Source organism: Vigna umbellata, chromosome 2 (genome assembly GCF_029865625.1).
Source record: "Vigna umbellata cultivar VRB3 chromosome 2, Vumbellata_1.0, whole genome shotgun sequence".
In the NCBI taxonomy this organism is placed as follows: domain Eukaryota; kingdom Viridiplantae; phylum Streptophyta; class Magnoliopsida; order Fabales; family Fabaceae; genus Vigna; species Vigna umbellata.
The window spans coordinates 4785965-4907083 of record NC_142166.1 but is presented as its reverse complement, the minus strand read 5'-3'; the positions used below and the strand labels follow the sequence as shown (position 1 = coordinate 4907083).

The window sequence follows — 121119 nt, the reverse complement described above, 5'->3', positions numbered from 1 at the left end:
AAACTTTCTATAATTTAAATCTAAACAAATTTCACTCCCAAACTTTACCTCAAACATGAGTGTTTAATTAATTTTGAAAATAAAAAACTTAAATAATTTTTTCAAACAAAAACAAAATAATAAATATTTTTTTATAAAATTAAAATTAAATTTTAATAAATAAAATTAGGTAGGTGGGTATTTAACTCGTATGAGTCGAATTTAAATGAGTCGGGATATTGTGACTTCAACTCTACCTTCAACTATCCAAATCATAGAATTGATATCTCATTTAAATTCAACAAATTGTCAGCAGACTCCTTGAAAATGATTTCAAGAATTTGATCAAGAGGCCAAGAAATAGGAAATTGACATTGTGAAATATTTAAAATAAAATAAAATAAAAATAGTGAATACAGGGAAAATAAATTTGAAGGCCCGCCATCTCCATCTTCCCCCTTCCTCATATTAACCTAATATGTACGGTTTAGATCAAAATGACAGGCACAGGGCCCAATAAACGTGTCCTGTGTATGATTATTCATTACTGTCTTATTTTTATTTCTATTTGGTGATGGTTTTATTTATACCTGGTCAGATATTTATTGAACAATTTTAAAAAATAAAATAAAGTTTATCAAAATCTAGAAATTTAGAAAATATATTAATTTTTCATATTTTTAGTTTTAAATTTGCACATACACTTCATAATTAAGTGAAAATATATATATATATATATATAAACAGGTCTGTATACTATATATTTTTTAAAATAAATAATCTCACAACACAAGAGTATCTTGGTTCCCTCTAGAACAAGTAATAAGAAACTCCAAATTAATGCAAAATGTTATCATAAACCCTAAGAAGATAAGCCGTACCAAACGTGGCATCAAGAATAATGACATGAACAACGAAGTCATTAATATATCCAACATTTTTCTATGAGATGTAAGTGATTGAAGAAGATATTTCTAGGTTTTAATCGGAGGAGGGGTTTCAAACTCACGTTTTGAAAGTGATTTTCTTGGAGAGAAAAAAAAAATACTTTATTTTATTGAATTTAATCAAACGTGACTCTACTTTCAATGCTTATATGTCTTACAATGACAAACCGCAGTTTTATTTGTTTACACGTGCTCAGTCTAATTTCAAATTTCAAAGGTTTAAATGCTTATTTTGTTCTCGTGTTAAGAGCTGAATTTTTGTTTAGTATCCATTTTTAAAAATGAAGACATTGGATTTTTATTGTATGAATAAGGTCATGTCCGTTAAGTTGACAGTAACGGCGTTAAGTTCATGATGTGGTCATACTTTTTCTCTTCTCTCTTTTGCTGTCCAGCTTTTTCTATCTCTTTGTTCAATTTTTTTTTTATGATTTGTTGGACTTGTTCTTTCTTTGTGACGTTTTTTAAAGAGAGACCCAATGTCTTCATTTTTAAAACCGGATACTAAACACAAATTCAAATTCACCTCTTAACATGAGAACGGAGTAAGCATTTAAGCCAATTTCAAACTATCAATAATAAATGCTCATATTAATTTACATTAGTCAAATATTTACATTAAATTTGATTGAACATTGTGCCTACATGTTTCCTTCAAATATTTTAAGTCAGTATCATGAATTATATAATATAATTTTCCTTCATTTTTATATTAATAATAGTCTTTTTAAGACTCTGGAACTAATTTTTAATTTTAATAAATGCTCATGTTAATTTACATTAGTCAAATATTTACATTAAATTTGATTGAACATTGTCGCTACATGTTTCCTTTAAATATTTTAAGTCAGTATCATGAATTATATAATATAATTTTCCTTCATTTTTATATTAATAATAGTCTTTTTAAGACTCTCGAACTAATTTTTAATTTTAGTGTTTTAGAAGCTCTTGCTAATATAAATTATAGTACTAATTATTTTTTCAGAAAAAAAAAATAAAGGAAGTTTGACACTAATTTCGGTGAAAATTCTAACAATAACTTTGATGATGATTGAGGTGATTCTGTATAAACCGTTTCAATAGATGAAAATTATACTGAGAAAATTTTAAATTAAAAACATTTCATGCAATTAAAGAAAATGAGTTTACTTCAAACAATCCTAATCAAAAATATATTTAAGTGGATAAAATAGAAAGACGAAAACAAGACTCCCAATTAGAAACTCTACTACCAGTTTAAAAGAATTAATACAAAAGAAAATATTTTTATTTAATTGATTGATTTGAAATAATAATTCTAACCTAAAGTAATAATTAGGAAGAGATCTTTATAATTTTCTAACAATTTCTAAGAACTTCTAATAATGGCCTATACTAACAACAAAAATAGGTTAGAAAAAAAAAATATCTCACTAAAATTAAGGAAGATGAAAATAGACATTTTAACATAAAACTTAATATTTATAATAAGAAAAATTCATTTTATATTTTTAAGATATTAAGTATCTCTTACCAAAGATTAATATCCGACTCATTTTAAACACTTTAAGTCTAAAAACCTTGACTTAAGAAGTTAAAGTAAATTCAATACAATTGATATTTATATATTTATAAATGTTTTGAATATGCAAAATCTCTTCATTGTCTTTTTTCTTATCTTTTGTTTCAAAGTATATCGTTTAGATCAAGTAAGAAAATTCATGTCATTGTAAGTTTTATACTTGATACATATATTCAACTAATGACTCACCTATAGTCTCTAACTTATACCTTTGATTGAACTCCATTTCACACATTAATCATATCATAGAAATTCTAGTATTACATCATTCAAAATCATTAATGCCATTTAATTCTATGAAAACTAAGTTAAATAGTAATGTAATGCCAAAAAAAGCATTATTTGAGGAACATAGTAACATGGTCTTGCTTGATGAGATGTAAACCAAAACAAGTTTCTTTTTTAAATGAAGAAATTTTCAATTGAACAAAACAAGACATTTGCAATAAAACAAAACAAAACAATTTTAAGAGGAAGGCTTGCAGAAATAGAAGAAGTAAATAAACATTTAAAATTATAAATTTCTTAGATTATAGAATACTCTTGATTACTTTAGCAATATTTTACAATTGAAGATAAATTTAGACAATTATATCTTTCACATGTCACATTTAAGTGTATATATGTGATGGTTGAAAATACCTCACATGTTTTCTCCTTGTTTTTAGAAACTTATAACCAACCATTTTTTTTCTAATTCTAAGGAATCATCTATATGCTTAGAAAGATTGAGAGTTAATTTAGTACTAAACATAGATTATTTAAAGCAATTATTATTTTAATTAATTTATGTGTACAATTAGGTTTCACTTTGTTCCATACACATACAAGTTTACTTTTTCATTCCATGCCTTTGCATGAATCTTTAAAAGGAAAGGCAAGCCTCTTTTGTAAATAACTTTTAAAGAATATATAATATTTACTTTCATGGGATATTTTTTAGGGTGTTAGAGTTCAATTTTCACGTTTCTATTCTTATTTTGAAAAAAAAAACAATAAGTGGTAAATCTTCATTACATTTATTCTTTGGGATCATCTTAAAAATATAGTATTTTCTTACATTTTCATTTAAAGTCATTTTTTCATTTGTTCATACAATTTGTTACTATTTTTGTTAGGAATGTAAGTGTGAGTTAAAGTTCCACATGGGATAAAAATGAAAAGTATAACATTATATGAATGTGAATTACCTGTTAACTCATTGTCTCAAAGTTTTGGGTAGAGGAATAATGTCAATCTCTTATATGATTGGACTCATATTCCATTTGTATCTGTGTCTCTTAGTGAACTTACTTCTCGATAGATCTAACAATTCTTTCTTTTGAGTTTTTGTTGAATGTGCCAAGTCATCCACGAGCTTTATATGCTTTAGCCAATTATATTTATTCTTCTATGATTTTTGTTTTCCAAAATCTCTTAAAATTTACCAAAATCCTATCATCCTCTTGAGAATTACATCAAGGAAAAGGTCTTCAAAAAATTTTCATCTAAAACATTTTATTACTAAAGGATCATTTAACACTTTGATCATAAGTTATAAGTTATGAGCGTAAAAAACTCAAAAATTTCAAGACAAAAGCGTCACGATATTGAAAAAAATTAAATAAAAAGTTTTACTTATAAAAGTTAAGAAAATAATCGTGACAATATAGAAAAAGTTAACCAGTATTTATTTTCATAAAAAGTAATATTAAAATTTATTTTTTAAATATACCAAGAAGCAAACTTTCATACGGTAGTAATTAATTAAATAATCTCATCCAAAACTGAAAATTTAAAATAAAAAAAGAAAATTAATTCAGCAAAAACAAAATAATTTTTTTAAAAAAACATAACAACTAAAATATTCCCACCTGTAAAAACCCTTCATCTATCCAAATCATATAATTGATATCTCATTGAAATTCAACAAATTGTCAGCAGACTCCTTGAAAATGATTTCAAGAATTTGATCAAGAGGCCAAGAAATAGGAAATTGACATTGTGAAATATTTTTCAAAAAATAAAAATAAAAATAGTGAAAACAGAGAAAATAAATTTGAAGGCCCGCCATCTCCATCCTCCCCTTCCTCATATTTATTGAACAATAAATATACCTGGTCAGATATTTATTGAACAATTTTAAAAGATAAAATAAAGTTTATCAAAATCTCAATATGAGAAATAGAACAAGAAGAATACGTGAATATTTGATCATTTTAGATATTATTTTTATCATTGTTAAAATGAGTTTAAATCAAACAATAACGGTGAACTTATTTATTTGATGATCATTGCAACGACAAGACGAACGTACAAAACAAGACAAGACAGGAAACATAAGGTAAGCTTATGTAATTTAATTCATGCATAAACATACATTTTAAACAATTCAACATACAATGTAAATTTCAACATACGTATCATACAAAACCTATTTCTAGACTGACTGTCCGGACTGTATGAAATATGTGTAGCTACAAGCGTTCGTGCACCCGGGTGATGTAGTAACTGGGATGCCCTCAACAGCTGCCACCCGAGGTTAGTCCTATCTGTCCAAAGTACCCCTAAGGACTAGGACCTTTTGTCGTTCCCACACATGACCTACACTCTTCTACGTGAAAACAAGTACTCACAGAACATCAGGATGAACAGCCAGCTTAGCATGCCCACAGTCATACTTTACAAATTCCAATATTCATACATGAGTCGTTCCTCCCCGGAACGCTCGTCCATAATCCACAACATTTCCATATCACCTTTTCTTCATCTTTCATTAATAAGTATCTCATTTAACCACCTCGCACAAAGATTCATACGAATTATAAATAACGAACGTTCTAAACGAACTCAGAACGAGACCGAACACGTAGAGCGAGATCGCGAGATCTCAAATTTCAGAATAGATTAGGAACAAGGGGTTGATATCGGATTGAAAAAGATAACGAACACTATCACATATTTCAAGAAACGAATAGAACGAACGTCCATTACAACATTGAGCCAATTAGATGAACTGACTCTTGAGAATTCCATCTGAACATCAAAAAGACCAGAACAAGAACGAAGACTCCAGAATGAAACCAATAAATAAGGATACTTCAAGGCATTCAAAACTAATACTTAGAATGATTCACATGAAGAAACCGAACACTTGTGAATACTTAGTTTAATTGAGTTTAGTATCAAGAAATCCAAATGTCAATCAAAGACTGAATGCTATAGTGAGCGAACCCTAGAGGGCTTGAATGAACGCTCTTATTATGAAGTTTAGCTTAAGAAGCTAGAACGAGTGCCTAGTGTAAGACCAAACACTTGCTTAGGACGAACACTTAGTATAAGACCTAATGCTACTAAATTTAAAGAGAAGAGGTTTGATAAATATATTAAAATAATATTGGAGTAGTATTTAAGAATAACTAAAATATACAAATACGTACAGAGATATATATACTTAAGCTTATCACGGAATACCAAGACGTAACTATACTTGGCCGAACGCCAAAACATAGTATTACAATACGAAGACGCTCGTCCTCAACTAGGATTCTTCCCAAATGAAGAATCCAATTCTAACCAATTTCACTTAGAAAACCGAACGGTCAAAGACCGTTCAGTAACGCACTACACTTTCATAAGGGAATTTCACTTAGGAATCATTTATCTCAATTCAATTTCTCAACATTTAACTACATAAGTTCATACATCTATATCATATCAATTTCATATATTTCGTACATCAGAACATAACACAACCATATTTCATTTCCAGTCATCAAATCAACGAACGTTCATACAGCACAGTAAACATACAAATTAAATTAAATAAGCTTCCCTTACCTCTAAGCGTGAACGAACGTTCCTAGAGGCAGAATACAGTTCATCACTACCAGTTCTTCTACCCTCAATGCTTGACAATTTTTCCAACTAAACCAAGTAAAACCAAAACACTCTCAGAACTCCTCATTTGAAGAATGATGATCAACACATGAAACCAGAACTGGGTTTGCATGTCTAGGAAAACGAACGGTTGGTGAAGAGAAGGACTTACCAGCTCAGCTTCACAAACCGAACGGTTTAACTGGAAGCTCTTGACGCCGGGAGTGCTTCTACAGTGTTTGAATGGAAATCGGAGAAGAGAAAGGGTAAGTTTCCTTAGAGAGAAGATGAAGGAAATGTAGTGAGAAGGAGGAGAAAAAGAGTTTTTTCAGAATCTGGGAAGAAGGGTGCATGCAGAGAGTGAGACAGAAATTTTCAAAAAAATCAGTTTTGCTTCCCTCGTCAAAACGAGCGTCCACCTATTTTATAAGATATTCCATTAGTTCATAAAAATAAAATGGTATGGTATTAATTAAAGTTTACTTAGTATTACAAAGTTAATTGAGTGTATTTGGATAAAAATGTAGCAGGACAAACACAACTATTTGGAGGGGAAAAAACTCCCTATAAAATGACACCAGAATATCTGAATTTCATATTTTTCAGTTAATCTTAGCTTAATAGTACAACACATGTTTTTGAAAAATTGTGTCATTAACATTTTCTCATAATTAATGTAAAGGGAGTAAATAATTTATTATAATTTAAAAAAAATATAGTTTAACTTAGATTTGGGGATGATAGGATAATAAAATTTAAAATCTTAAAATATTAATTTACTATTGTATATTATGTGTGAATAGTAGGGGAAAGACAAGCAAATATAAACGATTTAATTTTTAAACTTGGAAGAATGGTGTTTTTCATGTTCATCAAAAGTCTTAATCAAAATATTGTAAAGAAATAAAAACTATATTTAAATTATTATTTTAATAAAGAGTTGGTTTGAGCTATCATAAATAATAAAGAATTTATTTAAATGTTTAATTGTATGAATCGGAGGATTTATAATTATAATATATACATATAAAAGTTGTATCAAATTATTTTCAATTTTCTCCTGTATGTTAGTAATATATTTATTTTGTATAATTGAAACAATGTCTCTCAATATTACAAAAAAAAAAAAAAAAGGTTTCTATGAATATCACATATCATGACTATCAATAATAGAAAATAAAATATTAGGACTACCAATATCGAATAGAGATTATTGGATATTTATTTAGAACGTTACGAGTAGTTAGAATTTATGTTTTATAAATATTAAATTTGTATTTTGTAATAAATGTTAGAAACTTATAAATATTCACATAAATCTTAAGTTAAGGAGAGGCTCGGGAATAGACAGAACAGAACCCTATAATGTTCTCAACCATTGCATTTATCATTTACATTGAAATATTTTAATCTGTTTCTTTAAATTTTGCTTTCTCATTTAATTTACGTATTTTCTCTGTCTTTTTTACTATTTTCTTGCAAATCTTTAACATCCTCATTTATAAAGATGTTTGTGAACTACGTTCAACTTATAAAATTTAATACATAGGTTCATGAAAAATGATCTACCATTTTGTTGCGTGCTTTATTTATTTATGTACTTCAATAAAAAATTATTTCCTATTATATGCTTTAGTTATTTATGTAATTCTACAGTAAAAAAAATATTTCTTATATTATGTGATTTTTATTAAATATACTTTTATCCATCAAAATAAGTATTTTGAATTCACTTTAAATTTATGTTTATGCATTATTAACAATTTTTATTTTGAACAAGTTGAAATCATACATACATTTCATATACAACATATAAATTTTCAAAACAATGGTAAAAAAATATCTAACACTATTCCTAATATAACGATAGGGTCAGTTATGGTTATGGTTACTTTAGATGTAAGGTTAAAGTTAAAAAATCATCATGTATAATATAAGGTCATATTACAAAACAAAACAATAGTCTATTCTGCAATAATAGAATACGGATCTTGTAATATATTTGTTCTAAAAAACATAGTCTTAAAAATTCAAATATAGAAATAGGTTTTGTTTCTCGTATTACCTAACCTGATTAAAAAAATTAAACTTTTACTATAGGGATATATGTTCAAAATAAGTTATAATTCTTGTAATAACCATAGCCTATTATTATTAAAAAAAATTCAATTTTTTTTTATTGTAGGTGAATATGCTAGAGTTTTGGGTGGAACAGTAAGCTGAAATGATTTATAGGCTACGATTTGCACTTAATATTTTTTCTTTTATTTTGTATGTACATAAATAACAAAGCTTGGACATATAACAACCTAAACCAAAAAGACATTCATAAATTCAAATGGCCAAAACAGTGAACACTTATATATAACTAGTAAAAAATGTATTTACATAGAAAAAGATAATTACAAGAGTAATTCATTGCTAATCTAAAATGTTTTACAAATCCATAATATATTTTGCACAATAATTCTTTATATGATTAATTGAATCTGATGCAATGGTTCAGGACCGTCAAAGTACTAAACAAAATAAAATAACTTCCATTAGTATATAAAACAGACAAAATTTCAAAGTACTTTGAATTAAGCATATCATTATCTCATGCTAACTTAAATACAAGCACAAATAATGGTTGTCATTAATTGTATAATACAATAACCACGTTCATACAAGTCGATTTATTTTATACCAACACAATTATAAATAATTGAAGAATAAAAATAAGGAATTAATTATAGTGGGACAAAATAGCCAACCTTTAGCACTAACCAGACAATTTTTTGATCTTACACTTCTGATCATGTTATATTCATTAAATGCACTATAAAATGAAATACTAGTTAATTGAAGTTATACATCGACACTGAGCTCGGAATATTTGAAGAGTATTCTTATGATAACTTAACATCTTTTATATATTTGCAAAAACTTATTTTCTCTTGTTTGGACACAAGATAACATGTTAGGGGGAAATAAATATACTTACCAATCTCTCTCGATGTCAAATTTTCTCGTATCTTCATTTTAACTAAATCCATACGAGTATTTACTCTATCCTTTGTCTTTTTTCGAAATTTAAGAAGTGTGTCAATCAAGGTAACACACATTCTTTTTTACATACATTACATTTATGCAATATCTAACCTCTAAATCCAGCCAATATACAAGATAAAAAAAAACATTGATTTTTTTTTTCCTTGATTTTGTGACAAATGACTTTTTCCTTATCTTCACAAAGATAGAGAGTATTCTATTAACTTATTCATAAATTTGAAAACTCAATGAAATTAGTATGTTGTTATTCTTTTGATGTTTATTAAAAAAAAATTTCAAACTCCGACAAAAATAATTAGATTGTAAAAATCTCTAATGTTAAAAATATATTATTTTTCTTTCATGTTTCAATTAATGAGACACAATATTTTCTTTACATTAGAACATGTTTTATGACCGTTATCACTTTACTCTAACAAATTATGGGAAACATAAAATTCATTAATGATACAAAATAACAAGTTTTAAGAAAGAAGCACAACATTAAGAAGAATAGTCAAAAGCAATGAAATTCATTCAATCTTATGTTTTGTTTTCATTAGAATTTATGAATGTAAAACAAAGATTTTCATTGAGATTTAATTAAAGTAGTGACAACATTTATTTTTAATTATAAAATTGAATAAGGATATTTGTGTGAGCTATAAATGTTAGGAAGACAGAAAATTGGAAATGATATTGTATCCATTACAAATGTTTCGTCATCAAATGTTTGGACTCCATTAACCAATAACAACTTCAAAATTTTAACTAATAGACTTAGATAAATATTTATCTCATTTATATAGACTATCTTGAACCACAAAGCATCATAAACAACATTATATAATTTATCTTTATATACAATATAAGAAATGAGTTGTGAATAAATTATATACAAGTTAAAAATTAGAGTTTAAAAAAAAAATATAAGAGAGCTTTTCAAAATAGCTTCCAAATTAGGAAAAACTAATTTTAGGTTTTCTTCCTATTTTTTCCCCAGAAGCCCTGAAGGAGAAACGCGGTCAAACAAAACCATGATACACAGGAAACACAAACTATCGCACATGTGTATTCACGTTTCAATCAAGCTATTCTATTTTTGTTTTATTAAGTTAAAATTTAATATTTATACTGATTTTAATTTTATGTATTTTTAAAAATAAGATTTATGTTTTCTACTTAATAAAAGCATAAAATGTACACGATAATTTCTGTATACGATAACATTGGCCATCCAATAAATGTTCATAAAAATATTTTTTACCATTACATAAACAGAAGGCATATAATGTACGATTACGTTTAAAAACACATTACTTATTAAAAGATAAAATGGACAATAAAATACGTGCACTAATTCTAAATAGAGTTTTAATTGACTATTACTCTTGTCTATAGTTGGTAAAATAAGTCTAACCCAATGGATGGATATTAGTAATTTGTGAAATAAGTTGAAGAATTGAAATTGAAAATTGAAAATAATTTCATTTAGGTAACTTAATTTAAAGATAGATATTTTATAATTTAAAAGTTCTTTGATTTTGTTTTGGAGGTATTAACTAACTTGATGTAAGATCGGTCTAATCAAATTCTATTTGGACCCATTTGATGTTGGACCGAGGTGAGATTGATGTAATTTCTGAGTAAACGGTTGGACCTGTTTTGGCCGTCTTTGTACTACCATGCCACAGTGTTGTGAAACGGCGTGTTGCGACCGCAGACGCGTTACGGAGGACCACTTGACGCCGTTTAATGGAGACCAAACATCCTGCACACACATTTAATTAAATCAATGTTTTCAATTATTATTATTATCATTATTATGCCGTCTTTTTCATCACAGTATCTATCTAAAATTATGAATGAACTGCTATATATATATGTGTGTGTGTGTGAATTTTAAAATCGTTTATTATTGTCATTTAAGTTTGTTAATTGTGCAATTATATTAAAAATGAAAAACATTTTATTTTTGTTAGAGTATTTGAGCAACGACAGATAATATAAGCGCATGTTTTTCAATGGTAGTGTTCATTGGCCACACCAGATTCAAAATGCCGAAACATATATTTATTACCACGAATTTTCTAGAATGTTTGATTGATAACGACTTATAATTTATGATGTGCTTAATTTATAGAAATATAAATATAAATTTTGTACAACCATTAGTATAATACTTCCTTTTGATTAAATGTAGTATTTATTCTGTTATAATGATTGCTGAGATTTAATATAGATTTACGGGAGCAGATATAAAAAGAAGTAATTTACTCAAAGTACATAAGAAATTATGTTCAAATTTTATATATCGTGATCATTCTTACATATAATGAATTATATTATACACAAATTTTAATTTTTCAGTTACCTTGTAGTTTATAAAATATATCTTTCAAGCCAAAATCGTAATGATTGTCTCTAAGTCATGGCATGTTTAATCTTAATCTTCAATTTACTATATCAAATCTAATTTTGTCAACTTCAATATTACTCGTATTTATTACTTTAATATCATATTTGGATTTTTTTTATTGACTTGAGTTTCAATTCCTTCATTCAATCCAACTTTGCTATTTACTCTGGTTGTTATATTTGAATTGACTTCACGGCCCATTATTATTATTTTTTTTCAACCAAGTTCTCAAGTAATTTTGAAATTAATGTCTTTCAAATTATTTTTAGCTACGTAAACCAAAACTTTAGCTAAAATCCTAATATTATTATAGAAAACATTTTACATCGTATTTATATCAACTTTTAAATTAATGTAGATGCTACCAACACAATAAACTTATAGTTTTAACATAAGTTATTAAATCAATATAAACTCAATAAATATTATAGGTTTAATACTTACTTTTGTTCCTATCTTGGTTATTTTTGTTCTAAGTGATCATTGAGTTTTTTTTGTGTTCAAAGTGGTCATCTTTTTTTTGTAAAATTTGTTCAATTTAATTTATTTCGTTGAAAACATTTAAATAGTTAATGACATAATTTTCACATCAGTAAGTACTGAGGGAGGTGTCAGATTTTCATGAACGTAACAAATTAAACCAATATGACGTGAAAAGTGGTTTATGTGAAAGTGGGAAAATTGAATTTGCTTTCAAAGGGTGGGCCAGGAACCCTAGCACTCAAATTGGACCACCGTCATCCACCAATGCAGCAACTGCGAGCCACCATTCCCATCGTTAGACCATTATGAATCCTTACAAAATCCACTAGGTTCGAAGTCATAATGAACCACCGTGAGCATCCACTTATGTTCACCATTGAACCCAATTGCGATTCGCAAACTTCCATCTTCGCGCTACTGTGATGAACCAACAACCACCACCATCTCCCTTAGGCCACCACCGCAAGTCCAGAAGCGAGATCGAGAAACATTTTTCTACAATTTGCGAGTGTCACTACACCTGCAAATCAAAAACTCAAAAACTCAAAAACCCAAAAAGTTCTAAATCTCTTGAGCAACCAGAACATTATGCAAAAAAAAAAGGAAACCTAAATCCCAGAAACAACATTTTACACACGAAAGCGTTACCCATTCACACGAAAAACAACATTTTACTTATTTCTTCAAAACATCACCACACCAAAATGGAAAAACAAACAAAAGTCAAGATGATGCGACAAAAAGCCCCCCATTACAAAAAGAAAACACAGAGATTTTGTGAAAGCGAAGAACAAAAGGAAGAAGGAGATGAATATTAAACATTTTATACTGATTATAGTGATTAAGCAATATAAAAAGTGTTCTCCAATATTACATTTTCGCCATTGCGCCACTTTTTATACGGTTTTAGGTCTAACCAATATAGAAAAAAACACTTTATATACCGATTTTAAGTACAATCAGTATATAAAATCTTTGTAAATTATTATAGTTATGTCACTGCGTCACTTTTTTTTATCAGCTCTAGGTCCAACTGATATAGAGAAAACTACTTTCTATACCGATTTTTAGGACAACAAATATAGAAAATATTTGTAATTTAGTATAATCATGTCACTGCCCCACTTTCTATACCGGTTATGGGTGCAACTGGTATAAAAAAGTTTTGTAATTTATTACACTTTATCACAATGTCTCTTTTAATATCAGTTATGGATTCAACCGGTATAGAAAAACTTCTCATATTTATGATACTGGCATCACACTACTTTTTATATCCGGTGGATTTCTATTGGTAAAAAATGTCACTACAAAAAACCTCTTTTGCAATATTGATTATAAATTATACTTTTTCACTAATGCAAACATGGTTATATTTTAAACTCCAATGTGTAAGGTAGTTTATTTCTCAACCAATGTAGTTACTTAAAATATTTTTATCAATGTTCCATTAGAAAAATTTAAGTTACATTTCTTTTTTGTTGACATAGCTTGGATTCTCAATCTCAAAGTGTGTTGTTAGTTTTATAATTCATTTATATTTAATATGAAATAACAATTCTCATTATTTTGTATGGTATGAAAGATTAATATAAGATTGATTTGGTGGTAAGGTTGGAGAGGCTAGAAGAGGTTTTGGATTTGTGGTATTGGAAAGAAGGATGAAAGATGGTGGGATTTCAACTCTCCCCACTAACATATAATACTAACAACTAATATTTGCCAATTAAAAAAATAAAATTTAAAAGCTGATAAAAAATTTATTAAAAAAATTTGAAAATGAGTTATATGAGAAAGTGACAAAAGTCGGGTTGTTAATTTAGGATGAGTAATAGTTGTTACAACTATTACAAAAAAAAAGTTATAAAGGAGAAGAAAATATAGAAAAAAAAAGACGTTATAAAAAGTAGAACAAAAATAAGAGTCATAAGTAAAAAAAGAACACAATTTTCCAATAAAATCATAGAGCATGATGTTGAAAGTTGTAGGTGTTCAAAAGTAACTAAAGTTTTACAATTTGATGTACGTATTAAAAAAAAATACATGGAATTCATATGTTCTACATAAAATTACCCTTCGATTATTTTCAAATTAGCTTCTGTGGTTTTCAGTAGTGTTTCACATTTTGTGTGTGGTAATTGATCTTGTGTTCATATTAGTTAATTATATTCCATCTTTCTCTTTATGATTATCTCTTCCTTGTACCATGTTATGAATAAAATCATCATTAACATATGTGTTTTTCTGACTTGATATCGTCTTTCAAATGGTTGTAGCTTTCACCAAAACTTGTTTTCTTTCAAACCTAAGACTTATATTTCATGATATGTCTTTTTCATAATCTCATTTTTAGACCAAACATTTCAAACATTACGCCAAATTATACAACTTGAATATAACTTCTTAAATATGATGTTTTAAATCGTAGTGATGGTTATTGAATATTAAAACATTTGAAGTCGTGCTTAGACATATTTATTACAATTTATATTATATTATATGTAATAAAAGATAGTAGAACGATTAAACTTTTATTTCCGTAATGGTTATTATAACTAAGTTTGTAAACCATTTCTAAGATCCAAAGCTATATGTCGCATTTATTGGATGAAGGTAAGCACACTAAGAAAAACTTTAAGAGGTTGATCACAATAAAAATTCTAAAAGCAAAATTAAGTTAAAAAAAATGATATTTCAGAATTGAAAGATCTAAATTACTATTTATTAGATAAATAAAATAAAATAAATCTTTCAAACAAATTTTTATACTTAGACATGTATATGAAACTATAATTTGTTATTCATGTAGTCCTGCAGGATAACATTCATAAATAATGTGCGTCTTTATTATCAATAATGGAAGGATGCATATTATAAAATTAGGATGGAGAATATGGAACTAAATTGCTTAAATGAATACGTATTTATTTTTATTAATTAATAGCGTGTTGTTTAAAATGAAATTGAAATTTATAAGACTGATAAGAATCTAAAAATATGATTAATCTAAAATGTTCTCTTAATTTGATCTAATATAATATAAGTTAAATCAATTTCAAATTAAAATATATAAATTTGATTAATTACTTTAAAAGGATTAAAATATAATTAAAAATAATATCTTCTTTTGCTGAAAAAATATGTGTAATTTATATGAAAATTACGTAACTTAACGTGAAGAATAACTTTTTCAAATCAAGAGCAATCTTTCTTTATCATGAAGAGAAAAGCTAGAAGTTGTTTGGTCTTGACTGTGTAAAACACGAGTTATTGATAAACAACTATTTTCTCCCCACCTTTACGTTACGAATGATCATAGACATTTCTTCACCATAAACAATGAACACTCAGATACCAGGTGCAGTTTTTTTAAAGGAAAAGCAAACTCACATAAAAAGATTAAATAATATTCGTCATTAATCAGAGAAAAAAAAATTTAAATATTAAATAGATACAAATCAAATTTTATAAGATTGAGTTAGATTTAAAAATTTATTTATTAACATATAGTATGAATTAGAATATACGTTAACAAGATTTGTCATTTGTTATTATTATATAAGTAGACGTAGATTTCACCTTACAAATATATTTTGAAATATTGAATTAAAATCTATTTTTTAATAAATAAGAAAGCAAAAAAAAATTCATTTTACATTTTTAATTAAATATTTTGTATATTATCCTTAATATATTATACAAACTAACATATGTTTTGTTTCACATATAATTTTTAATAATTAAGTTAAATATATTTTTCATTCTTAAATTATTATAAAATATTGTGTTTTTGTTTTTAAATCAAATTATAGAGTATTTAATTTATAACCAATGTATGAAAAAGTGATTTGATAGAAAATAAAATAATAGATTCAACAAACATAAAAAAATTCATTAAAATAGAGATTAAACCTGATTTCTAATACCATATTAACTCAATCGTACAAATTTGATTTTTAAAATAAAGTTTACGTTCTATATTATCTTATCTTTAATATATATAATATATATGAGACTTGTAACCCCATATAAAATATTATTTTGAATTTTGGGATATCAATTTAAAATATTGAAAGAAAAATAATTAAAGGGTGCATGTCGTTGACTTGAGGTCAAGCTTAATTGTGAACAACTCAAATTTAGGTTGGTATGATTGACCTTGAACAGTGGAAGTAGATGACGATGTCTTCACAGTTTTGGTTACTAATAATATTACGTGGCTATTGACCTTTTAGAGGAATAAAACAATTATATGGAACTTGGAAACTTCTTGGAAACAAGGGTGTGTAAATCTACCTCCTTATTTTGAAATAAATTAAACCAATTAATTTTTTTTCTCTTTTATTTATCTATACTCTTAGTTGTATCCATTTCAACAAGTAGGAGTGTTTGTTGGGTTGTTTGGTTTATTTTTGTTTTTTACTAAAATTATATATGAACCAAATAAAAAATAAGTTATATGTGATTTTTGTTTGATTTGAACACGAAAGAAATCTAAACCAAAACAAATATATATTTGGTTTGTATTGTTTGCGTACATCTATCGTATAATTTGTTATTTTTTTAAAACGAAAGTCTAATGTTATATAATGATAAATAGTTCTATTTTCTACTCTAGTCTAATTTAAACAATTTATTTGTATTTTATTATCAACTTTCTTCTATTTTTATTAACAAATGAATTAAAACCATAAAGGGTGTTTATTTTTAAAATAAAGTAAAAATAAAAAACAAAAATCATATTATATTTATACACTATGACATAAATATTATAAAAACCCTCCATAATTTACTTCTTATAGAATATCCACATGTTTTTAAATTCCTTTATTACAATAATACTTCGTTAAAATCAGTTCTACCACTCATTCTTATTATATGTCCGAATTCCTCTAATATGTAAAAAAAGATATAGTATGTGTAAATCAATCTCTTAAAAATCCAAATGATTTAAATGTTTCAACTTTAATTATTTATCAATTTTGTAATTAGATTTGGTTATTTTCTTTTGAATTGTTTTCTAAATAATTTGAGTCCATATTATCCTTTATTTCTCTTTTATGATATCATTTTTTGTTTCAATGACCATATATATTTCTTATGTTTTGCTTAACTTTTAGCACTTTATATATTTTACGGTTTATTTATTTATAATAATTAAGTTTCATCTCTGTTTTACTTAGTTATATGATAATGATTTGTTAAAATATAGTTTACTTCCACTGATTCATAATTAATTTTGAAAAAGAAACACTCAGGAGATGATATTAGGGTAAAACGTGCCTCAAAAAGAATATGAAACCGTATTATTTAAAAATATTTATACATTGTTTCTTAATACTGAACTATTCATAATAAAAGAAGAATGACTAATAAAGACATAGATTTTGAAATTAAAATATTATAAATAGTACTATTTTTTCTAAGCATCTAAAATAACTCTTGATTTCTTTATAGATGTCAATTTCTAATGTTTAGAGTTGATTAACTTTTTTTTGTTGTTGTTGGAAATCGCCTTATTATTTTACATATAGGTTAAGTTTAGTCTCCATATATTTGTTTTCTTTTAATAATGTCTTTCATACGAAAGTTTTATTGCCCAGAATGAATTTTAGAAAAAAAAATAATATTGTTACTACCGTCGGTAGACAACCGACCGTGACTTGTGGTATAACCGAGAGTAGGCGACCGACCACAGATTGTGTTATTACCGAGGGCAGACAACAGACTGTGGCTTGTGTTACTACCGAAGGAAGGCAACCGGTCGGGTGTTTCATAAAATAACCGATCGGGTGAGCGCAAGGAAAGGAGATTGCAGACAGCCGTTAAATGTTCATGAATGCATGGCTAATGAGGTAACGGTCCTTGTCGAGTATTTAAAGTGAGCATTGAAAGCCATTAAAAGGTAAATTAATGAATAATATTCCCTGTAATTGTATAAATAGAAGTCAAAGGGGAAGGTAAATCCTCTGTTCTTTTGATAATTATAGACTTGCGAGGGCCGAGCGCAGAGGAGGCAAGAAGAGGAAGACCGATCGGAGGAGGAGGAGTGTTTCCGGACGGAGGTAGAAGGAGTGTTCCCCGGTTCCGTTCAGCAGAAACAAATATCATCAACTTTATATTTCTCCTTTCTTTGTAGTATTACCATAGAATAAAAAATAGAATAATCCCACCTAAAATGAACTAAACAAAAAAGAAGTGGTTGTCATGAATATTTTAAAAAGGGTAAGCTTTTTTTTATATCCTATTTTATGATGATTTAAAAACCTTGTGGGCTTTTCTTATTATTTAATTTGTTGTAATAAAACATTCTAACGTTCTCTTATCCAGCATCGTCACTCTGAGCCTCACGTTCAGTGCTATTTCTGAGAAGATGACACCGACAAAAGCTGATCAAGTTCAAATTTCAAAGTTGATGATGATGCATTGAGGACCAGTGGAACAATGTCCTCCACACAGTTTCGACATTATAGATATGGAAGGAGCTAAGAGTGGATTAATTAATGGTAGCTACAAATTTATCGTAAAAGTTTAGGTTTTAATCAGACACATTTTCAAAGTAAACGGTTTTTCTGTCGTTGAATTAAACATAATATGATGTCCAGCTTCATTTTCTGTCTCCACAGCAAGAAGCAGAAAAACTGTAGATAAAAACAATTAAAGTGTGTTATCATAACATAAGATGAAGATGGTTTAGGGCAAAAGAGTTGAAAAATTCACAGAAAATTTTATGATGAAAAAGTGCAGAACACACCACAGCACACCACACTCTGTGAACTGAATCTAATTCCTTGGTATAAACGGTTGCAGCCGAAGTTGGAAGTTGGACAGTGTTACTTACGTGCACGTCATGGCTTCATTTCTGGAAAACAAACATCACACTCACATACATCATATTCATTAGGACTCCATCATGTGCTTTTTAATTCAACAAATTTCAATGCCACTAATGCAGAAAAACTATAGACGTATGTTATTTTGAGCTTTTAACGTCTGATCTCTATCCAACGTCTATATGGGTGACGTTAATGAGACGTCGGATCCAATAGGTCATACGTCTATATAGATATCGGACCCTATAGGTTAGACATCTATATAGACGTCGGATCCATACAAGTCAAACGTCTATATAGACGTCTGATATTATAGATCAGACGTCTAAAATGTTGTCGTATTTGATTGAATCTTTTTCCGTCGTCGTATTTGATTGAATCTTTTTCCGCTTGAGGCCTCTTGGGTTGCTCCTGGCTCATGGTGATTCGAGTTTACAACTTCATATTTTTGTTGAAGTTTTTTTGTATTGGATGGTTTTAAAAACGTAGTGGAGGGAAATAGAGGAATGCAAAACGCAAGAGATCGCCGCCCAAGAACGTCGCCCAAGGACACGAGCAAAATTACACCAAAACCCAACGAAAACGCATTTTAATCGGTTCGAATGAAAGATAATGCATCAAAGAGTGATGCAATCAGAGTAAAATTAATTTAAAACGGTGCAAAAGTGAGAAAACGAACCCGAAAAGCGTAACCCATAGAGAGAAAACGCGAGGAAGATGATGAACAATAAGTGCGCGTAACGACTGTCTCGCGTTCGCGGTGTTTTAATGCAGACATTTAGAAGTCGGTTCCCCCATAACAGACCTGTAAAGGGCTGTAGAAGTCGGTTCCCCCATAACAGAAGTCTAAATGGAGTCAAAAAGTGACTTTTTAAATTCCTAGACTGCGTGTTTAGAAGTCGGTCCCCCTAATAACAGACGTTTAAAGGGCTTTAAAAGTCGGAGTTACGGGACCAGACGTCTAAATGAAGTCAAAAAGTGACTTTTTAAATTTCTGGACTGAGTATTTAGAAGTCGGTTTCCCCCACAACAGACGTCTAAATGGCTTTAGAAGTCGGAGTAGTAGGATCAGACGTCTAAATGGAGTGAAAAAGTGACTTTCCAAAATTTTTGGGCTGAGTATTTAAAAGTTTTGCACTCCTCCATTTTAATGCAGACATTTAGAAGTCGGTTCCTCCATAACAGACATGTAAAAGTCGGTTCCCCCATAACAGACGTCTAAATAGAATAAAAAATTAATTTTTTTTAACTTTTTCGTTTAGTTGTGAATTCCATTCGGAGGAGCCGACGTATATGACTATTTAGAAGTCAGACCTCTCCATAGTCGACGTCTAAATAGTTGTTTTATTTACGGAAAATATCATTGGTCATTTTTTACGTTGAATATTTGAGGGTCGGACGTCTAAAGGGTGAATTTTTTTCACTGGTGTGTAGACTCTTATAATAATATTATTAGAATCAATTTAAATTCTAATGTATAAGTTAATTGTAATTTTTTATTCATAACAAAAAATTATTTAACACATACAAACCATTTTTAGTTTATAATTAATATTTGAATTAATCATTACAGTAATTAATTATTTTCTAATTTTAAAATTAATTGTTATTTAATGATTTTATCAGTGTTTGATATAAACTTTCATGTTGAATTAGAATAAACAAATTAGGTCACATATTTAAAAAAAACCTATAATTAAACTTAGTATTTTAAAGTGTGTGATATAAACTTAGTATTTTAAAGTTTGTGATATAAACTTTATTTCTCAATTTCTCTTTTTGTATATATAGAGTGTTTTTCAAATGTAATTTATCTTAAGAAACATTTTAAACTTAATTTAACTTTACAGAATAAGTTTTTAAGGTAAAATTTTATAATTATTTATATATTTTTGTAAACTTATTTTACATCTAACTGATGTAAAATTTCATTGACATATGATTACTTACTTAATGCGTGATCCACAGGACGCATACGCTCAAAATTAAATTCGAATTATTTTAAAAACAACTCAAGTTTTATTTTTATAAAATTGAGTTTTGAATTAAAACTTTAAAATACAAAATATAATTAATAAAATCTAATTATCACAAAATTACGGGTTTTTTTCTTCAAATTTATGATGGTGACATTAGAAAAAAAACATAACTAAATACTATTGGCATACAGTGTTAACCATGGAAGAAAAATAAAAGAGGCGCCACACACACCCTCTTAGAAATAAAAGATAGAAAGATAAATTAATAAAATACTAAGTCCAAGGATAGTTATAAAAAAATTAAATCGATAATTTCTTTTTAGTGACAGGTTTTTCCATATGAGAGATGTGAACCCTAATAAAGAATGATGGAATTTATAGGAGACTTAGAATGTTCTCCCAAGTATATCACTGTTCCGTAGGTGGCTAAATGGTCCAAGTGTATGTGTTCACACAATATTCACACGTCAGCACAACCAATTTTGCTGACCACTTAAACAAGTCATCACACTACTTTTCCTTAGTCATTTCTTTTCTACTAACCCTATTCTATGCTTTTCTTTCTCCATAACATTCCTATCTCTCAAAATACAAATAAATACATTCACATTCTTTTTAATCATACCATCAATTTTATATTTTTACACATATTATATCACCAAAATTCAAACCATTTCATTAATAAACAAAAACTCCATCACTCATCTTAATCAAACTTATTAATTAATTTCAAAATACCCAAAATGTTGCAAAATTATAAATATTATTGTCGCTATCAAAAAATAATTATGTATAAACAATACTTAAGGATAATTATGCTAAGCTAATTTACAAGAAAAAAAAGTATGAAATAAATCGAGTATTTTAATCCACGTTTCACATAACTCAAAGTTTATGTAAGTTAAGGTTAATAAGGAAACGGAACGGTTTAGTATGCATAAATTGCAAAAAATAATTTTACCATATTTTTAATATCTCTAATTCTAAAATATTTTATTTTATTTTACTCTATCCTTAACCATATTGTAGAAATTCCTCTATAGAAAAATAAGCTATTTTGATTTCGGCAGCATTTTCCAAACATGGCTATTAACTAAATAATTAAGCATGGACTTATGTTATATGAAGAACCCTGTTAATGATTTAAACATTCAAGTTACTAACATAAGTACTAGGTGTGTTTTAGGCCTAAGTTAAAACTGTTTTTCAGTTTTTTTTTTTATTAAAAATAAAAAACATGTTTTTAATACAAAAGCTTTTTAAATGGATCCGTTTGTTTGTTCACACTCACTCAAAGTATCTGTGCCCTGGACTCCAGGCCCAACAACCAAAGGACAGGTGGCACAATATCATATACGGCGTCTATTTATGCTGATTGCACAATGATAAATATTATTCTGATTATTTTTCTACCTTTCTCTATCACACGTAAGAAAATACGATAAAAAATAATAATTATATAAAAACAAGTTTCAGTTCTTCTAATTATTGATGCAGTTCCTAGATTTTCAATTTTCTCATACAAGCAAAATTATTTCTTCTTTCTAATATAATTACACTTATATTTCCTACAAATTAAAAAAAATATATCTAGTATAAAATTTAGATGATCTAGTAATGACGTCATCTCGACACATCTATGCAAGTCAGGACAACAGTTTAAAATAAGATAAGAAATAATTAATTAATGATTAAGAAATAGATAAAATATTAGAGGATTTTAAACTCGTGTAGATTAGCTTTAATATAATTAATCAGGTTCATCCGATTAAAGACGTATGAAAAACATTATATTTACTCATTAATTTCTTTACATAAGGCTAGAGTGTTTTTACAAAAATACCCATCCATCAAACTTAGAAGATTTTGATTCTCTTGAAAAGAGAAGAATAATGACATTTTAGATTCTCAAACTTACAAGATTTCAGTTAAATAAAAAGAAGCACGACATGAAATTAACTAATTATCAACATGAATCTTGTTTATCTATGCTTGGAAAACAACAACAAACATATAAATACCATATTTTTATCTTTTGCAAATACTTTATTTAATAGTAAAGTTAAATTAAATAATTATTATTTTATTGAAAAATAAAAAATACAAGTTAATTGAAAATTACATAAAAATAAAATTGAATCTAAAATTACATTTAACTTATAATAATTGTTTCTAATTATTTTCTCTCTAAATCTAAAATCTTCACAGGAATTTTTATTTTTAATCTTTTAATTTTTAATTTTTAAAAAATGAAGATGAATGCCTTAAATGCGGACCGAACAGTTTGAACAATTTGGATATTTCTAGGAAGCAGCAAATACAAGAGAGTATAGAGACCAGTCCGATGAACTATTGATCTTGTCACGTGATTAATTCCAGCCTGAACTTCTTCTCTCCCTATATATAAGTCTCCCAACACAAAGAAACCAACGCATACAACCACAGCACAAAACAGGGGAAACAAACACACATAATATTATTATTCTTATTATACACACCACCTTCATCACCATATTCTCTCCCCATTCTCTCTCAACCTTAATCATGGAGAATATTGGTGAAGAGTACAAGCATTACTGGGAGACCACCATGTTCCTCCAGACCCAAGAGCTTGACAGGTACCACTTAACATTCATTAATTAATCACAATAATATCAACAACTCATCAATAATTAATTAATTAATCTCAAATACGGCTAACGTAAGCTGCTTTATTCGTTTTGGCGTTGTTTTTCCTCACCAGTAATTGGGGGTTCGAGGAGGCTTTTTCAGGCTACTACGATTCCAGTTCCCCTGATGGTGCTGCTTCATCTGCAGCATCTAAGAACATTGTTTCAGAGAGGAATAGGAGGAAGAAGCTCAATGAAAGGCTTTTCGCGCTTAGATCGGTGGTTCCTAATATCAGCAAGGTAAGCTTTGATTAATTGATCGATTGATTAATTAATTAATTAATAGCTTATTAACTTACTGTTTATTTTGTGTGCGCATTTATATCTTTGAATAGGCTAAGTGGGAGTGTTGAGTTTAAACATAAGAGAGAAGAAAATGAGGCATGCTTCATGTTTGTGAAATTGTGTCTGTTATAGAATGATCAGTGGCGTTTGTTTGCTGCAGATGGATAAGGCTTCAATTATTAAGGATGCTATTGACTACATCCAGCATTTGCACGAGCAAGAGAAGATAATCCAAGCTGAGATCATGAATCTTGAATCTGGGATGCCAAACAAGAGTAGTTCGAGCTATGACTTTGAGCAGGAACAGCTTCCTGTGGTGCTGAGGTCCAAGAAGAAGAGAACCGAGCAGATATACGATTCAGTCATTTCAAGAAACTCCCCAATTGAAGTCCTTGATGTTAATCCCCTTCTCTTTCTCTCTCTTGCATTATTGATACTATAAAAATAATGTGGGGTATTGGTGATTTGTGATACGAAGATGATGTGGGGTATCGTGCGATTTTTGTTGTTATTCGTTTGAATTTTTAATTGATTTTTGCCGTGGTGGATGCAGCTGAGCGTGACCTACATGGGGGAGAAAATTGCCGTGGTGAGTTTGACATGCAGCAAAAGGACAGACACAATGGTGAAACTGTGCGAGGTGTTCGAATCTTTGAAGCTCAAGATCATCACTGCTAACATAACTTCGTTTTCAGGGAGGCTTCTGAAAACAGTCTTCATCGAGGTTAGTCTTCTTAGCTCCTTTCCTTCATCACATGATATATATCACTTTTCCCTTCACAACCACTCCTATCTTTACTATAATATATTATTCCCTCTCCTCCCTTTCTTTATCCCCATTAAATTAGCTTTGGTAAATTGGTAGGTGCGTGAGATCCCAACTCCATTTTTTAACTCATAATGAGGACAATCTTATAGAAAATGTAGTGTGTGGTGTATATTATACTATATAACAGCACAAAAAATAAAGAAGTTACAACTAGAATTTGGGCCTACGTGCTAGAGAAGCACCAGACCACTTTAGCAAAAGTGGAAATGTGGAACACCCATTAGGAATAGTATTAGACTTTTGAGGGCAATCATGAGGGCTTTAACCAGAATTTCTGAGTGAAGTCCGGTCAAGACTCAAGACTCAAGACTCGTAATTTTCTTCATAACATCATATAAGTTGTAGTCATACTAAAAAAAGTAATCAGATAACATGGAAGAAAAGATTGCGTGATTCTTACTACTCCTAAAATTCTCAAGTCTTTTCCCTTAATTATATCGCAGTTCAACTCACAGGAAATCCAATTTCAAATAAAATGGCCTTTCCCTTTATATAACAACATTATCAACTAAGCTTCCTACAAAACAAGATTATGCTTCCTTTTCTGGATGCTTAATTTCATTTTGGTATCCTCAACAAATTTTTGCACATATTTTACATTTATTATTTTATTTTTCGTTCTTTATTTTTTGGAAATACAAAATTAACTTTTTTAATGATAAAAATTGTGTTGCCAAGTCGTTCAACTACTGTAAAAAAAACATTTTTCTTTCCTTTTGTATCATCACAAAGTTGGCGGATAAGAAATGAAAAGAAAAATCAAAGGCCACCACTACTGTTTTTGGCAAGAAAAATTTAGATACGTAAATACCAAACACACCTGTAGGGTTTTAATATTTTGTCATTGTTGCGATCTTGAACATTTATAAAAGACAAAGTTGAAGTGAAGGGCGATACTTATTTAAAGTGCATGTTTTTTTATTACCATCAAGTCAAGCTGACCAGGGTGTGTTTCAAATATGTAAAAATTAGTTTACTTTAATAAATAATTCACGTATGATGGATAACAATTATAATTAATATTTTCTTCTGATAAATTTGCAAAAAATAAAATAATCTCATTTGATTGTAAAAGATCAACTTTTACAAGATAAAAAAATATTTAAAAATTACCATTTATGAATTTTGAGTTTCATGAAAATAATTTATATTAATTTTTTTTTATTAAACTTCAAATTGAAGCATCTAGTTTACTTTTTAACAATCGATTTTGTCTTTAAAAAGTTCAAATGAATTTCTCAAAATATTATTACCTGGGAACTTAATTGATTAACATATTACAAATTTATTAAACGACACAAAATTAAGACACAATTATTCGTGTCTTTGACGTTAACGATATTGATCTTATTTAAGTATATGATATGGATTTGATTTTGTTATTTTCTAATATTATTTTTATACAGTTGCTTTCCATATGTCAATTAGTATGATTTATGACTTTATTATTATTTTATTCTGATTATATAAATTAACTTAGTATGTTAGACAATTCATCTAATTGGTTAGTTAGCTAATAAATTAGTTTAATTATTAGTTTAATATGTCAATTAGTTTAATTTATGATTTGGTTAATAACTATCTATATAAATTGATCAGTTAACTAGTCAATTAGTTCAATTATTAGTTAATCCATAATTAACTAATTTAATTTGTTAATTAACCAACTAAATTGATTTGTTAACTATCTAATCGAATTGATTAATTAACTACCAAATTAGTTAGGTAATTGAATTAATCAACTAATTATAAAAAACCTATCTTAGTTTCTTAATTAGATATCTTTTTAACTAATCAAATGAAAAATAATTATAATATCAAACATGAAAACGTAAGAAGATTGAATAAGTGATAACAATAAAGTCCTGTACTATTTTAAAATTTTAATTTAATTTTAAAAAATTAACTTATAAATTAAAATTTGAATTCACAATGAACATAAAATTTTGAATATAATAGATGATTTTGAAAAGGATAACAATATAATAGATTATATAGTGATGATAACGCCTTTCTTCATCTGTATTCTCATTTTAGAAAGAAAACAATTACTACAGTGAACTCCCCGCAAGATCTCGGTTTCTGTTTCTTGTTTCACTTTTGACTGTCGCTTTCGACCATTGGTGCTCCAAACAGAGCACAAGGACTGCAACGTAATCCAATTTCCCTTGTTCCATTGTATCTGGCTTGTCCCTAAATAGTGTCCTAGATATCTACGACTGCACCAAATCAGACAACATAAAACCCACATTTCTGTCATGCTTAAACACTCTCACAATCAATTTCATTTGGGAGGACAACACTCATTCACACATGGCTGCGACATTGTTGTTCGAGAGGAGACAGACCAAAACTTGGGGGAGTCTTCACTGTTAGGTAATTTCAACAACATAGTATTAGTAAAACCAAAACCAAAACCAAAACCAAGACGGAATTTTGACAACGTGTTTCTCGTTCTTCTGCTTGTGAAAAAGGCTTCATGGATCGGCGTGACTCTGACCCAAGTGGTTCCGTTTTTCAATCGCGCACGTTCTTGTTGTTTTTCTTGTTATCGTTATTTATTCGTTCGTTAGAAACAATAATTTCATCAACAACAACAACAACAACTCTTGCATCCTACGATATAACGAACCTTCCTCTGCACTCACTCTGTCGCTCCCACGTCCACGCTCCACTCTTACTAAAACAACCATCTTTTGACCCAAACGCAAAACCACTTGTCGTTTAGCCACTGTCTGATTCTAATTATTACTATTTCAATCTTCATTCCAAAACGTACCCGTCAAAGACCATTCAACTGTCGTTTCACTGCTATGTTGGTTTTCCTTCTTATTTGTCCTTTTTTTTTTCACAGAAGAGGGTATTTTAATGAGTACCATTACGTTGATTAAGGAAGCTTCTTATTTGCCAGACACATAAACGTGTTTTTATATTTAATTCAAAGTCAAACCATAGCACGAGGAAAACGATAAGACAGGAGTGCATTTTATAAATTACAGTACATACAAATTTTTAATGCCCACTTGAAAAAAAAATGCTTGCTTGTTCCCTTGTGTTTCTTTATTTTGAGATAGCAAACGCGACAATGAATTTCAAGAGTCTGTTGTTTTTTAAAAGGGACTCAATAAAAATAAGAGACAGAAAGTGAGACCTTACAATAAAAAATTAATAATAGCTCAGAGACGTGTTTAGATTTGGAAAACTATGCTACTTTTTTAGAAACAACAGCAGTTTTTGAAAATTTAGAAACAGATAAGTGTGTTCCAACGTCCAACCGATGTTTCAAGCTCTACGGCAAATAATGCATTATTGAAAGAGCCGTTTAGAATATTGCTACTTGGAGAACAAAACATGAATTGTATTTATCCACAAAACTTTTTTTTTTTCTTGTAGACGAGATTCACAGGTGTTTCGTTTTAATGGAACTACCAAAGTCTTTAGTACTAATTAATAGCCAATACTTAATTGTCTGAATAAAAAAAAAGACTAATGCTTAGTTGTAAGTTTAATTTATTTAAAGTATAACAGAACTAATTTATATATCTTAAACAAGTGAGACACGTAGTTCAAGTTTAATAAAAAATTATTTAGTTTTAATTACAAAAGATTATCATCACTTAATTTTTTTTTGTACGATAAAAATGAAATTTATATTCAAGAAATTATCAATGTGGTAATACCCTTATGTGCACGTTATTAAATTGGGTTCTCAATTACTTCTTAAGCAATGTCAACTCCAAAACGATAGATATATCGTATCAATTATAATGATTGCATACCAAATATTTAATAGCTATTAAACATGACTATTAGTTCATAATAGAGATGCTTAAGATTTAAAAAACAAACAAGTGCCGCACTATCTGTCTTTCTAAAAAACAATTGAAATATATCTAGTGTTGACGTGTTTTTTTTTTATAAAATATGTCATGGTTGACGTGTTTTGTTTTCCTCTTTTCAATATGCTATACAGATGTCCAACCATAGTTCTAACTGCTAAAATATTCAAATTAATTGTTACTATTATATGTTGTAATAATTTAGTGGAAAGATCTGTCCATATTCTTTTATTTTTTAAATATCAACTTTCATTTTAGTTATATGGTTTAATAGTTTAATTTTGATATGAAAGTCTGGAAAGGAACATTAGGTTAGAGAATAGCCATAGAATGAAACAATGAATAATCTAGAAAATAATTAAAAAATAATCTAATGATAAGTGGAGATTATAAAATATGATTTCTGTTATTGAAACGACGTTTAAAAGGTTCTGTAGAATGTTATTATCACCACGATTAAAACTATTCTCCTTATTTTATCAGAACTTTTGGTTCCAACCCTTCCTTTGTAAGAGTGTTTAAACAAACAATATTGTTAAAGTATTCTTCAAATGCTAGTTCTCTAAGAATGTTTTTCTTAAAAAAAGTCTTATCAAACACAGTAACCTCTGAACATTTTAAAACACTATATATCCAACAAGCATATCTCTTAGACATGCATGTGATGACTTAATTCTTTTTGTTTCGTCACCTTTTCTTGAACAGAAACACTGCTACACAATGTCACACACTGTTATAGAAAATTATGAAAAGAGATAATATTATATTTAATTCTATACACTTTTTTTCAGGCCAATGGAGAAGATAAGTATCATTTGGAGATAAAGATCCAGACAGCCATTGCAGCTCTTAACGAACCTCTGAGTCCCATGAGCATTTAAGGAAGAAGAAGAAAAACATCATTAAGTTGGGGTTTCTCAAATTTGGGGTCTCTATTGTATAAATAGAAAAGTTTAGGAACCATGCCTTTCATAGAAGTTTTCTGGTTATTACGTGCAATTTGGTTTAGTTACCCTTTTTTTCCCTCTCAATATTCCCATCAATCAAATATCTTCAACTTTGTCACCTGGGAAAGTTTGCAAGTTTCATACCCTTGTATGCCTACTGTATTTTATTATTCTTATAATAAACTGCTTTTCACACCATGCATCTTCATTTTACTTTGTTTGTCAAATGTTTTCTAACTTGTCCTTTTTCAATGTTTTGTAAAACTTGTACTTTTTCGGATGTTTTGTAACTTGTGCATTGTAAACCTGTAAAAAGTCATTTAGAAGTTTGATTTTATAATCCAATTTCTTTTAATAGTTTTCACATTTTTTTTTATAAAAACTATTCGTACTAACTCTAGGCTTTTTAATTTATTATTATTATTATTTCACCTATTCGAAGTTTGCTGAATGTTATAATGTTATACTCTTTTCGGTATATCAAAGGAAGAATAAAGGAGAAATATGATAATAAACTACATTTAGAATAAGCTTCTAAATTACATGAGAATGTTCATTTGAACGAATGTGAGAAAACTAAGAGAGGAAATTGTGTGCTGTTTTTTTTAAGGAATTTAAAAGTAATTGAGAATAGATTTGAAAAAAAAATTTATAAAAATTGAGATTTGAATGATGTGATAGATTAAAAAAATATTTTAATAAATAAAAATTTAATATTATCAAATTGTCTTTAATAGTAATAGTAATATAAAATGATTTTTATGAATAAGATATTTTTTTGTAAAAGTTATTTTAAATAGTAAAATAAAAAATCAATTAAATAATTAATGTAATATTTATTTTTTTAGGAAACTGAAATGAAAAAAAGGTTGCATTTGTAACCTAATAATAGAATTAACCAGGTGGAGAAAATTAAAATGAAACTCCACAAAGAAAATAATAAATAATTTATAGCAAAGAACAACAACAATAGGTGCAAGGGTGTTCTCCAAATTTGGGTGAATTCTCTGGTGACAGCACATCCTCATTAGACGAAGAAGCACCTTGAAGAGGCTTGATAGTGACAATCGGATTCCTGCTAAAAATCTCCTTCGACAAAAGAACCTTGGAAACCGTAAAAATGGCAACAGGTTCTGATCAAAGCTAGAATCGGTTGGAATCAGTTACACTAACAGCATAATCTGTTATCATTTACAAAACCAAAAATCATTGTTAGGAATCGATTCTTATTTTTTTTGAATCGATTACAAGAGTAGAGTTTTAAATTTAATATCATGTTTCTTGTAGGACAAAAAGGGTTTTTCCACTTACTTAACAGTGTTCCACATACACTTGTTACTACTTAAAAAATATTTGAGGTAGGTATATAAAGAGATTCTCCCACTTGAAATTTAGAAAAACGCGTCTCATTTTACTAAGAAAAAAGCACATGGAAACTGAAAAACTTCGAATATAGTATTTCAAAATATTCTTTATTAGTCAAAGTTTGGCATATCATTATCCTCTAATGTGACTTAACATCGGGCTAGACTTCCAAAGTCTGAACTAATCCAATTTTTTAATATAAATATTATGTGATTATGGTACACTTAATGTTCAATTCCTTAACTATCTTCTTCAATTCAAGCTTTACGGATACAATAACCCAGTCAAATTTGGAACATGAGAGGGATAATCAGTAATGACTACTTTTCATTTATTATATATATAACTTCAAACTTTACAAAATGCTTATCATTATACTTTTTCAAAAGGATTCATTCAATAATATATCCCATCAATAATAATATATCCCATCAATAACAGTCAAAGATTTTTTAATGATCAAATTCCACGTATTTAACTCTCAGCATGCCATATTTAAATTAGCACTATTTAAAACTCAATTGAAAATTAAAAAAAAACAGAAATCAAACTGAGAAAAACCTACATAAATAGAGGCAATTAAAAGGGTTTAACTTTTTTTATTATTCTTTTTGTTTGTTATTCTATTTAATTTGAAGAATTCTTTATCTATTACATATTGTTATCTAAATTTCTATTGCATCAAATTAAATCATTTTTAAAAAATATATATTTGATTGTTTTTACTCAATAGTTATTCATTTTTGTTACATGAATATATTTGGTTATACATTTAAGTTTTCAATTTATATAAACTCATTATTTATTAGTTAACGTTGAACACTTATCTTTTGTTTTCTGTTAATTTTTTTTTTGTCAATGGTTCAACTCATCCAATATTTACAAAATTCACTAAAATCCATAAAGTATATTTCCTTTTCATATTTATAAAAATAATGTATTATATATCATGAAATTTCTCTTATAAAGAGTTGTTTACTTTTGTTTGTAGTTATATATTTGTTATTTGATTATCTATTTTAAGATTTATATTATTACAATTTCCTCTTTAATATTTATTTATTGTTAAAGAAAAGAAAATATGTGTTTTTTACATTATATATTTAAGGTACTTTTATAATTTAATAGCGATAGTAGTGTAAACAATTAGTAATTTATCAGAAAAAAAAAAACAAATGTTTAAATAATGTGTAAAATATTTTTGGAACAAATGAAAATCACGTTATTCCACACACACGTGTAATATATAATAAATAAATTTCAATTAATACATTAGAAGAAAGTTTGTTATAGTAATTTTCAAGATAGAAGGTTGGTGCTAATTATGGTGATGGATGTTGTGAGTTTGTAGTTGTGTACTTTCATTTCAACATTTGTTTCCTTTTAATGGAAATTGTACAACAAAAGCCTTTCTAACACACACACACATATATATTTTTTGGATGAGAAAAACCTTATTAACTAAAGAATAATTTTTAATTCAATTGTATAGATTTATATTTATGAAACTAAATTTATTAAAAAAAAACTTAATTTTATTTACATTTATATTTATTATCTAATTGATTTGATTTTTTTTAGAAAAAATGTTTTTATTTTATCTAATATTGTTATATAATTATTTTAATTATATTTTAAGACTAATTTTTTTATTTTATATTTTAAGTAATGTTATTTAATTTTTTTTTAAAAGTCTACATATATCTATCCATATAAGTTCACAAATATAAAATAATTGCATAATAGTTTTTAGAAGGAATATCTTATAAATAATTGACCATATGATTGTCCGATCAATAAGAACATAACGATCTTATCTATCTGTAACTTTTTTTATTCTATAACGTAAACCGAGCTGTCTCACTAGTCAAACCTTAAACATAGTTTAAGACTAAGGATGATTATATTAAACCAAAACATAATCATTAAAAGTTGAACCATAATTAAATCAAGATTAATCTAAAGTCGACTTTGGAATTTATATAAATACATGTTTAAGAACCAAAGCATGATTATTACAAGTTGGACCGTAATTAGACGACACTAATCCAAAGTCCATTTTAAAATCTATAAATGCAGATTTGAAGTATTGTGATAAATTAGTGACATTTAATTTGTATTTATCAATAAACTGTTAAATCTATACTCACTTTAACGTCAAACTACATTTTATAAATAACCTTTAAGTTAGACCAAACGGTAACATGTGTTTGAAATTAGACTAACAAAATAAATAGAAGGAATTATTGACTTCTATTTAAGTAGTTACTAGTCCGTGTTTGCTATATAATCCCTAATAAAGTAAGTAATTTCACTTATAAGCTAATGAAGCTAGATGTTTAAATAATATACTTTTTTTTTGTTTTTTTGAAATCTTTATCATTTAATTTTGTTATATTTAAGTGAATCCGTATGAAATTAGTTCTAAAGTATTGTCATTTTAACTTAAACATTTTGAAATATTAATTTTTGTTTATAAATAGTTTTTTTTATTCAATCACCAAAATACCATTTCATATTAGGACTTTTATATATATATATATATATATATATATATATATATATATAATTTTATTTTTGTACCTATCAATACTATTTTTCTTTAAAAATCTTATTTTACCATGCAAATTATTCACATATTCTAACATTACTTCATAAAACAAGAAGTTTTCATTTGAGTGGAACTTCTAATTATTTATGCGCTACTTAAGTCACTTGTCAAATTTTCTTTACCTATTTTCAGTACTATTCTTCAGCACATTTTATTTGTTCCAATTTTTGTACTTGTCAGAGGTAAAATATTAAGGTGGGGAACACATTTCAATAAATATATAAATGTTAAAGATCTCAAAACATTCTTGTTTTTTAAATGATAGCAATATATAATAGAAAAATATAATTTCACAAACTAAACCTCTTTAAAATATTTAAAATTAAAAGTAATAATCAACAATTTCACCTTTAACTAGAAATCTTGGTAACTTTATATTTAATAATCATGTTTTTTTACAAAAAGTCGTATTATATGCCAAAAATAAAATAAACTATTTTATTCATTGAATTATCTTTCAAGATAATAACCGTCATGACCATTGAAAAATAATGTTTCAAGATAGTTGACATATAGAAGAAGAATATAAAAAAAAAACCTATAACTTTAAAAGCAAATTTATGGTAAACTTCCAGCATCAAATTGGTTTCTCTAAACTTTAAATAAGAAACATGAATTTTGAAGTGTATTTGATATAAAAATGTAAAAATATATATTGAAATCCTACAATGACAGAAGAATAAAGATAATATAATAAAATAACGAGAATAAAATATGATTATTTAAGCAAAATTTATATTCTTAGTTAGATATTAAAATGTTTATAATATGTGTTCTTTCCTGTTGAAGAGATACTAAGGTCTTAGGAAGAACTCTGGCTATTCAACAACAAAACTTTGATCCTACAATACATTTTATTATATGAATCATACAATTGCATTCAACTTAAATTCAAGATTAACTTTTCATCTAACAAAGTTCCATCATATCAAATTGCTTTCACTGTCCGCCGAACAAAATTATTAGAAATTCTGAGTTATTATTTCAATATCATAATTATTTCTATTCATGTTAATTATTTTTACTTTTTTACATAATACTTTTATTTTAAAGCCACATAAAATACTATACAAAATTGTCAGGAATATTAGCACTACCATAAATTACTTCCATAAAATCCAAATATCAAATTTGCAAGCTAAGAGAATGAAACCTTACATAAGAGGGAGAACTAGTTTGATAAAATCCTTTAAGCCTGTATATTAAGAATTTAGCAATACATTTGTAAGATTCTACCAGTCCTTCAGCAGCTCATTGGCAGCATCCATGAAGCTAACCTTGTTTTTCTTTGTAGTTATAGGCTCTGTTTCTGCATTGGAGGTTTCTGCTAGTTTCTCTTCTCTAACACTAAGATTCATAGGTTGCTCAACTTTTTGGGTGCCAAGAGTAGGAATCATGTCAAATAACATCGCCTGAAGGGGGTCAGCAGAAAAGTCTAATTTCTCTACCACCTCATTCTTTTGGTCATTGTACCTATCAGTCATTTCTATTTCAGGAATCAACATTCTTTCATGATCATTGTCCTTCAAGTCCTCCAGCTTGTTGTCTACCTTATTTTGTTCAGAACTTTCCACTGTCCTAGAAACTTGGACATTTTCCCGTTCCTCATTCTCCTGGGGTTCTGAATGTTTCTTATAAAAGTTAAGACTTCCTGCTCTGGTGTCAATCTCCTGCTTGTCACGAGAATCACTTTCATCCGATGATTCGTATTCCCATATTTTAGTAGGCTTTTTCACATTTTGTGGTCGTGCTCTTCGAGTTTGTTTGCCAGTTGGTTTTACATTTTTTATGCCACTGCCCACAGGTCTTCCTCTTTTCCTTTTGACACCCTTCTCTCGGGATAAGAAGGCCATACTGTCTTCGCATGCAACTTGTTCACTTCTTTTCCGATTTCCCTTGTCAGAGAAAGATGTATTTTGGTGTTGTGTGTTATCTCCACACTGATGAGCCTCTAACGCCAAGTCCTGTCCACTGAAACAGAGCTAAAAACCATCAAATGCTGAGGAAAATATTGATAGGAGAGAATTACTAAGGACGATTTCCAACATTTAACCACAGCCAATACCACCTATTTCGCATTTATTGCCTGATTTACCATTTCAAACAGCAGAGGCTTTCATCATCAATATTCTTAGCTGAGGATACTAGAAAGCTGGAAGAAAATGTTTGAAATACGTAAAGTTTTCCCAAATACTAAATTCTAGTTTTTATCAATCTACGGGCTCAGTTTTCAGCGACAATGAAATGATTTCTACATGTTGGTGCTTTCTAGTCCCCACAATCTGATGTGTAACATAAGTTGGTTCAAATTTGATTGTGTAGCTCATCAAGTGAATTTATCATTTTTTTTTTCTTTCCTCTTTCATTTGATTTCAAGATGAATACAGTGACGTCTAAAGGAATTTGTAGCATTTGGGTTTGGACATTTTCTGAAGCTATTCTTGCAAATTATCATCAAATTTTGTCCCCTTCAGTGAGCAAAGCAACTTATGATGTGCGGTTTATTAAGTATAAAAATTGCAATCAGATTCTTTTTCCTTCAATCTAAAGAGAAAAAGTTACTCGGAAAGAACGAGGGAAATTATAACTTGCAGTAGGAAAAGGTACTCTTCAAACGAAGAATATAAACCAAGGAGGAAAACAATGAAAAATGAAGTAAAATTGTCCAATCTCTTTGCAGAGGAGAAGCTATAAATATAATCCTATCAAACTGGAAATCTTAAAGCAAAGGGATGATGACATTAAAACTGTAATCAGCTCGGTTTAGTTGAGGATAAAACAAATAGCAAAGCAAATCATACCTCAATAAATTCAATCTCCAGTTTATATAATAAATGAACAAATAAATCTAATTGAATTAGCATAACATAAATATAAATCTTAGCACTCCTAATCATTCATGCCCTGCAGGCCATCGACACTCAAAGACACTAGAACAAAGCCCCAAGAACTTGGCAGAACACTATAGTTACAGGTTACAGGCTTACAACACTCGTGAGGAACATATATTATATCAATATTAAAGCAATTGGATTTACAAAAGGTTCGAAATTGACACCCCCCACAAGTCACAGAACTAAAATGCTGCTTACGCATAAACTTACCAATCTTCAGCAGTTGTCTCTTCTATTCCCCAGGGCTTCAAACTGTAAGAGTCTTCTGGTAATCTTTGGCTACTGTCTGAACAATCTTCCAACCACTGGGAATTAACTATATACAACCTCTTGCTTCGGAGAATTTTCCTTTCTACTGAAGTGAAACTGCATAGCCAAAATCATGTTAGAAAATCTGAGAAATATCTGATGATATCATTTTTATATCTTCCTATTTTAAAGGTATCCTAGATAATTTGTTAGGATTTATGTTTCTTTAAAATTTGATATGGTTCCTTGTTTAATTAAGATCTTTGTAATTATATAGGCCTATTGTATATTGTAAATAGGTATATCATCTTCTATATTTATTTATTGCATTAAATCTATATAAACGGATTCTGTTGTGTAGTCAAGACCCATGGCTTCCGGCATCTCTTACGTTTTTCCTCTACCAAAGAAAGTCTTACCAACACCATTTTACACATTGTCAAATTTATGCATGTTATTTTTGGTTTTACCTGTTTTAATCACAATCTTAGTCCATTCTCCGGGTAGGACAATCTCACTGCAAAACCTTTCAAGTGTTCTAGTTGGGTACTCTGGTAAAATTAACTGTTTATTTGATTTAGGCCATCACCTAGTAACCTAGGTATATTCTATTCTTCAAATAAATATTTTACATCCTTCTTCTAACCGAGAAATCCCTACTCCTTTTCCTACCTCTAGTCCTTCCTGTTTTCTTTGTTTTTTAGTGCTGACGATCACACAACATTCAGGCAAGCCTTGTTTTGAAGGACGTTCTCCACTCTTTAAGAATCACCACTTTCACTCGTTCTATGCTTTGGTTCTTTTAGAGTTTGGATTTGAACCTAACTCAAGGCCAAAATCTAGTTTAAGAGATGAGGGTTATCACTTATATAGTATATTGTTATCATATCAGTCACTATGAGATCTAAAATACACTCTTTAAGCCAATCTCAACCTTGAAACTTGCCGACTAAACATGAGTGAGTGGTCTAATAACAACCAATTAGAGATGGTCCTATACACTTAACAACAATTGCTATAATAACTACGGTATCATTTTAAAATTTAGGTTTGGATCTAGCCTTATCCACGATATATATATATATATATATATATATATATATATATATATATATATATATATATATATATTCTATTTTGACAATATTCACTATTAAATATGGGATTTCCAACAAATTCCCACATTTTGCTAATGAAGAAGGTACTCAAACCTCATCTTGTTTATGAATTTCTTATGATCAAGTTTTTCACAGCACCACAAGACAGAGCTCTTTGTTTCCATTCCTAAACTCACAGGTGATATGATCTTCTACAAGCTGTTATCAACTAAATGAGATGTCCACTCTTAAATAAATAGGAAAAACATGAAAAAATGAAAAAGACCTAACCAGAAACTGAGAAACTAAAACTATACTGTCATAACAAATTGTACTGCATAAGTAGTTGATGATGTTCACTTAACAAGGTAGCAATAGACAGAGCACTTACCTACTCAGTATTTGTTCAAAGTCAGTCAGACATCCCGGCACAAGAAAGGCCACTAAATGGGTTGCAGAAGTAAGATTAGAGGTAACTTTTCCACCACCCATGAGAACCTCAAGCTTGAATCTCCTCAAAGCAAGTTGTAATATATAATGCCAATCTCCGTTCCTATATGAAGATATTTAATAATGAAGCTAAGCAATGAACTACGTGAAAATAAGGATCATAATCAAAATCCTGAAATCTCATTTTAACTGCTGAAGGTAAAAATTATTTTTGATTCAACATAATATCTTACGATGAAGGTGTTGCAGTGTGGAAATAAATTGAACATCCACAAAAGAAAGACCACTTATCCTTTGGGCAGTATTTTTTCCTGTAATGATCGACAGTGCTGACATCTTCAGACTTACTAATATTGCTTAAGAGCTGCAAAAGTTTATATAAATGAAAGTTAACCTAAAATAGAGGTACAATCTAACTTGACTTTGCTAAATATTAAGGTAAAAGAAAAACACATGACACACATCAATCAAGTAGTTATTAGCTACAATGTACACAACCCATCATATGGAAAAGGTCTACACCAACAGAAGAAGTTATAACTTGGCCTTATCAAAGCGAATGCAACAATCTAAGAGAAAAATACATTAACTAAAGCTTGACTAATTGAAAATCATACCCTAATTTTCACATTAACATGGTGGTTTTGTCTCCTTTACATTTCAACATGTGAATTTTTAATAGAGTAAAAAGTTTGACAACATAGAAACTAGCTAGTAGAAAATGCTATTACCTGCTTGATGTCTCCAAGATCTAGGTCCATGTAGAAAGAGTCTGAGAACTCATCAATTTCTTCTCGGAACTTCTTCTTTGTCAGTTCAGATAGGAAAAGGAAGTACCTTTCGATTGAAACATTGAAAGCAACATATACCGAGATAAGCTTTTACAGGATGTAAGTAAGTTTATATTCAGTCATATAACTCACTTAGGCTGTAAGCAGACAAGCTTTTTTTGCTCATAACAGTCTAGTACCCAAGAATAATGAATGATATCACCATGACGCTTTGCTGCTTCAAATTTAAAGCCTGCAGCACAGGAAACTTCTTTTGTTAGATCTTCAGCCAACAAATTTGTTCTTTTCATGCAAATGCAATTGCACATGTATATAAACAGAGAGAGAGAGAGAGAGAGAGAGAGAGAGAGAGAGAGAGAGAGAGAGAGAGAGAGAGAGAGAGAGAGAGAGAACCCTTGCTGTCTGCGGCAACACAATGTGTGACTGAGTTGTTCAAATTCATTGAAAAAGTTCCCCCATTCTCAGCAACTATTTTGTGCAAGGACTCAAGAGAATGCGATGAAGGCACATTAGCAAAGTCTGCATATGTCAAGGTAAACTGTATTGCACTGTCAACCTCCAGGAAAATTATGAGGAAGGAGGGGTAAAGCAAGCAACATAAAATATCTTTGTAATGGAAAGAATTGTTTTCCCTATTCTACGGCAACAAAAGGCCATTTTATTAAGAGGAGAGGAAAATAAGAATAATGGAGCCCAAAGGGATTGCCAAAAAAAAAGGAGCAAAAGAGGGAATTTGGAAAATGTAACAAAATTCGGATGCAGGTCATGTACATGCGTGGAATAAAATAGGATAGTTGTACAATGTCATAAACGATAATACACCACCATTAACACGAGGAAATAACTATAAAGGAAGAATTTTAACCAAAACGTATATAGAAAATAGAAGTAAATTAGTGGACAGCTGATTAGTAGCTAGCAAAATTCACCAGGATACAGAACATCATATTTGAAAATATTAAGGAGCCCCCCTTAATGCTGGAAATATCAGTTTGAATTAAATGAGAAGGAACGATGGACATGTTTTTCTTTTCTCCCCTAGTGGAGGATTTCATTCTTTTTGGTTTACTGTCCTGTTTGCTGCCATATTCTGTATCCCTCTGTGTGGTACCATTGCTAGAATGCACTAGTTCTATAAATGCTGTAGAGTGAGAAAAGGAAAGCAGTCAATCTTACAGAAACATCAATCCATCATCAATACCACAATCACATGTTGCAAATCCCTTACATTGAACATCAAGGCATTCGTTCCAAGCTTTGTCATATCTCACCCTGTCAATCCTAGGAAATCTCAGGCTGTAAGGTGCAGCAAATACCTGTAAATAAAATCATTCAGATTAAAACTGTGCAATTCACAGGACATGAAAGGCTATGTAGACTGTAGTCCTTCCAGTTTTAGATAGACACAATGCATTTGCGAGGACATACCTCAGATTCTATAGTTCGGATATCACTGGTAATAGACAGAATAATTGATCTGCATTAAGAGAGGGGTAAATACTGATCAACATTGAAAATAATACAAATGACATGGCTTAACAAGTTCCTAATTAAGGTGGACTGGAGATACTTACTTCTCAGGGCTATCAACCCACACATCAGGTCTTTCTTTTGAATGATTAGTTACTTGATAAAAACTTGGTGGCCTCTTCTTTGGATATTCATACTTTCTGACAGAAAGAGGCAGAGAAGTTGAAGATATTTGATACACTATAGTATACCATTTAACTTTTTAGCTTCATCACCAGAACATGCAAATAATTTAAATACACAAGGAAAAACATGAATTATTACTGCATTAAAGAAATTAACCTGAAAATATAACTTACCTGAAGTATGGTTTTAATTTGGTTATTACAACATCAAGCTCCTCATCAGAGAGTCCAGTGCCAACTCTGCAAAAGGATATAAACCTGCAATATAAATAAGAATCTCATTAATGGAGCCATGTATACACAGCAATGCATATAAGTTAAAACAAGCTATAAAGTATCCCAACTTAAAAATTTTACCAAAAGGAGTACCATTGTTTGCTAACAGCACAGAAACAAAACGAAACATAAAATTTGTGAAACTTCACCAAATTCAAGGCACAATTCATTTATATTACAGATGTTGGTGTCAATACCAAACTAATTTAGCAAAACCAAAGTATGTTATTTACCACATGCTAGCAATATTGAAAAGTTTTTCACTTTTAGAGAAGAAATTCATTAAAAAAGCTGAACTATTTATAGAAAGAATCAAACTAGATGAGATGAAACTAATCGAGTTAAAACCATTTGTCCCATCTTTGTAGTGCATGCACACACCAAACTCATTTAGTTGAAACTACTTGTCTCAGGCATCTGGTGAAAAAACAAGACCAATAGACTTGGCACAATGACAGAGCCAGTGCATCTAGAACAAAGTCAAGGAGAATGCATTTGGGACAAAGATGGGACAAAAACGAAGTAAGTGCATCTATGATGAAGAGAAGACTAACGATCATATAGAACAAAGATGGAACCAATGTATCTAGGACAGACAAGATAAGTATCTAAGACAAAGATAGGACAAAAACGATGTAAGTGCATCTAAGATGAAGACAAGACTAACACGCATATAGAACAAAGATGGAATCAATGTATCTAGGACAGACAAGATAAGTATTATGTGATCATATATAAAGAATGTGTGAATATAATTTTTACATTGGATCAGATCATATCTAGCCACTGTGTCAACAGTAGTGATTTTCAGAGCCAAAATCATGAAAAGTTTGGAAACTGAAAATCACGTTGCACTTTATAGTTAACACATGAAACAACAATGCTATGACAAAGCATTGTGTTGGAATATCTACCTATTCCTCCAATGGTCACTATGTAGCACCAGGCCACGGTACTTCAAATTTACAGCTTCTATTCACTGTCTCATGCTCTCATGGTTGTGCATGTTGTTGGTGGGTCAAACAGAAAAGTTTACCTGTTGATAACCTAAGTTTATATGATTCCATCCCATGTTTATTTTCTGTTTTCCCCTGGTAACTTTTGTGTTTTATTTCAAGGACAAGACAACCAGTGTTTGGAACGTTAGTTTTAACAATTCGTCCCTTATTCACATTAGATTTTCGTATTTAAATAAAAAGAGAAAAGAATAATTTAAATTACATGCACTATAATCTAGTTTATTATTTTATCAAATTTAAATAAAGATATTTTCCAATTAAGATATTTTAGAAGCTAAAAAGTGCACTTGTTTATTGATTATGAATCTTAACGATACAATTTGATTTTCAATTTGGAAGATGGGTCATCCCATTCACGTTTTGTATCCTGATTCAACTACCATGAAGCTCAACATCAGAATGAGATGAACATACAATGTATGGACTGCAATTACAATATTAAGTTCATGCATTTCTACCAGGTTTTAAGAATGGAAATTAGAGCAATGGGAAATTAGAGCAATGGAGAAGTAAGGATTAGCATAAGAGAGTTGGCACAAGGGAAAATTGAAAAAGTGAAGTAGGCAATAATGATGGTGGTTGTTGGAGGTGGAGCAATGGTGAGTCCGTGTTGCCACAATGATGGTTGATCATTTTTTAGGTTGTGTGCTATTTAGTTGGATGGGGGAATAAGGGAGGAGGAAGAAACTAAGTTGCAACATGGGACTAAAATTTTTCACTTTTAAATGAAAAGGGACAAAAGCCATAACCTCACATATTTATAAGAACCAAAATCATAAAAAGTCCCAGACACATTTATACCGCATAGGTTGTGCATTTGGTGATTGACGTTCTGCAAGGCCAACCAAGAATTGAGCAACCTGAAAAGAAAATAAGCATGCTCTTACAAGCTAATTTGAAGAACAATGAAATAAATTGTTAAAACATAGGTCTAATGCAATGGAAAAATAACCAAACCTGTCCTCCGCGTCGTCCAGAACCATAGTAGCCACCTAGAAATAGCAAAAGCAACAAAGTAAAAACAACCATGTTATAAACTCTACTTTAGAACGTACAAATTTAAGAACACAAATCAAATACCTATGATAAGTACATCCAAATCAGAGCCAGCTTGAATGTATTCAGGCTTCAATTTTAGCCACTTTCCACTACGATCACTAGGTTCCCATTTAGAGCTGTGGTCTTTTAAAACAATTCCCTCATCTCTAAAGAAAGAAAGAAAAAAAAAGTGTTAGTGTAATAAGACCTAATGATAGGGTAATGTAAAGTGGAACAAGAGTAGAGGATCACAGCCATTAAAACAATGTAATTCTACAAAGGTTTAATTAAGTTTTAAGTCTTTTATAAATTTGAGTATTTTCAATTGAGTTTTTATTAAAGTTTCTTGGTTTATTGGGTACTCAAAATTCTTATATTTTTCAATTGAGTGACGTGACGGCTATTTTGTCATGTCATTCTGCTTACTTGTCCACGTGTTAAGAAATGTGAAATTTTGTAGTTGATATTAAAATGATATTACAATTGATGTCAAACAACAAATAACATTTATTACTTTAATTGAAAACATGTTGGATAACAAGGGGCTGAGACCGTCACCTACATCAATAGTGGTGATAGCAACACTCCCTTCGTTGGTGATGACATGGAAGTTATCGGAGAGCAAAACAATCTTGTTATCCAACATATTTTCAAGTGTTACGATATTAGGTGATAGGATAGGAGGAAGGGAAGCCAAACGGTAGGGTAAAGCAAGTCGAATGGTAGGTGGTAGGGGTACGCAAGCCGAATGGTATCAAGCATGGGGAAGCAAGCCGAACGGTTGGAGGCAGAGTGAAGCAAGCCAAATGGTAGGAGGCAGAGGCACACAAACCAAACGGTAGGAGGCAGGGTGAAGAGATGTAACTGATCGGTTGAAGATGGGCGGGAACTAATTATAGTAAAAGGAGCCACATTCGAGGAGAATATCCAGTATAAGTTAATTAGAGTAAATAAATATATATTCCAGGAAAATATTCAATATAAGATATTTATAATTAAGGATATATGCCAGGGAAATATAAGGGGGGATATTTATATTAAATATAGGGATATTAATATTAAATATAGGGATTTATATTAAATGCAAATATATTCTAGGGAAATATTTAGTATGAGATGGGCGGGAAATAATTAGTATAAATAAAGCTAGAGGCTATTGTTGGGGTTATGCTTTTGATTATTGAGTTTGGTTGACAGGCGACTATGCGTCCTGTGAGGGAGGTTATACTCTCAAGTAATTGAAGGAGGTTATGCTCCCAATTATTGTTTACTTTTTTTATTCAGATATTACCATCAATAAAAGAAATTCGTTAGTTCAATTCCATTCTTTCATTATTATTTTGCTTACTGAGGTTTTGTAACATAAAGCAACAAAATTCACCTATCACTTTATATTATCTGCATATTAACCACAAGACCTCCTATTTCTTAATTCATGGAAACAAACAAGACGAAGCAAGATATTAAATAGTAGGGACTTAGTATAAAAATATAAAAAATTTGAGTACTCAATAGACAAAAAATTTAATACGGATTCAATTGAAAATACCAAAATTTATGAGGGACTTTAAACTTAATTAAGCCTTCTATAAAATATTGCCATGTTATAGATGACTGCTTCAAATATCGCCATATAGCTTGTTCAAAAAAATTAACAACAATAAATCAAGGTTTTCACTAACCTATTTTCAATGGTTTCCTTGAAAAACCTCTCAACTTCATCAACTTTATGAGCAATAAATGACCAACAAGGTTCACCTGTATAACAGCACAAATAACACATATATTATATCATACGAGCCCGTAGTAACTCATTGATTCAATAAGAAAATCAGGTGAAAATTAATAAATGAGGATATTGAGAATAAAAAATAGTATCAAAGACATATGTATTACCACTAGAAATGTTGATGCAAACTCAAGATCATCCATAATAATAAAAATCACACACACGCATATATATATATATATATATATATATATAATGATGATTGTAATGACATGACAATGAAATGAATGGTAGCAATATGGAGGAGATGCATAGAAAAATTTGAATCATTACATTAACCAAACTTAATTAATTCATGTTATCAAAAGTGAATTTTAAACCTAACTTAACCTCAAAATTAATTTGTAATATGAGATTTGCATCCACTTATATACTATAATATGGTAATATTTCTAGATGATGTGAGATTTCTAACACACTCCTCATGCTAAAGATTGAACATCTAGAGCATAAATTAATTTGTAAGATGAAATTTGCATTATCTTTCTCTATCCTTGCGTTTCCTCAAGTTACAATAAGAAATAATACAATAGTTGCCTATTCATGGCTAAGAACATAAATTTCATAAATACAGTGCAAATGAAATATCAACTAAAACCATATCAGCAATCTGCAATCATGAAAATTGGATTGAAGTGAAAGGCTGTTGGGAAATTCCTTAAAGCACACAAGACAAGACAAATTGTTTGTGAGAAAAATCTTACCTGAAGTAAGATGACTGTTGATACCAGCATTAGGTACCAAAACTTCCAACCGTCCCTTCATTGGCCTAACAACTTTACATAAAATCTCATGTCTTTCCTTCAAAGATTGGTGAATCACACTAGTATCTCCAAAATAAAGGATATCAAACGCAACATCTAGCCACCTCAAGTCAAGGCATATCATATATAATATTTTATTGCATTATAAAATATTCATCACCTATAGATATGCATTCTTCCATTGAAATCAAAACCATATCAAATTTCTTGACAGGAATTAATGTTTGAAAGGTTCATATACAAGGATACAGCATAACTGCATCAAGAAAAGGCCATGAAAAGATTAAAATTGAACTTGATAGTTTCTTATTAAAAAAAATTACAAAATAGATAACCTGTCTGTCACTATCAAGTCCATCTCTTGCTGCCTTGGCTGCATATAACAGAAAAACATTAAATGGTTGTTACAGAAAATTAAAGATTTATGCTTTGTTTGGACAAGGAGAGAAACAGAAAAGAAAGAAGTAGGGTAGAAAAAAGTACAAGAACAGGACAAGTGAGAAGAAAATGAATAGATTTTTAAGGTGTTTAGATTCAAGAAGAGAGAGAAGTGGAGTTTTCTCTCCATTGATTAGGTTGCATAATAGAGTGGAGAAAGAAAATAAGTTTTCCTCATAAAGACATAATTTCCCTTGATATATAAAGATTTTTAAGAGATTGGAAAAAAATTAAAGGTTATAATTGTAATTTTAGGAGGGGCCCACAAATTGTATGCCTCTTTGTTCATTTTCTTCCCATCAAGGTTTTTCTTTTGTTGAGATGGGTCCCAAATTTTATTTTCTATCATCTCTAATGTCTCCTTAACCAAACAGCATAAAATCACTTATTCTCTCTCACTTTTCAATTTCTTTTGAAACAAAGGTTGGTGGTGATCAAGTTATATTAAGTACATGCCTATTTCCTGATTTGAGCCAAACTCAGCAAAGCGTTTTGAGGATGTGTCCCACACCAACATTTCACCATCAAGGATACACCTAAGAAAGATTGCAAGGACACAAGAAAAAAATACATTAGCTATTTCTGAAACATACATACATACACGACTTTCACTAAATAAACATATATAGTTGCATGCAACCTTCCCATCGAGATGAGTAAACAAATGGGATAGAAATTATTTGAAGTAAACAAAATTGTAATAAAAAGCATTATAAATGTTCACCTATCTACAAGAATATTTTGTATTATGATATCTGACATTGCATGTGCATATTCAGAATGATCTATAAAGTTCCTGCAAAGATGAAAAAGTAAATAACAACTGCGTTGTATCAGAACTTGTCATAGTAAATATATATCTTGATAAAAATAATCAACAAGAAAGAAATCCCATAATATTATAAGATTTTCAGAAATGACGCAGCAAATGGAAAACCCAAGAAAAACAAAAAAAAAAACTCATGCTGTGTTACATTAAGCTTTTTCTGCAATATAAAATTATTGAATAAATAAAACATTTCATCAAGCAATCATGTTGTTTCAAGGTCAGAAATAACATACATACAGGGAAGGTTGGATGAAAACAAGAATTCCCTGAGGTGAAACGGTGACAGTAGACAGGCTGAAGTATAAAAATAATAAAAATATAAAATACATTTGATGCAAAGCACATTTATGCACCTGCCTTGAGAAAAAATGTATCTCAGTTCCGTTTTTATGAATTTGAATTCGGTCGCCATCAAATTTGCACTCAACAACCACTTCCTTCCCATGAAGCTAAATAAAGGCAGAGTACAAAAATGAAGAGTAATAAGTACCAAACTAATAAATTCACTATGCATGAATTGTTCTACAATGTGAGCCACTGAGACATTGACTCTATGGGGCGTTGCTGTCAAAGAAATTTGGGTGTTATGGTGTGCTCAAGTCTCCCCCTCAACAACTAGCTTTTAAGGGGGAGTTTCCCAAGTCCTTAGTTGTTTATGAGATCCAAAACACAGTAATATAGTCTCCATGTCATGTAGTCATGGAAAAGGATAAGAATGACAACTGATTTGGTCAAAACATAAGTGACTGATAAAAAGGGTTAGCAAAGCAAACCTTCTTCCATGCTTCAGTTGCATTAGCAACTCTCTTAGCTAATTGGGGGCGGACAGCTTTCCCAACTTCAATATCCTACAGAAGAAAAGAAGATCTAAAAATGATTGCATAAAGCATATTAACAAGCAATATGCAGATAGAATGTTCATGTATATTTCAATCTTTATTTTAGAATGAAATACATCAGAGCATCTATAATTATGAATGACTCAACAAATTCTCTCAGCCTCATGGATTTATATTGAAAACATTACAAAACCAAATCCCATACTTTAGGGAAAGGGACTGACACCTATTTACAACTAATACATACACTATTTCCTATTCTAAGTATAAAATAGACCACCTAATTCTCGTATCAAACCACACCCTGAAGCTAAAGCTTGTTTATGTCATGCAACAAGCTTGTTTCATGTGCATGTTACTCATGGACCTTGGAGAGACAGCGAAAATATATGCTAGTTAATAGTTGAAATTTGCATGATGTAACACATTGCCACAAAAGAAATAAGATAACCAAAATGATAGAGGTCAGGTCTAGCAAGGCACATTTAGGCCCCAAGTTCAAAAAATAATGAAGTGACTAATTACCACCATTGAAGACTATACAGATTTCAAACTATTTTTGTAAATCACAACTAACCTGCCGTTTATGCCGCTGATTCCGATCCCTTAGCTTTTCACATACTAGTTTTAAGTCACAGGTAACATTAAACAAGTCTTCTGCATCAGGATGGAACTCATGAAAAATGCTTTTTTCACTAATTCCCAGCTTTAGATCTGCAACAAAATTTAGTTACAGGCTCAAAGCTAATTTTAAGATATTAAATAAATTTGTTTACTAGTATAAATGAAAAACACCTTTCAGGATTATCATGATAATCCACTTCATTTCCTGTGCATTTGTCTTTTGGATAAGGGTAGAAAGAACCAAAATTTTCTCAGCCCTGTAGCAATGATCGCGCCATTAAGAATCAAAGATGATAACTCAAAATTATACATAGGAGAAGTATTTTGAGTATATTGAATATCTTTCCTAAGAACAATAGGTCAAGCAGAGATTTCAACCAAATTTTCCCACTTATCAGAACATATAACCTCGCGTAGCACCTACCAATGCTACACACAACAATCACGTGCGAAACTTCAATGTAAACAACAACAAACGCACCTGTTTTCACCGGAAGCCAACCGGTCAAGCAACTCATTCAACTCCCTTATCGTCAACCCTCCCGAAGCGGTCCCTTGCCTGCGGTGCAGCACCTGGATCAAAACCAACAACATTTCACTTTTCACCTCGACACAGCATTACAGAACCCTAAATATACAAAACGGCTCCGTGAACTGACCTCGGTGGCGACGAGGGCGAAATTTCCTGCTGTAGCGCCGGTGGCGGCGCCTCCCTTACGCCAATTGATGAGTCGGAGGGCATCGGGGGAGTCACGGGAGATGCCGAGGGCGTCGATGAGGGAGGTGGCGAGAACGGACTCCTTGAGGCCATAGGAGCCGCGCTCGCGATCGAGGTTGGGGAGAATGAGGCGAATAGCGGGGAAGAAGTTGCGGTCAATGCAGAAGGCGTCGAGGAACTTGCGGAACTTGGAGCGCTTCTTCGCCGCCGACTTGCTCCGCTGCGTCCACGTAAAGAGGCTGCACAACACGCTGAATTTGGTTTGCTCCGTCGCCATTTGAACTTTGAGGGAGCTAAAGAGTAAGGCTTGGATTAACCGCCAAAGCCCCGTGAATGATGTATATTTGTGTTGTGTTAATATTAAGTGAAACACATATCTAACACGATTCAGCGCGACTTGCTGGATACGCATCTGTTTGTTTTTACTTATTTGTTTTAGTATGTTTTTTTTTTTTTTAGGCATAATACCTTATTTTGTCCCCAGTTTCGCTCGAAAATGTCAAATTAGTCCATCCTTTAAAAAAAGCGTCAATTACGTCCTCACTTAATAAAATTTGCATCAATGAAATCCCTTCCGTTAAATCCGTACAAACGGCGTTAATTGAAGAAGTAGAAGAAAGAGAAAAATAATTAACGCCGTTTGTACGGATTTAACGGAAGGGATTTCATTGATGCAAATTTTATTAAGTGAGGATGTAATTGACGCAATTTTTAAAGGATGGACTAATTTGACATTTTCGAGCAAAACTGAGGACAAAATAGGGTATTAAGCCTTTTTTTTAATATTCAGCTAGAAAATAAATAAAATGAAAATTTGTATTTTCTTTTTCCAAAAAATATAAAGTTAAATTCCAATTATCTGGCTTTCAATGAATATTAAATAGCCCTTAAATTATTTTCTATTTTTTATGCATTTCTGTCATTCTAAATACATATTTATCTCTTTATTTTTTAGTAGTGGCATTCGTAGTGGCAATTTTTAAGACTCTTTATTTTGTTTTATATAATTATTACTTTATAAAATGAGTTAATTTATAAGTATATGAACAAAATCAATCTTAAGTAACCAACTTAGGTCAAACAAAAAAAAGGATCTAATCTAATATACGTCAAAAAAGTTTTGTTGGAAAATGATTCAAATCAGTATGGACTGCCTCGTCACATTTAAGTTAAAAGTGAGATAACTCAAATTAATTTACCTTTTGTTAAGTTATAAATTTTATAATTAATTATGACTTGTTACATATTAGTGGATTAAGTATGATAATTTATTTAAGCATATTTTACTTGTTGTGTATATCTATTATAATATAATACATATTTAATGTTGTATTTTGAAATATCCATTCTAGTACAAATTTAATATTAAATTCTGAAATATATAATTCAGAATACAAAATTTGTATTTTGGAATATATAATCTACAATCCAAATTTTTCCAAATTATGCCCTTCAAAATGTCTTTAAATAGTGCATTTCGGAACTCACGATGAAAATGATAACTACGTGATAAAATTGGAATTTTAAAACATACAGGAGTGTAATGAAGGTGCGTAAAGAATCAAGCCGAGATCAAACCTAAAAAAAATGTCCATATGTTGCAGAAACCTCAGGAACATGATAAATTGCTAAATTGTATACAAGCAAAATACGCGAGAATTTTGAATTATTTATTTGAAACTTGTAAAAGTTTTGGCAATTTAACATATGATAAAAGTACTCAAATGATGTTTTAACTCAACAAACATATCATCAATAGGTTTTCATAAAATCAATTGATGACTAAAATATTTTTATGAATCACATTTAAAAAAACATTCTTGTTTCAGATAAACATAATTAACAAAACTAATTACTTAATTAACTAATGTGACCGTACACGTTTGACATACTTAGCAAATAGTATAAAGATATTTGATATCGCAGCTGCTCCACATGCGCACTTAACAAAAACAAAATAGTCAAAATGGCTAAATGACATTTGATTACATTTTCTGTAAAAATTCTGATCTACTGGCCACCTCTCTAAAATTAACCACGATACAAGATGATATCAATGAAATACATAAAAACAAGCTCTTCTGAGGTTTCATGATATATGCAAGCGTTACTAGCCTCCCATCAGACCCAATTAGAAAGAAATTGGTCTAAAAGGAGTACCCTTGCACATAAATCAATTTAAAGCCTGAAAGTACTGTAGTCTCCTAAACCAGAAGATCCATAACCTGTGTATGGTTGTGATGACAACGAAGATGGGAGGCGTGATGCAGTGCCCAATTGAGAGTACGAAGACCTCGAACCTGCATCTAACCTGCCGTAATTCATACTGACAGGTTCTTTGTGAGTGCTTATAAAATCCTGCAATGCAGATGGGAAAGAATTTCTGTGAGCAAAAGCTAAAGTAATCAACTATTCGGAAAATATAATATCAAATTTTCACACTTATGCTTAATTTTGTCCTGTGAAAATCTCAGGTAGAACTGATGAAGTGAAAAAACCAACTATGAACTTCCGACAAAATAGTGACACTGCAAGATGTCTTTAAAATGTTCCAACTTTATACAGAGTTATTTGAAACCAAAATTACCATGCTTGCATGAGACCTCTACTCTTGCATATTCACAAAGAACTACAAGAACAATCGTAATCATCTTTCATTTCCTACTTCTCTACTATTAATAGAACTTATTCTTTCAATCCTCACATCGCACTATCAAGTAACACCCAAGTGATAAAAGACTTCAGTCAAGAAGATGAAGAAGAGGAAAACAGGTAATAGCGAGAGTGATCCTAAAGAATTCTACTAAATGAAGGACTAGTGGCTACAGAAAGAGCAACTAGGTCAGATGTAAAAATAAGACCTCCCCGTGCATAAATACCAACAAACACCACATCTGACCGTGCAGATATGCTTATGTAAATATGATAATCATACAGGAGGTAACAGAAACAGAAATATATAACTGCATTCTTTGCGAGAAAAGGCCCTCTGAAGTCTCCTACCTGAATTAACTGTTGCGCTGTTTGAACCTCAGATGAGGTGCCTTTTATTTCTACAATGATTTCATCAGGCACCCTGCTCTCTTGCACAGTCAATACAGCACCACTGGTGCGACGAATGTAATCAATATTAGTCCCTTGAATACCAATGATGTCTTCTGCATAGGATAGTGGTATTTGCATCGTTTGTATTACCTAAAAAGCGGGCATAATTGGGTGAATGAAGAGTACAGTGACTATTAACAAATCAACAGAAGAGATAAATAAACAAAATATATAGACTGAAGAATGAGCACACGTTTGCTTTTAGCTTACTACAGAAGAAGTCAATAAAAATTATATGCTATGACAAATTTTAAACACCCACATCATAACCAGCCATAGAGCCAGATCATCATCCGATAAACAGTCACAGATGTATATTCTTTTGTAGCGGGTAAAACTTCATAATACACATACACACACATATGTATATACATAGATATAGATATATTCTTTTGCAATAAGTAGTGAAATTTGACAAAATAGATACATACACATAAATCTTTTCGCAATAGGTTGAAAAAAATAACAGATTATTTTGGAACAAGTAGTAAAACTAAACAAAATATAGGAATCACATATACCAGTCTCTTTCCCAAGTAAATTTCATGCAAGAAAATCAACAGAAAACATGTGAGGGGAATATAACTAACCGTAGTAACGATAGGAGCACTAACACGGCCTAGGGCAGAAGAACGAACACCAGAAAGTGAAGAATCCTGCCCATAGAGAGACATGGTGGAAGAAGGGAGCAATGAGTCCAATTGACTTTCACGCTCAGCTAAGATAGAATCCCTTTTTGTTGGAAGAGGCATATCGGGAAATACACTGGTACGTGAAGTACTATTCAACAATGACTTGTCAGACCAGGCCTCTGCTTGACGGTCTTGCGAGATTGGTGCATTGAACTTAACAACACAGAAATCAAGTACAATAGTATAAGTATATAGACAAAATCAGAAAATAATATATCTTACATTTCTAGTGAACTGTCACCATATTAACAAGAATACAGTGGCAGCTCAAAACAGAGAATATACATCATAAATAACAAAGTCTGATTCTGGAAGTTATAATTCTAAGTTAGGAAGCTACTAGAGAGCTACTTTTATATCAATTTCAGATTAGACAGTTATAGGAAACTAATATGATATGAAAGTTATAGTGATATGTAAATTGTGTTACTGTCTTACAGACTGGTAAAAGGCAATATGTCTCAGGATGTTATTCCTTGTGCTTTGCAGGAGGATACAATTAGGGGAAACTTGTATTTGTAGTTAATGTGGCCTATAACTCTAAGGATCTGAAAACGGTTCACCTTGATCAGCCATTAACTTTTGATTTGTATCCATAGGAGTATCAATGGGTTTGTACTCAGTCATGCTTGTTTCCTTCATAATGTCAAAGCATATTTTCTCTGTGATATCACAATGCCTTCCTTGATTGGGCCACCTCAATACCAATAAAGTATTTTAAACAACCAAATATTTGATTTGAAAGCAACAAAACAAGATTTACTTAGTTAAGAAAGTCAGAATTCAGTATTTCACTTCTTGACTCCAACATATAGTAAAAGAAAATACTACCTAAAAAAGGCATCATGAGTAGAGATTTCAAAAAGGGTGAAATAACCTCCAAAATAGAAAAAGCAAAACATATCAGAAAACTAAAAAATTGAAGACATGGCAAAGCTGCACAATTCAGTGCATATCTTATATGGAAACCTTCTTACATTTCTCTCAAACAGGGGAAGAACGCTGTGATCAACCAAAAATTTCCTCAGATGGCCAACTACTGCTTCCAGAGCTTTAAGGACCTTCAAGGTTTCTCCCTGAATTTCCACAATCCTCTCATCCGCAGTAGCATAAAATTGCACCTCATCTTCATGAAAATGATTTGCCATTAAAATAATATATTGTAGTTTAAATCATTGCATGCAAACTGGAAGCCGTGCTATGGTGAAACAAGAGAAAAGATGCATTCAGATTATTATTTTATTGCACCCAGATATAACAATAAATATGGAATTTAAGAAATGAATAGTCTGGAAGAGGTCTTATTATAATCTGGGAACAGTAATATTGCATTTAAAGGAATATTGCGATTTAAAATGTTAGATGTGTTTTACAAAGATCTCAATATAGAGAATGGAGAGTTTAAGATATATAAGCTTGCTAATATAGAAAAAGAAAGACAAAAAGATTTGGATCAAGATATATCATGAATGAAGGGAAAGTTCTGGTCACAAATCAAAAAATCAAAGAGTGAGAATAGAATTATTTTTGTAAGCTTTTCAAATATGGGCAAATATCTGCTCCTAGTATGGAGGAGAAATCCAAGAGGAAGAACAAAAGTTCGCTTACTATTGTAGAATTTAACCTGGGGAAGCAAAGAAGCCCTCAAAAGGATAGACAATGAAAGAGCTGTTGATCCAATTGGTCTTCCTATTTAAGTTTGGTAGTGTATAGGAGAATACGACATGATTCAAATCTCTGAGCTATTCAATGAGATTTTGAGATATAAGAGAATGTCAAATGAGGGACAGAAGAGTATTTTAGTTCCTATACTTAAGAACAAGGTAAATATTTAGAATACCTTAAACTACAGGTGTATGAAACTTATGAGTTACATTATAACAATAAGGAAAAAGGTGATTGAGAGCATAGTTTAGACAAAAACGGGGATTGCAGAGAAATAATTTGGTTTTATGCTGTGAGGGTCTATAAAACAATAGTAATTTATCTTTTACATGGGTTGATGATGGAAAGATATCAGAGCAAAAAAGAAAGGGACATACATGATTTTTATTAACTTGAAGAAACTTATGAGCAGGTGCAAAAAGAAGTCTGTTGACTTGTGAAAGATGTTAAAACATGTTTTCCTTTTTAATGGCTTATACTGTGGATATACAAGACATGTGGTAACTACTAGTGCCAAAACTCCAAGAGACGAGACTTGGGACTTCCCTGTAGGAATAACTAGATAAGTTTACATCAAGCCTCAACCTTATGTCCTTGTTTAACTTTAATCTAATTTTGAACGTACTTACTCAGAACACAATTTCCCTAATTGTATGTTTTTTGTGAATGATATATAATTTTGATCAAGGAACCAAGCGAAGTTAACTTTAAACTTAAGCTTTGGAAACAGACTTCAGAAACAAAAGGTCACTTAAGTTGAAGACAACATATGCATGGCAATTTTAACAAGAGACAAGAGAGATACAACTAAAAAAAATGAGTCAAGAGGTCATACCACAAGTTTCTAAGTTTAAATATCTAGAGTCCATATTACAAAATAATGAGAAAATCACACAACAATACAAGTGGGATGGCCAAAATGGAAAAAGAGATTACAGGTTATTTGTGATGAGAAAATACCTCCCAAACTCAAAGACAAGTTTTATTTACTGCTATACATCCAATAATACAATAGAGTTGTGAATGTTGGTCGCTATGATGACAAAAAAAGGTGAGAGTTGCATAAATGAGAAATTTTAAGATGGAATACGTTGAGAATGACAAGAACGGTTCAAAGATAGCCTATTTTGATAAGCTACACCAAAAAGCTAATTGAAATAAGTTGTAAAGAACTTCTGGGGCTCCAGATATTTTCATAAACTAAAATAAGCTCTTCCAAGCACCCCTTTATTACCTTGAACTGTACTTCGCTCTTTACCTTCTACAATACTTAACATACACATGCAATATTTGAAAAGAAAAACGATTTAGGGAAGTTGACAGTATGGCTGTGGCACACATTCATGACTAATCAATAGACAGATAATTAATTACTCATTTAAATTTCTCAATAGATGATCACAAAGACAAAATCTTGCAATCTACCTTGAAGGAAAACTGTCACTCCAGCCAAGATGAAAATGTCAACATAACTCAAATAAACAAATGAGAGCAGCAAACATTAACTGCAATTTCTTAGTAAAGAAACATTGGTAAAATCATTCTCTAACCATATAAAAGTAGTGGTAGCATACAATATCTCTGACACAATAATCATAAAAAGAAAGTATCCGACATAGAAAATAAATTGTCATCTACAATTATGGACATCCTTAAACATCAATGTTTTTCTACAGTAATACCCCCATAATATGTGTCTGTGTGCATTAAAGGATTCGCATGTAGAAGAAACCCAAATGATTGCATTATATCCATGCAGAAAATAGGAAGCATACCTACTGACAGCACTCTAACAGAAGCACTGGTATTCTCCTGGATAGATTTTATTAACGAACCTTGCTTTCCAATCAAACTAATAGCCTGTGTCGATGCAACCAATAGACGGATGGAACAAAATGCAAGACCAGCAGTAGATTCTTTATTCTCAGCATCAATTTCAGATAATCCAAAGACACGCTTGAATATCCTTATCACCGCATCCATTGCAGGGGAAAGGGCTGCCTCTGTCTCTTCCCTCCCGGATACAAGTACCTATGAGAAATATAAAAAAAAAAAAAAAAAACAAATTAAGTATAAAACAGAAACTAATACACAAATATATAGAGTCCATCATCAAAGGAAGACATACAAAAGAGTAGATGTGCATGCATACATTTCTCGTTTGAACAACAACATAAAAGCAACTGAACCATAGAGTTAGCTTCCATTCACTTTCTATAGGAAACTAAATAACATTCTAGGCACATACGCTTGAAGATTCTATACAGGAGTCATGCTGATAATCCACATGAACAAGAATAAAAAGCAACACTTTGACATGGAAAGAAAGACACGGACACATAGTAATGAAGTAATGATAAAATTGAAGTTGAACAACGAAAGCGAACATAAAACCCAAAATATAACACCAACTAAAATATACACTTAATGTGAGGAAGGTATAAGTAAAGCAGAACGCAGAAAAACCCAACGAAAAGAACAAATAGACCAGACAAAAAGCGGAAACAATTATATCTATATGTCACTGAATTTAATCGGAATCGGTTCACCATCATTCAACTACGGATAGTAATGTAATTGAAAATTATTGAACTTTATGACAATTAAACTTGAAAACAATGCTAATTAAACCCTAAAATTCGAATTTTGATTTCTACTGTATTGAAATTGAAATAAACATACAATTGACAGAATAAAAAATCAACTACATACTTTAACACCATGGCTTCCTAAATAAGAGAAGTGGAACAGCGTTGTCATAGAATTTTTTCCACAGAGACTGTAGAATCATTCACTTATTGAACCTCGAGTTTAGGGTAGCATGTAATGCAATTACAATAATCCTAACTTGAAACAACTGATTGAGCGAGAACAGTCACGCGCTTGGTGGTACATTAGCATGGAAATTAAAGGAAGGGAACAGAAGAAGCAGTGAAGAAAGCACAAAAACAAAAGCGACTACTTCTAGGGTATCAATCACTTTTGCGGTGCTAGAAAGAGTTGGAATAAAAGCATAAAACTTGAAATTTCGAAAAAGAAAAAGGATATGAAAACCCTAGACAGAGGGAGAGATTAGGTGCAATTGAGACTTACAATTCGATCAGGAGTGCCAAGAGGAGCGTCAAGAACGCGAATGCGAGATCGTGTCTCTTCACACATCTTCTTTATCAGTTCTCCCTTGCGCCCTATGATGCTCCCAACCTTCCCCACTGGCACGATGAGACGGAATACGCAATCCCCAGGCCACCCTAGCCACCTCCTTTCCGGAGGAGGCGCCGCCGCAGTGGTGTCAGCCTCCGCCTCGGCCGGTGGCTGTGCGGCGGAGACATTGTCCGGTGTTAGTAGGTTGCCGGCGGAACCGTTCTGGAGTGGTTGTGCGGTGGCCATATGAGAGAGACGAAAAGGGTTGTGAAGTTAAGGTCTTGAGAGTCTGAAGGAAAATGAACACACCGGAGCTTGCCTCTATTGCTTAGCTTCACTGTGAGTTTTCTGTTTTTGGTTATGGAGTCTTTAATCCTCAAATTTAAATTTATATATTTTATTTTTTATTTACATTTTTCCTTAAATCCATGTTTTAGTCTTACAAATATGAATTTGTAAATTTTATGTCCATGTATTTAAGAAATGTTAAAGATAAATAATTTATTGAGTTCTTTAATTTGAAAAGTAATTATAAATTTTATATTTTTTAATTAAATATCTGTTATTTGAGTGAATTTATAATTAGAGTGACAGGAGTTACCTTATATCATATTACTTATTACTTGTATGTCTTTATATGAAAAATTAAAGAGTATTTAATTAAAATTTAAGTCCTTCATAAATATATATGTGAAATTTAAATTAAGTTTTAATTGAAGATTTTGGTTTTATTGATAGTTTTCTGTTACATTAAATTGAGGTGGCATCATCTTTTAATTTTAATTTTGCAGTTTCAAACAAGATATAATTAAATTAAACAGTAGAAAGTTGAAGTTTTCAAATACGTGTGCTACCTACGTATGGTATGTCTATTTCTTTTTAGCAAAAATTAATTAAACTATAAAATATTTTTTATTAGAAATAATTATAAAAATAACTAATATTCTTATAAAATCGAATACATCTTGCAAAGGATTTCTCTAACACTTCAAACATTACAAGTTATTTCACATTTTCTTATCGAAATATTTCAAATACTCATTTCTTTGAATTGAAAATTGATATGTATGCAGAAGACATTATAACGTTTGAATTATCTAATAATAAATACAATAATAATGATTAATCTATTAATTATCTTGTAAACACTCTTATCTTAAATAAATAATAGTTTATGTTTCCTTGCAGTAATTATAATTACTAATTAAGATTAATTTATTTAATGATATTTAATGATATTTAATTTTATAAATGATTATTAAAAAGATAAAATTGAAAAATATTTGTTTATTATGAATAATTTTTTGAATGTAAAAAAAAAGTCCGGTAAAATTGAAAAAGAAATTATGCACACTAAAATAAGAATAATATCTATATAGTATATAATAAGATAACATTATTTCGTATTATAAAACAAACATTAAATAATCAAATCAATGAAAACAAAACTATTTTTGTTATAAAATATTACAAATTCGTAACTTTTTTTTTCTCATTGTTCAAGTTTATGGTATTTTTCTTGATATTACAAAATCAAATAGTCACCTAATTACTGAGAGAAATCCAATTGAAAATACAAATATTTTAAACATTTAAAAAATAAATAATAATAATGAATTAAATTGAAAATATTAAAATTTATTAAAGATCACAATTTAATGTTATTTATTATTTTCTATGTCAAACACATGCAGAGTAATAATCACATCATTCTTCTCGACAATAAAACAAAAATAAGAAAAACTTAATTGAAAAATATACATACTTTTCTATACTAAATAAAACACAAATTCTTCAAAAAAAATCAATTAAAAACATAAAAAATTGTCAAAATTTTGAAATTTAATTAAGTATAATTTTTTTTATAAATAACTTCAAATGTTTTATATACAATAAGTTATTTGAGTAAAAAAATGTTGAGTAATAGTGAAATTTAAAAATATAAATAATTTTTAATTTATATCTCTTTTAATTGATTAGGACTTTTTACTAACGCTAATAGAAACTATTTTTTATTTCTTAATGATTGTCATAAACTTTTTGTTAATATTTATAAATTATTTATTTATTTTTTAATGTTAATAGAAAAATATTTTATCAATATTAATTGTGATTATTTTTTTTGTTAATATTAGCTGAATTTTTTTTCAACCAATATGGATGAGAAGTCAAAACAAAATTTTCAATTAATAACATTAAAATATAATTTCTGTCAGTGTTAACGTAAACAACTATCGTTAAAATAATCTTTATTAATATTAATGGATAAAAAGTTTTGTTAATATTAATTTAAATAATTTCACAAACTTGAAGTAAAAGATATTCTACGAGAGTACATTATGAAAAAAAATGTATATTTAAGTAAACTTTATACTTCGTTATACTTGAAATGTTTTATAAAGAATTAAAATTAAAAATTAAAGCAAAGTTGATGTAAAATAAAGGTTTAATACCTATTTTGGTCCCTCTTTTTGTAGGGTCTCTTTTCTTTCAAAAGTTCATTAACATCCTACTTCTCGCAAAAACGATGCACGTTAGTCCTTTTTGGTTACGGTGTTAAAAAGACTAACGGCACAACTATCTAGCTGGCAAAAAACTGATGAGTTGTACCGTTTTGGTTCACGTGTTAATATTTAATTGCTTATTCATCCTGAAAGCAAAAGGATTCATTGCTTATTCAGCTCATCTCCATTTATGGTCCAATCAAGTTTTCCATCTCCATTTATGGTCCAATCAAGTTTTCCATCAAGTGAGCCCCAGTTAGTGAAAGTGGAGACCTTTGGAGAAGGAACCTCAGAATGATGGTCCACCATGCTTCACTCGATAAAGCTATGGCTACACTTAGCAAAAGCAACAGCTCTTGGATTCAAAGCCATCGAGGCTCCTTCAACAGATGGATCAACCCTGAAGGATCTTGATCCAACCATGTTTGAGGTGGAAAGGCCCGAGGAATAGCCCCCCAGCTGCTAGTTCATATTGAACGCATTTGGATTCCAGTTGGAGATTATAACTGAGGTCCTGCAACATCAAGTGAGATTCCATGGAATTTAGACAAAATTGATTATTCAAGAGATCCAAAGCTATCATCAAGGTTTGATCTCTTCACCCCTGAAAGCCTGTTTAACTCCCCAATGTGATCACTCATAGAAACACGAAAAGATGGACTATTAGGCATGGAATTTTTCCAGTTAGGAGAGGAAAGACCAGACATGTCATCCATCATCAACTGTTGTCTATGCCGATGAGCTTCAAGTCCAAGCAGTTCAAAATCCAAATCAATGTCTCTTGCAGTTGAAGCAGTCTTCAATCTATTTTTGGGCAACAGCAGGGTGGGGAGCCGCAGGAGGGATTTGTCGCCCCTTCCTGCATTGTATTTCTAAACTGTTTGTTTGTTTTGAGTGCGGAAGGGCGGGGAGATAGGGCGGGCGTAGTAGCGCAGAGGGGAAAAGGGAATTAGGGTTTGAGTGGAAAGGACGCCGTAAGCAAAAAGGATCCACTTAAACTGTTTTTGCGAAAAGTAGGATTTTAGTGAACTTTAAAAAAAAAAAGAGGACAATTTTGAACGGACCTTACAAATCGAGAGACCAAAATAGGTATTAAACCTAAAATAAAATTATTCAAGTTTTTATATGTAGAAAGTACTCATCTTAAAGTGAAGGTTTAATGTCTCAATAGATCCCTATTTTCATCCAGAATTTGAAATAGGTCCCTTTCTTTTTCGGCATCTCAATTGAGTCCTTATTTTTGTAAAATTGAATCAAATAGGACATTTCCGTCAAATTGAAATGACGCCGTCATTATTTTCACCCAGAAATAAAGCATATTCTTCCTAACGGCGTCATTTTAATTTGACGGAAAGGTCCTATTTGATTCAATTTTACAAAAATAAGGACTCAATTGAGATGCCGAAAAAGAAAGAGACCTATTTCAAATTTGGGTGAAAATAGGGACCTAGAGACATTAAACCTAAAGTGAATTCAACTTTTTGATCATTGAAATATTAATGATATAGATTTTTATTAGCAACCTAATTACAGTTGAATTATTAATAATCACATTTTATCTTAATTATTAATAATCACATTTTATCTTAAGTTGTTTGGTATTAAAATTAATTAATGAATTAGTAAGCCTCTATAATCTTCCAATTTTAATGATAATTTGTTCATATTCCTGACAGTAGACCGTCCAATACCTAACGATCATCCATTTCCGTCAAATGACCTGGGCTCCACTGGCTCTTCCACCGTCTTGGCTTCCTTTTCTACTTATGCTATGCTCCCCTTCACCCTTCTGCTTACAAGTTATATTAAATGCTCTCTACTAATATAAAAAGGTACTCCGTAAAAGAAGAATTTGCTTTAACTGCGTTAAACTATATATAAAGAAATAAAATTATGAATTTTCTTCAAACTGAAATTTAAAACTTTTTATTTGATTTTCATGCATCCTATCCATAATTAATTTCCCGTATGTATATATGTGCGAATCCAAATATAGTAAAATCTGCCAATACTAATATTTATATTAATATTCAGGAATCCACATATATTAATATTCAGGTGATTAAAAAAGTGAGTTAAAAATGTGCGATAGTCATAACTTAGGCATACTTAACTATTTATAAATTTCAATCTATTGATTTTCAAATTACTGAAGACATGCACCTATTATTACCCAATATATTAATTATATTATTGATTCGCCATTTTAAACCAAACATGTTATCATGGAGTTATCGGATAATAAATTTTCGTTGTTAAAATGAAAAGGTGGTATTTTTCCAATATCTTTACCAACAGTTTTAACCGCCATTGTTAGTGTTGACGTAAAGTTAAAAAGAGAAAGAGGAAACGTGTGTGTAATTTCTGAAACACTGTTAGTTATTCATCTTTTGAAGAGCCTTCGTGTTGCGGTACAAAGAAAGAAAAAGTACGCCAACTGAAGATTGGATGAAGAAAAGAGTTACAGAGATGGATGCATGCACAGCAGAGGTTTTTAGAGTTTGATGGGATGAAGAAGGAGCCTGCTGACGGCGATGGCAATGTTGCAGAGCTTGCGGAAGTTGACGCTCTGAACGGAGAGAACGTCGTCGTCGCCGGGGATGGAGGCGTCGCAGGTGTCGATTGCAGCCAAGGCAGCTTTGAGCCAAAGGCGTGTATCGGTTTTGGTATCAATCAAGAGAGCGGCAATGGTGTCCTCCAACTGGCTCTCTGCGTCGAGAATGGTCTCCTTGCAATCGGCCAAACCTTGTTGAACATCGGGGCTGAGGCTATCGTCGTCGATGAGAATTTTGGTTTCTCCGAGGATCCCAGAAGCGTTGGTGGCAGCAACCCTGAGAGAAATGATTGCCAAGTCTCTGAGGTCTGCGTTAGGGCTTCTGAGAGGGTCTGAAGAGAGAACCTGAACACACAGGTTTCTGGTTGCGGAGAGTGTGCATACCTTCTCGATTAGATTCTTTCCTTTCAGTGTTTCAACTGCTGTTGCCTGGTGTGCCATTGCAACCATGCACACAACCGACACCCAGAAGAATTTTGTTGAGTGTTCCATTTTTTATTTGGAACAAAGAGGTTTTCTTCTTCTGGGTTTGGTCGTGTGTTGCAGACCAGGACGAGGAATAACTGAACTCTAAGGGAAACATTTATAGTGCTGTCTCTTTAATTCTTCATACTTAATTAAGAATTTGTTATATCTTCAATGCTTAATTTTAGCACAATATCTAACTGTATTTTGTGTTTACGTGGTTATTATCATGTCTTCCTCTCTATTTTTTCGGCTTCTCAATGGACTTCTTCAACTATAATTATCAGTTATCAGTATAAATAGAAAAAGTTTTACTATAATTATCAGTTATATTTTTATCTAATAAGAAGCATCGAATGGAATCGAAAATAATTACTGTAAGAGCTAATATATTGAGACTTCGATTACGTAATAATTATCATTTTTCACTTAGATTGATTTAAAATTTAACATTTTACATGAAATCTAAGTCCAACTACTTAAAATTTGCTATCATATATATGCAATCTAGTTTAACATACACATAATTATTTATGAATTATAAAAGGGTTATTTATGCATTTATTAATTTTCATTATATGCCAAATCTAGTTTATCTTACTTAAAAGTTAAAATCCTACATCAAATTTAGGTTAATTGACAAGAAAATTGTCACTCCACACGGAATCTAAGTAAACCGATCTAAAACCTGTCATTTTATACTGAATCTTGATCAATAGGACACAAAATTATTTTATTTGAAATATTGGACCATCAATATAATAATGATAAGACGAAACATTTTGTACGTAAATAATGTTTTAATGTTTAAAATAATGAGTGATGTTTTTAATGTTTAAGATTTTTTCTTGAAATCTAAGATATTTTTTCCCATAAAATTTATTAAATTTTATACTCTATTTGTTATTTCTGCGTTGAGAGCAATTAAATAAAAATAAAAATCTTAAAAAAAAAACTTAATAATAAGGAAAGGTATAATATTTTAAAAGATATAGAAATACATATAAAATAATTTCACATTTTTATTCTATTAAAATTGTTACATATGTTTCAAATATTTTGTTGCATGAAAAAATTAGTATAATAATATATTTAATTTTAGACTTAATTTAAGTTTTTCTAGTATTTTTAACTAAATTTGTATTCCTTTTCTTTAGTAATGTGAGGATTTAAAATTACTTTTTAATCAAATTTCAATCACTTAATTTTTTCGGTTAATTAGATTACATGAATGTTATAAGATTAATATAAAATAATATTAGTTCGGTTTTATGGTTAATATAAAATAATGTTATGATTAATAAAAAATTAATAACTTTTATTACTTAATTTAAAATATGTTGAATAATAAAATTGTTATGTTCTTATACGACTTTATAAACTATAGGTATTACAAACTACTTACAAAAATCAATAGACTAAGTGGTGATAATGGCCTCAATTTATATTACTCGTAATTTCCTTCTATATCAATTATACATTTTCACATTTTATAATCTTGAAAGGTGACACGGTTAAAATATAAAAATATTACTCAATAAACGAAAATAAATTTAATAGAAATTCATTTAAAAATAATTAGAATTATAAAGAACTTGAAACTTGATTAAACATTAGTATTATTATTCAATTTTAGTTTTAAGATAAAATATGTTTCTAAAGTCTCTAAATTTAGACATGAAATTGAAATTATTATTCTAAACTTTATATATTTCAGTATTTAAACTTCAATTAATATATTACTTTTAGTTTAATTGTATTAATTTTTATATATATTATAATATTTTAAAACGACGTTTGAGTTGTTTATACCTATTTTTTAACATATTATATCTTAAATGTCGGTATGAAATACTATTTAGAAAATTTAAAAGAATTATTATTATTAGGTTAAAATGACTGTATTTTTTAAAGTTTGATATTCAAATTGTACGAAAGTTTATGAAATATACTAATTTTAATTTTGTATTTAAAATTAAAAACTAAAAATATATTTAATTCTGATTTTATCTACAATTATGCAAATGTAATTGTCTGAATTATTTTTCTATTGTTTATTATAATATGAATATTATGTTGTAAATTCTATGTTATTAAAAGTGTAAAGATAAATGTTATGGATAAAAGTTATCATTAACTTTCCTTCTTAGGGTTATATTTACTTACTATTGTTTATGTTCACGATAAAAGCATTTGTACTAACTCTTGAAAATTAAGAAATATTAAAATAATGATTGTGAGACGTATTTTTCTAATAATTGAAACATAACAATAAATTCATTTTGGTGTAAATGTGTAAATTAATTCAAATTTTGATGAAAAATAATTAAAATCAATAATTAACTTAAATTTTAAAGTCCACATATACATAAATAAATTAAAAAAAAACATAAGATGATTTTTTTTATAAAGATAAGTTTTTGTGTCACTTTATTGTTAAATAAATCTTGATTTTTTTTATTTCTTCAGATTTAAGTTTTGTTATATATACTCATTAGTAATATAGTAATAAGGGTGTTACATTTGTTGTTAATATAACTAAAAACATTTATGCAACTAATAACACATTTAACGAATGAAAATTTATTTTTAATTTTTTTAGTTAAAATATATTTTTAATCCCTAGAATTTAGGTTATTTTTCTTTTAGCCCCCAATTTTTTTTTAAAAAAATATTACTTTAAAAAAAATTAAACGACTTTTTTGATCGCTCAAATCGAAAAATAAATTGACATCTTTAATTTACATATATGTCGGTCTCTTTATATTGCAAGAATAAGTTAATGTTACTTCCTAACAATTGAGAAATAATAAGATTTATCACAATTTTCAATTTTAAAAAGTTAAAATTATTGAATAATGTTTTTGGGAGAACATATCAGTTCTGGAAAGAGGTTGAATGATGTTCTCAAATGATTTTGCAAATAATTTTGAAAGACCAATATAAGTAGGCAGCCCCTTATAAGTTAATTTAGGTTTTGATTAAAAAAAACTCATGAGGTTACTTTTGACATTTCACGTATTTGATGAGTGCAGGTTGAAATTTGAAGGGATGCAGGAAGTAATTGTCAATTTAAAATTATTTCCCAAATTACATATATAGTCAATCCGAAATAAATAACTATATATGTAATCAATGCAATTATGGTGCAGATCTATTCACTTCAGCTACTGTGAAATAAATTGCGATAAAAGCTCATTATTATCTACGCTTTAAAAAATTATCTAACAATGACTATTTCATACTTTAATCAAAACTTCCCAAATTTTCTCACCAAAATAAAATCATCCTATTTTTAAATGTTTATGAAGTCCAAGTTGAAATTATTCTATTCATTAATACTCAATTTAAATGTTAGGTTTGAACTTTTAGTAAACTTATGGTATTCTATTAATTAATATATTAAATACTATTTATTTTAATATTTATTAGGTCATAGTTTCCAATTAAATAATAAAGTTAGTTAGATATTCCTTTTTGACTTAGTTAGATTCTCTGTTCATTTAAGTGTTTTATTCAAAGTTTATGAGACTTAATACCTATTCATTAATATTTTTAATAACTAAATGGACATTTCCTAATATTATTAACTTGTAAGAGATTGTTACATGTTGATTTACAACAAACTTACATCATATCATGATGTGAAAAAATACAGTAAAAAATATAATTATTACTCAACCTTTTCCCTTAATTGGGCTGTGGGAACATATATAATAGAGGGTTCATTTGTTGATCCCTTAGCTCTGCAATTTTGAACTTCATTTAGTTTTTGCTTCATGCTATCTACTTTACTCTTCACTTTGCTCAGTCTTTCAAATTCCAACTCTGCTATCTGAGAGTCTCCATATATAAAATTTACCCTTTTTTTCCTTTCTTTCAAAAGCTTCTTCAAATTAACATCATCACTCATCTCCATGGATTCCTGAACATAAAACATCAAAGAACAACAAATTATTAATGGAATTTCCAATAACATAGACCCTTTCTCAAGTGATCTGCAAGAAATGTACCTTGTTGCTGTTTTCTCTTGACAGAGGTGGAGATGGTTTTTGCTTCCTTCTCTTCAAAAGACTGTTGCATAATTTATTTTTCTCTTGGCCCGTGATGCTTTGACCATCCTTCTGGGAATGAATCAGAGTAATTTTGGGGACTTGTGATTTCAGAAACTCATCTTTCTCCATGTTAGAAGATGTAGAATGTTTTGATATCTGAGATGTGAAACTCTGAAGCTGTTCTCCTTCTGATTGATACTGAACAAAACTCACTTATGTTAGACTTCTTTGCAAATTCCAAGAACAAAACAATTTCTTGATTTCTGATATATAAAAAGGCTATGTTATTAACAAATTAATATGCACAAAAATCCTGAAACCTTTTTAACATCAATGATAAAATTATGCAAGGTTTGGTACCAAATCAATATCTATTGGCAAATGGATCCTTATCATATAACCTCCTCCCATTCAGTATCTTATTCGTAACTGCCTATGATCTGACCTGATTATTATAAATCTTACTCACCAACTGATCACAAATTTATCAACACTAAAAGATGTGTCTACATGGGATGATGATCATTCGAAGGAGACATACTACAGAATTTCTTAAAAACTATGAATCAGAGCAAGAAAAAATAAAAGAGAAACAATGTCAGTCATAAACTGAAAAAGGACAGAGCAGAAGTTTAATGGAAAAGCTTACCCTTCTGGTTTTAAGTGCCAAGTAACGTGCATTTTTGAACCATTTGCTAACCTGCATTTCTAAAAACATTAGTATCAGAGTTTGAACAGATCAAGACAAGAATAAAGACTAAAAGCAATGCCAGTAACTTGCAGATAGAAATAGTATATAATATTTTCAGTTTAATACTTAATGTTTAGCAAAGTTATTGCTGCTATAAGATGAATTCAGATTAGAATAGAAACAAGATGCAACTAGAGAATCCAAGGCATAACCTTTTCAGGATCTAGTCCCAACTCTTTTGAAAGACCCTCCTTCACGGATCTTGGAGGAAGCTCATTCTCTGCAAAAACTTGCCGAAGTTTCTGGAACATTTTATTACAAAACAATTAACAGACACAATTTGAGCATATATATCTATTTCTGTGTTGTCAACTGGAATTTCAAAGGAGAGGAGGGAGGGGGTTAATGGCAATAAAGAGAGATTGCTACAGGAATTGCCACAAGAAATACCTCAACTGCATCAAGTGGAATTCTGAAACAAGATCTTCTTATTTGTAGGCCGGAAGAGCCCTCTCTTATTCTATCACTACTCTCATTATTGGGATGTTTATTTTCACTTTCATGCAGAGTCATTAGAGTATTAACAGCATCAGACTCCTTTTCTCTTCGCTTTCTTTTGCCAGGACCCCAGTCTTCATCTTCACTCAGTTGTTCACAAGGTGGAGCATCCTTCCCAAACATTTCCTGAAAAGATGTCAAATCAAATGAAACTTATGACCAGAGAAGAAAACAGGGAACTCTATCTTTTAGTAGTATTTCCATGCACAAACAATACAAAATTTCCATCTGCACAACAAAGGGCAAAAAGTACATCCACCTGGAATTACTTTTAAACCAGTATTGTAAAAAAATAAAATTTCCAACCCAAAACATAAGAAAGGTAAACACTTTGTGGTTTGTACCAGTTATTAAATGGCAGGCGATGACATAACAAAAGCCTTAAATTTTGAATTATCAACTTGAGGCTGAGGTTGTGAACTTTACTTTGAGAAAAAATGCTTATGTTGAGTGAGAACTTAGATACTCACATCATACAGTTTCTTGTAGTCAACAGCTTTGCGCTGCCTACGGCCACATGCTATTTCCCCAGATTCATCAGAATCAATGAAGCTATTGACAGAATAATATTGTCGACTAAGGTCGTCATCAGCAGGAGGACATTCTTCATTCAAAGACCACAAACTCAAAGAACTGGTTGAATCATTGGATGCATTTTCATCAGCACCTTCTGTATTTATGCTGTGGCTGTCTTCTTTCCTCTCTGGATTGTAATCATCATCTTCAGGATCATCTGATGGCCATTCTTCTTCTGGACTTAGTAGTGCAATATCACCATCAGGCACAGCAGCCTCTTCCTTAAATACATCCTTAATTAATGGAAGAAAAATATTATTACTTGGACCAGTAAGAATAGATATATCAAAAGCAAAGATGAAATCAGAAAAATGGTGGATAGTAGATTATTAAGGTAAAAAACCTGCCAACTACTGTCCAAGGAAAATTGAGTCCCAAGATGGGCATTTGTTGACTCTATAATTTCTATCTTACATTCACAAAACTTGCAAAACCAGCCTTGATCTCCAGGAGGAACTGCAATGTATAATTAAGCAAATTATTTTCTAAATAAAGATTACAGAACAAGTTTACTAGTGTAAACAGGAACTCACTATTTTCAGTATCCAAAGGAGGATTGAGACATCTTTGGTGAAAGGCCCGATTGCATGTGCCATCACAGAGTATAATATCATTATCTGGGAAAGCTTCATGTAGTTTGCAATTCGCACAGAATATCTAGATGAAGAAAACAGAAAAAACATATAATCAGCTCTTGAAATGGTGAACCATATCTTCTCTGTATGAATTCATTCAACATAAGAACAATAAAAGTCAATAATTCCCCCTTAGAAAATTAAAACATGATGCAAAGCGTTATAAAGGGTCTTGAACAGGAAAGAATGCAAAAAAATAACATAGGATAAGTATATGTAGTTTTGATACTTGCTCACATGTTCATGATAAACAGATCCATCTGGAGCAATGACAGAATCTTCAATGCTACCCACAGAACTAAGAGAATCCAGCTGGCGTATAACATCACGAATACTAAGTTTACATTTTAAAATCTGCTTTTTCGCTCTTAGTAGCTCCTTTTCTGGCCTAATCTTCTCCCGACTGTGACAGGAACAATAATTAGTCACTAAACTATTTCTCAAGGGAAAGTGTTGAATTCTAAAAAGTGATTGTTGCTTTTCAATAAAGATCACACTGCATTGCTCCAAAAGCTTAAGTTAATTAGTTCAAGGCTCATGAGTGAGCTTGAAGTGTTTCTACAATGCACAAGTCCTCCATTTGGCTGAAATTCACATTTACTTAAAATAATGGGTGTCACGGTTCAAACTCGTGACTTATTGGCAATAGAAGCTCTGATACCATGCCATAAATAAGCTTTTCCAAAAGTTATTGCTTGTAGAATTATACATGATATTCTATCTAACTTAAGCTAACCATGATAAGATAAAAGTCTACTTCTTGTAATCATATTAAAATGTACTGTCATTTCAAAAACTTCAAATAATTTTTTTTCAAAAAAGTATATATTTATAGGTCTCTCTTTGTTTTCTGTTCCGTTGGTAATTTTTCATTGTTTTGAGACACAGAAATAGGTTGAAAACACAACGAAGGTTAGTAGCTCCAGGACAAATTAAATTGTCTAAAAAGCATTCTAAAATATCCTTGAGAAGACATGACACATAGTAAACACAAGGCAGAAACAGGTCCTACTAAGGATCCCAAGGTAATGTTGCTTATGAATTGTTTGTCTTTCCTATTTGATTTTTGACGAAGTCTGTTCCCCTCAAATTGTCAGCTTACATGAAAAATAATTAGGGTAAACAAATTTTTAGTTGTTCTCGACAATGGCTGGAGTCTAGAAATTCGTATCTTTTTTTATTGATGGAGAAACTATGTATTATACACAACACTGCCATGATTATCCTACAAGTGTAAAAAGGGTACATATCTACATTTTCTTAATGTGATATAGTGAATACATTTTTCCTAAAAAAAAAAACCCTTAACAAATTCTTCTGAAACTGTAGAAGGGAGGCCTAAATCTCATTCAATCATTTAAAAAGTAATATTTGCATTTCATTTACCAAACATTTAGAAAAGGATATATGCTATAGAAAAATTGCTCCATACCTTTGACCTTTCCAACCTTCTCCAGAGTAAGCATCAATAAGGTTTTGCTCCAGCTTCATTTTTATTAAGAGGTATCTTGTTCTCCTTCGAAGGCGTGAAGCATCGTCATGATCCATGCTGTCTCTTTGTCTGCTCTTCTTTTTGGTCCTTTTACGTTTTTTAATTTTTGCCTCTTCATCAACACCATTCCCCTCTTTTCTAGAACTATGAGGATTCTTTCTTCCTTGTAGCTTTGTTGAAGACACCATACGTGAAGAGTTCCCATCAGTTTTATGGAGAGTTTTTCTAATAATCACTTTTTTATTTGAAGAGTCCTCAAGTGATGCCTTGATAGAAGAATCAGCAACTCTTTTCTTTGATGTGTTTGTACCAACTCTGAGTTTATGAGATCTTGACTTCTCTTTGTGTTCCTTCCTTCTGTTTTTTGTGCTACTTGCTTTTAATTTTGATGAAAATAGCTTGGACTTAATCTGTTCCTTTGAGTAACTGGATTTTCCAGATCCTTTCTTATTTAAATTCTCCGCATCCCGCATATTAATTGATTATGTATCAAGCCTGATGCACAGATGTAAAATTGATAAATAGTGACTACAAAAGTACAAGTAACCAAGAACTCAACATATTTCTGTACCAACATGTATTTTATATAAATAAGAACACAGAGAGATGATTATTTGCACTTTCAAATGAAAATCAGTGGTATTACTTGTCCATTGTTAAGATACAACATACAAAGTAATTTTATACTACAGATAAAATAACAATGCTTAATAGGAAATACCATGAGCAGTGCAGTTGATTAAATCATTAACAATTTGATACACAACTACAACCCTACCTTATGAATCCATATTAGCAAATCATAAGATGATGAAAGATATTATTGTAACCACATTCACACAGAACTAAGAGAATATACTGTCCTATCCCAAAACTGACAAACCAATATAGAGTTTACTCGCAGTAAATCAATCCAAATACATATACAGAGTGAAAAAGACTATTTCAAAAGGGGTTAAGAAATTAACCAAGGGTAATGATGATGATGACGTCCCACTTCAAAATACCCCAAGAAATCAAGCCACAAACATCAACAACACGGTAATTGATAACCTACACATAGTTCATAAAAACCCCGATGCAGCACTGCCAAACACACACAGCTCAAGAAGAGCCAGAAACCATTTCAAGCACTGCATGGTCAACAACACATGAAAAAGAGACAGAAGAAGAACACTAATTCAAGAATCACTCCACAAATTCAATGACGAAACAAACTTCTTAGGCATGAAGACTGGAGGAACCTGATCACTTCAAAGCTAAAAGAAGCGTAAAATTCACTAATCATAATTTTCCCCAATCTCTCTCACAACCACAGTTCAATAAAAGAAAAACAATAACTTTATGGTTAGAGAAGCCAAGTGATTAGTATGGTCAATTGGTGTACAAAGTAACACCAAGGCATAGACTTAGCTGAGCCCCACAAAGTTCCAAGCCAAAACAAAAGGAACCCACGTGAGCTTAAGGTCAATAAGAGAAAACCAACCTGCAATGGGAGACAAAATAAGGGTAAAGATCTGAACTTTGAATTGCTCTGAAGCTGTATCACAAGAGAAAAAAAAAGGAATTTAAGCTTAGAACTTCGAATAAAGAAGTGAAACTAACCTTTTATTGAGTGAATGGTTTGAATATGAAACTGGGCCTTTGATTCCCAATGTACAGAACAGTCACCGGAGATGGTGTGGCTGTTCCGGAAGCATCACCGGCAACGGCAAGCTTCTTTTCTTTCTCTTCACTTTTAAACTCTAACCTTTGTTTTAGTGTGTATATTACACCTTACAATGACTATTCCAGTAACAAAGAAGTGTTCTTTTTTTTTTCCTGTTTTCTTTTTTGTTTGTCCCTCTAAAGCTTTATATTTATTTATTTATGTATCTATTAAATATTATATTAACTGATACATATTTTTATTTTACTTTCATATTAGCATTCCATAGTTAATTGTTATGTACGGTAAATCTATGAAAATTTACAATAACTCTTTTAAACATTACATTAAAGATTTTTTATATTGATTGAAATTTAAAAACCTTTATATTTATATTTATTTATATTATATATAAAAACTGTGTCTTTTACCCAAGTCAAGCAAAAAAAACAAAGTTGTTCTTTGGAGAACTCAAATCCCTAATGTGTTAAATTTTTCAGTGTGAATGAAGTATCTACAAATATCTCTGTCAAATGTAATCTTCTTTCAAGTTATGACATAAAACTACTCTAAGATTATGTGGTTTTGGAAGTCAAAGAAAATGGTTGTTTGGTTAGTGGGGTTGAGAGGACACAAACTTGTATTTGAGAAAGAGAAAAAAATGAATTAAATTTAGTTTTAGTTTTTGAATAAATTTGTTTTAATTTTTTTCAAAGTTTAAAATGATTTTTTAAAAATTTTTATAGTTAATTTTTTATTTCTATGATCAAATTCTAATATTTTGTTTCTAACCAAGTGGTTTATTGTTTAACTTTTGGTAATATCATGACATAAATTATGTTTAGCACAAGTATTATTACAACTTTTACCTAAGAGAGTGATAATTTAAGAAACCGTGTAAAGTGTTTAAAGAAAATATATAAAATTAAAAGCAAGTCATAGAATGACATTTTTAGTTCTGTTTTTTTTTTTCACTTGATAGAGATGAAAACTAAATTTAAGAGGTAAAAAATACATTATTCTAAATTTAAAGGAATAAAATATTTTTTTTAAATAAGCCATTGCTAAAATGCAAGACTAAATTTGTGTTATGATGAGTTTAGTCTTTGCATTATGTAATGAGTTTGACGATATCTATCACAATGTTTTAGAAAGTAAAGTGTGGAATAACTTATTAAGATACAGAAGAATATTGTTTCAACTGTTAAGTCATGTAAGATATTTAAAGTAAAACATCAACATTTAACAGTTATTTTAAAACTGGACTAGGAACCTGATCATATCAATGGTTTAAATTTTAATTTTCCACATAGTGAAATTTAATAATAATAATAATAATAATAATAATAATAATAATAATAATAATAATAATAAATAAATAAATAAATAATGTAAAAAATACTATTAAAATACATATATAGCATCATTCATTTATAAGACTCAAAAGTTAAATAAAATTTAATTGCATAGGTTACATTTAAAAGAAATTATCAGAAAAACCTTAGTGAAATCTATCTATATATAAATTGTAATAATATAATAATTTTCAGTAAAAAAAATACTTAAAAAATAATAATAATAAATTAGTATGACATATAATTATGAAAAATAGCATATACAAATATAAATTAATACAAATGACTAAGTTATATGTTTCGTTAAAAAAATTCATATCAATTTATAAATCGTATTATAAATGTTCTTTTCTTGTTTTTCTTAAAATTATTTCAGAATAAATTTTAGAAATTAATTTATATTCTTAAAGTATTTTTTTGTTAAACTAACACTTAAAACTTTTTTTTAAGAAATTCAATTTATAATATTTTTTTATCTAAAATCATTTTTTAATAAGTGTTATTTAATAAAAAGACAAATAACTCATTTATGTGAATTATGACAAAAGTTCAAAAAATGAGGGCTGTATTTCAGGGTCATGTTGGTCAATTAATTCAAAGGCCAGCACCGCAAAATTACTTTGGAAGTTCTGGTTTGTTGGGTTTTTCATAGTAAACTTCAGTAATAACTTCAAACATGTCATCTTGTTTCCATATTCTGCTTCTTGCTTTCAACTAAGGAAATGGTGAAGATGAATATTCTTTGTTTTCACCATCAGCTTCACAAATATTTTAAAATAAGAATTAAAAAGAAAACGAGATATCATTAAAGAATTGTAAATGGAAACACAAACCGAAAATGAAAAAATATCCCCTTAATGTGGATTAGAACCAAAAAATAACTACGAAATTTGGTACTTAAGCGAGAGTGAGAGAGCTCCTTTAACATCTCATTTAATAATATATCACTACTCAAAATAATTACATAATCAAAATCTAAAAGCAAATCATTCACTAATATAAAACTATTGCAGTTATCCAAAATATAACTGTAATATTTAAATACTTACAAAGATTCTACACAACTAATGAAATATTATAATGGTCGAAAGTACAATATTGTTTTTCCAAAAGAAAACTTATATGTGGTGACTAGGTCATCCTAACACTACATCGTTGCATCACCGAGTCCTGCACTGGATTAACTATCACTTCCTCCTCTACTCACATCGGTGATCATTGTAAACAAAGAAAACACACAAATAAAAAGAAACAAACACAAAAGCAAAAGTGAGATAATATGCAAAGAGATCATTCATAAGGCCGACATAAGGTTATTAGTATACATAAAATATTTTGCCAAGATAAAACTCCTAAACTAAGACCTATTGCTCCTCTCATCATGTATCCCATCTTTTTTACTTGAGATTGGATAATTGTTAGAGCGTCAAGATAACCCCAATAATGAATCCAGATATCAATACATACACTAATGAAATGCCACCATAAAATCTTTTCACGAGATCCCTTGAATTATGCCAAACACATACAATGTTCATATTCATCAACCAACTCATTATGCAATATAAAAATCATATCATATTCCCCAACCAACCTTCTAACCAGATTCATGATCATATTGTAACTCAAAACATGTCATCAAACCAACAATGCAACCACACATGATTTCACACCTTAGTTCATCACACAAAATGGTCTCAATGCAAGGCATAAACTCTTACAAAATCACATGATATATCTAGGAAATAATGGATCTAATGCAGCTCGACCAAGATTGGATATAGCTTGTCTAAGGTCAAACACAACTCGGCCAAGGTTTGAAACATCTCCCACAGCTTAGCCAAAATCTAAAAACATCTCGGCCAAGGTCAAACAAGATCGAATACAGTTCGGCCAAATTCAGTTACTGCTCGATCAAGAAGCGAAAACATCTCGGCCAAGGTCGAACATAGTTTGGCCAAGTTCGGTTATAACTAGACTAAGGTCGGATACAATTCAAGGTCGGTTACAACTTGGTGAAGATTTGAAACCATCTCGGCCAAGGTTGGACACAGTTCAGTCAAGGTTGGATACAACTTGGCTAAGTCTGAAAACATGTAGGCCAAAGTCAGATAAAGTTCAACCAAGATCTGAAAATAGGTCGGCCACGGTCCGACACAATTCAGCTAAGGTTTGGGAACATTTCGGCCAAGATCTAAAAACAGGTCAACTGATGTTAGAAACCGTTTGGCTAAGGTGTGGAAACATTTTGGCCAATATTTAGCAGAGTTCGACTAAGGTCAAGAAACATCTCGACCAAGATTGGACATAGTTCAACTAAGGTCGGGTAACGTCTCGACCAAGATTTGACACTGATTCCAAGTTTGCTAAAATATGATATTATGATCAAGATTATCAAATTCGAGAGTTTACATAAACTCGTGAGAGTTGAGTAAACTCGACTCGTAAACTCGACTATCAATGAAAAAAAAACATATAATTAGCTTCCTTTACCTTGAGTAAATTGGGTGTTGACACAATTTATTATCTATTATCTTATTTTATCTCATGTATTTTGCCTGGGTCTTACAATACTCCCTCTTCCACCCTAACAATTTCAGTTGTAATCTTATACACTCCTAGCTAACAGCTGTAACTAACACTTTCAGTTGTAATCCTATACACTCCTAGCTAACTCTGTAACTTACACTAATAAGAGGCCCTAATAATTTGTGGGTTGTGGCCATCTATTATTATACCCAAAAAACTAGTCAACCATATCCAGCTTAACAAAAACAAGAATAAATTACGTAGATATCAAAAACCAGATATAAAACAAAACAGCACTCACAATAAAGAACAAACACAAGTAATGTTTATTTGTTTCCCATTTTCAATTTCAATGTCATCAATACTTCCATCTTATCTTATTTTAGTAATGTTATTCCAGGTATACTATTCCATCACAAAACTCTGAAATTGCAGAAAAAAAGTGACATTTTTTCTCGCCTTCCCATATACATCCTCCTTCTTTGGATACAATCATGTTACAGACACTTCAACATGAGATGTAGCATCTCTACCAACACGAACTGTTGATTAGTTTTCAAGTTCCCTATTCCACCAAAAAAACTCTGAAATAAAAGTAAAAAATATGAAAGACATTGTTTTTCCATCTGTTTCGCGTTTTCATCTTCAGTGCTGTAAGTTTTCAAATCACAAAAACATCGAAATAAAAAAAAAAAACATTTTTTTCGTGTTACCCCACAGGTATCCTCATTTAAACACAATCCTGTTCAAGATTCTCAACTCTCCCAACTGCATTCGGAGAAGAAGGATTAGCCCCATTCGCTACATAACAAATCGCTAAATATAATTTACAATAAAAAACAAACAAAGCCAAAAAAAAACGTTCAAAATCAACAAAACCAAAACACAGCATGTAACTAATTTCTGGAAAAACGGCGTCGCATTGGAAAGGTACCTGAAGGAATCAGTGGTTCTGCTGGGCGTGCTGCCTAGCGTGCTCGAGGTGGCGGCACTCATGGGGGAGAGCGACGATGTAGGAGAAGATCATGCCGCCAAAGCAGACATGGAAAATGGGATCGGGAGAATCGGTCTCGATATACTTGGCGTGGTAGTTGCCCATGCCTCGCTGAATCGCTCTCTTTATGTAATTCAAAGACCAGCATCGGCTTCACATGCTCCGGAACCTCGCTCACCTTCTTCCCCTTATCTCATTGTAGAATCTTCTCAGCGCCATTGCTTCTACGCTCCCTCCGCAACAAACCCTAGATTATGATTTTGATTTTACCATTGCAACTATGGCGAATGGAATGTGGTGTTTGTTTCTGCGTGGATGGGTTTTCGGAATTCTCAACCCAACGTCTCAGAGGTCCGCGAGACCCGACCCGACCCGATGGTGTAGCTATGGGTTTCACTCTGTTCAACTTGGGCCGCTACAACCATGCTCGAATGTTGCTATTTAGAAATAGTAATTTATTTATGGTTTAAGTGGTTGGTTATTTTTAATTAAGTTTCTTTTAAAATTTTATTGAATGAATATGATTATTACTTGAATATTGATTGTTTTCATATTTGTAGATAAAAATAAAAGATAATATAATTAATTTTCAAGTTTTTTATATTTTAATCGAATATTTATTAAAAAAAATATGTTATTAAGTGTTTACAATCTTTATATTTTTTTAATTAAAGTCTATTATTAATAATGTGATCATTTCAAGTATAATATTACAGATTTCAACCATAAAACATTGAAACCTTTTATTATAGTAATTGACTTAGAGAATGAAACAATGTTATTTTTTTTATAGAGAAGATAATTATGAATTTTCAAAACATTTAGAATTCATATTAATTCTTATTATTTCAAGCAACATGGTAATATTCTTATTAAGTTGAACACCACACAAATCAAAGTGAACCTTCCAAGGGAGACTTTTATAACTTTAAAGAAAACGAAACAAAACTCGACTTTTTCTATTCTTGAAAATTCAACCAACAGATTCTGCAGAAATTTTCGTCAGAAGTAACCCAACTGTCTCGTCAAGATTCATAAAATAGTTAATCCTAAGACATTTCAAAAGTACCATAACACCCTTCTCAGACATAATCAAAACAAAGAAGAAAACAAGAACATCGTTCATTCTTCTGTTTGTTTTTTCTCTTTCCTTCATCAAAGCCATAAAACCGAACCATTTTTAATGAATAATGGGAACGTTTCAGAGCTTCAGAAAAGCCTATGGAGCTCTCAAGGATTCTACCAAGGTTGGCCTTGCCAAAGTCAATAGCGAATACAAGGTGATATATGATTTATTCATTATGTTATACGTAAAAACGCATGCATGCATGCATGCAAACGTATTTTCTCATTCTTTTGAAATTTCAATACATAGATTGATTCTGTTCCATTTTGTTTATAAAGGAGTTGGATATTGCAATTGTAAAAGCTACCAATCACGTGGAATACCCTCCCAAGGAGCGTCATGTTCGAAGTATATATATGTTAATTAAAATACAATTTACAGTTTCTGTTGAATAATCTTCCTCAAAATATAATGATACTTTTACATTTTGATGATATCATATGACATCTCACAAAACTTGCTCATTTCCAAAGCTTCTATTCATCAGTTTATGTTTGTTTGTTTTCCTATTCGTTTCTCATTATTCTCTGGTATATAATATTCCTTAAATTGTTTGCAGAAATATTTTATGCAACATCAGCACACCAGCCTCGAGCAGATGTATCATACTGCATTCATAAACTTTCTAAGAGACTTTCCAAAACACGAAGCTGGATAGTAAATCCTTTTTTCATACTCATATACATCTTCTTCTAAAATCATTGTGAACTAGATCATCTTAAGAACATAATTTTCAGATATGACATGGTAATAGTATAGGAATAGGAATAGCGTAGTTCATGATATTGTTATTTTTTTATTTCTTCATGTATACTAGGAAAAAAGTAATGGAAAAAAGGAAGAATAAAAGAATGAAAATATATAAAGTAAATCATGGTTATAATCAATGACTTATGATGTGTTCATCGATTATCATAGAGCTAAATTAAAAGTTAACTCATACATTTAGAGAAAAGAACTGCACACAATTTTACTGAGAAAATGAAATTTTTATGATTGTAATTGAATGAATGACAGGTTGCTATAAAGGCATTAATAGTCATTCATAGGACTTTGAGAGAGGGTGATCCTACCTTTAGAGAAGAGATCCTTAACTACTCACGCAGGGGACATATTCTCCAAATATCCAATTTCAAAGATGATTCAAGTCCTCAAGGTAAATTAATCACTTATGCAGATAAACTTGTTATAATTAACTATTTTGAATATCTTGGCCTTTTTCTTTCTTATTCAACATTTTTCCATTACATGACCAATTATTCAACTTATCCTTGTAGCATGGGATTGTTCTGCATGGGTTCGAACCTATGCACTATTTTTGGAAGAAAGACTTGAATGCTTTAGGGTGCTCAAATATGATATAGAATCAGAACGTTTGACAAAAGCATCACCAACTGCAACTAAAGTGTGTGTTTTTCCTTGTCTTATTCACACTCAAGTTTATTTTTCAAGCATCATATTTCTGTGTTCATCAGAATGCTATTGAGTTTTTCCACTTTAACAGGCACACAGTAGAACTAGATCACTGAATAGTGAGGAGCTGTTGGGGCAGTTACCTGCACTGCAACAACTCCTATATCGTCTTATTGCTTGTCAGGTATATATGGCCTAATGGGAAATTTCATAATTGATGACTTAAATTTCTTGTATTCCTTACCATTGAATTTTCTTCAATATGTTACAGCCTGAAGGATGCTCTTATAGCAACTACCTAGTGCAGTATGCATTGGCTCTGGTATGCATTTTATTGTTTTATATTTGCATTCTCAACATAATAGCAATTTGAGTTTCATCTCAGAAAATGATTAACGTGATTAGTTATGGATAACTTTAGTTGTAGTCATATTCATTCATACCTGAACTACTATCTGTCAATTGCATAGGTTTTTTATGTTATTAACTTAGACTGATCTTTAATGTCAATCTTGATTACAACAATTATCAAAGTGCAACTGTAACTGAGGAATTTGCTTCTAAATTTTGTCTAAATTCCTATCTGCATGATTCTGGTTGTTAGATAATGTTACTCTTGACTTGAATTCAATTAATAAATGACTTCCATTCATAAAAGATCACTGTGATTTGATGAATTACACAATGAAATTACTACTTTTAAAGAAATGTATCTCGTACAACTTGTGTCTCATTTTTCATTTCTGATATTTTGAGCTATGTGTCATTTAGGTTTTGAAAGAAAGTTTCAAAATATATTGTGCACTCAATGATGGAATCATCAATCTCGTGGATATGGTAGTATCTATATCATGGTTTAATTTACCACTTGATCATTTTATTTGATATTCAAATCACACTAACTAGTGAAAATCATAGTTCTTTGATATGACAAGGCATGACGCAGTGAAGGCTCTAAACATTTATAAAAGAGCTGGTCAACAGGTTTACAATAATATTTTTTTTAACACATTCTAATTGATGTCTAATATACATAAAATTTTATGTTTTATAAGGTGTTGATGTTCTTTTATGAACATTATGCAGGCTGAGAATCTTGCTGACTTCTATGAATATTGCAAGGGCTTGGAACTTGCCAGGAATTTCCAGTTTCCAACACTGAGACAGGTTCTTTTTGTTTGTTAGAGTAAGTCATATGATATTATGAAAGGAAGAATGTAACAAATTTTTTAACTATATAAAAACAGCCACCTCCCTCTTTCCTTGCAACTATGGAAGAATACATTAGAGAAGCACCTCAAACAGGATATGTTAACAGGAGATTGGTAAGAGAAGACGATCAGGTTTCACAATTTATTCTTAGAATTATAGTTAACAAAATTTGTATCAGTGTCATTATTTGTTGTTTCTGCAAGTCTCACATAACACTACCTTATTCAGCTTTCATCATTTTTCATAAAAATAAAAAACTTGGTCTCATGCTTTATAAAAGTACTCAATCTTGCAATGTAATAAATGTCATTCAATATCAGGAATATGAAGAAAATGATGAATCATCTAAAGAAGATTCAGAATCCGATGAAACTGAAGAGCCTGAAGAAAATGAAGAACACTATGAGGAATTCAACGAGGAAGATTCGGTAGCAGGGGATGAAGCACAATCTAAGGAGGAGGTGGAGGTGGAGGTTGAGCCTCCTCCTTTGATATCAACCGATGATGGTGCAAATGATTTGTTGGTATGTGTTGATTATAAAATAATATTTTCTATGGATGCTTGTGATGTTCACTTAATGGAATGAATACACACTTCACCTTTGCAGGGACTTAATGAAATAAATCTAAAAGCTATGGAACTGGAGGAAAACAATGCTATGGCTCTTGCAATTGTACCACCTGGTGGTAAGGACTAAAGTAATTGATTGACAAATATCAAGTATTTCATATAAGCCTTTGCTGATATTGCACTTTGCTTCATTGATCCATACCTTAAAGTTTCAGAGCTTTACATTTTAACAATCATCCAATGCTTGTTGGGATTCTCTAATATAAGCAAGGACAAGTTTTATATTTACAGTTAGAAAATTTCAAGTGAGTCTAAGTCCTATATCAGATAAAAACAATATCAGATAAAAACAAGAATGTAGAACATCGTATAAGGTTAAAGATTCATTAACATATTGTTTTAAAGTTTTGAGTAGAGAGTCTCTTGTATGATTGGACTCAGATTTCATTTATGTTGTATCTTTTTACTGAACCTTCTCCGTAAATCTAACTATTCTTGAATCCAAAGAAGGGTTATTTTTTTCAATTTTTTCACATAGACAGATGTATTAGAAAGATTAATATGCAGGTAAGTAATTAAACTATTTGTTGTTTGACATTATTGAATTCTAAAAGTTTAAAGTTTGTGTAGGAAGTAACCCAAACAATCTTACTTTGAGTACCATTGATGGAACTACTGGTTGGGAACTTTCATTAGTTACAGCACAAAGTAAACATACTGGTCAAGCCACAGATCGCAAAATGGTTTGTTTCTCTACCATAGTAATATCAATTACTTATTCACCTTTACCTCTTCATTTGATTTCTCATACTAAAACTACTGATATGTGTTATGACTGCCCAATTTTAAGATACAACAGAAGAACAATAAAAGAAAACTCAATCGAGAATTCAAATTCGTTAATCATGATGCAGAAAAATATTAACACAATTCTTTTTGCCTCCTTTATTATTAAGCCAGGCCGGTGGTTTTGATACACTGTTATTGGACAGTCTGTATGAAGATGAAAATGCCAGAAGACAACTTCAACTCCAAAATGCAGGTTATGGACATGGAGGAACCGCCATGGATGTACAGAACCCTTTTGATCATTATAACCAACAAGATCCTTTTGTAATGTCCAACAACATAGCACCTCCAACCAATGTGCAATTGGCACTAATGGCTCAACAGCAACAACAGCAGCAGATGATGTTCCAACATCCACAAATGTTGTACCAACAACCACAACAACACAACATGATGATGATTCCTCACCAGCAGCAACCACAAAACCAATACTCTCAACAGATGCACAATCCAGATTCTCATAATCCATTTGGAGATCCTTTGCCATTACCAAACTATAATCAGAATTACATGCCCCAACAAGGAAATTACAATTTAATGTAGATTTTGCCTTTATTGTGATTTGATCTTCTCTTTTTTTCCTCACTGGCAAAAATAATTTATTCTTTTTGTGATAGAAGTATACATTTTTTTTCATGCGTTTTAACATTCTTTGACTAGTTAATGACATGCTTTTTTTTTCATCTGTATAGTTATCAGTGATTCATCTATACAGTTTCTCAAGGATTCGTATATCTTAAACCTGATTATAACACATGATTTTGATGATAATACATAATATCATAGTTTAGTGTGTGGAACAAAACTACTTAATATATAACAAATTACACAAGTTTATAAGGTTGAATGATCACATAGACTTTATTCATAGGTAGACTAGATGATCAAAGAGCCAGACAAAGTTATGTTAAATGCAAGTATGTGAAGGTCAAACAAAATCTACATAATGTGTGATGCAAAAGTGAAGGCCAAACAAGGTCTACAGAAAGCACTAGATGAAAGTGCATGAAGACAACACGAAATGTGAAGAAGTGTCGAACCAAAATACATGAAGAATAAACACAAGTGAAATGATGTGTTAGATGAAAGCACACAAAGACTAGGCACAAGTCAAAACAGGACATAAATATAAAAACATGACACATGTTCAAAACAGATGAAATTAATATGTGAAAATCATAAAACACTTCGTTAGTGCTAAAATGTCCACCTTTTAAAGAAAGTTGTATCATACTTTCCAAAGAAGATTATGACAAAACACATCAATCCTATGAGTTTGTATGCTACATATCGTGTTTTTCATAAAAAAAAAGGAAAATGAGGTATTCACAATCCATGTTCGTTGATTACACTAGTTAAAACTAGGCTTAATACCCTATTTTGTCTCCAGTTTCGCTCGACAATGTCAAATTAGTCCATCCTTTAAAACGTGCGTCAATTACGTTCCTACTTAATAAAATTTATATCTATGAAATTCCTTCCCTTAAATCCGTACAAACGGTGTTAATTATTTCTCTCTCTCTCTTCTATTTAATGCCGTTTGTATGGATTTAACGGAAGGGATTTCATTGATATAAATTTTATTAAGTAGGAACATAATTGACGCATGTTTTAAAGGATTGACTAATTTGATATTGTCGAGCGAAACTGACTGGGGACAAAATAGGATATTAAGCCTTAAAACTATCATGAAAAAGTAAAAAAAAAAACACGTAAGTCAGAACAATCCTTTTTAGGACCTTTATAAATAGAAATTATGTCCTATGAAAGAAGAAAAAATAATAATATATATATGATACATGAAAAATATTTTCAAAACTTCTCAATATTTATTATAAAAAGATTATTTGTTGAACAACTTTAGGATAAGAACCGTATTTGTAAATATTTCACTTTTGTAAAATTGATCTATAGTACAATAAGTAATTAGTTTATATATTTTTATAAGAACTTTTCTTGTACATACCTAAACAACTTTTGATATAGTGTACGTTACATTATATACTCAACTCCCATGTACTCAGTCAAAAGTGACAACGTGTACTTATTTTTTATCTTAAAGAAGGTAAAAAAAATATTTAGAAGTAGTTAAAGTATTTATCCATGAGATAAAAATATAATTATAATCATATTTTATTAGTGAAACCCATAATAATCATGTTTTATTAGTATTTGTCATAGAACATCTAATATCTTGAATAGGGAAAATTTCAATAAATATAATTAAGTTATTAAAAATTGATTTAATTAGGTATAATTTTGATAAGTACTTTTAACAACTAATCTATCCCCCATAATATTATAAACAGGCTGTTTTTCAAATTTTTTCAAAAGTGTTATTTTAATGAACTATTCATTTGTTATAATCTTTAATACTTTTGGCTGCCCCTGTTCTGAGGTAAAACGGAACAAAAAGTTAATTTCCACCTTTTTTTCTAGAAACATATTAAAGTTGTTTCTATGAAAAGGTTTGGTAGAAAAGAGATCAATACTTGAAAAAAACATGGAGCGTTGTTTATTATTTTTGTAGTGACATTGCATGTGAGTATATCTGCAATCATTGTTAAACTCATTTTGGAAATCCTTATGCTTTAACAGAACTTGTTTCTTAAACACATTGCTCTGCCTTTCCATGGGAAACTATTTCTTCAAATACAAATAAACGGGGAGGGGGATAGAAGGGAAATATAACGTAATTTCAAGCTAGAGAGTGTGAATTCAATGAAGCTTTTAAAGTGTTCCCCAAAAAAAGGTCTGTTACAGCTATATACACATCAGCAAAATCAACATAATACATGTGCACTAAATAGAGAGCATTTCCTTGCAGGTTTAGAGGGGAATATTCTAAAGGTCTATTTTTTATTAGTTGGATAAATATATACATTCAGCCTGCAAGGGTTCAACCTAACATTGCAAATATTCAGCATACACAGGATAAACAGATCAATGTTGAGTCAAGTAGAGTGAGATGGGTTTAATCCCAAAAGAACCACCAGTTCTGCGCCTTAAGGAATTTCAATTTGAACGCACTGTCCTTTTCAATATTCAGAGTCTGTGCTTTCTCCCATGTTTCTTTTTGGACTTCTCAACAACCTTAATTTGCATCATGAAAATCCTACAAATAACAGTTCAACATAGTATTGTTACCTGGGCAAACAATATACAGATGTTGAAAAATATGTTTGTGCAGAAAAAAGTGGGAATTAAAGAATGAGATTTCATCTTTGATTACATATATATTCTAAGGAAAATTGTTTCTTATTAAGGAAAATACGTTTGTGCAGAAAAAAGTGGGAATTAAAGAACTTACATGGCATGCATTACCATTACCTACGTTACACAAAGGAAGTAAAAGTTTATGTGCATCGTATTGTATTGTCCATAAATAAAGACACAAGCATAGAAGAAAATTCCAAGCTAAGAAAGAAACTCACCGCAGCAACTGGCTCAGCTAAATTATGAATTAACTCTCTTCATCTTCTGAGTGAGCTATATTTTCTGACAATGTCAAAACCTTCACTTTCACAGTCCTCTCTCTCCCATCCGTGCTGATTACCTCCATTTCAGTATCCTCATCATCAGTAGATTCATTCTCTGAAGTCAAATAGACAACCACATGGAATTGTTTGAGCTTGTAAATCACACTATTTTCGCCCAACTCAAAATGTAAAAACAAATGAAACTGCCTTTACAGCCTTCAATGTATATACTTATATACTTATGAACAACATTTTGCAGAAGAAACTCATGAACATCAAAATAAATTAATATCCTGATCATCAAAGGTTCACTAACTTGGTAGTAATGCCCATTAGAGTTCATAGATCGATCTACCCCTCATAAGTACATATAACATGCCGTTAATACGGAACACCCAGTTTCATACTTCTAAAAAGTCAATCACCCATAAAAACTAAAACCAAAACTAACAGCAACAACTATTCTCCATTAACAAACATATACATACCAGTTTATACAGCCACTCACACCAACAAGATGCAGCATAATGAAAGTCATACAAAATTTCAATTGGAATGAGATGCACTCAAAATAAGCCGAAATGCGCAATCAGCATTAGTTTGTGCCTTTCCAACCAAAATTTACGCATAAATCACGTCAAAAAAAAAATCTTTTAATTAAGGCAATCCCCCATCCAACCATAACCAAAAGAGGATGAAAAAAAACATTATTGTCAATGCAAAAGGTTCAAGCATATGGCAATGAAAAGGACACAAATCAACCAATAAAACAGACCCAGCTTCAGCACTGGTACAAAACTGCAAGTTCAAAACAAAACATTAAATCATGGTCAAGGTCACCGCCACAGTCTATACGGGTTTCTAGGAATTGCAGAAAACTACAGAGAAATGCGATTGACGTAACCAGATTCGCAATTGCAAAAATTCAAAAACCTCGAAATTACGGTCCAAATTGCGGTGGTGGAAAGATTTTTAAAACCTTGCAATTGCAGACAAATGCAATTGATATGACCACAATCACTATCGCCGACATTGAATGACCTCGACATCAAGGTCGAAATTGAGGCAGTGAACAGATGGTTAATACCTCAGTTTTTCTAAATCCGAAACAAAAACCATCCCCAAATGACAAAATCAATCAACAAGAAAAAACACACCCAGAAACCCACGCCTTTTCTCAATTTCCCCGAATCCCCAAAACACAACCAAAAAGCAAAAAAAAAAAACAATTTTTATAGTTTATCCAAAGACCCAATTGGACGAAAAGGCAAAAAACGAGATTTTGAGAGAAGGGTAGTCACCATTGATGAAGAAATTCGACGAGGGCCAACCGCGGAGGGTGGAGAGGAGAGGGGAATCGTGAGGACGATCGTCTTCGCGGGTGAGTTTGTGGACGAGGTCGACAACGTTGGTGGGCGATGGTCGCGGCGGGACCCAGAATGAGGAACCGGGCACGAAGGGTAGCCAATCCGGAGTAGCCTTCTTCACGATGATCCTGTGGATTAGGTCATCGAAGTGCTTCAGCGCCACGTCGTACTCCGCCATGTCAACCTCCACTACCTGCGACGCCCCCGCCTTGGTGGACCTCCGGCGCATCGCCACCGCCAGCGATGGGATTCGGCCCACAGACTTTGCCCTCCACAGGAATCCCGTCATCATCGTCATGTTTGACACAGACAAGAAAAAGAGAAAAACAGAGAGAAAAAATGAGGGTTTGGTTCTGTTGGGTTGAGAACGAATGAAAAGCTGTTTCTAGCAGCGGATGACACACATATAGCACCAAAAATCACCAACATTTTATTTAATTATTTAATTAATTAGCTGCCATCCATGTTATTCAATCCTTTTTAACCGCGTCAATCTGGTTGAGACAACCTCAAAGGTCAAAATGAAAAAAAGAGAAACTGAAGAAAATAATATTTTTTTTAATAAAATCAGATTAGTAAAACATATTCAAGTTTACTTAGATTATAAATTAAACAGGTAAAAAAGTAGTTTGATTTAAGTCATAATTTTTTTTGGTTGACCTGATTTTTTTTCTCACGGCAGCCCACTGAATTGAAGCTGTTTTTTGACAATTTTATCTATTTGAATTATGGAATATTTTAATTTTTCTAAATAACTTTGCTTAACAAATATCCTTGTAGAAATAAAAAATATATAAATAAGTACATTTTACGCATAAATGGAAGTGAATATTATTTCCCACCAGATTCGCTTCTTTCTGAATCTGGATTCTTTATTAAATCTTTGCGTTTCTTTTGATTATTTTTAACATATATTAATTTTTATACAGATCAAACAGTTTTTAATATATTTTTAAATATTAACATAAATCTGTTTTAAAATTATAAAAACAATATTAAAGAAAGTCAGACAAAAAAATCTGTATTACGTATTCATTTTATTATTGTTTTTCTAATTCAGTTGTAAAGAATTGTTTGCTTTTTCCATGTAAACGAACAAAGTATTAGTTTAATTTAAATACGTTAGTCGTATAAAAGTTTTACATGGAATAGTTCTAAAATAAGTTCCCACTGATTTTCTACTTTTATGAAAAGTATTGTGTCATTTTTAAAACATTGAATATGTATGTATTTTATTTAATATTTTATAAGAAGATTAGTAAAATGAAATTATTTAAAAAAGAGATTATTTTATAAATTGTTATGCATTACTTTTTAATTCATTGATAATTTCAAATATTTACTTTGATGATATATGAAAATTATACTGATAAATCATTCTATCTTATTTAAATGTATGACCTGACGATTGCTTAAAAAGTTATCATATGAGAAAGGTAAGTAAAAAAAACGTTCCACGTGAAAAATACTTTTTCTCCTCTTATTCTACTCTTATCTTATCTATAACATTTATATAATTTTATCTCTAATATTGTGTTTTTATTAGTATTAGTTATTAGAAGATAATTAACTGAAATTATATCTAACAAAAAAATCTAAGATTCTAAATAATAAACCAAAATTCCTAAATAATTAGTTAAAAAACAAAACATTTGCTGCGATACGGGTGAAGCAAAACATCTCCAATATATTTGATGAAGAGAGATAAATTTTATTTGAGAATGATAAACATAGTAATTAATATTTATCAGTATACAAAACTCTAAAAATATAATTATTTATCATTGAAGATCATACATATTCATCATGTGAAATATTTGAAAAAAAAAATATAACATCTTTAAAATTAGAGGTATCATCTTTTTGTAAATACTTTTTAAGTTAGATTTATTTGATATTTTGGTATATGTAACAAATACATTATATTTATTTTACTTATTTCAATTATATTTAATTTTCTGTCCATATATGTAATGTGTTAAGTGAGAGATTTTCAAAGTTCTTCTACAAAGAAAGTATGGTAAAGTATGATTTTTTTACGATAAACTTATTAATATTCTTTCTTAAGTGATTAAGTTGTTAGATTAGGCTATAATTTATGTAAATTTTATGTAAAATAAGTTATAGGTTGAGTTGAATAGTTAATTTGATTTTAGGTTCAAAATTGCGCAAATTTAGAATTGTGTCACTATTTTAATCAATTAAACACATCCCTTAATCGATTAAAGTTGTGAACAAATTTTAATCGATTAAGATAATAACATAATTGATTAAAATAGGTTTAAAACACACCTGATATTTGCTTTATGTTTTAATCGATTAAGAGAATAACCTAATCGATTAAAACAGTGTGTAGAGCTTAATCGATTATGAAAATAATATAATCGATTAAATGCATCAGTTTTGTGCCTAGGCTATATATGTGTGTTCTAATTCATTTTCAAGCACGAAGAACATTTTGTTTTTTAACAAATTGAGGCAAGAACACGTCCAAAGTTGCCTTGGAGGTATCAACCAATGTTTTGAAGAAATTCAAAGTCTTTAAAACTTCAAGGAAGGGAGAGTGATCAATCAAGGAATCTGTAATGTCTGTCATTGTGAAATATGCACTTGTTGGTGCTCCAGGTCCTATAATTATAGTGTAATCTTTGTGATTAGTCTTAGCTAGGTAGGCAAGACTCTAAGAGTGTGTGTAGTCTTTCTAGATTGGAATTTTTGTATATTTGAGTGTGGTACATTGAGAGAATCTTGTAGTCTTGACTGCTAAAGACTAGTGAATTTCCTCTAACTCAGGTTGTTGGAGAATGACGGGATGTAGACTCGACTGAGAGGTGAATCAGTATGTTAGTCGAAAATTGTATGTGAACAACACCAAACACTTGAATTTTTTAAGGAATACTAATATTTGTTTTAAATCTAATTCATCCTTTTAGGATTGAGATATAGTAGTTTTCCGTTTAACATAATGTATTATTGAAATTTATAACAAATGAAATGGTTAAATATTAACAAGTTCTAGTATATCTTTAATAGTTTATTTAAATATTTTGAAAAAATAATTTTATATACGAGAAAATTAAATTTAACTATGAATTTTATAAATTTTGATTCAAGATATTTTTTAGAGGTATATTTGCTATGCTAGTTTATAAGTTATCACTTTTATTTTTACGTTATTTAAGGTAATGGAATCAATTTATATATGTATTGTTTTTAATTGGTTTGGTCTAATATTCAATTATAAAAGTGAAACTCACATTCCATTATATTGAAGATGATAACGATGATAAAGTTTTAAACATACATGGTCACGTATCAAAACTTGATGAATACATGTTACACTATTGAAAGGTATGAAATGTGAGTTAATAAGTTTTTATAGTTTATATTGCAAAATAAAAACTCTAGTAACGAGACAGATTTCTTCATCCAAAATCATGAAAGTAGGACAAACGTGTGTCAAAGATATTGAAGGATATAAGAAGAGAGTTAATGATTTGTATGGTAAAATAAGAAAAATCTATTAGAGAGACATATTTCTCAACTATTTAAATAGATGTTATGAACATAGGGAGATACACCACTACTTGTTCATCTTATAACGTGGTAGAAAAAAAGTTATAGATATGATTTTCCATGAATGTTTGTTAGATTTGATTTGAAATGTTAGTGCAATATATTTATTATAATGATTCATATGTTATGAAATTTTAAGTTTTTATAATATTTGTCTTTTTTTCTATTATAGGAGAAAAAAATAACTACTCGAAAAGGACATAAACTTAATAATGCTTTGCACTTATTGTCTCATTGGGGATACACGTTACGGAAAGATGTAAGAAGGCTAGATAATAAGCATTATAGTGGGAGAAATTAGGTGACCCTCCATCTCCACTTATACAATATGAGACATGGAAGGTTGTATGCACAAAGTCATCTAAGCAAATGACTTATGAGTTAGGCACAATAGATTCTTGATGAAATATTGAGTATTATAATATGTTGCACAATTTTTTATTCCTCATGATTGATATATTAAGTGACTAAGGATATACTTCTTCATTGTTGATATGTTACAACCACTAAAAAACTAACACTTAGGACATTTATGTGGTGTTGGTGATGGTTGGGTGTAAGACCTGAAGAAAATAGAGATCTTAGAAATATAATAGTTTTGAGATTTGGGATTTTGTTTAGAAATTAGTATTATTGAGTGTACACCTTTGTTAGAACATAATTGTTATATTATTTTATTTATATTTTTGCTTAGAAGCAAATAAGTTTTTTTACCTTTTATTAATTAGGTGCAAGAAATAAAAATAGGGGGTGTAGAAAGAAAAAACATGCAAATTAAATAATGTGGAAATTTTATAAAAAGATATTATATAAATCTTTTTGAAGAGTTAGTTGTTGTTATTTTAAAAAGTAGTTGAAAGAAAATATGAGATTGGCGTTTTAGGAGAAGAAGAGAGAAAGCAACATAAACTCTCAGTGCAAAGGAAGATTTGTGGTGTTTTTGGGTTGTAGATAAAGCCCTAGTATTGGCCAAGATATGAGAAATTTACCTTTGTTTGTTAATTGTTGTATGATATATGTGTTCTTAATTATTTGATCAATAAACCTTGTTGATGTATGTTTATATGAGTATGATTAAGGTTGTATGTTGCTCTTATTGAGCAAGAGTTTATGTATGCATGGGTATAACGTTTATCTAATATTTGTGCTGGGTTTCCCTATGAATGTATGTATGGTTATTAGATTACCCAAACAGAGAGTTTGATATTAAGGGAGAATAAAGTTATGATGTATGGGGGTTTCAATGCAAATATATGTTGTAAGTATTGGGTTAAAGGAAGGAAAAGAAGTCATTCCCGCATAACATAAAACCTACACTGGTGTTTTCGTCTTTGTGAAGTCGTTCACCGTTGGATCGAGCTGATATTTGGACAGCCGGTTCTAGACGTATGTTTATCCATTTTGACCGTTCGGATTGTCGATTGGAGGTCTACACTGGGAGAAACAGCCTAAACGAAAAGAGGAAAGTATTTCTGCATAACACAAAACATGCATTGGTGTTTTCGTCATTTCGAAGTCATTCACCGTTGGATCAGACTGATGTTTGAACAGTAGGTTCCAGACGTATGATTCTTCATTCTGACCGTTCGGATTATCAATCAAAGGTCTTGTTTGGGAGAAAATAGTCTCGCATCAGCAACTCTATTTTGGAGAAGTTGTAGAACGTGATGAGAATTAGAGAATGAGTTTAAGGGTTCTGTTTAAGGTCAATTTTGACTTGTGGATGGGATTGAAGCATGTGTGAGTGTTGGGATGTACCTTAGTGTGTGATTCATGAGCATGAGGCATGGAAGATTAGTCTATTTGATGTACCTAGTAAATCCTAGTTCTTTCTACAGACAGGTGCTCTCTTTAGCATTGGTTGTTGAAAAGAGAGTGGTGGCTCCCTTTGGCATTGGTTGTTGAAAAGGGAGGGATATTCCATTTGGCATTGGTTGTTGAAAAGAGAGTGACATTCTCTTTGGCAAATAGTTGTAGAAAAGATAATGTTGTTCGAGTGTTGAATCTTCTTTGGTGAGGAGGATAGATGTTATGTCTTGTGTGATAAGAGAACAAGTCCGAAGCTAGAAGAAGGATGACTCGAGTGTATCTCTATGGGGAAGCTATAGATGGGGTTGTAGGAGCGGCTACAGTCGGTGAGGTAAGGTACAAGAGTGTAGTTGAGTCTTGTCATGATGGAGTTTATGGTTTGGTGATGCTCATGGTGTAATTCATGATTGAGATAATCCTGTTGGTGGTGTACCTATGATGATGATCATGGTATTGAGGATGCTTCACGTTATGCTATGATGATAATGGTGTTACTATAATGGTTATAGTAGGTAGCTAGCATAGGTGCTAATGAGTGGATAAATCAAGGGTATAAGTGTGAGATGTTAGTAATGACATCAATGGTTGGAGATCAATGATCGAGGATCGAGGATCGAGTAATTTGTTTGATTGAATTGTTATATTAGAGGATTATGAATCCTATTGTTATTACTGCTACGTATGAGGTGTTTGATTATTGTTGATTTAATTAGTATGTTCATATCATGTTGTTATGATTGTTTTACCAGTAGCTTACCAGTACATATTTGTGTGTGTGCATATGAATGCAATGATCGTATAATGTGTGATGTTATACGTGAGCAGATGATGTTGCAGATGGTGTTGAGACATGATAGATTCAAGAGATAACGAGGGACAAACTTGAGATTTCAATTATAGTTATTACTTTTGAACCTTGTGATAATGTAATTGAAGTCATTTTATTTCCTTCATTACTTTCATTGGATAAATGTTTTTGAATTATTATGTTATGCACGTTTTGAATGTTCAGATTTTTTAAAATATGTTTTCACGTTACGTCAAAGTTTGAAATTTTGCTGTTTTTGAATAACCGTGACACCCTGGAATTTGGACCGTTAAATTGGGGTCTCTTTCCTTACTTTGATACATCATCATAAGGGAGCCTCATTAATTATTTGAGTAAGAGGTATTGCATAATATGGAGATATAGTTGAACAAAATATTGAAGCATATTTTATAATCCTTAGAATAATAGTTTAATGAGAAATTCGAATCTCTAACTCTTTCTTAATAATAAACTAAAACAACACCTTATATGGTAGGTGGGGTTGCTCAAGTCCACACCAAAGGGAATTGTGCTTCTTTAAATCCCTCCATGGAGCATAATGACTGTAAGGTCAAACTAATATGAGTTATATTAAAAATAATGCTCTTTGTTTACTAGCAATTGAAGAGAAGATAAGTAAGGGTTAATCATCCATAATATCACTTTTCCATTAGATTGCATGTATGTGTAAGTGAAAATTGACATGTTTATGATCAAGTGTTTGTGCCTAGTATAAAGGTTCAACTAAAGGAGATAATTAAATATGTTTCTTGCATGATGACATGCAAAATTTACATTAATCTTATAGCTTAACTTCTAACTATAATCTCATTGTCGAGGTAGAAATCTCTTTACAAGTAAAATGTAAAAACAAAGTTTTTGGAGTGGATAATTAACTATGTTGTTTCAATGTACATTTTTCTGCTATATGACAAAAAAAAAATAATCTCTCACGCAATGAGAGGTCAATCTCATCTAATGAGAAGACAAATCCACCCAACTATAATTACTTTTTTTAGAAGTTGTTTAAAAGTTAAAATAAAAATAAGAAAAAAAGAGTTCTTTTAATGGGAAAATTGAACCAAAGATCATTGAATGATAGATGCGCGAGGAGAGCTCTATATTTCTAGCTTCAATCTTGACACTCTCTTTTGATCATTTTTTGTAATCCATGTACGCAGGAGTAGCTAAGTCCCATGTTGATTAGGGTTGAGTATAATGAATATTCTCTTGTTGTAATGTTATCTTTGCAATATGAATTTCTTTCACGAGTTTTATATATCTTTTTTTTGTGTTTCACGTGGATGACTAATAACCCATGTTATTTGTGAGACTAGATTTTGTGAAATGTTTTAAAATTTAGATAAAGATTGATCAATTATAAGTTTGACTTTAGAAAAAGATTATTATCTCTTAATCATTTTAAATACTTATCTTTAATACAATATTGTATAAAGATAATAAAAGCTTAGTATTTTCATGTGACTTAAAACTTGTTTATGAGAAAATAAAATTAATAAATTTATAAAATGAATGTTTGGATTATGTGAATATTTGAATTATATATATATATATATATATATATATATATTTGTTTTGAATAATTTGATTTTATGAAATTCATAATCTTGATTAACTTTTACTTCAATTGAATAATATAAATTTAATTTAGTAGATTTCAAGTGCTTTGAATGAAATTATTTTTATGAAAATTTATGAACTTAATAAGAGTTCTTAGATATACAAATTAATTATTTATAAAATTTACAATTTTGAAAATAAGAGTGGTTAGTAATTTTGTCCTTATCTTCATCCAAATTAGTGTATATTATATCTTTTACCTTTTTTTTTGCCTTTTATTTTCTTTTTCCTTCCTACTTTAACATATAAACAAAACACTAATGAAGCACAAACGTGTCATTCGGTCATTGGCTTAAGCTACGCAATAGGTCATTAAGACAACTCACGTGGAATAAAATAAAATATTAAAATCTCAAATTTTCATTTTATTCATTTTCAGGTTTTGAGACCCAAACACACTGAACCTAACGTGATCAACAATGGCAGAAAACCCTCCCGAAACGGTGCCGTCTAGCTCACAACCTTCTTCGTCTTCTTCGTCTCAGAAATTGCCTCAAGATTCTCCTCAGGTTCCATAACCTACTTCAGCTGCACTTCCCTTTTCGTATTTTTCGTTTTCCTCTAATGCGCAAACACCCCTTTCCATATAATTGGAACTGAAACTAGGGTTATTATAATTATTGTTCGTTTTATTTTTCATTTCAAGCCCGTAATTGTTTGATTTCTGTAGCTAATAGACCAGGACCATTCTCCGTACAACCTAATCGGCGCACGATGTTTTCGGGCATCAAATCCGTGTTATTTCCCCCTGTTTTAGTTTTTTTTTTCCTTCTTTCAAATACGAGCTAAGGACAGAATTTGGAGCGGAATAGTTATTGTTAAGTTGGGATGCGTTAGGCCTTTTGTCGTAACAACCTAATTTAGCTCAAATCTGTGGTTTATTATGTACCATTTTTTAGCTCGGTGAGTGAACACACATGTGGAAGAAAATGTGGCCTGAAATGTTGTTTTAAACACATCTACCTTCATCTTGGTAATGGTTTTGTGTGGATGTTGTCACAGGTCCCTGCATTTTCGAATCTTCCGCCGTATTTGGGTGGATATTATCAAATGATTCCTGGTATGTACCCTGCACTTGTTCCAGGGTTAACTCTGCCGCAACATGAGGAACATGGGAACCGCGGAGCTGGCATATATGCTGTTCCTGTTAACTCCTTTGATAGACAAGTTACTGGACTTCCATGCAACACCCTGATTCCGCTGACTTACCGCATACCCACGTAAGTGGCAGGTTATTTTGTTACGATGACGTTGTGAGAGATGTGAAGCTCAGTTATTGCACAATTTATATTTTTTAGTCGGATATTTAAGCATAATTTTCTGCATGGACATTTTTGAAATGAAAGAGTACGTTTTATACCTTTTCATGCTTTGTTTTTCCGTAGAACCTTTGGCAATCTTTAATATTTCTACTGACTTGCATTCTCAACTTGGTCACAGTGATTGGTGATATAGAAGACCAATAATTTCTTTAATTGCTAAATAAAAAACAAAAAATTGTTTAAATGAAATTATTTACAGCAGGGATGAAGTTGTAACTGCTAGCAATATGAGGAATGACTTTGATGTAAAATTGTTATTAAATTTACACTAAGTAGGCAACGAACGCTTGGCATGGATGATTTTTAGAGGTATAACAATGACCGTGCATGAGTTTCCTCTTTGATAACTATTTTTTCTTGATTTAATCTAATCTGTCTTTTACATTTTGTGTGGGGAATCAAAGGTAGATTGATTTAAGGGTTATTGTTATCCTTAAAGGTATGGGGATTTTGGTAGCTGGAAGTAAAATTACAGTTAAGGATTTGGGGTTGATATGTTGGGATAACTCTAGCAAGAAACAATTAAGAATTTGATTGGGGTGGATTGTTAAGACAGTGCTATTCTACCAAGAAAATTATCTGTCGGGAATGAAGCAATCAAAGAAAAAAGAATTGTAGCTTATAACAAGAAGAAATCCTCTTCACATCTTGAGCTTGTGTCAGCCTGCCAAGTTATTAACAATTTTCCGCAATCTTATAATCCGGTCAATGAACTGAAAGGAAGCATTGATTTTGAGTCTCATAGGATTTAAACACGATAAGTAGGTTTTGATGCCATGTCCTGGTCCTAAGCCAACTATTGCGTGTGTTGTAAAGACACATGAATGGTTTTTTATTAGAGGGCTCACTTTAAAAACTTCTCAACAAACACTCATAAGAGAAGAAAATAGGAGGTTTGAGGATTCAAATTGCTCCCGTAAGATAAAATCAATATATTCTCCTCCACTTTTTGAGAATTTAGATGATAGGACTCTTTAGAAAAACTGATGTGCATTAAATAATTTTAACACATGGGGAAATTTGATTCCTTGTGTCTTTATTTTTCTACAAATACTTGTAGAAAAGTTTATATAAACAATTACGAGCAACCAGGTTCATCTGAAACTAGAAATACACAGCTTCGAAAAGTTCTAGCAAGCACTCTCATCTTTGGTTGTCCTTCGGACCTCCAAATCTTCCAGAAAATTTGGGCCCAACTCTGTATTCTTGACATTTGATAACATGCACAACACTTCTTGGGTATGTACCACATTATAGGAAGCTAATGGCTATACTAGGAGTTACCCTAAAACTACCACTAAGGCTATAGAGAAGCTAAAAGATAAACATTGATATTTTTTTATTCATTATAAGGGGTAAAGAAGAGTACACTTATATGGTAAAAGATATGCCAAAAACTGAATAATGACCGAAACATTCAAGGAAAATTGGACCTGATTCTGATTCACTAGCACCATGAACTAGACTTGCTGTTGGATTTTCTTTTTTGTTCCTGCATCAGTTTTGGATGTCCTGTATACGTTCAATGTTTTATCTATAGATCTGGTGATTGATGCTATGTTTTTCTTTCATACCAGTTTCATTTAATGTTTGTTTATATTTCAGAAAAAGATAGTAGCAAGTGTAAAATTGACGATAATTCTATTTTAGTTTTATTTGTTTGTTAGCAAATATGTTTATTAATGTTAATTAATGGTTTCTGTAACTGAATGGCCACCATCAGCAGTAGGCCAAGTTCTGAAGCTGTTGCTGCCAGTGAAAATCAGGGGCAAGCGGGACAGCAACCTCAACAGCAGCAGCCTGCACCTCAAAGACAAGTTGTTGTTAGGAGATTTCAAATTGCATTTCAAATTGATTTATTGCTTATGTTGAAGCTGGCAGCTGTGATCTTTTTATTTAACCAAGATGGATCAAGGCAGAGGCTTATTGTCCTTGTGTTCTTTGCTGCTATTGTATATTTGTGAGTACAACTATTATTTTTTTTTTTTTTGCAATTTTTTAAATATTTCTCTGCTTGCAAGTTTTGCTGTACTCATCAAACCCACGAAATGCTTCTTATATAAATCCTCCAACTCCCCGATCTAACCTTTTTGTTATCCAATTCTTCATATAATATAAGTCTACTAATATTGTTTGGGTTGCGAATGGAAGCTGTAGTATTTATTAATGGACATGTGTGGCAGATACCAAACTGGAGCTTTGACACCAATAATAAGATGGCTTTCACGAGGTATGCAGAGAGCAGCAGCACCTCCTCATCCAGCAAGACCTGCAGCCAGAGCTGACAATGTTCCTCCACCCAGGCAAGAGGGTGATAATGTTACTCCAGCAGGTATGATTTGTACATTTTATGCATGGGATTTACGTGAGCATTTTTTGGGAATCACTAGTGATATAACTTATGTGATTTATAATATAATTTGGAAGCCTTTACTTCTTGAAAGCTTGCGAGGTTCAGTTTATTTTGTTATTATTTATTCTTTAATTTTCTTTAGGTTAAATTTAATTTTCCGAATACTTGTACTGTTCTTGTATGGAATAAGTATCAATTGAAGTTTTGATCACGCATTGACACATGCTTACCTTTGCCTCTTATCTATTGGAAGAGGGTCAACCTGAAGCCGAGAATGGGAACCAGCCTGCTAATGAAGCAGACCGGGCAGTTGGGAATGAAAATGTTGCAGAAGTTGGAGGAGTAAATGGTGGGAATCAGTGGTGGGGCATTGTAAAGGAGATTCAGATGATTGTCTTTGGATTTATCACTTCCCTTCTCCCTGGGTTCCACAACCATATGGATTGAACTATATTTTGTAGTTAACAAGGTTTGTGAAATTGACAAATATGGTCTGAGAGACCATGCCCTGAAATAAAAATGTATAGCATCAGAAGTTTCCAAGCGTCATAACTAATACATACATAGTTAGGTGCTACTATAATCCAGAGGAAGATATGGTGCAACTATAGGCTGCCGTTTTTGTATCATTACTTGGTTTGTTCATAAAACAGCTTCCATAGTAGGGACGTTAGATTTTTTTTTTCTGTACTGTTTTCTATTGCAAGTGCATGGTGATTTTATTTCTTTTCTAACTTTGTATGATATTTCTCAGTGACTAATGCTTTTTCCAATCACTCCAAACTAGACTTTAGTTGAACGTGAATGGAACATGATCTCAAAAAATGAAGATGGAAAATACATTTCCAACTACCACCCTAAAAAGGTGGATTTTTCATCGAGGAACAAAATTCTTCAATAAATTAGAATTACTGATGAATTGTTGATGGTAAAAAAAAATTGATAAAACATTTGTTGAAATTTTGTATTGATAATTAATTTTTTTTTATTAATTATTTAGGATCAAAATTTAATGATAATCATGGGAAATATTTATTGGTAAGTATTAACTAATAAAATTTGTCAATAATTATGATTCAACAAACATCTAGATTTATAATCTATCAAGAATTATGAGTTGATAAATATCATGATGATAAACATTTTGATTTTTTGCTTTATCTTTATTTTTTTTTTTCATTTTCTTTGTCTTCTCTCCCTCTTCGTCTTCTTACAATGTCTGTTTCACAATGTCATATTTCAATTAATTTTATCACGAATAAATGTGGCACACTAGAACCTTCCAGCACATTGATTTTTCACGCCAAAATGTACTCTAAACAACGTAGTGTAGACTGTGGGTACAACCATGCAATAAACTCGGATGACGAGGCTAACAATATGTTGTGGCAAAGAATGATGGATACTTATAAGGCAGTTTCTTCATCTATCCCATCAAATATATCTCTTCACTCCATCATCTCGTACTAAATCAATTCCAAAAATATTTTCCAGAACAAAAGTGTCAAGTGTCTAAAAAATATAAAAAAGTAATTTTCTATTTTTGAACTACTCATAAAAAAATTGCTTAAAAAGAGTTTTTCTTAACCACAAACGAACATATACCAATTTATAATTATATAAAAACTATTTAAAAATAATCATTTTTAATGAATAATCGGCTATTGTCACGATCAGACCCATTATATGATTGCGTGCCTGACTTTTGTAATATTATTATATAATCAACGCCACGAGATGCACGAATCCTCTAATAGACTGAAGAATACGAAAAATAATTCTGTTGCGTTTAAGATGAAAACATTAACTTACACTTTACAATAGAGGAATTAATTACAGAAATTACATCTTTTATTGTTTCATTATTTTATGTTTTATGTTTAAGATAAAATAATATAATGATTAATTGAGATGGTATGCAGTTACATAAACATTAGATTATCATACTCCTATGTATGGAGATTTTCTTTACACATTTTTTTTAATTTAATCTTTTAAATAATCGTTATTTTAAATTAAAATAATTACACGCCGTAATTGAAATTTAATAATTTAAAAATAAAAATAATAATCTGATCATTTTATCATTCAGGACTCCATAAGAAAGAAAGCTTTCTCCATATTTCTGAGTTGAAACTTACCAAGGAATACAAAATCAGACACATACACTAACAATTCAGGTTTTGTAAGTTATAGCAGTAGAGGTCGAGCTTTCTAAAATTCTGCAACTGAGTACAACCATTTTCATTTTACAAGGAGTTATTTCAGGCTTAAATGAGCTACCAGTAGAAATGATTCACTAAACTATTTTTTAAATGTTTTTTCAGTATTCTTTTTCTCGGTCTTGTGTTGGAAGTCTATTTCAGAACTATAATTATAACCTATTCAAACGAGTTTTATGTGGATATTTTTGTTTTCACCCGTTGAATCCTTATTGTACCATCTCATTAATTTCTACTATCTTCTAATATCTTGGAGAGGAATGCCGAGTAACTATCTGTTTTCAGATTAATATAATTAAAAAATAACACAAAAAGAATAAATAAGTGGTCTATCTTATGTGTGGTATAGGATGATGGGGATTTATTCGTTACTAATATTCAACAAAATATGTCGGTTAGGTTTAGCTTAAGAGTATGCTTGAAATGAACCCATGTATGTTTAGCTTCTTAAATCTAAGTATTATAAATATATCTTTTTTAAATTATCATCAATTTGGCAAGATATTAAGGATATATATGATATTGTTTTTGAAAATAATTTTAGAATAATAGTTGATTTTAGTTGATGTTTACATATTGGAATATTTAGATTAGCTAAAATTTTTATTTTAACATAAGGTTATATTCTATTATCAGTTCACTCTCCACAAGTACTCATTGTAACTTCTTTTTTATGTGTGATTTTTCTTTTTAAATGATTAAAAAAATGAGGATGTGCCTAATTGGTGAATTATACTTGTGTGTTTTCTCTAAAAGTTGCAAAAAGAATTGTACTCTTTTAGTATGGAATGTTTGGTTCACGAGAACTTAATAGTTGGATGATGTGTCACCACCTAAAACTTTGTTTTTTTTGGAAATTATTGTATGATTATTTATCAATTAATTTGAAAGTAAAAAAAAAAAGTAAATTTATGCTTAATGTATTCTTTATGCTAAAACAATGTTAAAATCTTTCTCTAATTTACTCTTTCATTGTTCTATTGTTATTTGATTGTGGAAATGGTTGAAGAAAGTTTTTCAAAATTTGAAACGTTCTTATGTAGATTTGATCGTTTAGTTTGTAAAGTTTTCTTATAATCATTTGAACGTCATTACTAGAATTATTTGGAAAATGAGGTGAATATATTAATGGTGCATTTGCTCAAAGTGAATATTAATAATACAACTAGAAATTATCCTTATTTAGCTTATATTGGTATTTTAGAAGAAACCGAGTATAGTTTTTGAAAGAAAAGTTTTCAAAAACTTTGTTCCAGACTCTTAGAAAGAGAAAGTTTCTCTGATAACACTAAATCAATAATTTAAAAAATATAACAATAAAATAATAATCTAAAAATTGTAATCGGAGTAATGTTTTACAATATATTAATATACTAATAATATTATACTAATTTATCAATAACAATTTTTAAATATAATAAATACATATTTCCACTTTTAACATTTAAGATATAACTGTTCAAAAACCAGTGACGAAACCTTTACTTGCCCCCTATAAAATTCATTCTAAACTCTATTTTATTTGAAAAAAATAATAAAAAATGTAGGTAAGTTTACATGGGTCATCTTTTAATCTGAAAAGAAAAGATTTTACACTCAAAATTAACCTTTATACAAGGAATAAGAATATAGACTGGATTTTTTAGGATGCAGGAAGGAAAGACAGTAACAACCAAACCAACCCCCAAAATTGACCAACTCATCCAAACTAGAACAAAATGTGAATATAGCTCGGTATTATGTTTTAACCTTCAAAAAGCAGTTCTAGAATGCAAGAAAGCAGAACATAATCATAAATGCAGGTCTGTTTATTATGAAACCCGAATAAATATATTTACAAATTCATCTCTGCAAAATTTTGGTGGAGTTCAGAAAGAAGCAGAAGAACTTAATTCCGTTGGCCCTAATGAATTGTAATCACATTATTTATATATATAATATATATATATACACGATTCATCTACATCTCTGATAAAAGATTGCTAATTTTCCGAAGCTCTTTGAGAGCTGTCATGGCAGTGACCTGGCCTTTGCGGTCTTGTTGGAAAACAGATTCAATTACCTACACCACAAGGGAAACAAGCATATATGCAATCAGGAGGAGAGACATCAGATTGAGAACCAAATTTCATTCATAAAATGTTTTCATATTGAGAAAAGAAAAGCACTCAAAAAACTGTGCATATCTTACTAAAAACTTGTCATTCAAGTGTGATAAAGGGAAAGAGCTCTCTACCTGAATATGGTCAAGCATAGACTGCCCAATATTCTTCAAAGTGCCCATAACATTCTGGTCGACCGATTCTCCTCTGGAGCTAACAGAACCACCATGGTCATTAGTTGTGGATGAGGTGGCTTGCGGAGCACTATTTTGAGAGCTACCACCAGCTTTCTCAGATATAGCCTCAACAGTATTCCGTCCAAAGGGCCAAAGCCACTGGAACTTATTATGCTTTTTCTCTTTAGGAGGTGTGGCTTTATTTTCAGCATTATTGTTATTGCACCCTGACTTTAGGGGTGGATCATTGGGACTGGTATTTAAAGTTTCATTGCATTCAGAATTTCCTGTATTCCATAATGATGTCTGATAAATGTTGTCAGGAGAATAAGAGATGGGAAGGGGTGAATCATTGCGTTCAGAATTTCGTGTATTGCTGATTGATGTCTGAGAAATGTTCTCAGGAAGATCAGAGATTGGACGGGGTTGATCATTGGGACTGGTATCTGAAGTTTCATTGCATTCAGAATTTCCTGTATTGCAGAACGATGTCTGATAAATGTCCTGAGGAGGATAGGGCATTGGCAATGGCGAACTAATGCCTGATGTTTCATTGCGTTCGTCCAGGGATGAATTAGATGCAACACTAATTTTCCCTGAGATTATTTCATCATCATTGGCCTCATTGGGGGGGCTAGTTGGGTCAGAATATATAGACAAGTCTTCCTCACTGCCAAAAGGTGCACCTGGAGATCTATCATCAGATGAATAATTGTTGTCACCATTGAAGCTACCGTCTTCTTGTACTTGAATTGCATCGGAAGGATTCTCATTCTGGCATATGGTTTCATCTGGCTGCATTTTCTCTGCATCATCATCTGAGCCAAGTGCCTTGCGCAGATCTTGCAACAAATTGCGCCTAATATTTTTGCCACTCTGAAATCTTGACCTAGGAGGGTCAGATTCTGCTCTTCTCAAACTGAATTTCACTTTTTCCGTCCATCCCTTTTTCCGAGTGGGAACCTGTTTTTCTAGACCATCTTGCCTTTGTTCTTCAGCCTTCTGGGCAACTCTCCACTTTTCTTCCCAGTAGCTATCAGGTACCAAACTCAGGGGAGCTTTCGGAGACAGAGATTCAGATGGAAGGGTCACAGATCTACTATACTTCGATTTACTTTGGTAATGGAACCCGATATACAAAAGTGACGAGGTTGAAATATCAACACTTAGAGCAAGAGCCTGCAATGATCTGGCCTTCTCTAGTAGTTTTTGGATATTAATGTCTTCAGGGAAGTTTAATAATCTCTGGAGACACCTTGTAGGGTTTTCAGTTGCAAGCAGTGAAGATCTTAAATGCAGTAACATTGCTACTGCCATGGCTGAGATAAATGCTCCACGGGGTGAACTTAAGATTCTGAACTCACAGTCATCAGAACCTTTTCCATTGCTGTTATTCTCGGATGCAAATATCTCATCCCAGATGATCAAAAGATTGCCAAGTGAAAATTCCCGACCAAATAAAACTCGCAACCATCGAAGAGAAAAGTACTGGGGTTCAACTCCAAGATCAAAAAGATGGCTATGAAGAGATGAATCTACCTGAGACAACAAATAATACAGTGCCCTAGAAGCTTCAATCACAGGAGGAAGGCCACTATGGGACCCGGATATAGGTGAGGAAGAGAAGAAATCAGCCATTGCAACTGAACCACGAGTCCCGTTCATTAAAGCCTCAAACATACAGTATGCATCATGTTCCATGAATTTCTCAGATAAAACAATGCCCAGTTCACCTTCAGCTCCATAAGCATCACTTAGTAATACAATGGTCTGTATCTCAGGATCAAGTTCATCAAGACTATTGACTTTAATGGAATTTCCATGGGAATCAAATCCATCGTCCATCAATTCTCGAGACTTTCTAAATTCAAAGCTGTAAGAAATATCATTCTCTTGACCTAAAAGGTCATCAAATCTATCTGTAAAGTGATCTTCATAAAGCTTCCGAACTTCTGAGAGACGCTCCAAATCAGATTGCAGTACATAAAGCAGAGGAGCAAGTAACTCATGCATTCCTATAAAATAAGTTAAGGAAAGAAATTAATCAGTCAATATTTTCATAGCAAATAAAACTAGTGTAAAATGAGTTATCCAAAAGCAAGGAAACTATATTGATGGAATTTGCATCTTCACTGGTAGGTATTAGGTTTCTCAACAATTTATAGCCTGTTTGTTTTGGATTAGGATAGACTTGATTTTGAAGAGACTGGTTTTAAAAGAATTGGTTTTTGTTTGGAAATATGTTCATAGACAAATCTGTTATCAAATTCTTTACAGATTTTGGGGCAGCAGGCAATGTAAAAGCAATTAAGCACTCGCTGACAGTAAAGAATTTATGAAACAAAAGTTATAAACTAAACCCCACTGGCAATAGCCCAGAGGTCTTTAAGTATTATTTTTAGCGTTTAAACATGATGAAGATAGCCGTTAAAACATCTCATCACATTCTTTTGGCTAGTGTAGTAAAACTCATTTGGATGGCTCTACTATCAATTATGCAAGGTTGGAAATTGGAAGGAAAAAATTTGACAAGCATCACAGCATGATAAAGCATACATAAAATAAAGGAATATTAGCTAGAAAAATTTATTTGGAGTTAGAAGAAAAATACAGCACATGAAAAATAGAAGCATATTAAAAATGGCTGATGAATTGATAGACACCATTGCTTCATTGCCTGGCCCAGATAATTTTACCTTGTCTATATCCACATTCTGGATGCCTGAGACACCACAGCAACAAAATTCGTCTCAACATGCTTTGGCATCCTGGTGCTTGAAAATAACTACCATGTTCTGGGTATAGTCGTGATAAATCCTGATCAACCATTCTCTCCAGCTCTGCATTGCGAAAAAAGCGACTCCATGTACTATCTGCATATAAAGGCCAATCTACAGATCAGGTTCAATTGTATATATTATACTGAAAAGTGACAGATGGGTAACCATTAGCTTTTTACACGACAGAATTCCATGAACACCTCGACACAATATAGGACAATTTTCTTCTTTTAAATCTTTTATTGCCATTTACCATAACCAGTTATTTATTGCCACTACGCACTAATTCCCATATTAATCTTTACACGAATTAAATTAGCATAAAATAAGCAGGCGACATGGATATACTCCACCATAACAACATAATCATTCATTTACTTATCCTTAAAAAAGAATAGACTGAATATAGAGTACATTATGAGGCTCTGGTTTAGCCAGCTGGGAAAAGGATCAATAAAGTGTACATTGGCAGCATAGATATCAAACATGCTGGAAACTAGATTGGCTGAATCATGGATCCGTAATTAGGTTGAAGATTTAACTCCAATTAAGGTGCTGAAATACAGTACAAAAAACTTAGATTTACCTGGATTTAGTGAAAGTGGATTGTCAATGTCAAGATTGGGTGAATTACTTCCATTCTTTGGAACATGTGGTTCAACCAGAAGGCGCCTTCTCAAGCTAGCATACCTAACAAGAAAAACACATAATCAAAATGCAAGGCAAACACATAATTCATCAAAAATACAGCAACAAATCCTCACTACCAGAGAAAGAACAGATTAATCATTTAGATTTTCCACCAATGAAATTGTTGATGTAATAATCTATGCTCATAATGAATAGTGTTGCCCTTAACTTAATGAATACAACCCAAAGTCAAAGCGATAAAAATTCTTTATGTCCACGAATTTATCTCCGCCATAAACATACGTCACACACAGACAAATACATTATCATCAAAATTAAACACCTAAAAATAAAACTAAAAACATCAAATGTAGCTGAGAATTTACCTTCTTCTACAATTGGCCGTGACTCGACGAAAATCTTCAATTGAAGTCGAAGTTGAACACGGCAACACGCCAAGATTTATCCGCCACTGCAGCCCTCTAAGATCCCGGAATCGCCGATTGTCCGGTGCCGATGGCTTCAAAACGGCGTCGGAGAACGGATCAGACAGCGCCGGTGGCATGACCTTGCAGCAAGTCCTAACAATCTCAGATGGCAAAACCCAACGAAAACCCCAAAAGACTCCAACTTTCAAGATAACAGAAACCAACCTCACCTCAGACTCAGGAAGTCAAAAGAAAGGCCCAAAGTCAAAAGGAGAGAAAACCCAGTTCATTAATAGAGAGAAACTCGGGCAAATTGAGTTGGTAGAGTGAAAAAGAAGGAAAATTTAAGCATAAAAAACAACTGGGGTAGAAGGATTCTGTTTAGAGAAACAGAATTACTCACACAGTTGCATTTGTTGTATGAGTGTATTATGGAATGGTCGGTTGGGAGAGAGATAGAGAATAATAAGTTTGTTTGTGCAGAGAGAAAAAGTTGGGTTGGAGAAGAAAGGGAAAGAGAAAAAGCAATGGAAATTGTGTGATGGTGTGATTGTGCTTGACCTATTGGAATGGAAGAAGGTATGGTGAGTTGTCTTATTCACAAAAATTTCTCCATCATTTTGTGTTGTGTGTTGTGTTCTCTCCTTTATCTTTGTCTCAAATAAATTCAGAAATTCACAGGATTTATAATATATAAATCACATGCCAATCTCATAGTTCCTGCTCAAAATGGCCAACTTTTTGTCACTTTCTTTTTTTTCTCTCTCTTCAGCAAAATCATTATTATATTTATATTATAAAATGCACCGCGGATCATCTCATAAATCTGTAAATGTTTTCTTTTTTAGATAAGATTTTATTCGGGTAAATTCTATTTGATATTTTTTAAATAATAAGTTTTTTTTTTTGTAAAAGGGTCATATAAAGAGAAATTCTGTATACTTTATTTTACAAGAGAAAATAAAAATAAAATTTTTATCAAAGGAAAACATATATTTATGCTGTATTTTAGCTATATCTGTGTATGAGTTGTTTATTTTCACAGGAATAATAATTGGTGTATCTTTCTGAGCCAGTGCACATGTTTGGGCTTAATTACAAAATTGAATATATTGTAACAACTTACCAATATAATCTTATTTGATTTTAGTTCCAAAACTAATTCAGTTTTCATCTCTGATTTCTTCTAATCTTTATCTTTAACAATTATTTTAATGTTAAAATTAAATCTTTTCAATTAAAATAATAAACAATATTATAGATTAATATAATTAACTTATTAATTGCTGCATAATTCAGCAGTATATTTATCATTTTATACAAATACGATAAATATACATAATTTATTTTTATTCTTGGAATATTATAAATGATAAATCTTTTATATTGCTAGAAAATTTTATTCAAAAAAAAAAAACACAAGTTTATCTTATGTTACATTATAATTGTATGATTTCATCTTGTGTAAAATATCAGCACATATAGTTCATAATACAATATAAAATACAAAATATATGCATTTATCTCTTTAAATGTTATTTTGTGAACAACATATTAATATTTAACAAAATTGATATATGGAGGATATGGTTTGTTTATTGCCATTTTGTGTCAGTTTTAATTATTTTATTTTATTTTTTATTTATTAAAATGATTTTGTTATTTACTACTATATATAGTTGAATATAAACTCACTATATCTATAGTGATGTGCTAGTCTTACTTTGAAGACTTTGATACTTTTATTGGAAATAAATTAACACTTTGAATTTGAATAAAATAAGTGATAAGATACTCTTTTAAACTTATTTGTTACAACTTAATAGAAAACTACATATAAAAAAGATAATAATTAAAAAGAGGTGAATCTCAAATTTATATTTTATTTTTTGATAAAATTCAAAACAATAAGAGATAATATGTCTAAAATAATGTTATAAATATTGTTCCTAGTTTTTCTTTTCAAATAATGGAACCTTAGTATACAATTGTGTTAAATACTTTTAGAAAGATGTTGAATTTTTGGGAGATTACACGTTTTTGTAGAAGAAAATTAAAATTTACAAATATAAATATTAATTGATTGATAGAAGAGTACATACTTTAAAAAAAATATATTATTTTATTTATAAAACAATTCAGTATTAGATATAGTTTCATTTTTACTATTATAATAGATCACCATACAAATTTTATTTTAAATTATTTAATGATATAAAAGATTTAAAAAATATTGTTAAAGAGATAGAATAACGTAATTAAATAGGCATATATTTAAAAAATTTGAGATTATTTACTATCTTTTTATATCCTTCTGTGATCTTTCAAACATAATTATTTCATCACAGAAGAGAAACAGAAAAATACATAATAGTGTTATTTTACAGTTGACTTCTTTAGAAGACAAATTTTAAATTTTAATATGATGTAAAAACAATTTAAATGGGTGCATATTAAATTGGTGAGATTCAAATTTTTGATGTTGTTGCATTTAATTTCATTTTATTTCTAATAACTACTCATGATCTATGCCATAGCTTCAAGTACAAGAGAGCCATTTTTTTCTTTTAAATGCAAGCTTATGACCCTTTGGAGAGGAAGAGAAAAATACATATATTCTTATTATCTTTTTGTGTTATTTGGTAATTTAATATTTTCTTGTTAAAATATTTAGATTTCAAAAAAAATATAAAAATAGGTATATCATTTTTCGACTCACAATTTTAAATAAAGAAAAGTATGAATATTTTAAAGCATATCTTTGTGATTTTCCTTTTTTTATTTAAATAAACCAGCGGGTTGATCTATATAAATAATAACAATTTATTATCTTATATATTGCTTTTATATTGTATTAAAATTATATATATATATATTCCTATCCCACCAATATATTTTTATAAATTTTAAAAATAATTAAATATGACAATTTTATGCTATTTTGATTTTCTAAATTGATTCAATAATCAATTTCACCCAACACTTTGACTTTAATCAACTAGTTTTTACAAGTACCTTGTATGTATTATTATATATGAATCACGCCTTGAGTTCTTGGAGTTAATCTCCTCCTAACATGTCAAATTTGCACTAAACTAATTAACAATTATATATTCTTAGTCACTTTTAATTCAATTCTAAGTTATCAATCACTCCATGCTGTTGAGTAGAGTTGGTTAATTGGTTGATCTGTCTATATTTTAATGTAGGTGGTTTAGTTTTAATTTTATTGAATTAGTTAAAAAAAAGTTCAAAATTAATAGAAAATAGAATATCTTGAGCATTTTAACGATCCTATTTTAATAATTGATATTAGATTTTTGTATATAAAATTTGAAAATATAAATAAAATTAAAAATGGAAGATTATCAATGTCTTGTAATATGTTGGAAATTGAAATAAGTGTGGTGGAGGCATATTCTTTTTTTGTGCTTTCCTTCTTCTCATTATGCACTTTCCACTTGGATTTTTGATAGTGAGTTTTTCCAAGGAAAAATGGAATCCAGAAGAAAAGAAAAAACTATTGAGATGAAAAATGATTGATCATTTTAAGAAACTAGAGTAAACCCAATTACTTTAAAAATTTATCACATTTTTTGTATATAATTATAGTTCCATATTTGAAAACATGTTATATGATTTTAATAAATAACATACATATAAATTTGTTCAATACTGATTTTTGACATCTTATTTTAAAATGAACGCATTTCATCTCTCTCTCTCTCTCTCTCTCTCTCTCTCTCTCTCTCTCTCTCTCTCTCTCTATATATATATATATATATATATATATATATATATATATATATATATATCTTTAAATCAAATTTTTGTTGAATTTTTTTAATTTCTATTAATTATATTATTGTTTTTTATACCTTAAATAACCATGTCAAAATCATTCATGCCTTGATTGGACGAAATAAAAAAATAAGAATTGAATTAAAACGAACCTTTTTTCAATAGAAAATGACCAAAATTACGGATTGAGTATAAAAATTAAAAAAATGAATTATTTAAGCTTCATTTATCTTATAATTTTCTTTTACAATAATCTTAACGAATGACTGAATAATTAAAGATGTGAGTTGAAATTAGGTAATTTGGAAATTGAGAAGTAAAACGTTTTTCACACGTTTTTATGGAGTAGACGTAAGTGAATAGAATGTGAAGAAGAGAGAGAAAGAGAGGATAAAGTGAAAGTCATGCATAGCCATTAAATATATACATATATAAATATGTATAACAATTTGCATTGCATTGATGATGATGATGACTGTGTGTAGGCAGAATGATTAGCTTGATTGACGTGGTGCATACGTGTTATTCTTTTCACGATCATTTTTGTGTTACAGAATTTGATTTGGTAAAAGCGAGGAAACAGAGAAGAACATCCCAGGAAGCAAATAAACAATTGCCATTATTATTTCGTACTACACAATTGAACCAAATCTACATCTTCATCACCATTCATATCCTATCTCATTTTCTTATTTTTTTTTTTAACTTTCTACGAATATGGGTTTGAATCTTTCTTATATGTTAATTTTCTTATCTCTTTGACAAATATTTTAGACTGATTTTCGGACAATTAAAAGTTTAACAAAATTGCTTGCTGTATAGATCAAGATTACGTACATCACTGTTGAGATCTAGGATGATTTGTGTTGAAAGTTCCACGTCAATTCATAGTTTATAATTAAGTTCAAACCTTATTTTACAAGTCAGTTTTGTGAAATTGAGTTAGACTTAAAGTTCACTTCTAACATGGTATCAGAGTCATGGTTAGAGTCTATCATAGTAATATTTGTTGTTTGTTGAACATATATCAAACCACTCATTAAAAATACTACAAACTGGTTTTGTGGTTTGAATTAGGTTTAAAGTTCTGTTCGGAATTCGTTATTCAATAGATAACATTATAAGGTTTAGATTAGCTTATGTTCTTTTTTTCAAGGATTTATTATTCACTCGGCTTTGTTTTTTCTAAGATTAATTGTTGGGATGCTGTAACTGATAGCGAGTGCATGGATAATTGTCAGAACCAGTAAAATCAAATATCAGAACCAGTAAAATCCAAACACGTGTCGTTAGTGGAATTCACGTGTCAAGAGGAAGGCTCGACACTCAGGTGAAGAACGCCAGGTGTCAAGCAAAAGAAACCCGGGTAATCAGTTAGTGGAAAGCAGGTGTCGACTGAAGAGGGGACGTTCGTTGTGACGTGTGCAGCAAAACTTGGATTTTTCAGAAAAACACTCCACTCTCTGCATGCACCCTCTTTTCAGATTTCTGAAGAATCCCAATCTCTCCTCCTCCTCTCTACATCCTCTTCATCTTCTTTCTGAGAAAACACCCACTTTCTCTCCTCCGATCATTATTCCGGCACCGTAGAAGCACTTCCAGTGTCAAGGGCTTCCAGATAAACCGTTCGGTTTGTGAAGCTGGGCTGGTAAGTCTTTCTCTGCGCTCTGTCGTTCGTTTTCCTAAACATGCAAACCCAGTTCTGGGTTCGTGCGTGGATCACCATTCTTAAAATGAGTGGTTCTGATAGTGTCGGGTTATCACTTGTTGTAGTTTGAATTGTCGAGCGTTGACGGTGGGAGAACCTGTGGTGGAGAAATTGTATTTCGGCATCTGGGAACGTTCGGTCACGCTCAGAGGTAAGGGAAGCTTATTTAATTTAATTGGTATTTGTATGTTGTTGTACTAGATGAACGTTTGTTATTTGACTGAATGACTTTGATGCATGATGATTGATATGATTAGATTGCATGAACGTTCGTTTGTTTAATGAGTGGAAATGAGATATGGTTGAGTTATGTTTTAATGCATAGAAGATATGAAACTTATATGATATGGAGTGTTGGAGTGTGAAAGTTGAATTTGATATGAATGTATAAAGTATGAAAATATATGTTAGAAAATGAGTTTGAAAAGAAATGATTCTGGTATGAAATTTCTCATATAAAAGTATACGTTCGTTCCTGAACGGTCATTGACCGTTCGGTTCACCTGGTGAACATAGTTGAAATGGGATTCTTTCATTTGGAGAGAATCCTAGTGGAGGACGAGCGTCCTTGTGTTATAATACTATGCTTGAGCGTTCGGCCAAGCACAATTGTATCTGGGTATCCTTTGATAAACTCAATTTATATATATATATATATATATATATATATATATATATGTGTGTGTGTGTGTGTGTGTGTGTGTGTGTGTGTGTGTGTGTGTGTGAAATGGTATATTTTCGTCGTTAGTAATCACTACTTCGACAGTATCTTATTATATTTATCAAGTCTGTTATTATAAGTTTATTGGTGCTCGGTCTTATACCAAGCGCTCGTACTGAGTGGTGCTCGGTCTTACACCAAGCGCTCGTACTGAGTAGTGCTCGGTCTTACACCAAGCGCTCGTTCTCGTTTCTTATATAACCTATATTGATGAAAAACAGCGTTCGTCTAATTTCAATAGAATTTCTTCTCTACCGTGCTCGGTCATTGACTGACATTCGGATTTCTTGAGGTAAATTCAAATAAGCTAAACATTCATAAATGTTCGGTTTCTTCATATGAATGCTTCTAAGTATTATTATTGGAATATCTTGAAGTGTCTGTATCGATTGGTTCCAACATAGAGTCGTAGCCTTTGGCGAGGTCTTTTCAACGTTCGGTCAGAGTTATCAAGAGTCAGTTCATATAATTGTTTCACTTTGTAATGAACATTCAGTTCATTCGTTCCTTGCTATATATATTACGCTCGGTTTCTCTCTCAAACCGACAATAAACCTCTCGGTCTTATTCTATTTTGGAATTAGAGACCTATCTGTCTCGTCTCAAGCGTTCGTTCTCGTTCTGAGGGAGGATAGAACGTTCGGTATCTGGTGTCTTTATAAACCTTTGAACAAAAATGAAATTTAACTTATTGGCAATGAAAGATGAATTTGAGAAAAGTGATAATGAAAGATGGAATTGGGAATGATTATGAATGAAATAGGAAGAGAATATGATATGAATGAAATGATGTGAAGTTGAACGAGTGTTCCGGGGAGGAACGACTCATGATGAATATTGAAATTGTAAAGTATGACTGTGGGCATGCTAATGTTGGCTGTTCATCCTGATGTTTCGTGGGTACTCATCCTCACGTAGGGGAGGGTAGGTCATGTGTGGAAACAGCAGGAGGTCCCGTCCTTAGGGGTACTTTGGATGAATAGGACTAACCTCGGGTGGCAGCTGATGAGAGTATTCCAGTTACTACATCACCCGGGTGCACGAACGCCTGTAGCTACACAGAGTTCATACAGTCCGGACAGTCGGTCTAGTATCAGGGTTTGATTGAATTGTTTATTGGAATGTATTTAAATGTGCTTGCATATGAAAATGTATGTTATTACTTGAATTAAATTACATAAGCTTACCCTGTGTTTTTCCTTGTGTTGTCTCGTTTGTACGTCCGTCCTTGTCCTTGCAATGATCATCCGTGTGGATGTGAGCAGAAGGAGACGCGCTACTGGAAGAGGCGCTGGAAGAGCAATATTTGGAGGAAGAGAACCTCGTGGAAGTTGAAGTTAAGGCCGAATCGTAGTATGTTCGGTTAGTAGTATAGTTTAGTTAGTATAAGGTGTCGTTCGTTCACCTTTTCTTTTGTTAGGAACAACCGTTCAGTAATTCCTTTTGTAAACCGTTCGGTCAATTTCGTATTGTTGTATAAGTCAAATTTGAACTCTTATTATTTATGGACATTCGGTCAGAAGCGCACGTTTTCTTTAATGTTAAGACTGAACTGATTTATTATTAACTGTAATCAATTCTATTATATGGTTTTATTACTGTATTTTTGGATGTTACAATAATAATACGTTATGTAACTAATAGTAATTAATATGAGGAACTGGACTATGGTTTTGATATAAAAATTTATAATTATAGTTTTTGAAAGATAGGAACGATATATGACGATTGTAAAATCTGCGTAAAATCTCTAATTTAAAGTTTAGTCAAGTAAAATTTATTATTTGTTTTCTATGAATTAAGAGGTGTTGTATGCTAATGATTACTTTATATTAAAATCTTTTAATTTTAAATTAAGTATAATATTATTGTAGGTATATATTATTAAAATTTCTTTAGTTTACTATGTATTTTGATGGTGTTACGATATCCATCTGCGATGATTATATATTATACATAAAATCATACAGGGTGATCATGATGACTACAAAATTTGGAATAAAAGTATAAAAGTGAAAAATCTTAAATGAAAACACTTAATATAACAACTCACCTGATTTCTTATTCTAGATTCTCTATTAATTAACTAATTAATATAAGCGTGATTAAGATTGGACCTTCTAATAAGTTTAATTTTGCTGATGTGTTTAATTTTCCCATTTTGAAAATACATTTACTATAATCTTAATTTCTCTGATGTGTTTAAGTTTGTTGATATGAGACAGTCGAGACTCACGGTTTTGTTTTAAGATTTTCCATGCATTACTGTTCTTTTACAGAGGTCAATGATGTCAGTTTATATTTGTAAATTACTTATATATAAAATAATAAAAAACTATTAATTATTAAATAGGATTGATTCAATCATATTCTCCAGTGGTATACGAAGAATCACTGATACTCTAATTCTTGAATTGAGTTTAGGAATTAATTCTCTTAGTTAAGAATGCTTAAGAAATATTTTGGGTATTTAGTGATATAAAAATATGGAGAATATCAAATATATTATATATAATATATATATATATATATATATATATTATTTTTTTGGGGACGAATATGTGATACCTTTCCGTTTTATATTTTTTTAAGAAATTCCATTTTACTTTACTTTGTTTTAGAAATGAATTAAAATAAATTCATGATAAGTTTAATTAGAATATATTCTGATAATAGATTATCATATATTTTAATTTGTTAAATTTTAAAAATTGATTTAAAAAACTTATACAGTGTAAAATTAAAACTTTATCTACAGTAAAGATATAAATAATTAAATTATTAAAACTTAGTGTTGGAAGTCCCACATATTACAATAAGTGATGTGCAAACCTCACCAATAATTTCAATTTATTATAAATAATTTTTGTTTATTTCATAGATAATTTTATAATTAAAAAGTAGTTAAATTAAAAAAGGATCAAATAAAAAGTAATTAAATTTAAAGAAACTGTCATTTAAATGATAAAATAATTATTGTAGTTTAAAATAGTTTTGTTTAAAGAATAAAATTGGAAGATAGATGTGGACAAAAAGAAAAAACAAATCTTTTATATATAAATGTAAATTAAAAAGTAAATATCACCTTCAAATTAGGGTAACTAAACAGGTATAGAAATCCAAAAAAGCGGTATTACACGTGATGAAAAAACACTACAAAATGGGTGGCTCTATAATGTCGATAATTCATTATTATTTTTATTATTTTACATGTTATTCATTGGATTTATTAGAACACAGTGGAGAGCAATTTTTTTGCTTTTTGCATAAATGAGAAAATAAAATCTAATAAAAGTGGAAAGAAATATTATACATGAAAAAGAAGAGAAGAAAAAAAAATTAAAAAATATTTTGACAGAAGGGATCTGAAATAGTGAATGGCCATGCAGATAAGGACATTGTGTGGCCCTTTCTCTGTCCTTCTCATCTTTTCCAAAACCATTATTAATTAATTTCTCTTTTTGTATGTACTCATTTTTCCTGTTAATATTTTAGTAATAAATTTTCTGATTAATACAACAAAGGTAGACCAGAAAGTGTGGTTGGAATGCAAAGCTTGCAATTATAATGCTACCCACTCGGCTTCTTCGTATGAAGCCAAGAAAAAGTGCATCTTTACCCACAATTAGCTTTTCTTCATAGCTTTTAGGAATCAATTCTTCTTTTATAAGAAAATACTAAAACTTTAAAAAACCTAAATTAATTTGTTTAAATAGTATTTTTTTTTTCAAATTTAAATTTGATCTTTTTAGTTACTTGCTTTCAAAAGCAGAATTTGTTTTAATCCCTTCACTCCAGTGCCATGAACTTCTCTTTTTCTATTAACTATATCCTCCTTGCTTACAAACATAAATCCTTATTTCCACTTTCAGATGAAAAATAAATTAAAAATGTTGAAATCTGAAATTTTCCTATCCATATATAATTAAATAGTTTTCTATTAATATTTATTGTATGATAGTTAGGTTAAAAGTTTTGATCATTCTCGATCAACGTTTTTAATTCCAAAAGTATATCACCACTCGGCCAATGTTTTTATAATTGATCGATCATAATATTATTAAAACCACAAATCTAATATTATATTATTAAAACCACATATCTAATATGGTTCAACAAATAAAAGAAGATAAAACACATTTATAGATTTTTTGGATTGTAATTAGATCAATCATAATAAAAAATCTATCTCAAAATCTATAAATACATAATCAAAATAAGAAGATAGATGATTGTATTCAAAACGAAGTTAAGACTAACCAATCATATTTCTTTATTTGACTTTGAAAACGGAAATTCAAAATAACTATTGAATGAATAATTCTATGTTTGTAAAACATTCCTTAAAGCACTAAAAATTAAAAATTATCTTGTAAATAAAAAAGATGAGTTAAATTTTATACAAAAATTTATTTTAATTCTATTGGTATTATATTCACATAAAATAATAGATCTGTCAGAATCGAAAATAAATTTTTATAATATCACCTCAATTGACATCCATGAAACATTATAGTCTCGTAGAAAAGCAGAGTTAATATTTTAATTTATGAAACAATATATGATTTTACTTTAGTATTTTGTTTGACTTTGATGTTGAACACTAGGTAAAACGATCACCATAAAAAAAATATGTGGTTGTCTAAGCACCTAGACAATAAAGAAATCAATCTTTATAATTGCAACTAATGGTCGGAAAGTTTGGTTATCATTGTGACATAAATTAGAAGCAAATTATTAAAATTTAGAGGGAAGTTAAGAATTGGGTTTTGTTGCATTGATCTTAGGGATAATATTAAATTTGCATGCTGCATTTTAGAAGTCGGTGCTTCCATCCTAAAATAATAGCTTATGCTTTGATTTGTTGTTTACCGAATGATTTGCATATATTATGTATAAATAATTCAGTTGCCCATTTGTATGTCTTCTTCCCTAATGCACTCTTTTTTTATTCTTACGAGTGTTTTAGTTGTCTTCATCCACTCACGATAATGACATATATACCACCTCACAAGTAAACAAAACTTAATTCTTGTTGCATGATTGAATCAAATATTTGTTGTTAGCATCATTAACATCATGGAAAAACTAATTTTTAAAACTAAAAATCACTCAAAAGTGGAATTAAATTTTCAAAAATGATAATTTTTTTAATATCATGAAACTTATTATCTTGTGCTTCTATCTTACTCAATAATTTTACATATTGTAGGTTTAAGAGAGTGTAGAGTTCTGCTATCGAAATCTAAAAAGAATGATTAATCATTTATAATTTATTTGTAATAGAAGACTCTAAGAACGAATGATCATCGATCTTCGAGTGATATCGTTAAAATTAATTATTATATATTTGAGGACTAAAATTCTGTTTTATTTTTAAGAAATACTTTAAATATTAAAAGGGAAAAAAGTTAAACTACCTTAAATATTAACTATTAAACAATGTATTAAATATAATAGGAATAACTATTGCATTGAGAAAATATGATGATTTGAGACATGCTTGTACACGAAGGTAACATGGATTTAACAGAGAGAACCAGAAACATTGTTTTTCCAATGGTGTTGAAGTTGAAAACAGATAGTAGCTGAAAAAGAAGAATAACTAGAATTAGGGTTTAGAAAAAGAAAAAGAATAAAAATATGACATATATGATGATGACATATATGGCCATGCATAGCCTTATCAATCAAGAGATAATTGTGTATTAATTAATTGACGACCTTATATGGTTGCAATTATCATAATTAATTATTTCTCAAAATATCAGTGGAAAAAAATTAATCTTTACCACCTTTGATAAATTTTGCAGACAAATATATCACACGTGTGAGATGTTGGTTTTGCTAATCAAGATTTTCACAAGTATATTAATAACTAAATGAAGAACTAAGCCATGAGAAAACTGTTTTATCTTTGGAATCAATTTAATCACCTTTTTTCTTCTTTCTCTCAGATGATATTTTTTAAGAGATTTAAAAGATCACCAGAAATTTCAACTTTAAAAAATGTGTGTATGAGTTTGAAGGGCTTATTTATGTCTATAAAAAATATACTCATTTATGTGATGTGCAAGTTTTTATAATATAAAATGAAAATTTAGAATATCAAAATTATAATATAGCAACTGGCTAAAAGAATCTAAGAAACCAAATAAAGAAAAACGGGAAAATGTGTGAAGGAGGAAACTCCTAAAAACCTTCTCAAATATATATTTTATAATATGAGACTTAAAATTAATATTCAGTCCAAATAAATATTAAAACTTCAGTATAAATTATGAAGTCGACCATATAAAAAATAATAATTATATTTTATATGTACTAAAAAGTGATGTATAATTATAACTGTATTTAAATACACATATTAATCTTTAGAAAGATTGAATATGGTATATAATAATTAAAGACGACAAAACATCAAAAAAATGGGTAATGAATATTTTAAAACTAGCTTATAAATATGTTGTAACGTGAGTATTATACTATTCGATCTATGGATATTTGTTACTTAAAAAAATTTAATTTATATTTAATTTAATTTAATTTAATTTAAAATATAATTAAGTTGTATTTTATTAGATTAAATTTAATTCAAATTATCTTATAAATTTTAGGTAATTAAATTTTGAAACCTTTTGATAAGAGAAACCATCCTGTTTGGAATATTATATAAGTAATCATACATTTAGAAAAAAAAAAATTTATGTAGTCTATTTTTTTGACGTTAAATTTGTTAATTCTCACAATACTATAAAAATCCATTGTTCTTGATAATTATAATAACTATTAAAACTCTAGAATGTGAAAACTAATTATTCTCCTTTTCTAACTACAAAATATAATGCATAATCACACACTACTATACTGTCCCCTGCTAATCAATTTCATATTCTTATCCAAATTAGAGATAACTGTTGATAAATTATAGTGATTCATTAGGAGTTTCAGTGCATAAATTGATTTAACAATAATAACGGGTAAAATCAGTATTTTTTGTTAACATTTTTAGTTGATACAATAAAACTATTTAACAATACCATATATACTTACTATATTTTTATATATGCATAACCTAAACAATAATTTAAAAAGTTTCATATATTAAAAATTTAAAGCTTTGTTACATTTTAAAAAATTAAAGCTAAATTTATAACTATACTAAACGTACTGTTCATGGTAGTAGTTCGGATTTAATGTTAGAAATATTTTGATTTGTTAATGAATCTTTAATTTGTTTTAGTCTTTATATTAAT

The 121119-nt window shown here is 30.3% G+C and overlaps 9 protein-coding genes and 1 pseudogene across 13 annotated transcripts; 3 read left to right on the top strand and 7 right to left on the bottom strand.

Moving 5' to 3' along the window:
* The first annotated feature begins 23456 nt into the window (after positions 1-23456).
* On the top strand, positions 23457-29860 carry LOC124821520 (transcription factor bHLH35-like). Its single transcript, XM_047293410.2, has 5 exons — positions 23457-23713; positions 23839-24004; positions 24210-24446; positions 24603-24773; positions 29509-29860. Exons 1-5 carry the CDS (start codon positions 23640-23642, stop codon positions 29596-29598), a joined length of 738 nt encoding a protein of 245 aa, XP_047149366.1. The 5' UTR covers positions 23457-23639; the 3' UTR covers positions 29599-29860.
* Positions 29861-34715: 4855 nt separating this feature from the next.
* On the bottom strand, positions 34716-49461 carry ATLIG4 (DNA ligase IV). Its single transcript, XM_047293405.2, has 27 exons — positions 49052-49461; positions 48874-48965; positions 48564-48649; positions 48346-48482; positions 47703-47777; positions 47287-47378; positions 46825-46896; positions 46557-46636; positions 45998-46035; positions 45912-45918; positions 45603-45758; positions 44792-44867; positions 43152-43276; positions 43029-43063; positions 42873-42931; positions 40951-41034; positions 40696-40791; positions 40550-40598; positions 40350-40437; positions 40059-40262; positions 39515-39640; positions 39254-39353; positions 39062-39167; positions 38564-38694; positions 38272-38433; positions 36745-36900; positions 34716-35611 (listed from the first exon to the last, which is right to left on the bottom strand). Exons 1-27 carry the CDS (start codon positions 49385-49387, stop codon positions 34873-34875), a joined length of 3507 nt encoding a protein of 1168 aa, XP_047149361.1. The 5' UTR covers positions 49388-49461; the 3' UTR covers positions 34716-34872.
* A 1538-nt stretch (positions 49462-50999) lies between these two features.
* LOC124821516 (RNA-binding KH domain-containing protein PEPPER-like) lies at positions 51000-58080 on the bottom strand. Of its 2 annotated transcripts, none has more exons than XM_047293404.2 (6): positions 57666-58080; positions 56348-56603; positions 53885-54033; positions 52806-53060; positions 52114-52305; positions 51000-51468 (listed from the first exon to the last, which is right to left on the bottom strand). In XM_047293404.2, the coding sequence occupies exons 1-6, from the start codon at positions 57957-57959 to the stop codon at positions 51289-51291; spliced, it is 1326 nt and encodes a 441-aa protein (XP_047149360.1). In that variant the 5' UTR covers positions 57960-58080; the 3' UTR covers positions 51000-51288. The 2 variants fall into 2 exon arrangements, with proteins under 2 accessions (XP_047149360.1, XP_087961959.1); XM_088105833.1 differs by having other exon boundaries at positions 56408-56603.
* Positions 58081-62575: 4495 nt separating this feature from the next.
* LOC124821521 (uncharacterized) lies at positions 62576-63311 on the bottom strand. The gene has a single exon (XM_047293411.1). It carries the CDS (start codon positions 63261-63263, stop codon positions 62712-62714), a length of 552 nt encoding a protein of 183 aa, XP_047149367.1. The 5' UTR covers positions 63264-63311; the 3' UTR covers positions 62576-62711.
* A 3472-nt stretch (positions 63312-66783) lies between these two features.
* PRHA (pathogenesis related homeodomain protein A) lies at positions 66784-73052 on the bottom strand. 2 transcript variants are annotated; one of them, XM_088105831.1, is made up of 11 exons: positions 72849-73052; positions 71184-71738; positions 69989-70154; positions 69650-69773; positions 69460-69572; positions 69011-69349; positions 68433-68666; positions 68195-68284; positions 67941-67991; positions 67250-67489; positions 66784-67161 (listed from the first exon to the last, which is right to left on the bottom strand). In XM_088105831.1, the coding sequence occupies exons 2-11, from the start codon at positions 71714-71716 to the stop codon at positions 66910-66912; spliced, it is 2142 nt and encodes a 713-aa protein (XP_087961957.1). In that variant the 5' UTR covers positions 71717-71738; positions 72849-73052; the 3' UTR covers positions 66784-66909. The 2 variants fall into 2 exon arrangements, with proteins under 2 accessions (XP_087961957.1, XP_087961958.1); XM_088105832.1 differs by lacking the exon at positions 72849-73052 and adding an exon at positions 72212-72590.
* Positions 73053-75159: 2107 nt separating this feature from the next.
* Positions 75160-78122, bottom strand: LOC148203243 (uncharacterized; annotated as a pseudogene).
* An 837-nt stretch (positions 78123-78959) lies between these two features.
* LOC124821519 (putative clathrin assembly protein At5g57200) lies at positions 78960-83483 on the top strand. 2 transcript variants are annotated; one of them, XM_088107907.1, is made up of 15 exons: positions 78960-79049; positions 79174-79243; positions 79455-79552; positions 79913-80051; positions 80173-80300; positions 80400-80492; positions 80580-80630; positions 81080-81145; positions 81227-81292; positions 81395-81475; positions 81556-81633; positions 81841-82044; positions 82129-82207; positions 82722-82834; positions 83052-83483. In XM_088107907.1, the coding sequence occupies exons 1-15, from the start codon at positions 78960-78962 to the stop codon at positions 83481-83483; spliced, it is 1788 nt and encodes a 595-aa protein (XP_087964033.1). The 2 variants fall into 2 exon arrangements, with proteins under 2 accessions (XP_087964033.1, XP_087964031.1); XM_088107905.1 differs by having other exon boundaries at positions 80173-80306.
* A 2170-nt stretch (positions 83484-85653) lies between these two features.
* On the bottom strand, positions 85654-88164 carry LOC148203242 (uncharacterized). The gene is made up of 3 exons (XM_088106072.1): positions 87721-88164; positions 86375-86534; positions 85654-86055 (listed from the first exon to the last, which is right to left on the bottom strand). Exons 1-2 carry the CDS (start codon positions 88082-88084, stop codon positions 86404-86406), a joined length of 495 nt encoding a protein of 164 aa, XP_087962198.1. The 5' UTR covers positions 88085-88164; the 3' UTR covers positions 85654-86055; positions 86375-86403.
* A 7807-nt stretch (positions 88165-95971) lies between these two features.
* On the top strand, positions 95972-100029 carry LOC124842761 (uncharacterized). Of its 2 annotated transcripts, none has more exons than XM_047319321.2 (5): positions 95972-96129; positions 96623-96840; positions 98669-98902; positions 99126-99274; positions 99549-100029. In XM_047319321.2, the coding sequence occupies exons 1-5, from the start codon at positions 96040-96042 to the stop codon at positions 99740-99742; spliced, it is 885 nt and encodes a 294-aa protein (XP_047175277.2). In that variant the 5' UTR covers positions 95972-96039; the 3' UTR covers positions 99743-100029. The 2 variants fall into 2 exon arrangements, with proteins under 2 accessions (XP_047175277.2, XP_047175276.2); XM_047319320.2 differs by having other exon boundaries at positions 98666-98902.
* A 3275-nt stretch (positions 100030-103304) lies between these two features.
* On the bottom strand, positions 103305-108252 carry LOC124842763 (uncharacterized). The gene is made up of 6 exons (XM_088105830.1): positions 107864-108252; positions 107592-107773; positions 107162-107265; positions 106492-106668; positions 103754-105810; positions 103305-103579 (listed from the first exon to the last, which is right to left on the bottom strand). Exons 2-6 carry the CDS (start codon positions 107768-107770, stop codon positions 103478-103480), a joined length of 2619 nt encoding a protein of 872 aa, XP_087961956.1. The 5' UTR covers positions 107771-107773; positions 107864-108252; the 3' UTR covers positions 103305-103477.
* Positions 108253-121119: the final 12867 nt, after the last annotated feature.

What these genes read in the sequence shown, in the direction of transcription:
- LOC124821520 (XM_047293410.2), top strand. Translation starts at nt 23,640, where the DNA reads ATGGAGAATATTGGTGAAGAGTACAAGCATTACTGGGAGACCACCATG. An exon ending in CAGACCCAAGAGCTTGACAG is followed by an intron (nt 23,714 to 23,838) that starts GTACCACTTAAC and finishes TTTCCTCACCAG; the next exon opens with TAATTGGGGGTTCGAGGAGG. An exon ending in CCCCAATTGAAGTCCTTGAT is followed by an intron (nt 24,447 to 24,602) that starts GTTAATCCCCTT and finishes TGGTGGATGCAG; the next exon opens with CTGAGCGTGACCTACATGGG.
- ATLIG4 (XM_047293405.2), bottom strand. Translation starts at nt 49,387, where the DNA reads ATGGCGACGGAGCAAACCAAATTCAGCGTGTTGTGCAGCCTCTTTACG. An exon ending in CCAAATGCACAACCTATGCG is followed by an intron (nt 41,035 to 42,872) that starts GTATAAATGTGT and finishes TTTATATTGCAG; the next exon opens with GTTTATATCCTTTTGCAGAG. An exon ending in AAATTAAAACCATACTTCAG is followed by an intron (nt 40,792 to 40,950) that starts GTAAGTTATATT and finishes TCTTTCTGTCAG; the next exon opens with AAAGTATGAATATCCAAAGA.
- LOC124821516 (XM_047293404.2), bottom strand. Translation starts at nt 57,959, where the DNA reads ATGGCCACCGCACAACCACTCCAGAACGGTTCCGCCGGCAACCTACTA. An exon ending in TTCCCCTGTTTGAGAGAAAT is followed by an intron (nt 53,061 to 53,884) that starts GTAAGAAGGTTT and finishes TGTGTTGTTAAG; the next exon opens with TTCAATGCACCAATCTCGCA. An exon ending in GTGCTCCTATCGTTACTACG is followed by an intron (nt 52,306 to 52,805) that starts GTTAGTTATATT and finishes CCCGCTTTTTAG; the next exon opens with GTAATACAAACGATGCAAAT.
- LOC124821521 (XM_047293411.1), bottom strand. Translation starts at nt 63,263, where the DNA reads ATGGAACACTCAACAAAATTCTTCTGGGTGTCGGTTGTGTGCATGGTT.
- PRHA (XM_088105831.1), bottom strand. Translation starts at nt 71,716, where the DNA reads ATGCGGGATGCGGAGAATTTAAATAAGAAAGGATCTGGAAAATCCAGT. An exon ending in GATCTGTTTATCATGAACAT is followed by an intron (nt 69,774 to 69,988) that starts GTGAGCAAGTAT and finishes TTCTTCATCTAG; the next exon opens with ATATTCTGTGCGAATTGCAA. An exon ending in TGGGACTAGATCCTGAAAAG is followed by an intron (nt 67,992 to 68,194) that starts GTTATGCCTTGG and finishes TTAGAAATGCAG; the next exon opens with GTTAGCAAATGGTTCAAAAA.
- LOC124821519 (XM_088107905.1), top strand. Translation starts at nt 78,960, where the DNA reads ATGGGAACGTTTCAGAGCTTCAGAAAAGCCTATGGAGCTCTCAAGGAT. An exon ending in AGTTTCCAACACTGAGACAG is followed by an intron (nt 81,476 to 81,555) that starts GTTCTTTTTGTT and finishes ATATAAAAACAG; the next exon opens with CCACCTCCCTCTTTCCTTGC. An exon ending in ATGGTGCAAATGATTTGTTG is followed by an intron (nt 82,045 to 82,128) that starts GTATGTGTTGAT and finishes TCACCTTTGCAG; the next exon opens with GGACTTAATGAAATAAATCT.
- LOC148203242 (XM_088106072.1), bottom strand. Translation starts at nt 88,084, where the DNA reads ATGACGATGATGACGGGATTCCTGTGGAGGGCAAAGTCTGTGGGCCGA. An exon ending in GTCGAATTTCTTCATCAATG is followed by an intron (nt 86,535 to 87,720) that starts GTGACTACCCTT and finishes ATTTGACTTCAG; the next exon opens with AGAATGAATCTACTGATGAT.
- LOC124842761 (XM_047319320.2), top strand. Translation starts at nt 96,040, where the DNA reads ATGGCAGAAAACCCTCCCGAAACGGTGCCGTCTAGCTCACAACCTTCT. An exon ending in TGCCTCAAGATTCTCCTCAG is followed by an intron (nt 96,130 to 96,622) that starts GTTCCATAACCT and finishes ATGTTGTCACAG; the next exon opens with GTCCCTGCATTTTCGAATCT. An exon ending in CTGACTTACCGCATACCCAC is followed by an intron (nt 96,841 to 98,665) that starts GTAAGTGGCAGG and finishes GGCCACCATCAG; the next exon opens with CAGTAGGCCAAGTTCTGAAG.
- LOC124842763 (XM_088105830.1), bottom strand. Translation starts at nt 107,770, where the DNA reads ATGCCACCGGCGCTGTCTGATCCGTTCTCCGACGCCGTTTTGAAGCCA. An exon ending in AGAATGTGGATATAGACAAG is followed by an intron (nt 105,811 to 106,491) that starts GTAAAATTATCT and finishes CTTATTTTATAG; the next exon opens with GAATGCATGAGTTACTTGCT. An exon ending in CTATGCTTGACCATATTCAG is followed by an intron (nt 103,580 to 103,753) that starts GTAGAGAGCTCT and finishes CTTGTGGTGTAG; the next exon opens with GTAATTGAATCTGTTTTCCA.